The sequence below is a fragment of the Leptodactylus fuscus genome, chromosome 1 (assembly GCF_031893055.1).
Source record: "Leptodactylus fuscus isolate aLepFus1 chromosome 1, aLepFus1.hap2, whole genome shotgun sequence".
Classification (NCBI taxonomy): Eukaryota; Metazoa; Chordata; class Amphibia; order Anura; family Leptodactylidae; genus Leptodactylus; species Leptodactylus fuscus.
In genome coordinates this window covers 203,393,697-203,537,875 of record NC_134265.1, presented here as the reverse complement: position 1 = coordinate 203,537,875, position 144,179 = coordinate 203,393,697, and positions in this window count along the sequence as shown.

Genomic DNA, 144,179 nt, shown 5'->3' with positions numbered 1-144,179 from the left:
CTAATAGAATGCATTGGCCAATCAGCGCTGGCCAATGCATTCTATTAGCGTGAACTGAGTTTGCACAGGGGTTCTAGTGCACCCTCGGCTCTGCTACATCAGATTGCTACATCTGATGTAGCAGTGCCGAGTGTGCATCAGATGTGTAGTTGAGCAAAACTGACTCAGCACTGCTAAGTCTGCATTCGCATAGGAATGCATTGGCCAGCCTTCGGCCAATCAGCGCTGGCTCTGCCGGAGGAGGCGGAGTCTAAGGTCGGACCTGAATGGAGACTGGTGTGGAGCTATCTTAGACTCCGCCTCCTCCAGCAGAGCCAGCGCTGATTGGCCGAATTCCGTACTCTGGCCAATCAGCACTGGCTAATGCATTGTATTGGCTTGATGAAGCAGTGCTGAATGTGTGTGCTTAGCACACACATTCAGCTCTACTTCATCGGGCTAATAGAATGCATTGGCCAGCGCTGATTGGCCGAATTCCGTACTCTGGCCAATCAGCACTGGCTAATGCATTGTATTGGCTTGATGAAGCAGTGCTGAATGTGTGTGCTTAGCACACACATTCAGCTCTACTTCATCGGGCTAATAGAATGCATTGGCCAATCAGCGCTGGCCAATGCATTCTATTAGCGTGAACTGAGTTTGCACAGGGGTTCTAGTGCACCCTCGGCTCTGCTACATCAGATTGCTACATCTGATGTAGCAGTGCCGAGTGTGCATCAGATGTGTAGTTGAGCAAAACTGACTCAGCACTGCTAAGTCTGCATTCGCATAGGAATGCATTGGCCAGCCTTCGGCCAATCAGCGCTGGCTCTGCCGGAGGAGGCGGAGTCTAAGGTCGGACCTGAATGGAGACTGGTGTGGAGCTATCTTAGACTCCGCCTCCTCCAGCAGAGCCAGCGCTGATTGGTCGAGTTCCGTACTCTGGCCAATCAGCACTGGCCAATGCATTTCTATGGGGAAAAGTTAGCTTGCGAAAATCGCAAACTGACAGGGATTTCCATGAAATAAAGTGACTTTTATGCCCCCAGACATGCTTCCCCTGCTGTCCCAGTGTCATTCCAGGGTGTTGGTATCATTTCCTGGGGTGTCATAGTGGACTTGGTGACCCTCCAGACACGAATTTGGGTTTCCCCCTTAACGAGTTTATGTTCCCCATAGACTATAATGGGGTTCGAAACCCATTCGAACACTCGAACAGTGAGCGGCTGTTCGAATCGAATTTCGAACCTCGAACATTTTAGTGTTCGCTCATCTCTATTTATAACCCCAATATATTCTTTGAATTACCAGTCAGAAACTGGCACTATATGGCAGTAGCAAGAAATGAGGGTATTTATAACCCCAATATATTCTTTGAATTCCCAGTCAGACAATGGCACTGTATACCAGTAGTAAAAATTGTGGGTGCACGTAACCCCAATATATTCTTTGAATTACCAGTCAGAAACTGGCACTATATGGCAGTAGCAAGAAATGAGGGTATTTGTAACCCCAATATATTCTTTGAATTCCCAGTCAGAAACTGGCACTGTATACCAGTAGTAAAAATTGTGGGTGCACATAACCCCAATATATTCTTTGAATTCCCAGTCAGACAATGGCACTATATACCAGTAGCAAGAAATGAGGGTATTTATAACCCCAATATATTCTTTGAATTCCCAGTCAGACAATGGCACTGTATACCAGTAGTAAAAATTGTGGGTGCACGTAACCCCAATATATTCTTTGAATTCCCAGTCAGAAACTGGCACTATATGGCAGTAGCAAGAAATGAGGGTATTTATAACCCCAATATATTCTTTGAATTCCCAGTCAGACAATGGCACTGTATACCAGTAGTAAAAATTGTGGGTGCACGTAACCCCAATATATTCTTTGAATTACCAGTCAGAAACTGGCACTATATGGCAGTAGCAAGAAATGAGGGTATTTGTAACCCCAATATATTCTTTGAATTCCCAGTCAGAAACTGGCACTGTATACCAGAAGTAAAAATTGTGGGTGCACGTAACCCCAATATATTCTTTGAATTCCCAGTCAGACAATGGCACTATATACCAGTAGCAAGAAATGAGGGTATTTATAACCCCAATATATTCTTTGAATTCCCAGTCAGAAACTGGCACTATATGGCAGTAGCAAGAAATGAGGGTATTTATAACCCCAATATATTCTTTGAATTCCCAGTCAGACAATGGCACTGTATACCAGTAGTAAAAATTGTGGGTGCACGTAACCCCAATATATTCTTTGAATTACCAGTCAGAAACTGGCACTATATGGCAGTAGCAAGAAATGAGGGTATTTGTAACCCCAATATATTCTTTGAATTCCCAGTCAGAAACTGGCACTGTATACCAGTAGTAAAAATTGTGGGTGCACGTAACCCCAATATATTCTTTAAATTACCAGTCAGAAACTGGCACTATATGGCAGTAGCAAGAAATGAGGGTATTTGTAACCCCAATATATTCTTTGAATTCCCAGTCAGAAACTGGCACTGTATACCAGTAGTAAAAATTGTGGGTGCACGTAACCTCAATATATTCTTTGAATTCCCAGTCAGACAATGGCACTATATACCAGTAGCAAGAAATGAGGGTATTTATAACCCCAATATATTCTTTGAATTCCCAGTCAGAAACTGGCACTGTATACCAGTAGTAAAAATTGTGGGTGCACGTAACCCCAATATATTCTTTGAATTCCCAGTCAGACAATGGCACTATATGGCAGTAGCAAGAAATGAGGGTATTTGTAACCCCAATATATTCTTTGAATTCCCAGTCAGAAACTGGCACTGTATACCAGTAGTAAAAATTGTGGGTGCACGTAACCCCAATATATTCTTTGAATTCCCAGTCAGACAATGGCACTATATACCAGTAGCAAGAAATAAGGGTATTTATAACCCCAATATATTCTTTGAATTCCCAGTCAGAAACTGGCACTGTATACCAGTAGTAAAAATTGTGGGTGCACGTAACCCCAATATATTCTTTGAATTACCAGTCAGAAACTGGCACTATATGGCAGTAGCAAGAAATGAGGGTATTTGTAACCCCAATATATTCTTTGAATTCCCAGTCAGAAACTGGCACTGTATACCAGTAGTAAAAATTGTGGGTGCACGTAACCCCAATATATTCTTTGAATTACCAGTCAGAAACTGGCACTATATGGCAGTAGCAAGAAATGAGGGTATTTGTAACCCCAATATATTCTTTGAATTCCCAGTCAGAAACTGGCACTGTATACCAGTAGTAAAAATTGTGGGTGCACGTAACCCCAATATATTCTTTGAATTCCCAGTCAGACAATGGCACTATATACCAGTAGCAAGAAATGAGGGTATTTATAACCCCAATATATTCTTTGAATTCCCAGTCAGAAACTGGCACTGTAAACCAGTAGTAAAAATTGTGGGTGCACGTAACCCCAATATATTCTTTGAATTCCCAGTCAGACAATGGCACTATATACCAGTAGCAAGAAATGAGGGTATTTATAACCCCAATATATTCTTTGAATTCCCAGTCAGAAACTGGCACTGTATACCAGTAGTAAAAATTGTGGGTGCACGTAACCCCAATATATTCTTTGAATTACCAGTCAGAAACTGGCACTATATGGCAGTAGCAAGAAATGAGGGTATTTGTAACCCCAATATATTCTTTGAATTTCCAGTCAGAAACTGGCACTGTATACCAGTAGTAAAAATTGTGGGTGCACGTAACCCCAATATATTCTTTGAATTACCAGTCAGAAACTGGCACTATATGGCAGTAGCAAGAAATGAGGGTATTTGTAACCCCAATATATTCTTTGAATTCCCAGTCAGAAACTGGCACTGTATACCAGTAGTAAAAATTGTGGGTGCACGTAACCCCAATATATTCTTTGAATTCCCAGTCAGACAATGGCACTATATACCAGTAGCAAGAAATGAGGGTATTTATAACCCCAATATATTCTTTGAATTCCCAGTCAGAAACTGGCACTATATGGCAGTAGCAAGAAATGAGGGTATTTATAACCCCAATATATTCTTTGAATTCCCAGTCAGACAATGGCACTGTATACCAGTAGTAAAAATTGTGGGTGCACGTAACCCCAATATATTCTTTGAATTCCCAGTCAGACAATGGCACTATATACCAGTAGCAAGAAATGAGGGTATTTATAACCCCAATATATTCTTTGAATTCCCAGTCAGACAATGGCACTGTATACCAGTAGTAAAAATTGTGGGTGCACGTAACCCCAATATATTCTTTGAATTCCCAGTCAGAAACTGGCACTATATGGCAGTAGCAAGAAATGAGGGTATTTATAACCCCAATATATTCTTTGAATTCCCAGTCAGACAATGGCACTGTATACCAGTAGTAAAAATTGTGGGTGCACGTAACCCCAATATATTCTTTGAATTACCAGTCAGAAACTGGCACTATATGGCAGTAGCAAGAAATGAGGGTATTTGTAACCCCAATATATTCTTTGAATTCCCAGTCAGAAACTGGCACTGTATACCAGTAGTAAAAATTGTGGGTGCACGTAACCCCAATATATTCTTTGAATTACCAGTCAGAAACTGGCACTATATGGCAGTAGCAAGAAATGAGGGTATTTGTAACCCCAATATATTCTTTGAATTCCCAGTCAGAAACTGGCACTGTATACCAGTAGTAAAAATTGTGGGTGCACGTAACCCCAATATATTCTTTGAATTCCCAGTCAGACAATGGCACTATATACCAGTAGCAAGAAATGAGGGTATTTATAACCCCAATATATTCTTTGAATTCCCAGTCAGACAATGGCACTGTATACCAGTAGTAAAAATTGTGGGTGCACGTAACCCCAATATATTCTTTGAATTCCCAGTCAGAAACTGGCACTATATGGCAGTAGCAAGAAATGAGGGTATTTATAACCCCAATATATTCTTTGAATTCCCAGTCAGACAATGGCACTGTATACCAGTAGTAAAAATTGTGGGTGCACGTAACCCCAATATATTCTTTGAATTACCAGTCAGAAACTGGCACTATATGGCAGTAGCAAGAAATGAGGGTATTTGTAACCCCAATATATTCTTTGAATTCCCAGTCAGAAACTGGCACTGTATACCAGTAGTAAAAATTGTGGGTGCACGTAACCCCAATATATTCTTTGAATTACCAGTCAGAAACTGGCACTATATGGCAGTAGCAAGAAATGAGGGTATTTGTAACCCCAATATATTCTTTGAATTCCCAGTCAGAAACTGGCACTGTATACCAGTAGTAAAAATTGTGGGTGCACGTAACCCCAATATATTCTTTGAATTCCCAGTCAGACACTGGCACTATATGGCAGTAGCAAGAAATGAGGGTATTTGTATTCCCAATATATTCTTTGAATTCCCAGTCAGACAATGGCACTGTATACCAGTAGTAAAAATTGTGGGTGCACGTAACCCCAATATATTCTTTGAATTCCCAGTCAGACACTGGCACTATATGGCAGTAGCAAGAAATGAGGGTATTTGTATTCCCAATATATTCTTTGAATTCCCAGTCAGACAATGGCACTGTATACCAGTAGTAAAAATTGTGGGTGTATATAGCCCCAATTCTATTGCTAGGGGACTTGCAGGGTATTTCTGGGGTGAAGGTGGGGGGGCACACCGTTGGAACGGGTATCGGGGTATATATCGGGTATACGGGAATACACTGACAGTGTATTCCATTCAGGATCCTGGGAAAGCTGGGTTGCGGCGATTGAGCCCGTCAGTGCCACATTACACTGACAAGCTTCTCCCTGGAATTTAGCTCTTACAAGAGCTGTTGTGGTTGTCTTCTCCTTCCTATCCTAGCCTGTCCCTGCCTACCCAGAATCTAAGCCCTAGCTAGCTGGACGGAAACCTCCGTCCTCGGTGAATTGCAAGCTCAGAATGACGCGAACCTGGGCGGCGCTGTTCTTTTAAATTAGAGGTCACATGTTTTCGGCAGCCAATGGGTTTTGCCTACTTTTCTCAACGTCACCGGTGTCGTAGTTCCTGTCCCACCTACCCTGCGCTGTTATTGGAGCAAAAAAGGCGCCAGGGAAGGTGGGAGGGGAATCGAGTAATGGCGCACTTTACCACGCGGTGTTCGATTCGATTCGAACATGCCGAACAGCCTAATATCTGATCGAACATGAGTTCGATAGAACACTGTTCGCTCATCTCTACAAATTATACTTACCAAGTCCACGAGTGAGGGTCGGGCTGGATCCTCTGAGAAGTCTTCTCCTTGCAGCGTCCCCGCGGCATCTTCCGGCTCTGAATTCACTCTGCCAGGCATCGGGCCTGGGCGATGCCTGACAGAGTGAATTCAGAGCCGGAAGACGCCGTGGGGAAGCTGCACGGAGAAGATTTCTAAAGGTAGGAGAAGAACCAGCGTTGACTGTATAGCATTTGGCCAATCAATGCTGGTTCTGCATCGAACTTTTCCATTCGAATAGCGAGTGGTACTCGATCGAGTATGAGTATTTCGAATACCGTAGTATTCAATCGAGTACTACTCGCTCGATCGAGTACTACTCGCTCATCTCTAATCATGACATATCCAGTGTCAGAACATTGTATCTACAGTGTAGTAACAATATTCAGTGAAAGGGTACGCTTTGAAGTAGACTGCACTGATAGTTTACATTAGTCTTCAACCATCATACATGTGTGTAAACTAAATAAACAAACATTATCATGTAAAATAATGATCACTTAATTATAATTCTGTTTGATGAACCAGCCTACATGTACATCTATTTCCAATTTAATAGTTTTTTAGGCACCCACTAAAAGTAGAGCACTATACTATGTAGTATTCCCTAAATGAAGCACTTTGAAGAAAGTGTTTTCATGTGTGCTAATTTACTTTCAGGTATTTCATCATGTAAACAAAAGGAACACGGGTCAGAGAGTCACATAACTATTTCAATGCATTCCAGTAATTCAATGGAAAGCCAATATATTCAATGTCTGCAATATGTGAATGTCTGAGGCTTAGTTAGCTTTTAAAAATAATAGGCGAATACTAAGAGTACTTATTGCTTTCTTTATGTATGAAGATCAGCCTGAGTCGAGCAAGCACTTCTAGCACTTTCAGATGTTGAAGCTAGAAACTATTTTTCTCCTTGATGGTTATGTATCAAAATGAGCTGTTAAATAATGTGTGCCACCTGTTAGTGCCATCTGCTCCACTATGGTGAGTATTATTAATGGTGTAAGATATGGTAAAATGGAAGATGTCATTTTATATAGATCAGACAAGGAATGGATGCAAAAAGGAAAAATCATTCTTCAAATCAGGGCTCATGTGCATGGCTCTATATAATGTGCACCCATGCACTTCTGTATGCATATTCTGTGTAGAGTGACGTCTGTAACAACATTGACGAGGGCTGAAAACAGAGTGGAGTGCATCGGAGCCAAAGAGAGGTAAGTAACAGTGTTTTTATGTTTGTATACTCCCCTGGTTCTCCAATCATTATACTCTGCGGTCTGAAAAGTCCCCAGAGTATAATAATTGTTCATGGGTGGTCCACTATAGGGCAAAACACTGTGTGCAAGGGCCACTATGAGGCATAATACTGTATGTGCAGGGAGCACTATGGGGCATGATACTATATGTGCAGGGGACACTATGAGGCATAATACTGTGTGTGCAGGAGACACTATGGGGTATAATACTGTGTGTTCAGGGGCCACTATGGGGTATAATACTGTGGGCCGGAGCCACGGTGGGGCATTATACTGTTTTGAGGCCACTTTGTGAAATTATAGTGTGTGTGAATGGGATGTTATACTGTGTGGGGGCGAGGAAAGGAAGCACTATGCTGTTCCCTTCTGCAGCTTTTGTATAACTTTATTATACTTGCTGCATCTTGTATCACTGTTATTTACATGCAGTGAATATGTGGACAAACTACATTTCCCATGATTCAACTGTCTGCTTTCACAGTGTATTGAAGGATCCCAATTCTTTTTATATTAGTCTGTAAAAAAAACTATAGCGATTTAACAATACTTTGCAGTGCATTGTGTTAATGATCAGATCCCCTGCGGTTCAAGATGCTTCATACAGCTTGATATTTGGAAATATAAAAAAAGCTACATTAATACGGCAACTCCAACAAAAATATTATTTTAAAAAGTTTGGATTTTTTTTAAGGTGTTGAAAAATAACCAACACTATATGTAAATTTTGTATCGACCTGTAGAATATAGGTAATGTCATTTGGCTGCACAACAAACACTGTAAAAATAAAACCCATAAGAATGTGGTGCAAATGTAGATGTTCTCTAATTCCACCCCATTCTCAATTTTTTCCAGCTACCCAGTACATCATATGGGATATTAAATGGTACCATTACATCACTGTGAATGGAAAAATAAAAAATGTATTGCTTTGGGAAGGAGGGGAGTAAAAAACTAAAATAGCACCTACCTGCTACTTCTTGAAACACGGCTTCTGCGTTTTGGCCTAGGTTTTGTTAAATAATGGTACGGAGTAAATTGTTCTGTGTTGTTATTCATCTGAAGTTGTATTTACCTAATTATAAGCACTTATATAGACTAAATTATTTTACTCATGTCCTGATACGTAAACTCATAGAGTTCAAAGAGGGTGTACTTTTTTTTTCTCAATACTGTATTTATACATAATATTTACAGTGGCTTGCAAAAGTATTCATACCCCTTCAACTTTTTCACATTTTGCCACTTTACAACCACAAGCTTGTATGTTATTGACATTGTAAGTGATAGACAAACACAAAGTAGCAGATAATTGTGAAGTGAAAAGAAAATGATATATGGTTTTTACAATTGTAAAGAAATAAAAATCTGACATGTGAAGTGCAAACGTATTCAGCTCCCTGTACTCTGATATCCCTAAATAACATCCAATGCAATCAATTGCCTTCAGAAGTCAATTATTGAATGAATGAATGAATGAATTAATGAATGAATTAATTAATTAATTAATTGAGTCCAGCTGTATGTAATGTAGTCTCAGTATAAATGCACCTGCTCTGTGAAGGCCTCAGTGGTTTTCTAGAAAACACTAGTGAACAAACAGCATTATGAAGATCAAGGAACTCACCAGATAGTTCAGAGGTAAAGTTGTGTAGAAGTTTAAAGCAAGGAGCATTGTTCAATCCATCATGCAAAAATGGAAAAAGTAATTTACAACTGCAAACCTACCAAGACATGGAAGTCCACCTAAACTAACAGATCGAGCAAGGAGAGCACTGATCAGAGAAGCAGACAAGAGGCCCCTGGTCACTCTGGAGAAGCTGCAGAAATCCACAGCTCAGGTGGGAGAATCTGTCCACAGGACAACTATAAGTTGTGCATTCCACAAATCTGGCCTTTATAGAAGAGTGGAAAGAAGAAAACCGTTGTTGAAAGAAAGACATAGGAAGTGCACTTTGCCACAGGCCATATAGGGGACAGAGCAAACATGGAAGAAGGTGCTCTGGTCAGATGAGACCAAAGTTGAAATTTTTGGCCTAAATGCAAAGCGCTGTGTGTGGCGGAATAGTAACACTGCTCATCACCCTGAACACACCATCCCCACTGTGAAACATGGTGGTGGCAGCATCATGCTGGGGGATGTTTTTCTTCAGCAGGGACAGGGAAGCTGGTCAGAGTTGATGGGAGGATGGATGGAGCTAAATACAGGGCAATCCTGGAAGAAAACCTGTTGGAGGCTGCAACAGACTTGAGACTGGGAAGGAGATTCACCTTCCAGCAAGACAATGACTCTAAACATACAGCCAGAGCTACAGTGGAATGGTTTAGATCTAATAATATTCATGTGTTAGAACGGTCCAGTCACAGTCCAGAATTAAATCCCATTGAGCATGTGTGGCAACACATGAAAATTGCTGTTCACAGATGCTCTCCATCCAATTTGGCTGAGCTTGAGCTATTTTGCAAAGAAGAGTGGGCAAAATCTCAGTCTCTTAATGCGCAAAGCTGGTAAAAACATGCCTCAAAAGACTTGCAGCTGTAATTGCAGCGAAAGGTGGCTCTACAAAGCATTGCTATAGGGGACTGAATACTTTTGCACATCACACTTTTCAGATTTTTATCTGATTAAAATTATGAAAACCATGTATCATTTTTGTTCCACTTCACTATTAGAGATGAGCGAACACTAAAATGTTCGAGGTTCGAAATTCGATTCGAACAGCCGCTCACTGTTTGTTTGTTCGAACGGGTTTCGAACCCCATTATAGTCTATGGGGAACATATACTCGTTAAGGGGGAAACCCAAATCCGTATCTGGAGGGTCACCAAGTCCACTATGACACCCCAGGAAATGATACCAACACCCTGGAATGACTGGGACAGCAGGGGAAGCATGTCTGGGGGCATAAAAGTCACTTTATTTCATGGAAATCCCTGTGAGCTTGCGATTTTCGCAAGCTAACTTTTCCCCATAGGAATGCATTGGCCAGCGCTGATTGGCCAGAGTACAGAATTCAACCAATCAGCGCTGGCTCTGCCGGAGGAGGCGGAGTCTAAGATCTATCCACACCAGTCTCCATTCAGGTCCGACCTTAGACTCCGCCTCCTCCGGCAGAGCCAGCGCTGATTGGCCGAAGGCTGGCCAATGCATTCCTATGGGAATGCAGAGACTTAGCAGTGCTGAGCCAGTTCTGCTCAACTACACCCTGTGTCGGTCAGCCCATCTGATATAGCAGAGCCGAGTGTGCACACTCGGCTCTGCTACATCTGATGTAGCAGAGCCGAGTGTGCACACTCGGCTCTGAAACATCAGATGTAGCAGAGCTGAGTGTGCCGGTCAGCCCATCTGATATAGCAGAGCCGAGTGTGCACACTCAGCTCTGCTACATCTGATGTAACAGAGCCGAGTGTGCACACTCGGCTCTGCTATATCAGATGGGCTGACCGGCACACTCGGCTCTGCTACATCTGATGTGCCGGTCAGCCCATCTGATATAGCAGAGCCGAGTGTGTGATGTAGCAGAGCCGAGTGTGGATATAGGAATCCATAGGAATGCATTGGCCAGCGCTGATTGGCCAGAGTACGGAATTCGACCAATCAGCGCTGGCTCTGCTGGAGGAGGCGGAGTCTAAGATCGCTCCACACCAGTCTCCATTCAGGTCCGACCTTAGACTCCGCCTCCTCCGGCAGAGCCAGCGCTGATTGGCCGAAGGCTCTGATGTAGCAGAGCCGAGTGTGCATAAGGGTTCTAGTGCACCCTCGGCTCTGCTACATCTGATATCCGATCGAACATGTGTTCGATAGAACACTGTTCGCTCATCTCTATTCACTATTATTTGCTAGTTTGTGTTGGTCTGTCACTTAAAATCTCGATAAAATACATTCAAGTTTGTGGTTGTAAGGTGACAAAACGTGAAAAAATTCAGGGGGTATGAATACTCTTACAAGGCACTTTATATTAACAAGAAGCACAAGGTTGTCTTATAGCACTCATCAGCATTAAGATAATTAATAGAGATGAGCGAACACTAAAATGTTCGAGGTTCGAAATTCGATTCGAACAGCCGCTCACTGTTCGTGTGTTCGAACGGGTTTCAAACCCCATTATAGTCTATGGGGAACATATACTCGTTAAGGGGGAAACCCAAATCCGTGTCTGGAGGGTCACCAAGTCCACTATGACACCCCAGGAAATGATGCCAACACCTCTGGAATGACACTGGGACAGCAGGGGAAGCATGTCTGGGGGCATCTAACACACCAAAGACCCTCTATTACCCCAACATCACAGCCTAACAACTACACACTTTCCACATTCAAAAAACCTCTATCAAAGTGGGAAAATACCTGGAAACCTTCTTTACTCCCCAAATGGATGAACACAAACCCCAATTTAAGCTCAACAAACAGTAACAACCACCCCTTTAAATCACGTTCCCCATGACAACCACGGATGGAATAGACAATGGGAAATCCAAAAGCCCTCACCCTTAACTGTCATTTTGAGTGTGTGTGTGTGTGTGTGTGTGTGTGTGTGTTGTGGTAAGACCTTCCAAAATTCACTTTTCTAGCCCTTAACATGAGCCCTTCCAAACAAAGTTACAGGACCTTAAGCTGAGCTACCAGCAGAGATTGAGGCCCTTGGCATGAGTAGAGCCTTGCACCAGCAGTGTTTTTGGCACTTAGGGTGAGTTGAGCCTTGTACCAGCGTGTGTCCCTTAACATCAGGCGAGCCCTAAGTTCTGCACTTTGCACAAAAGTTCAACATTAACCTTAGTAGCCTTAGTAGGCCCGAGAACCAGGAACAGGTCTTGCAATGGCTGTCGGATAACGCTTAAAGCACATTGTCCACCAGCCAGTCAGCCTCTACCTCCTCTTACCCAACAGTCTTGTCCTCCTTCCACCCAAAATTCCCAATCTTCCCAGAACAATAACCCCAACTGTCCCTGCTCCCCAGAGCTGTTCTCCCTTCCTTTGACTGTACCTCAACCTGCCCCTCCATTTCACGATTCCACGGACCTAACAGACGAGTATCTGTGTCCAGATGCTCAAACACTAGAGTCTCCTCCATCTCCGGTCGATTTGGTGGCGGATGACCAGCAACCCACCCTCATCGACGACGATGAGATGCAGTTGCTGTCAGGGCAGCCAGTTGACATGCGCATTGTGCAGGAGGAGGAGGCGAGACAGGAGTTGGAAGAGGAGGTGGTGGATGACGAGGACACCGACCCCACCTGGACAAGGCGGATGTCAAGCTGGGAAAGTAGTGTGGATGTTGAGGCAGGTGCAGCACCAAAAAGGGTAGCTAGAGGCAGAGGTCAACAGCTTTGCCGAAGCTAGGCCAGACCCGGAATGTCCGAAGATGTTCCCTTTTGTACCCAGCCCAGAAAAACTCCCCCATCGAGGGCACGTTTCTCGAAGGTGTAGAGTTTTTTCAAGGAATGCGCCGAGGACAGATATAGTGTCGTCTACACAATTTGCCTCTCGAAATCGAGTAGGGGCCCTGAGAAGAGCAACCTGTCCACCACTTCAATGCACCGTCATTTGGAATCCAAGCACTGGAATCAGTGGCAGGCAGCAACGGCAGGACAAATGTCGCCCGCCGTTCATGCCACTGCCTCTGCTCACAGTGCTGGCGATGCACTCCAGAGGACGAGCCAGGACATCACTTCATTTGCCTCCGCCACTTTGTTGACTTCTCCTTCATCCTCTCTTGTTTCTGTCTTATCTCCTTCTCCTGCACCATCAAAGGCACCATCAGGCGCTTCTTTACAACAACCCACCATCTCTCAGACATTGGAGCGCCGGCAGAAATACACCGCTAACCACCCACCCACGCAAGCCTAGAACGCCAACATCGCTAAACTGCTGGCCCAGGAGATGTTGGCGTTCCGGCTTGTTGAAACTCCCGCCTTCCCGGACCTGATGGCAACTGTGGCACCTCACTATGCTGTCCCTAGCCGTCACAACTTCTCCCGGTGTGGCGTCCCCGCCTTGCACCAGCACGTGTCACTCAACATCAGTTGGGCCCTTAGTTCCGCGCTTTGCTGCAAGGTCCACTTGACCACCGACACTTGGACAAGCGCCTGTGGTCAGGGATGCTGCTTATCTTTAAGGACAGGCAGGGTGAATGTGGTGGAGTCTGGTCCCGGGGTGCAAACTGAGGTACCCTATCTCCTCTCCCAGGCCAAAATTCATGGCAGGAGTAGACTGAAACCCTACGACGCTGCAACCTCCACCCCAGCTACTAGCGGCAAATGCTAAAACACTGGTGTGGGGAGACGTCAGCAGGCAGTGCTGAGGCTCATCAGCTTGGGGGACAGACAGCACAGTGCCTCCGAGGTCAGGGTTGCCATCCTGGCTGAGATGGCATTTTTTTTTCCCTGCTACACCTGGGGCCTGGCATTTTTACGCCTGTGATAATGGCTGGAACCTGGTAGCGGCTCTGGAGCTTGCCAGCCTCCAACACGTTCCATGTTTGGCCCACGTCTAACCTAGTGGTGCAACGTTTTTTGAAATCATACCCAAATGTACCAAAGCTACTGTTGAAAATGCGGCGCTTGTGCGCCCACTTTTGCAAGTGTACAGGAGTCGCTGCTAGCCTAAAAACACTCTAGCAAGGCCTACATCTGTCCAAACACAGGCTGTTGTCCGTCATTCACACACGCTGAAACCCTACAATACCTCCTCAAAGTCAGCTCCCAAAGTTTCTGCACCATGAGTTTCCAGGGGTGGCAGAGTTATGGCTAGGGGAAGAGGCATGGATAGGGATGATGTCTAGGGGCAAAAGCAGTGTGGATGTGGAGGCAAGCTAAGCAGCAAAAACTGGGGGTACAAGCTAAGGCATGGACTGGGGTGATGTCTAGGGGCAAAAGCAGTGTGGATGTGGAGGCAAGCTAAGCAGCAAAAACTGGGGGTACAAGCTAAGGCATGGACTGGGGTGATGTCTAGGGGCAAAAGCAGTGTGGATGTGGAGGCAAGCTAAGCAGGGAAAAAGGTGGCTAGAGGCAAAGGGATGTCCAGAGGCAGAAGACAGCTGCATGACAGAAGCTAGACCTGAGCCAGCAAGGCCCAAGATGCCCTCTTTTCTAGCTTCCTTAGAAAAATTCCCCCATCAAGGCCACGTTCCTCGCTGGGGGAGATAATTTCTAAATGTATAGGTCGAGGACAAACTGAGTGTGGTTTACACACTTTGCAATGCGACTCCCCATCTCCCAGGCCTTTCATTCCAGGCTAAAGTACAGCACAACCCACCCACATGCCCAAGGCTTCAACGGCCTCATCTCAAAAATTCTGGCCCAGGAGATGTTGGGGTCCCGGCTTGTGGACACTCTGCCCTTTTTGGGCCTGCTGGCTACTGCGCCACCTCACTGTGGCGTCCACACCAGCACTTTTCCCCAAACATGAGGCGGTCCCTAAGTTCAGCGCTTTGCCCAAAAGTTCCACGTGACCAGCTATGAATGGACAAGTGCATGCGGACAGGGACGCTAACTTTTAATCTTGGCACAGTGGTTGAATGTACTTGAGGCATGGACCGGGTCGCAAAATGTGGTAGACTGACTTGTCTCCCCACACAACATTCCTGGGAGGAGGGCTGAAACACCACCCTCCTCCTCCACTGTTAGATTGACCCCAGCTACGAGCTGGAAACGCAGCAACACTGGTGTGGGGAGACGTCAGCAGGCCGGGCTGAAGCTCATCAGCTTGGGGGACGGACAGCACACTGCCTCTGAGGTCAGGGATGCCATCCTGGATGAGATGGCAATTTGTTTATCCCCGCTGCCCCTGGGGCCAGGCTTTTTTGTCTTGTTGGAGGGCTCTGGAGCTTGCCAGCCTCCAACACGTTCCATGCCTGGCCCACGTGTTCAATCTAGTGGTGCAACGATTTTTAAAAATATACCCCAAATTAGCAGAGATAAGGGTGAAAGTGGGGCACTTGGACACCCACTTTCCCAAGTCTACAGTACCTGGAGCTAGCCGCAATACACTCCAGCAAGGCCTACATCTGCCTGAAGCACCTACTGTTGTGCGAGGTCACCACACGCTCAAACCCTAGATACCGTATGTTGAGCAGGGTGTGTGAGCAGCAGAGACCTTTGATGGAGTACCAGCTACAAAACCCAAGGGTTCCTCAGAATCAGCTCCCTCACTTTCTGCACTATGAGTTTCCATGGGTGGCAGAGTTATGGCTAGAGGCACAGGCATGGATAGGGGTAATGTGTAGGGGCAAAAGCAGTGTGGATGTGGAGGCAATCTAAGCATAAAAAACTGGGGGTAAAAGCAGAGGCATGGACTGGGGTGATGTCTAGGGGCAAAAGCAGTGTGGATGTGGAGGCAAGCAAAGCAGGGAAAATGGTGGCTAGAGGCAAAGGGATGTCCATAGGCAGCAAGGGCAAAGTTGTAAAACTCTCCCCTGTTTCAAGAATTTTCCTGACTTGTCTCCCCACAAAACATTCCTGGGAGGAGGGCTGAAACACCACCCTCCTCCTCTTCCACTGTTAGATTGACCCCAGCTACGAGCTGGAAATGCTGCAACACTGGTGTGGGGAGACGTCAGCGGGCCGTGCTGAAGCTCATCAGCTTGGGGGCCAGACAACACACTGCCTACAAAGTGAGTCATGCCATCCTCGATGAGACGGCAATGTGGTTTTTGCCACTGCACCTGGGCCCAGGCATGTTGTCATGTGTGATAATGGCCGTAACCTGGGATCGGCTCTGTAGCTTGGCAGCCTGCAACATATTCCATGCCTGGGCCACGTTTTTAACTCATTGCTGCTAATCTTTTTAAAAAGGTACCCCAATGTTCCTGAGCTACTGATGAAAGTGTGGCGCTTGTGCGGATAGTTTTTAAAGTCTATAGTTGCCGCTGCTAGCCTCTATGCACTCTTACAACGCCTGTACCTGCTGGAACAACGGCTGTTGTGCGACGTCTCCACACTGCTGGCACTAAACATATCATGTGTTGAGCAGAGTGTGTGAGCAGCACAGACCTTTGATGTAGTTCCAACTCCAAAACCCTCGGGTTTGTCAAAGTCAACTCCCTCAGTTGCTCAACCATGAGTGGCCATGGGTGGCAGACTTATGTGAAATCCCATCCCATCCATTGCACTGGACACGAAACATTAGCATGCGCTCAGCACAACTCCGGATATGGCAGCTGCGTTAAGCAGGGTGCAGGGTACAACACAGACCAGGCCCAAGCACCAGGAACAGGTGTTAGAAATACTGCAGCATCCGCCATTTCCTTCCAATTTTGGGGTTTTGGACCCGCCACCGACTTGTCTGGACCTCAGTGGGGATCATGAGACACAGTTGCCATCAGGGCAAGCTGTGGTCATGTGCGGTTTGCAGTAAGGGGGCAGTGCGCAATTGGAAGAGGAGTTGGTGGATGACGAGGCCACCGACCCCACATGGACAGGGGTGATGTCTAGGGGCTAAAGCAGTGTAGATGCGGAGGGAAGCTAATTCAACAAAAAAACAGGGTAGAAGCAAAGGCATAAACTGGGGTGATGTTTAGGGGCTAAAGCAGTGTAGATGTGGAGGGAAGCTAATTCAACAAAAAAACAGGGTAGAAGCAAAGGCATAAACTGGGGTGATGTTTAGGGGCTAAAGCAGTGTAGATGTGGAGGGAAGCTAAGCAGCAAAAACAGTGGGTAGAAGCAAAGGCATGCAAAACTCTACCCTGTTGGAAGACTTATTCCTAGGTCTGGAACACGTTAATGCCCCCCCCTGGACAAATTACTGCCACTCAGGGGCCTAGTGTCACCAGGAGGGACAAGTATAGGCGCATGTTGTGGGAATACCTGGCCGACACCAGCTCTGTCCTCTCCAATCCCTCTGTGCTCTACTGCCTACACTTATTTTTTCATCTTTTTTTCTGCACTGCACATCTCTTGCCTACTTCCTTTGGGATCTTAGAAGTGGTGGTCCACTTCCAAAGGTGGTAATTTCAGGGCTGGAGTTGTCAATAGACAGTGTAACGGGAGTGGCTGAGGTATTGCTGTCTTAACCACTTTTTGGCACAAAATTAACTTCCAAAGCCAAGTATGGTGCAAGTATATGATGCAAGGACACCTACACACCTATCTCTGACACATTGGGGAGTTCACCCTCATGCGCCCTTTTGGCCTGCACCATCATGCGCCTCTTCCCAGCCACTCCACATCTCCCAAGCTTTTCATTGTAGGCAGAAGTACAACACAACCCACCCCCATGCCCAAGCCTTTAACAGCCTCATCGATAAACTGCTGGCCCTGGCGATGTTGGTGTTTGTTTATGCTTCTGGATACCCAGGCCTTCCGTCAGCAGATGGCAGCTGGGGCACCTCCCTATGCTGGGCCTAGCCGTTACTACTTCTCTTGGTGTGCTGATCCTGCCTTGCGCCTGCATGTGTCCCATAACATCAGTCGGGCCCAGAGCTCTGCGCTTTCCTGCAAGGTCCACTTGACCACCGACACATGGACAAGCGCCTGTGGTCAGGGATGCTGCAATGCTTATCTTTAATGACAGGCAGGGTGAATGTGGTGGAGTCTGGTCCCCGGGTGCAAACTGGGGTGGCCTATCTCCTCTCCCAGGCCAAAATTCATGGCAGGAGTAGACTGAAACCCTACGATGCTGCAACCTCCACCCCAGCTACTAGTGGCAAACACTGTAACACTTGCGTGGGGAGATGTCAGCAGGCCGTGCTGAAACTGATCAGCTTGGGGGACAGACAGCACAGTGCCTCCGAGGTCAGGGATGCCATCCTGGCTGAGATGGCATTTTTTTTTCCCTGCTACACCTGGGGCCTGGCATTTTTGTGATAATGGCTGGAACCTGGTAGCAGATCTGGAGCTTGCCAGACTCAAACACGGTCCACGTATGGCCCACGTTTTTCAACTTGTTGGTGCCATGTTTCTTTGAAACCTACACCATTGTGCCTGATATACAGGTCAAAGTGGGGTCATTTTCGTAAGTGAGAACTAGCCTCTGCTAGGCAGAAAACATTCAGAGCACACTCCTCTCATCTTCGCACCGTTGGCTGGCGGAGGAAGACGAGGGGGTTGGAGTGGCATCTGATGTCCCTGTCCCACACGAGGCTAGAGGGTGCACTTCAGTGCATCCCATTGCTTCACCACAAATGGTGTGAAGGGGAGTGGAAAATGGAGGAAATGGAGAGTGACCCTTACAGTTGGGGCCAGCAAAGGCATGCCAAGTAACACACTGGCACACATGGCTGACTTCATCTTGGGTTGCTTTTCAACACATATTTCACATCATGAAGAACAAATAATACTGGATTTTTACAAGCCTCGAACCCCGGTCTAGGTCTAATGTCTGTTCCTTTCTTATATTAGGGGAGAGGGAAAAAAAATTACTTCAGTGATACGTTTAGCGTACATAGACTGACTATTAATGTGTATCCCACTTAGTGTTGTTAGGGTTACACACCGTCACAACCTGGCTAAAGCTTCTATAGCTGTTAATAAAGTCAACATAACTTTACGGTATCCAAAAAGACAGCTGGTACCGACAGAGAGCAAGACAAATGTCAACCAAAGCTGTGAGCTCTGAACACCCACAGTGACTTTGGCATCATCATCATTATAAGGGAGCGGGTGGTAATAAATAACTTGGCAGTGCCTAAAACCCAAAAAGCTTATACAACTATATTTACATTAAGATACACAAATGACACTTTTTAGTAGCATGTCATGAGACAAGCTGATAAGATCTTCCTTTGTGCAGTACTATTTGAAAGTTAAACGCTGCCTTTATTTTAATTCTGGAGAAGGTGCAGACATTAGATTTAGAACATGTTGTCTTCATTGTCCAAATCCTCTATATAGGTAATGTGTTTTTCGGGCCGAGCTGTCTGGGAACGAGCTGGTGCAGCACTGACAACCTGGGTGAATATGGCAAGAGCCTGAGATGTAGGGTGAATGAATCCCCAAATTATTTGGGGAATTTCCACTCAGAAACTGGCACTATATACCAGTAGCAAAAATTGTGGGTGCACATAACCCCAATATATTCTTTGAATTCCCAGTCAGACAATGGCACTATATGGCAGTGGCAGGACTTGAAGGTATTTATAACCCCAATATATTCTTTGAATTCCCAGTGAGAAACTGGCACTATATGGCAGTGGCAGGACTTGAAGGTATTTATAACCCCAATATATTCTTTGAATTCCCAGTGAGAAACTGGCACTATATGGCAGTGGCAGGACTTGAAGGTATTTGTAACCCCAATATATTCTTTGCATTCCCAGTCAGACAATGGCACTATATGGCAGTGGCAGGACTTGAAGGTATTTGTAACCCCAATATATTCTTTGAATTCCCAGTCAGACAATGGCACTATATGGCAGTGGCAGGACTTGAAGGTATTTATAACCCCAATATATTCTTTGAATTCCCATTGAGAAACTGGCACTATATGGCAGTGGCAGGACTTGAAGGTATTTGTAACCCCAATATATTCTTTGCATTCCCAGTCAGACAATGGCACTATATGGCAGTGGCAGGACTTGAAGGTATTTGTAACCCCAATATATTCTTTGAATTCCCAGTCAGACAATGGCACTATATGGCAGTGGCAGGACTTGAAGGTATTTATAACCCCAATATATTCTTTGAATTCCCAGTCAGACAATGGCACTATATGGCAGTGGCAGGACTTGAAGGTATTTATAACCCCAATATATTCTTTGAATTCCCAGTCAGACAATGGCACTATATGGCAGTAGCAAAAATAGTGGGTGTATATAGCCCCAATTCTATTGCTAGGGGACTTGCAGGGTATTTCTGGGGTGAAGGTGGGGGGGCACACCGTTGGAACGGGGATTTGGGGTGTATATGTAGGGTATACGGGAATACACTGTCGGTGTATTCCATTCAGGATCCTGGGAAAGCTGGGTTGCGGCGATTGAGCCCATCAGTGCCACGTTACACTGACAAACTTCTCCCTGGAATTGAAGTTATATGTAACCCCAATATATTCTTTGAATTCCCAGTCAGACAATGGCACTATATGGCAGTAGGAAAAATAGTGGGTGTATATAGCCCCAATTCTATTGCTAGGGGACTTGCAGGGTATTTCTGGGGTGAAGGTGGGGGGGCACACCGTTGGAACGGGTATCGGGGGTATATATCGGGTATACGGGAATACACTGTCAGTGTATTCCATTCAGGATCCTGGGAAAGCTGGGTTGCGGCGATTGAGCCCGTCAGTGCCACGTTACACTGACAAGCTTCTCCCTGGAATTTAGCTCTTACAAGAGCTGTTGGTTCTCTTCTCCTTCCTATCCTAGCCTGTCCCTGCCTACCCAGAATCTAAGCCCTAGCTAAATGGACGGAAACCTCCATCCCCGGTGAATTGCAAGCTCAGAATGACGCGAACCTGGGCGGCGCTGTTCTTTTAAATTAGAGGTCACATGTTTTCGGCAGCCAATGGGTTTTTCCTACTTTTTTCAACGTCACCGGTGTCGTAGTTCCTGTCCCACCTACCCTGCGCTGTTATTGGAGCAAAAAAAGGCGCCAGGGAAGGTGGGAGGGGAATCGAGTAATGGCGCACTTTACCACGTGGTGTTCGATTCGATTCGAACATGCCGAACAGCCTAATATCCGATCGAACATGAGTTCGATAGAACACTGTTCGCTCATCTCTAATAATTAATAATACACACCTTAAGAAATATTGTCTGCTGATTATTCATTTTAATCTGTGTGGTTCTCATCTGGTTAATCTAATTTCTGAACCTACTAGAAGAGGTATTTCCTAATTCTATCTACAGGATATGTAAAGATAAGTGACTTAGCTACAGTAAGCTGGGGGAACTGAACCATGATAGCTCCTGCCTCTAGTTAGGAAGGATTTACACTTGGCTAGCATTAAACAGAAATTAATCTATGGAATGCTCTTTATATTTAATGAGAACACGCCTGTCCCACCCAGCAACACTGCCTTTGAAGCTTGTTATGTTGTTGGTCAAACAGAAATCCTCATTTGTGACGTTTTTCACCTATCTTTTGCACAGCATTAAGAAGGCAACAAAAAGTCTGCTTATTCTTATAGCACATCATCCAGCAATGACTAGCAAAAGGAACCTAGCACACTCAGAATCATAACATAAAGGGATTCAATCATTAAAATGCACTTTTTCCTCCCTAACACGTAGGAATACCCTTAAGAAAGTCTACTCTTCTCCTACCTTTAGATGTCTTCTGTGTGTCGCCGTTCAGTAGAAATCCTGGTTTTCTTCAGTATGCAAATGAGTTTTTTCAAAGCACTGGGGGCGGGCCCCAGCACTCAAACAGCACTGGCTGAGTCCCCAATGCTGTGAGAGAAATCTCCAGTGCCACCTCTATCTTCGTCTGGAACGGTCTTTCCTTGGGTCTTCTTCTGGTGCTGGCTTCAAACTTCTAGGCATGCGCAGTCGGTTCTGATGTTGGGCCTTAGGCAGAGCCAACTGTGCATGCCTGCGGCCATTTTCTTGTGGTTAGAGGCAGCACTGGAGATTTCTTTAGCAGCATTTTAATGATTGAATCCCTTTAAATTATAATGTAATGTGTTTATCAAAAGTTTAGGAAGGGAATGGGAATTTTTTATCATCTGCCTTTTTTTGCCCAAATTTTTGCAGGTGCACCTCTTTTTAGACTAGTTTTATTATGTTATCTATTTATGATGTAGGCACACATCCTTGTTAAATGTTATTAAATGAACACGTGTTAGTAAGTTTAGATGCAATACTAGGGGGCTGTGGCAAAAACACATTGGGGTTTTCCTGCAGCGCTTTTCATAGAAAGTCTGTATAGTCTTCTAATGTGGATTTACTGCTTCAATTATACCTATAGGGAAAGCGCTGGAATTTCTGTAGGTATAAATAACACGCTGCGGTTTCACAAAAATGCGATGGTTTTGGAAATCGCAGCATTTCCTCTGCAGATATTTTTCTGTAATGTGTGAATGGGTTTCCCATCCACTTTGCAGAAACTGTAAAACGCTGTGGTGTTTACACCATGTGGGTCCCTGACCTTATAAGCTATTTGCACTTTGACCCTTTTTTCTTCAAGAAGGCACAATTGCCCGTTTTTAATGTTGTCTGACCTGACAGCCGTTTTTACGCTGCCCACGTACTGGAGTACATTTGAGACTTTTTTTGCCCATTTAAAAAGGCAAAGTTATAAATACAGTGTGATAAAGATTTCTACTTCGACCATGTTCCCTTTTACTGACAAAAAATAAAGTGTCAAGGACAACACAAAATCTGCAAAAATGAAGCGTAGGGCACAAAAAGACCATAAAAAAGCGGAATTTACATACAAAGGGTGCAAACAGTTTAATACATGTGCTATAATAAGTGTAATGCACGGTGCTGTCACTTTAAGGGATTTTAATACCCTGAATAGCAGCCAGGCACCATTACTGCAACTCAGCTCCCAATGATTCAAATAAAAAATAGAAACCCCCCACACACACTGCGAAAACACTTTGGTTTGGCAGCTCTGGTAGGTATAATAGGGCCAGAAAGTACACAGAGGAAAAATCTGCGGACTTTCTGTGAAAAGCGCGCCAGAAAAAAATTAGATGTGTTTAGCTACAATACATGCTTGGCATTCTGAATTTTGGTTTCATTAGACAAGAGAAGTTTTTTCTCATTATCTGAGAGTAAATTAAATAATAATAATAATAGTAATTGTACTACCATACACAGGGCAGGGAACTGTCTGCTTCTAATTGCATACATTGTGCGGATATCAGCTGATCAGAGTCAGAACACCACCAATCTAAATACTGATGACGTAGCCTAAAGATAGACTATCAATATTTCATATACGCATATGTCCCTAATAATCCCTGTGAAACAAAGTGAGGGTGTGAAACCAATGTTGTGGTCTGGGGTACACACACATGGTAACCAGAGTATTATGTTATTGTAGGTTACATGTCATGCTTAGTTTCAGTAGTTTATACTGCTGATTTGTCTTAATGTAATGGCTTCTGTTAATCGGGTTCAGCATCATCGTCATATATATTTCAGGCCATAGGATAGGCCATATTCTACAGCCCAGCAATGTCAGGCTCCCTCCATCACTCCCTTAATGACTAGGCCGAACACTCAATGAAGCCGAGTCATTTAAGTGTGGCAGTTTACTGACTTTTCGCCCTGAGGTACCTGATGCAGTCTCTGTGTGTAAGACTCTGTCCTCATGTGGCTAAGATCTGGTAAGATGCTGTGCAAAGATTCACACTGTGGATCACAGCTAATCCTTGTGCCAAGAAAGAAATAGTGCATAGTGATGTCTAAGTTCCTGTGTGGTGTGGGATCCATATCTGGTATAGCTGCTGGTCACTGCCTATATGGGAGACTAAGGGCTAGTTCACACGGGCACAGAGATCCACATCATAATCCGTCCACTCATGATGGTGGTCTATGTAGATATGTAGATGGTGTTCTCTTTTCCGCTAGCGGCATGTTGCCACGCTAGCGGAAAAAATAAGCGAGCTGCCCTTTCTTCAGGCGGATTCAGCCGCAATGTCCACCTTACGGCAGCCCCCTCCGGACTAGGCCCATTTATTTGGGCTTAATGCAGATCGGAAAACCACGACAGGATGCCATGCACTGCGGCTGCCGCGACAGAATATGCACACGCGGATTTGCGTGTGAACTAACCCTTATGCCTCCTAATGTTGTTGCCCACTGGAATAGACAGTATATGGTTATCTGCAGTATCTTTACATTCCACAGTTGCATTATATTGCATTATATAGTGCAGAAATTGCTGGGTGATTAGATGGCACCAGTGTAGGCCACATAGGCTAGGTTCACCGGGTTCGCTGGGCTCTCCGTCATTCAGGCCCATCAGGGTACCCAAATGAACCCATATGCCAAAATTGTGGTTACCTGCAGATACCTGCAGACCCTATAGACTATAATGAGGTCCACTGGGGTTCTGTTGATTTTATACTGAAAAGTCTGGGTAGTTAAGAACTTCTTCCCTTTAGGAATGATGGAGGCACAGATTTTGCAATCTTCAATGCTGTAATAATTTATGTACCCTTCCGCAGATCTATGCCATAATGTTTGATATGACTTCTAGTATGCTGTGTTTTATGGTGTTCTAGATTAACTGCATGGATGTCCTCAACCAGCTGGAGATGGTGCTCATTAGACTGGGTTCACACGCAAATGGATACCGGTGCAGTGCACACTGAGTTTTCCAGCATCCAGTCGCAGCGTACCACTCCGGATTAGGCCCAAATGAATGGGCCTAGTCAGGTGGGAGTGTCGAGCTGTGGATTCCGCGGCTGAATTCGTGTCAAGAAAGGGCAGGTCGTTTCTTTTTTTTCCATGAGCGGGAACAAACTGCTCACGGAAAAAGGAACCCATTGAAGTCAACGTGAGGCGGTTTTTTGAGTCAGATTTTGACGCGGATTCCATGTCACAAACAGGACCAAAAAACCCTGTGTGAACCTGGCTTTAGACAGCAAATCTCCTGTGCTAATGGGTGGAATCATAGAAATCTCCATTCCTGATTGTTTAACCCCTTTAGATGCTAAAATAACAACCATGATATCTAGTTGGTTGACAGAGACAGAGGACTTAAAGGTATTTCTCATGAAGACAAACCATTTCCATGTGCCCTTACACTCTGTTCATATCTGCAATGTGATTTCCATTATAGATGGGAGCCTCGAAGCAGCGCTGGATGCTCAAAAGACCTCATAGACTTTGTAGCTTCCATAGGGATCCACCAATATTTTTTTCCTATTAGGTACATGTGACTGGAAGAAAACATAGCCTAATATTTTCTGAGCCAAGATTTATTTTGTAAATGCTGACAACAAAAAGCTAAAGTAGTTGAAAATAAAATTCCAAAATATCATTTTATGCATGTGTTTCACAGTAAAGAAAAGGCAAAAGTGGATGATTTCAGGGAATACTCAATTGCTGTGCTCCAGCCGGTTGTGTGAAAAAACATCACTTATTGTATTATCATAAATTCTTGTATAAAGTCTGTTTATGTTCTCCTTACATTGTATAACTCGTGTATTTGACCGTTGGGTGCATTTCTTTCACAAGCAAATTGAAGTGACCCAATGTGTTTCCGAATCTCCGTAGCCAAAGGCAGAGCTTAGAGGTGACCTTTAAGAAGTCAAGAGGTGAGCCTGTTTTTCTTTTTGGATTCACTTCAAAAGAAACCTGCATACTCACTACCATTCAGCAGGATGTGAAACACTGACAAGTCTGTTTCGCAAAACAATAGGGATCAGGCAAGGTGGCAAATTACCTTTAATGTGGTTCTATGAAAAAGAATGGCACAAAACAGCAAGACAATATATTTGGTGCATTCTTCACAAATGAGCTTTAAAGATAAATGAGTGTTAATTGTTTTATGCATCAACAATATTATATATCAGAAAATAAAGGTCATGGAAATACATTAGAGCGACGTTCAATAATAGTGGGAACATTGACCACACACCACATAGGATTTATACTTAAAAATTATTTTATGGTGGATTTCCCAACTCTATCAAGTATTTTCTTATTATTTAGAAAATTACTGAATTTATTATTTAATGTATTTCAGGTTAGGCGGAAATTAGACACAAAGCATTTAGTTGCACTTCTGTGGTGCTTTCTTTGGATTTTTTCACAACATGTTTTTTAGTTGATAGAAAATGTGGCCAAATACTTTAACGTTTACAGTGGAAAAATTACAAGTCTACAAACATGGGGGTGGGAGATTGATAAAACACCAAACTGGAGTAAAAAAAAAAAAAGTAATGAAAAAGTTTTGCATAAAGTTTTCGTTATACAATTGTACAACCTACACACAACAATGGTGAAATGTAGGCATGGCAATGGTAGAGCTAAGTGGGAGAGGACCAGGCACATGGACTGTTCGAGGATGTGCTAATTTTTTTACGCTTATTCACACAACAGTGATAGGAAACGGCTATAGAAAAATTTACATTTTTACATGCATTTTGCACATGTGAGGTGTATCATCAAAAATTTGGTTATATGAATAGCGTCACATACAGTGAAGTTAATACAGCCATGTCATGTCCATTAAAACAAACAAAAAAAAAAATAGCCAAGTAAATATCAGCCCTGTGAGAGACATTTTGTTACAGCTGGCACATTGACACATTGGGCTATTCACATGACCGATATTGTGATTGTTCTGATGACCGTGAAAATATAGGTCATGCTCAATCCTTGTCTGTTTTTTTCACAGATCCCTCCATACACTGTAATGTATGAGGGATACATGAAAACGGCTGTCTGTGTGTGTGAAAAAAAAACTGCACAAAAACATATGGCCAAATTACTGGCATGGATCCCATCACTGAGGTACAATTCCAGTAATATGGAGAGTGACCATTGTGGCCATTGAATAGGGAATGTCAAAGTAGGAGTGTTGAGTTGTTAGAGGAATGGACAGGAAAAATATAATTCCTGTTTTGTTTTGTTTTTTAATTATGGGCTTATTTTAGGTTAGCTTTACTTTTTTTCACAACCTGAACAACCTCTATGTAGCTAAGGCCACTTGTGGTAAAATTCAGCTAAAAACACCGATTTTGCATTTTGCCTAAGACTAAATTAGGAATGCAACATTTTTGCAGATAAAAATGTGTCACTTTGCTGGGACTGTAAAATGCTGTGGTTTTTTTCTGCAATGACCAAAAATGCTATATTTCTTAAAAAGCATAACCTCCCTCTAAATATTTACACAAATTTTACAAGTATTTTCAGGCTATGGCCTCACATGCGTTTTACAGTACCTGCAAAGTGAATGAGATTCTGGCTAATGCCATACACACATTGTATAAAAAAAAGCTGCAGAAAAGCTGCATGTTCAAAAATGCATGCAGAGCAGCATGTCAATTTTAGCTGTGGAAACGCAAGTATTTTCCCTGTATTTGTACATCACTGAGTCTGTGAAAGGATGGTTCCTCAGTGTGTGATGACAATTGTTAAAAGTGGAGGGGGAAGTGTGATGGTCTGGCTTTTTTTTGCTGGGTATATAACTTGCAGGGGGTGACTGGCACATTGGATAAAAGAGGCTAGCACAGCATTTTGATGCACCATGCAATAACCTCTCATGCACACCTTGTTGGTCAGAGGTTCATATTACAGTAAGACAATGATCCAAAATATACTACTAGGCTATGTCAGAACTAAGGCAGAACACAAGGAGAATTCGGCAGCACAGTCTTCAGACCTAGACCACCTTGACCTTGTTTGTGATAAACTGGACAGAAGGGTAAAAGCAAAGCAGCCTACATTTGTGGAAACTCCTATAAGGACCAAAAATGTTTACTATGTATGGATTGCATGTAAATACATCACCAACATTCAAGTTACCGAGTGTCTGAATTTTGCTTAATGACTTTCAATGATCGACATTTCCAAATGAGTCAAAGCTGGCAACTTCCCTTTGATTTAGCAATCTTCTGAGACATGGGTCAATTGCACCAAAAGATGAATCATGTAAGAACATTGCCTACAGTGAGCCAATGTTCACATTACTAATATGTGAAATACAGGTCAAGCAGTTTCCAGTACGTAGACAAGTGTTCTGTAGGAATGGACAATGACAACCAATGTGTCTGGTATGAATCACATAGTCCAGTATCAATTCATTCAGGAATAATCAAGTGTTCCAATACGCTCCACAGATCCTCAATAAGACAGGAAGCATTTCTTACAATACTACAAGGGCTCCTTAACACACTCTTATTCTTTTGTCAATAGAAAGTACATGGAAAAACACCAGCATTTTTGTGTGGAACGTGTATTTGTGAGGTATTTTGGTGAACTTTCAGAATTCTTATTTAAAAAATTTTTTCCAAAGGTTTTGCAAGTCCTATAGAATAGCCTGCCCAGTATATGGGTTATAAGTGCCAGTTCTAAAATAATCAACATATGTTTTATTTCGCATATAGTCCTTGTTGGTTCATTGTAGACGATGGATATTGATTGAGGTTGTCTGGAATCCAGTTGGAAATGGGAAGTGAAGCAATGGTTAAAACGTATTATTTAGTGTCCAGTGGAGTGGGGATCAGTAGGTTATACTGTGGATGTCCAATGGGAGAGAGAGCAGGGTACAAGGCAAAGCAAATATTTTAATCTAATGATTTCTCGGAGCATGTATATTGGCTCAGGTGCCATAGGAAAATGACATTGATATGCTATTTAGCCTTCTAGCTGCTTGGTAATATTGGCACCTAGACTACAGTAGAAAGTCATCTGCTCCGCATGCTACTTGTAACATGGGGTAGCTGTAGAGGGACTCACTTACCCAGATTGGCTTTGGGCCACTCCAGTGGGTGTTGTCAATGTGATACTCTGTTATTCAACAATGAATCCCTGTATCTGACCTTTTCTACAGAGAACCATCAGACCACTCCCTCTATGAACATAGGTGAAATGTGACCTCAGTGGATCAAGAGACCCCAGAGCACAGCGCCTAGAGATCAGGCAAATCTAGATATGGGCCAAGGTATGGGCAGGCAGAAAATATTCATTACAGTAATCTGACAGAGGTTAGGGCAGGCGACACACAGTCATCTAAGTAGAAGTCAGGGTATGTGGTACACAATCAGATGCAAGGAACAGATGCAAGGTCAGGTAATAGGAAACCACAGTCAAACACACACCATTGCAGCATGCTAGCTAGGAGGCTCTTTGTAAAGGTAGCAAGCATGACCAGGTGGCATAACATTACCCTAGAAGTGCTACAGCAGACAAGTAGTTAGGATACCTAACTATTATAGGGAGTCAGTTGCAATAATATGCTGAGCGTCGTCATACCCTTTACATAGTTGAGTAGAAGTACCATGTACTTGAAAAAAACATTTTTAGAAATATACAAACAAGAATAAAGTTCAATTGAGACCTGTCAGAGTCTCCAGGGCCTCCATCTCCAGGCTTGAATCGTCAACCCTATACGTCTGACTGACAGCCTCCTCCTATCTTACAACCATGACTCTGCTTGTTGAATTCCTACAGCTGGAGTCCTTGTAGACAGTGACATGTCCCATTTTACTTGAGCCTTTTTTGCTTACCTCTAAAATCTGCTTTTTCAAGGAAATGGTACATCTGCTGGACTATATAATCATGTGATGATGCTCAACATAAAGTCCCCTAAAATGCACTGTGACTGATTTGGTATTAAGTAGAGATGAGCAAGTACTGTTCGGATCAGCCGATCCGAACAGCATGCACGCATTGAAATGAATGGACGTAGCCGGCATGCGGGGGGTTAAGCCGCCGTCAAAGCGGAAGTACCAGGTGCTTCCATTCATTTCAATGCGTGTGTGCTGTTCAGATCGGCTGATCCGAACAGTACTCGCTCATCTCTAGTATTAAGTTTCCTAGTGTTATGGTGGTCCTCAAGTCAGACCAATAGGTATATTGGATGGATTCCAAATTACGTCACACTCCGGAGCGTCAGTGATGCAATGACACAGAAACAAGATGAATCTGAGCTAAAGCATAAGGTTTATTGAACAAATCATCTCTTCTTATACCCCAAGAAGTGGGCGTACATACCTGGTGTATTATAGAGTAATCATTAACTCGGTAGGCGTATATGGGTGTGTCATTGAGTAATCATTACCCGTTAGGATTCAGCAATTTCTATACATGAGTATTACAAGAATATCCCACCCCTAATCATGAATATTCTAACTGTTCTGACATCTGATGATGAGGTTCGCTCAGTGCGCATTACGTAGTGTATGTTTTAGTCACTTTACCGCGTGGCATAACAAAGTCTATTTTGACATGGGTTTTTCCATTAGTCTCATCTTAAACTATTTTAATAACCATCTTATCACTTTATTCCAGCCACTTTATTACTCTGTTTATTATGGGGTGCGGCATTATGTCTGCAAATATTCTGATTAATATGGAATATGGGTCAAGCTGACCTGAAAATGCATGTTACAAGCTTAAGTTATTGAAAGAATGTATACACATATAGGGAATATATATGAACGTATTGATTTCCCTATCACTAGTAATTCCCTTTAACCCCTTTCCAACATCCGTCGTAATAGTACAGTGGATGTCAGGTATTTATATATGGCCTAGGCTAGGCTTGTCTGCCATTCATTTGTAATGTAGCATTATAAAGCAGCCTGCCATACAAATGCAATGCAAAATAGACCCTAGTGGTCTAACAAATGCAATAAAAGACATTTTAAAAAGTTAAAAAAATATATAAAAATAATAAAAAATATTAAAAATTCAAATCATTCCCCTTTCCCTAGAAAGCATATTAAAGTACTTAAATACTGTAAAGCGCATACACATTAGGTACCTCTGTGCCAAAAATGCCCAGTTTACAAACCTATAAAAATATTTTTCCTGTACAGTGAACGCCGGAGAAAAATATCAAAAGTGGCAAACTGCTGTTTTTCTCCCTGTTTTTCCTCTGATAACAATTTTAATAAAAAGTGATTAAAGCAATAGACATATTCCCCAAAATGGTATAACTAAAAATTACACCTGACCCTGCAAAAAAAAAATACACATCCCCAGGTATGGGTGTCAGAATATGGCGACTTTAAGAAAACAAATGTTTTGCAGAGTTTTGGATTTTTAAGGGGTTAAAATGTGAATGAAACTATATACGGTAGATTTGGTATCCCCATATTCGATCCAAAACATAGCATACAGGTAACTTCATTTTGGCTGCAGAGTGAACGCAGTCTATAATAAAGTTGCTTCAATTTACTTTTTCTCCAATTCCCCCCAATTCTGAATTTTTTTACAGACTCCCATTATTTTGTACAAAATAATAAATGGTACCATTATGAAGAACAATTTGTCCTGCAAACATTAAGCTCTCATATGGCTTGGAGAATGGAAAAATAAAAAAAAAAATATGGGGTTTGGAATGCAGGGAGTCAAAAACAAAAAATGTCACCTGAAGGGAAGGGGTTACACAAACTCTTCATAAATCAGTACATGGAGAATAATACTATTTCTGGTTTTTACATGACTTGTATTCTACATTATTTAGCAGTTTTCCACTCTGAAGACTGCATCTGTAGTTTGCATTTCTCCCTAGGCTGGTGGGTAGACACTAGCTGCCATATACTGTACACAATGGGTTAGGTTTGATATGTGTACAAGGCATGGAAAATTTTAAATTTTTATTTATTTTCACAAATCAGAATTTTGCACAGAAATGTGCACCTTTTTGTTTGCTTTATCACCGCCCTCACTACTGGAACGTGGTATGGTGAGGGAAGTGGCATGAGCGGGGCCACCTGTCTCACCAGATTAATGATTATTTACTGTAATTGATCCCTGAAATCTACATTAGCTACAAGTTGGCATAGATTTGAGTGCAGTCAAACTACCCCATGGAGGGTGTACCTGGTGTACAGTGGGGCAAAAAAGTATTTAGTCAGTCACCAATAGTGCAAGTTCCACCACTTAAAAAGATGAGAGGCGTCTGTAATTTACATCATAGGTAGACCTCAACTATGAGAGACAAAATGAGAAAACAAATCCAGAAAATCACATTGTCTGATTTTGTAAGAATTTATTTGCAAATTATGGTGGAAAATAAGTATTTGGTCACCTACAAACAATCAAGATTTCTGGCTCTCACAGACCTGTAACTTCTTCTTTAAGAGTCTCCTCTTTCCTCCACTCATTACCTGTAGTAATGGCACCTGTTTAAACTTGTTATCAGTATAAAAAGACACCTGTGCACACCCTCAAACAGTCAGACTCCAAACTCCACTATGGTGAAGACCAAAGAGCTGTCAAAGGACACCAGAAACAAAATTGTAGCCCTGCACCAGGCTGAGAAGACTGAATCTGCAATAGGCAACCAGCTTGGATTGAAGAAATCAACTATGGGAGCAATAATTAGAAAATGGAAGACATATAAGACCACTGATAATCTCCTTCGATCTGGGGCTCCACGCAAAATCTCACCCCGTGGGGTCAAAATGATCACAAGAACGGTGAGCAAAAATCCCAGAACCACGCGGGGGGACCTAGTGAATGAACTGCAGAGAGCTGGGACCAATGTAACAAAGCCTACCATCAGTAAAACACTACACCGCCAGGGACTCAGATCCTGCAGTGCCAGACGTGTCCCACTGCTTAAGCCAGTACATGTCCGGGCCCGTCTGAAGTTTGCTAGAGAGCATTTGGATGATCCAGAAGAGTATTGGGAGAATGTCCTATGGTCTGATGAAACCAAACTGGAACTGTTTGGTAGAAACACAACTTTTCGTGTTTGGAGGAAAAAGAATACTGAGTTGCATCCATCAAACACCATACCTACTGTAAAGCATGGGGGTGGAAACATCATGCTTTGGGGCTGTTTCTCTGCAAAGGGGCCAGGGCGACTGATCCGGGTACATGAAAGAATGAATGGGGCCATGTATCGTGAGATTTTGAGTGCAAACCTCCTTCCATCAGCAAGGGCATTGAAGATGAAACGTGGCTGGGTCTTTCAACATGACAATGATCCAAAGCACACCGCCAGGGCAACGAAGGAGTGGCTTTGTAAGAAGCATTTCAAGGTCCTGGAGTGGCCTAGCCAGTCTCCAGATCTCAACCCTATAGAAAACCTTTGGAGGGAGTTGAAAGTCCGTGTTGCCAAGCGACAGCCCCAAAAAAACACTGCTCTAGAGGAGATCTGCATGGAGGAATGGGCCAACATACCAACAACAGTGTGTGCCAACCTTGTGAAGACTTACAGAAAACGTTTGACCTCTGTCATTGCCAACAAAGGATATATAACAAAGTATTGAGATGAAATTTTGTTACTGACCAAATACTTATTTTCCACCATAATTTGCAAATAAATTCTTACAAAATCAGATAATGTGATTTTCTGGATTTGTTTTCTTATTTTGTCTCTCATAGTTGAGGTCTACCTATGATGTAAATTACAGACGCCTCTCATCTTTTTAAGTGGTGGAACTTGCACTATTGGTGACTGACTAAATACTTTTTTGCCCCACTGTATGTACACTTCCTCATGAAGTGAGCTGCTGATACAGGGAATATGAAGAATGGAGTTGAAAACATAGAGGCGAATCTGCTCCATGACTATCATTCTCTTACTGAGAAAATACTCCAGGAACATGCAGAGCATATAGCCGTCTGGAGTCTGTTTGCCATGTGTGTGTGCTCTAACATAACAACTTCTCCCAACAATTCCTAAAATCTAGACCAGAATGACTTAGATGGCAAGCAATTTGTTGGAATGACCATCTGCATGAACCCATTGGAGGTAGGCTGGGGCTGAAAATAGTAGTACATAAATATGTCACAGTGGCTATGAACACAACCAATTCCTCCAGCTCTCTTCCTAGGTTGGTGGAGTGCTGAGGAAGCCTGCAGAATACCTGAGGGTGATGGTGTTTCTCTAATGATATGTACTAGTTGTGGTCAGCATTCCTGAGCCTGATGGGAGTTATGGAGCCCATGATGGTCATATAGGAATATGACTCCAGAGGCACAAGGCATTCCTACAACAGAGTAAGGGTGCATTCACACTACTGATACACTGCCTGATTCTGAACGTTAAAACACATTCAGAATCAGCACGTATAAAGCAGATCCCATTCATTTCAATGGGAGCCGGTATACGAGCGCTCCCGATAGAAATGAATGGGCTGCTTTTTTCACTAGGAGCGCTCCCATTGAAGTGAATGGGAAGTGCTCGCGTGTACGGCTAGCTCAGCTCATTCCGAGCCATAATTGCGAGCACTTCCCATTCACTTCAATAGAAGCGCTCATAGTGAAAAAAGCAGCCCATTCATTTCAATGGGGAGCACTCGTATGCCGGCTCCCATTGAAATGAATGGGATCTGCTTTATACGCCGCTGATTCTGAACGTGTTTTAACGTTCAGAATCAGGCAGCGTATCAGTAGTGTGAATGCACCCTTACTTGCAACTTTACTCGAGATAGAGCTTAGTAATATAGGATCCAAGTATGGAGGTACACTTCTTGCAATGTTTACCACTTTGGATCAATGCTGAGCTGTCATTTGGTGCACCAAGATCACAGTCTGCACTATACAGTACTTAATAAGCCTGACTTTACTTGTTTGTGAGTCACTCTCTTGCAAAAGTTTCAAAAAGTCGTCACCAGTACCCACTCTTCAGTATAGGTTAACAGGGTGCAGCCACTCCAGAGACATTGCATGAAGGTCCATATACACTTATCCTCAGAATCTAGGCTTGAACACTCTCCTCAGTCTCTTCAGCCAGAAACTGTGTTAAAGCTTCTTCTAAGGCCCTATGTTGTGAAAAATCTGCTTTTTTGGTGCAGATTTTGCAGCAGTTTTTTGAGCCAAACCAAGAAGAAACGGGAAATATATAGGAAGCTCTTTTATTTCTCCCTTCTGTCCAATCCTCTCCTGTCTTTGGCTCTAAAACCACAGCAAAATCTGTACCAAAATACGACTTTTCTCCAATGTGGAGCCTTAGCCTTAAAGAGGTTGTCCAGGCTTAAATTTTATTTTTTATTAGGCCAGGGGAGGTAAAAAAAAAACCAAAAAAAAAAAAAAAACCATACTCATCTCACCTGTCCCTGGTGCTCCAGTGTCCTCCCAGTGATCTGATGTTGCTGCTTGGTAAAGTTAATACACAACTAGACACATAATAACAGATACATATTTTATCGCACCTCGCCTTTTTATGATGTGACATGGGGAATTAATCCAGAGCCATTACCCAGACACATCTCTGTGGTGGGCCCAGTATGACTGTACACCTCCCTACCCAGCTTACCCAATCATCTATGCCATGATCATTAGAGAGGCTAGAGGTGACATTGTCTGACTCTCACAGCAGTGTGGTATTATCTGCATCAGGTCTAACTACCTTACCCCGAGGGATTTGAGATCCAATGATATCTGTCGGTCTCTTGGATCATAGCTAAATAATTAAGCCTCCTTTCCCAAGACTGATATGTGTATTTGAGGAATAATTTCCCCCTGCCCAGGTATGCTTCAAACTGGAATTATGTTCCTCTGCTTCAGGGTATCTATTCACCAAATGTTTCCTCCCCTCATCATGTCTAGAGGGTTCTTTGCCTCGCTCTCTAGATTATCCACACTGGCATCAACCTGGTATGTTGTCTTAAGAAAAGAGTTGGGTTCATAGGAGGACATGCTGTTGCATGTTACCCTTTTGTGTGCTATTTGTGTGTGATTTGGATATTCTGGTGTCTTGTGTCTTGTCTAGTGTAATAGGTGAGTTGAAAGAGAATGTGGAAACGAAGTCCTCCTTTGTATGATCACATGTGCATGGTTGGTAAGTAAGGTATACGGGTACCCCACAGAATGGCCATACAGCAAGTTGGATATATCTTTTGTTTGGATGCCCTGATCTCTGACATGTGCATATTAGCATTTGTTCATCAAGTTTTAGAGCACACTATACATGAGAAATACATGAGCTTTATTAATGGGTATACAGTAGGGTTGAGTGATCGGGATTGGAAAAGATTGGATTACGATCGGCGATCAAGTAAAATTGATGATCACGATCGGAATTCCAACCCGATCTTTTCCAGCGGGATCGAGGTCAGAGATTTTTTCAAGATCGACTCAACCCTCAAGTGACTTTTCCCATAGAGAAACATTAACTAGGGTTGAAGATCGGGATCGGAAAATATCGGATCCCGATCGATCGAGCAAATTTCACGATCGGGATTGGCTGGAAAATGATCAGAAATCGGATTTTGAAATCGATCCTGAAATCTCAAGATCGGCTCAACTCCAGTATACAGTCTAAGTATTTTATTAAATAGTTGTAGCAGACTTCCTATTGAGCAGTAAATACAGATGAGTAATATTGTTGTATTGCTGAAATCTGCCAACACATAACTTGTGGTGCTGTGGCATAAATACCGGCCCACACTCAAGTGTAGGAGAAAACATCCTTTTCAATGTTTTCTGCTCTACACAAAGATTTGCTCATATTCTATAGTGTTAAGAACAAAGACTTCTTGTGTGCGCGAGTGTCGCGGGATGTGGTGTCATTTCCAAACATCTAATGTCATCTCATTCTGAGTCACTCAGTATTCAATGGATATGAGTTTCCCGCAATGTTCAAATGAATTGATCTTTGAGTAAGAAATAGTCTTTTCACTAAAATTGACTTATATCACTATGTCTACGCATTGGCTAACAGTTTTTACAGTAACAAGTTAGTTTGTATAATTCATCTATTCATGTATTTTGGATATGTGGCAGCATTGTAAGCAGTGTCCAGCTATGTAACTCACACATCATTCACTGTATAAATTATCTTTATTTTACTTTTATTGTACTTTTATGACATTATTTTCTGCTTCACTTGTCCCTTCATTTTCTGGCTAAACCCTGTGAAACAAACAAAACCCGTTTTTTATCCATATTCCTAATCTGTAATGCATACATGATATTAAAATAATCTGACATTATCAGAAAGAAATTTATATGAAGGTACCTACCAGGGCCAACTTAAAGGGTGTGTGGCCTTTGCAACTACACAAAGCACATCTTTCTGCCCCTGTGAAAGATATGCCATGCTGCCATATTAGGATGACCACTGTAGGGCAGATTAACAGAAGCAGTGTCAGAGACTAATGGTAAAGCACCACAGTCCACACCCCTCTATCCCTATTCCTGCCGCTTTTCCATTATCGATCAGGTGAACCTCCCTAGTGAAGAGGGTGGCGAATTATCATCAAGATGGTGTTTTCCCCCATTTCACACAAATATGCCATGATTTGTACAGAAACACATTCTTTTTTATGCACTTCTAAGTAATATACAACAAAATTATTGTAAGTTTGCACCTCAGACCATGATGCCAAGTGTACATTCCTTAATACTTGGCATCATGGTCATATGAGCTGCAGAGGAGGAGGACTATGAGTTTGTAAATCTGCTCTGATATTTGAGTTAGCTTTGGGTCAAAGATGATTTATTAGGTGTCTGGCTTGAGCGTTTGAGTCTTTTGAGCCAATTTTTCCTGAACACAGTAATACCCCATATGTGGTTGTAATCTTCTGTATGGGTACATGGGGGGGGAGCTGTGAATGGAAAGAGCACTTTTTGGCTTTGAGAGGGAAGATTATGCTGGAATAGTTTTCGGGTGCCATGTCGTATTTGCAGAGGTCCTAAAATACCAGTACAATGAAAACCCCTAATAAGTGATACCTCTTTGGAAACTAGACCCCTTATAGAATTTATCAAGAGTTATGGTGAAAATTTTGACCTCACAGTTGTTACACAGATTTTATTATTATTGGGATGTAAAAAATGAAAAATTACTTTTTTTTCCAAAAGACCACCCATTTAGCCCCAAATTTTTCAGTTTTACAAAGGGTTACATGAGAAAACGCAATCCTAAAACTATAAAGTAGGCTATACTGGGTACAAAATAGTTGTATATCTGGGTATAAACTGCTGCTTGGGCACACAGCAGGTCTTATTAGAGAAGGAACACTGCACTTTTTAGCTTGCGGAGTACAGATTTAGAGGGATTTCTGTACACCATGTTGTTTTTGCCTTGTAGGTACCAGTAAATTGGAATTGCCCAAGAAGTGACCACATTTTGTATGGACAATTGAAAGATGTCTACAAACGTTACATGGCATCATAAAACAATAAAGCTGTGCTCCAAAAGCACATTACGCTGTTTCAAATCTGCACCCTGCTATTTTATGCCTACATGTATAACAATGTTGTACCCAGGATAACGTACTTAACAACGTCATTGGCACAGCTGGGCACAGAAGGGAAATAGCTCTATTTTGATTTTTGGACATCAAACTGCTCACTATACCCTTTGATTTTGAGGGGTGTATTTTCAAAAATATTGTCACTTTTGGAGGGTTTCTACCATACTGGTACTTTAGGGACTCTGTAAAAGAGACTTGACTACTAATTCAGCAAAATCTGCATTTAAAAAACCCATTGACCCTCCATCTTTTTGTTGCATGGCCATATGCACAAACATCAGTTTACACCCACATGTAAGAGATATCTGTGCTCAGGAGAAATTGCATAACAAATTGTGGGATGCATTTTCCTTTAATACCTTGATGTGTAAATTTTAGGACTAAATAAACATATTATTGAAAAAAAATTAAATGTCTAAATTTCACCTCTATATTATTTAAATTCTTGTGAAATCTTAAAGGGATACAAGAAAAAAAAAACAAATGCTGTATTGAATTATGTAAGGGGTGCAGTTTTGAAAATGGGGTAATTTATGGGTGGTTTTAATATATAGGCTTTTAACTGTGGTCCCTAACAAATGATTTTTGAAATTTTCTTGTAAGTTTGGAAAAGCACTGTTAAACTTCTAAAATAAATTCAATGATGATTAAAAGATGATGCCCATACATAGCAGAGATATGGTAGATAATATTTATTAATGTATTTGGGTGATGTAACTATCTGTCTGAAATGCTGAGCATTTCAGATTTTGAAAATTGCAAATTTTCTTATTTTCCTATTTTTTTTTAAAATAAATGCAAAAAATATTGACCAAAGTTAACGACTAGCATGAAGTACAATGTCTCATGAAAAAAATATTTCAAAATCACTTGAATAAGTTAAAGTGTGTTAAAGTTATTGCCACATAAAGTGACTCCTCAGTTTGGAAAAATGGGGCCATGTCCTTAAGAAATTTTTAGGCCGTGACCTCAAAAGCAATGTAATGCAAGCAACATAGTCTGTATTGCAATCTATAGAACACTAGCTGGTACCCGCGACTTCGTCTGCGGTGATTGTAGAAGTGGGTATATACAGGCGTGGGTAAGGTTTTCGTACTGTGTATAAGGTATGGAATATGAAATGTAACTTTGTATCTTGTTTTTGCTGTAATTCAGACAATACATGAGACTTTTGTGTTGAAGTTAATTTGTATTTGAGCCGCTATATATACGGTGTTGTGAGAAACTTTACATAGTGACTTTGGGACAGAAGTATTTGAAGTTCCCGCCGATGGCATTTTTTGATTTTCGTTTTTGACTCCCCTCCCTCTAAACCCCATAACTTTTTTATTTCTCCGCTCCCAGAGCCATATGAGGTCTTAATTTTTCCTGGGACAAATTTTTCTTCATGATGCCACCATTATTTATTCTATATGATGTACTGGGAAAAAATTCAGAATGGGGTGGATTTGAAGAAAAAATGCATTTCTGCGACTTTCTTACGGGCTTTGGTTTTACGGCGTTCACTGTGCAACCAAAATGACATGTCCCCTGTATTCTGTGTTTCCTTACGATTCTGGGGATACCAAATTTATATGGTTTTATTTACATTTTGACCCCTTAAAAAAAATCCAAAACTGTTTAAAAAATTTTTTTTAAAAAGTCGCCATATTCCGACAGCCGTAACTTTTTTATACGTCCATGTACGGGGATGTATAGGGCGTCTTTTTTTGCGTGACCGGGTGTACTTTGTAGTTCTACCATTTTCGGGAAATGTTATTGCTTTGATCACTTTTTATTCAAATTTATATCAGAATCAAAACAGTGAAAAAACAGCGGTTTGGTACTTTTGACCATTTTTCCCGCTACAGCGTTTACCGAACTACCTGCCATGAGTAAGAGGTAGTTCTACCTCGAAACGCGTCGGCGTTCCATACTTTTTAATCACTATGTGTGTATTTTCCTAACTTTTTCTTCACTTTGGAACTTTATTTTTTGACTTCTATCTGGAAATCTGTACTTTTTAAACTATGGATTAAAAGTTAAATTTTAAACATATCCGAAAAGGACTGCGGACCTACTTTCCTGTTTGCATCTTACTATTGAAGTCTTGCTTCGTGAGTCCAGAAGCTTCTAGGTCGTGCACCCTTGGGGATTATGGTGAATATATGGTGAGTTTCAGTGGTTACTTTTTTGCGTATATATTTTTCATGGGTGGGGGGTGTCGCGGATTGTCAGAGCGGTGGGGGTCGGCAAACATGGCTGCTCCGGAGCGTTAAAGAGAGCCTCCTGGAGTATCGTTAAGGTGAGGGTGAAAGTGGTAAAGTATATGTATATGAGATTGTGTGGGGTTAGGGGCGAGGCTGTAGAGGGCAATATGAATTTTGTGGCTTGCTATGGTCCAAAGTGTGTGAGATTGCAGAGATGGTGATGTGAGTTTGGGTTTTGTGGGGGTCCTGGCACAAACGTATGTGCGCTATTGTGACGAAAAGTAGCCTATTGTTTAATCGGGTGTATTAACTATGTTTGTGGAAAATTTCAGCCGAATCGGTCGAGCGTTTTTTCCGTGATTGAGGAACAAACATCCGAACATGCAAACATCCAAACACACAAACCCACAAACCCATAAACTCACAAACTTTCACATTTATAATATTAATAGGATGTATTCAACAGATTGAAGGTTCAAGCCCCCTAATAAAATAATTGAAAAAAAAGTTTTTAAAGATATAAAAAAATGTATAATTCTAATCACCTCCAGTTTCTTTAATTTGAAATAAAAAGAAAAAAAAAAAAAAAAAAGCATTAAAAAAATGATATATCCTCATATACGAAAATACCCGGTCTACAAACATATAAAAATGACCCTACATATAATATATAATTAAGGAGTGACTGGTAAGCTGCATCTATTACTTATCTCTGCTGTATACCTCCTCTGAATGTAGACGTCATCCTCACTTTACAATGAGCGCTTCCATACTGTAAAGTAGGGGTCAGTAGCTCTAACCATGGCATGTACCCACATGGCATGTATGTTATACACTCACCGGCCACTTTATTAGGTACACCATGCTAGTAACGGGTTGGACCCCCTTTTGCCTTCAGAACTGCCTCAATTCTTCGTGGCATAGATTCAACAAGGTGCTGGAAGCATTCCTCAGAGATTTTGGTCCATATTGACATGATGGCATCACACAGTTGCCGCAGATTTGTCGGCTGCACATCCATGATGTGAATCTCCCATTCCACCACATCCCAAAGATGCTCTATTGGATTGAGATCTGGTGACTGTGGAGGCCATTGGAGTACAGTGAACTCATTGTCATGTTCAAGAAACCAGTCTGAGATGATTCCAGCTTTATGACATGGCGCATTATCCTGCTGAAAGTAGCCATCAGATGTTGGGTACATTGTGGTCATAAAGGGATGGACATGGTCAGCAACAATACTCAGGTAGGCTTTGGCGTTGCAACGATGCTCAATTGGTACCAAGGGGCCCAAAGAGTGCCAAGAAAATATTCCCCACACCATGACACCACCACCACCAGCCTGAACCGTTGATACAAGGCAGGATGGATCCATGCTTTCATGTTGTTGACGCCAAATTCTGACCCTACCATCCGAATGTCGCAGCAGAAATCGAGACTCATCAGACCAGGCAACGTTTTTCCAATCTTCAATTGTCCAATTTCGATGAGCATGTGCAAATTGTAGCCTCAGTTTCCTGTTCTTAGCTGAAAGGAGTGGCACCCGGTGTGGTCTTCTGCTGCTGTAGCCCATCTGCCTCAAAGTTCGACGTACTGTGCATTCAGAGATGCTCTTCTGGCTACCTTGGTTGTAACGGGTGGCTATTTGAGTCACCGTTGCCTTTCTATCAGCTCGAACCAGTCTGGCCATTCTCCTCTGACCTCTGGCATCAACAACGCATTTCCGCCCACAGAACTGCCGCTCACTGGATGTTTTTTCTTTTTCGGACCATTCTCTGTAAACCCTAGAGATGGTTGTGCGTGAAAATCCCAGTAGATCAGCAGTTTCTGAAATACTCAGACCAGCCCTTCTGGCACCAACAACCATGCCATGTTCAAAGGCACTCAAATCGCCTTTCTTCCCCATACTGATGCTCGGTTTGAACTGCAGGAGATTGTCTTGACCATGTCTACATGCCTAAATGCACTGAGTTGCCGCCATGTGATTGGCTGATTAGAAATTAAGTGTTAACGAGCAGTTGGACAGGTGTACCTAATAAAGTGGCCGGTGAGTGTATTTGGAAAAGGATGCAGCATATTAATATGTATAGTATATGCACATGTATATGCGTATGTCTTAGAAGTATAAAAACAACTGTGCTGAACTTTTGTACATACATGAGACTGTAGATAATTTGGTAAATGTGTTCAAAAACACCATTCCTTGAAAAACATATGAAGCTGATTTTTGTCGAACTTTATGGTCTTCAAATACGGTTATTTTCATATTATATGAGCTAGTAAAAATTCACAGTCATTTTTAGATTTCATTGGTGAACTTCAAAGAAAGGGATGAAGGGAGTTTACATATAAATAATTATCTATCTGATGGCCAAGTTCACTATAACAACTCATTTGGCATAATATAACTATATATTAGAAGACTCAAAAATGAAGACAGCATTTGGTTTACTAATATTAATTTTAAACATTTTTGCCTAATTTAACCCCATAGGTACCACCAATGTTAGGTTGCATTCACACTACTGATACGCTGCCTGATTCTGAACGTTAAAACATGTTCAGAATCAGAGCATATAAAGCAGTTCCAATTCATTTCTATGGGAGCCGGCATACGAGCGCTCTCCATAGAAATGAATGGGCTGCTTTTTTCACTACAAGCGCTCCCATTGAAGTGAATGAGAAGTGCTCACGTGTACGGCTAGCTCTGCTCATTCCGAGCCGTACAGACGAGCACTTCCAATTCAGGCTACGGTCACATCTGTGCCGGAACCTCTGTTGGAGACATTGCCATAGTGTCCGCAGAAATTCGGCAGAGGAAATAGTCCTGCACAGAGGACTTTTTTTCTGCTGGTTTCAGTTTAAGGTTAATGGTTAATGGGGTTGCTGGGCTCCATGTGTAACTGCTGTTTTAGCAGTCTACCTCTTTATTGTTCTGGTCCTCTGACAGTCCCGTACAATGGAGAGACAGCACTAGTGCGAAAAACAACATACACATATTTGGTATCAACATAACTATAACATCTTGAACTATACATAGAATAGAAAAAGGAACATTAAACTTTACTTAAGTAAGTAAACTTGGCAGTATATTGTCTGGGGCCAGAATGGGGGGGGGGGGTAATATATTGTGCAGGGGCCAGTAAAGTAGGCAGTATACTGTTTGGATACCAGTAAAGGAGGCAATATACTGTATGGGGGACAATAAAGGTGGCAGTATACACTAAGGGTCAGAAAAGTGCATGTGGGGGCCAATAAAGGTGCAACATATCATGTGAGGTGTCAGTACAGGGGGCATTATGTGGTATAGCAGGTCAGTAAAGGTGGTATTATACTGTATAGGGAAGAGGGCACCAGTCAAAAGCTTGCTATGGGATCTGGTCTTGACTAGTTACACTCCTGAGGATCATCTAGGATATTAAAGAGAAATACTTATCAGTATTGATGTCATTATAGCACTTACAATAAGCTTCCTAGTTAGCTGACCCCTCCTCCCCACCCAGGACGGATGTCTGGGGACACCAACCATACTTTAGAAGTAAAATGAGTATTTCCATCTGTACTCATGGAGGCACTCATTGCTGTTACAGGTGCCTCGGGTAGTGGTGAGCTGGATTCAACTCATCTCTCTGTTCCTCACTTCCTCTCTGCTCTGGGTGCCAAGTACTGACATCACAGCAGGTCCTGGAGCAGAGTGGCAAGTGCTGAAAGCAGATCACCACTGGTTCCTTAAATATTTCTAGTTGTGGCAGCAATCTGGGTGTCATTAAGTTACATGTGGGATACTGTGGAGACCATTATATTACACATGGGGCACTGTGGTGCCCTTATATTGCATAAGAGGCACTGTGAGGACTATTACAGTCCTATGAAAAAGTTTGGGCACCCCTATTAATCTTAATCATTTTTAGTTCTAAATATTTTGGTGTTTGCAACAGTCATTTGGGGCTGTGTGGCCAATGCCAGCACCGGGAATCTTGTTAAAGTTGAGAGTCGCATGGATTCCACTCAGTATCAGCAGATTCTTGAGAATAATGTTCAAGAACCAGTGACGAAGTTGAAGTTACGCCGGGGATGGATATTTCAGCAAGACATTGATCCAAAACACCGCTCCAAATCGACTCAGGTATTCATGCAGAGGAACAATTACAATGTTCTGGAATGGCCATCCCAGTCCCCAGATCTGAATATCATTGAACATCTGTGGGATGATTTGAGAGCGGGCTGTCCATGCTCGGCGACCATCAAACTTAACTGAACTTGAATTGTTTTGTAAAGAGGAATGGTCCAAAATACCTTCATCCAGGATCCAGGAACTGATTAAAAGCTAAAGGAAGCGACTAGAGGCTGTTATGTTTGCAAAAGGAGGATCTACTAAATATTAATGTCACTTTTCTGTTGAGGTGCCCATACTTTTGCACCGGTCAAATTTTGGTTTAATGCATATTGCACATTTTCTGTTAGTACAATAAACCTCATTTCAATCCTGAAATATTACTGTGTCCATTAGTTATTAGATATATCAAACTGAAATGGCTGCTGCAAATACCAAAATATTTAGAACTAAAAATGATTAAGATTAATAGGGGTGCCCAAACTTTTCCATAGGACTGTATATTACATGTAGGGCACTGAAAGGGACATTCAACTGAGTGTGAGGGAAATTATGATACACCGACAAGGCTATTATACTATGTGTGGGGTCACTGAGGGGACCATTATGCTACATGTGGGGGCACTGAGGGGCAATTATATTACATGTAGAGGCCAGTACATAACTGCTGAGAGAGCCTCCAAACGAAACCTTATCTTAACATTTAAAAGTAATTGCCACTTTGGGGCCGCTCAGATTGGCACTTTTCCTCACTGGCGATATTTGTTTGAAAAGGTTCAGAAACATTTCTGGCAACATTTGCAGCCATGCCCCCTTCTACGAGATCACATAGATAGTAATAGAGAGTTGCCTGGGCCCATGAGTTTCTATATATTCCATTGGAATTATCAGTTATTTGAGATCAGGGTTCGGAGGCTTGTGATAGGACCCCCCACATTTTGTTCTCATTGAAGTCAATGGAAGATAAAAGCTGCACAAAAACACTAGAAATAAACAGGGCATACCACAATTTATGGTACACCTAGCTACTATACATTTACTACCAAGTAACATCTGGTCACTACAGTAAAGTACCATAGCAGCCAGATTGCTACAAAGCTGCAATGTTTGAATACAGTCTATTTACTTCCAGACAGTAAAAATACATTAATAGCATCATCCCTTTATACGAATCTCACCATATGTAAAAATGCCCTTTGTGCGGCGGGCTATGCCCTCTCTCTCTCTTTATTCTTCTCACATCAATAAAACCTCCTTTCTTACTAAAAGAATGCTGATCATTACATTTATACTTTGGAAATAGGATTTCCTAAGTTCACCACAAGGTAAAAAAACACCGGTCTCATAACTGTTGCTATGGTCATAATACAATACTTTATTGACTTACCAAAATGAAAGAGGTGCATGGAATTTACAAACCCAAGGAATGTTTTACTTCCATCTAATTATTCAAGTCAACCCTTGAGAAAAAACATATTCTGTGCATTTCCTCAACCGAGAGGGAGGGGGGCTCATCAAGACATAATCAGTCCTGACGGGTATCCTTTCAAGATTTATCCCAAAGTTGGAAATGGTTTTCAAAGAATTACAGATGAATTAGGAAAGCAGAATGAAAAAAACAACACAAATTTAGCCTAGGGGAAATCTGCTGCAGAACTGCCTGAAAATCCAGAGAAAGCTTAAAGAGTACAGAACTTAATGAGCCTCGATTATGATATTGATAGCTCATTTCTAAATCTAGGAAGAAGGAAATATGTTCTGAGAAGTCTGATCATTCCCAACCTCCCCAATCACATTACTCGGAAACAGATGTGCTTGGAACTGAACGTCGAAGAGTTAAAGTGGACAGTATAATGATTTTGCCATGTTGTGTTGTAAAGTTCCTGGGTAATAATGCACGCACAGGAAATTTGCTTTGAAGAACTGCGTGTGTGTCTTGTATGTACTGTAGCCTACTTTCACTCTATGTATAGCAGGTGTTCGTGGATGTCAGTAAACAACACGTCGCAACCAGGTTATTGACTCACAAGGTCACTTTTAGTTGTGATGGTTAAGATTTGACAATTATTTTCAGAATAAATTTGGAAATATAAACTAAAAACACATTGGTTATCTGTACTGGCGGTTACATAATGATCCCTATTAGTATCTTAATTCTGTACAAAAGAAGGATCATATTATAGGAGCTATCCAGTATATCATGGGTATAATATGTATTTGTGCTGTCAATCTTGTCACAACTCCACAACCCAGCCAGGATAAAGGCCAACCCAGACATGGACTACATAGTGAAAGAGTAACATTCCTCCTCCGCTGAAGCAGCATCTGAGCATAATTCTGGCTGCAAAGCAAGTTAGAGGAGAGGGGCCCCTGCACTAAGTGCGTGAGCACTCAGTAACATGCCCTTGCCTCGGTGTGTGCTGCCTTATTCAGCCATTCCAAGCAACTTGCTCCTCCCCTACATACCCATAGTGCAATTGGTTTCAGATAAAATTGCACTGGAAAATACTACATACAGTTTTGTTGTCATTTTTAGATAAATTTTGAAATTTAAAGATAAAAAGTTAATTGTGTTTCACCTCTAAAATTTGAAAACTTGACTAGGTGCAGTTTTTTCTGATGCAGTTTCCACTGAAACTAACCTATCTGTCCCACAATATACCTGGATGTAGTTATAACAGCACTCAGTTCTGGGGTCACAAATACCATCACTAATAACACACTATGTAACTGGATGTAGTTATAACAGCACTCAGTTCTGGGGTCACAGGTGATGTCACTAATAAGTAAATGACACACTAATTAATTGCAGGCAATTTCTTATTACTGAGAAGGCGACACACTATGTACCTGAGTGTAGTTATACCTGCACTCAGTTCTGGGGTCACATATACCATCACTAATAGGTAAGTGACACTCTGATTATATACTCGAGTATATGCCGAATTTTTCAGCCCAGTTTTGTGCTGAAAAAGCCCCGCTCAGCTTATACTCGAGTCAGCAAAAAAAAAAAAAAAAAAAAATTATTATTATTTTTTTTTTTTTTTTTTTTTGGAGGGGGGGGTCTATGACCAGCCACAATATCAATGTGTAAAATCTCCCATAAAATAATGCAAAAAAAAAAAAGAAGATTTAAAAAAAAATAAAAAAAAATAAAAAAGTTGTAAATCATCCCTTTCCCTGGAATACATACAAAAGTAGAAAATTACTGCGAAACACATACACATTAGGTATCCAAGTGCCCAGTCTACTGAATATAGGGTATCTGCAGTGCTCCTGTTCCGTCAGGAAGGGGTTAATAGGAGCAGTGCAGATACCCTATATTCAGCCAGACTGAATTCCAAGTGGGGGAAGAAAAAACAGTCCTCAAGCTCAGGGAAGGGGCAGACAGACAACCAAAACACTCCCTCCCCTTCCCCAGCACCCAGCAACTACTACACCCAAAAACTCCGACCATATTAATTTTTGAAATTCTCCAGTAGCTGCTGCATTTCCTTCCGCCCTCCCCTCGGCTTATACTCGAGTCAATAAGTTTTCCCAGTTTTTTTCTGGTAAAATTAGGGGCCTCTGCTTATATTCGGGTCGGCTTATACTCGAGTATATACGGTATATCACACTTAGTGCACATCAAAGCTACTATTTATTATTCATGAGATTTCCCCCATAGCTAGAATCGCCAGCCTGTTGCATGGAAGATTACTGCACAATGAGGTAGATAATGGGATACCGGAGTGTATTACAGATTAGAGGTTACAGAACTCCTACTCTAAGGACATACTTACTGACTTTCAACATACTCCACATTTTTACCATCTCAGCGAACAGAGTATATTTCTGTAGCACCTCTTGACACTGTACTTCAGTTACACAAATATGATAAGTGTTCCCAGTACACAGTAATAGAAATTCCTATTCACTTAAGCTCTTTACCAAGTTTTTGTTGCAAAAAAATAAAAAATAACATGAGATGGCTTACAAGGGACAAGGCATTCTTGTTGCAGAGGTTACTAATACTAGTGATTTTACTAAGAGGCACATTTCAGAAAAGGACAGATCATTTATCAGGAACGTATTCCTAGTGGCACATATAACCTGGTAAATGGATAACTTCTATATTAATAGGGCAAAAATATGTAATAAAAGACAAACATTTTATCGCCATGCATAAGTTAAAGTAATATTATAACAAATAATAAATTTTATTTATATAGCGCCAACATATTCCACAGCGCTGTACAGTTTGTAGGGTTCAAATACAGACAGAAAGATACATTACAAAGAAAGTCATTTCACACACTGGGACTGAGGGCCCTGCTTGCAAGAGCTTACAATATATAAGGTAGAAGGGGTGACACGAGGTAGCAGGGGCAGCATTGCTTATGCAGAGGTCAGACAATGTTGTAATAGAGGTTACTGTCATTATACAAACATAAAACTCTATGAGCTAGTCGTGTCCTTTAACATGAGAATGGAGCTTGGACATATAAAGTTAGCCTGAAATGGCATCATATCATGTGGGGAAATGTGGGAGCGGGGACAGAGGAGGGTTAAATTTTGGGGATTCTAATTATAGTATGGAAGAGTTTACATTAGAAATTGTGATAGGCTTGTCTGAAAAGATGCGTCTTTAGTTTGCATTTGAAACTGTAGAAATTGGGAGTTAATCCTATTGTCCGGGGTAGAGCATTCCAGAGAAGTGGTGCAACTCGGGAGAAGTCTTGTATACAAGCGTGGGAGGTTCTGATAATAGAGGATGTAAGTGTTAGGTCATTGAGTGAACGGAGAGTACGGGTTGGGCAGTAGACAGAGATGAGGGAGGAAATGTAGGGAGGTGCAGCATTATGGAGAGCCTTGTGGATGAGGGTGATAACTTTATATTTTATTCTATAATGAATAGGCATCCGATGTAGCGACTGGCACAGACCTGAGGTGTCGCTGTAGCATCTAGACCAGACCTGGGCAAAGCACGGCCCACGGGCCATATCCGGCCCTCTGACTGAGTCAGTCCGGCCGCATAGCTTGACTAAGGAGGTGCGTCTAGGGAGGCGTGTCTTAGTGCCAGAAGGACAGTGAAAGAAGATGGAGACATGTGGTGTCTGTCTTAAGGTACTGAGAGGGGAATGTGAGATGCAGGGTGGAGAATGTGTGTGTGTTTGTGTGTGTATGTGTGTGTGTCTGTGTGTGTGTGTTTGTCTCAGTAACCTAGGAGCAGAGATGGAAGGGGAATGTTATACTGGGGCAGAGGTGGCAGATGGAGGGGGGGACATGAAACTGGGGGCAGATGGAGGGGGGCACATGAAACTGGAGGAGAGATGGAGGGGGACATGAAATGGGGCAGATGAAGGGGGATATGAAACTGAGGGAGAAATGGAGGGGGGACATGAAACTGGGAGTAGATGAAGGGGGCACTTAAACTAGGGGGACATTAAACTGAGGACAACTCGAGGGGGCATTAAACTGTGGAGGTAGCTGGAGGGGGACCTGTTTGCCTCTAGTTGCCCCCAGTTTAATGTCACCTTACAGCTACCCCTACGGTTTAATGTCTGCTTCCAGCTGTCCAATTTTAATGTCCCCCTCTAGTTGCCCCCAGCTTCATGTTCCGCTCCAGCTGTCATTAATTTATTGCCCCCCTTCAACTACCCCCACTGTTTAATGTCCCCCTCCAGCTGCTCCAGTTTCATGTTTCCTCTAGTTTCCCCCAGTTTAATCTGGGGCACCAGGAGAGGGACTTAATACTGTGGGGCAGTTGGAAGGGAATATTATAATGTGGGGACATATAATGTACGGGTAACTGTAGGAGGATTATACTTTGGGGGGGCACATGGAAAGATGATTGGGAATGGGCGGGGTCAACGGAGAAGTAGGTGGGGCTAAATTTACTGCGGCCCGCTAGAATAGTTTCAATTTCTTATGGGGCCCCATGGGAAAATTAATTGCCCACCCCTGGTCTAGACTGATAGATGAGCCTGGCCGCTGCATTCAGAATAGATTGTAGAGGGGAGAGTTTAGTAAGGGGAAGGCCGATTAGTAAGGAGTTACAGTAGTCAAGGCGAGAATGAATCAGAGACAATAAGTGTCTTTAATGTATCTCTGGTAAGGAAAGGGCGTATTCTGGAGATGTTTTTGAGGTGGAGGTGACATGAGCATGCGAGTGATTCAATATCAGGGGTGAAGGAAAGGTCTGCATCAAACATGACCCCGAGGCAGCGGGCATGCTGACTAGGAGTTATAGTAAGGCCTGAGACTACAATGGATATATCAGGGACAGATCTATTAGATGGTGGAAACAGTAGTAGTTCAGTCTTAGAGAGAGATTTAGTTTCAGATAGAGCAAGGACATGATATTAGAGACAGCAGAAAGACAGTCACTGGTGTTCTGTATGAGTGCAGGGGTGATGTCACGGGAAGATGTGTATAATTGGGTGTCATCAGCATAAAGATGGTACCTGAAGCCAAATCTGGCGATGGTTTGTCCAATGGGGGCTGTGCAGAAAGAAAAGAGCAGGGGGCCTAGGCCCTGAGGAACCCCAACAGCAAGGGAAAGAGGGGAAGAAACAGAGCCTGCAAATGATACGCTGAAAGTGCGGTCTGAGAGATAAGAGGAGAACCAGGATAGTGCACTGTCCTTGATGCCGACTGAGTGGAGCATAGTGAGGGGGAGTTGATGGTCAACCGTGTCAAAAGCTGCAGAGAGGTCCAGAAGAATAAGAAGAGAGAAGTCACCATTGTATTTAGCCATTAGGAGATCATTGGACACTTTTGTGAGAGCCGTTTCAATAGAGTGCAGAGCGCGGAAACCAGATTGTAAGGGGTCAAGCAGAGAGTTAGCAGAGAGATAGCGGATTAACGTCAGGGACGTCACACTAATAGGCCCAAAGACTGCCAGGAGCCAGGAGAGATAAGTAAATGGAGCCCACTAACGGCTGGAGCAACTCCAGCTGGTAACGGCCTATATAAATAAAGAAACACAGCGGTAGCGGCTGTCGTCGGGCCCCCTAATGTCCTGGGCCATGTGACAGCTGCTACCACTGCTACCGCGGTAGTTACGCCGCTGGTAAAATCAATAGTATGTGGAGTCCATTTAATTCCTTTTTTTAACATTTGTACTACTCATGAATGCAATACACTGCAAGTAATCACATAGTCAGTCTGGAAAATATGGCTGACATATGGTGTGTATTTCACATATCAAACACAGTCATCAAAATCATTCTAAGGCTAAGCCCCCACGTAGCAACAAAAAAAACCTTTGGAAAAAAATACAGCGAAAATGCACCATTTTTTTGCATGGCATTTTTCTCAGCAAGTCCTTAGCATTTCAACATGTATAATTGACATGCTTTGATTTTTAAAAACTCATCTTTTCCACTACAGATAATTTTTCTGCAATGTGTGGGGATGGGATTAGCCAGAAAACTGTAGTTCGGGAAACCGCAGTATACAGTTCAGCTAGTAAAAATGAAAATGGTTTCAGGTGGATTCATTTTGAGCTCAGTGATTTAGATCTCTGTTGGTGCCATTTTCCACCAAATCCTGAAAACACCATAGACCCTATTCATACAACACAGACCTAATGTCCATGGAAAAAAAAAACCCAGCAGTATCAGTCTGTTGAAGCCTGCTGTGGCCTATATTCGTTGAACGGAGCCGCAGAAGCACGTTCGGTGCATGAGCAGCACATAGATGACATCCGTGTGATGCCTGTGCACCAACTGTGCGGTACCATCATGGCCAGCGGCCAGTACATGGTTGTGTGCAATTAGCCTAAGGATGCTGTCACAGTTACAGACAAGTGTGGACATAAAAGTAGAGAATCTATAGTAGGAAAGTGTTACTCTCCTGGTTTTGGCTTCAAAAACTGCAGCAATAGAGCCTGCAAGTGTGACAGATCCTCTGAATGCTATTGAGCAAGCATGTTAGCGGCCAGGGGTACAGTCCACATTTTACCACTAATTGCCAGGTTGCACCTGGACTTGCCACTTTAAGGCCGGGCCCCAAGTGGTGTAAATGTCGCAATTTGCCCGTGACAGAAAGGCTGCAGAAAAAAAACACAGCATTTTACAGTCACTGCAAGGTGGATGGGATTCTAGCGAATCCCATTCCCACACTGTGGTAAACTATGTGCAGCGGACACACTGAAATTTCCAAAACCATTGCAATTTTGGAAATTGTAGCATGTCAATTATACCTACAGCAGTTTCCCTTTAGGTATAATTGAAGCAGAAAGTGCACAGAAGAAACATCTACAAACTTTCTGTGAAAAATGCTGTGGGAAAAACCCACCATGCGTTGCCGCTGCAGTTTTTCCCGTAGCTTTTTTGCTGCGGTACATTACGTGGAGCCTTAGCCTAACAATGACAAGTACAAGTCAGTGCCGCACCTCCCATGAGGCGACCTGAAGCGACCTCTTCAGGCGGCGCTATGCCAGGGCCCTGGGAGGGCAGCATTTTTGCTTACCTAAACCAGTCTAGGACAAGCTGTCCTGGACTGGCTTAGCATCACCGTCACCGAGTGGTGGATTGGGGAGGCCCTGTGGACGCAGCGCTGCTCCAGCGGCCTCCCCTCATGCTCAGGCAGAGAGCAGTTCCTCTCCCTGCCTGCTCTCTGCCTGCTAACACCGCTCCGCCATGCCCCCTTTTCTCTGCCCTGCCACCTCCGCTCCGCCCCCTCCCCTGGGGGGGGGGGGGCGGCTTTCTGTCGTCCGCCTCGGGCGGCAAAAAAAGTAGGTTCACCCCTGGTACAAGTGCACCTCAGCAGTAAGAGGGAAATGATAAGTACAATGCCAGCTGACACTCATTATTAGCACCCTTGTAGATTGCAGTAGAACCTGAGCTCTGGACCCCAAAGGATCTGTCTACGCCAAATGAGGGGACCAGTACAATAAATGGCACTTGGCCCAGGAGCCTCAGGTTACACCCCTGAAAACAGACAGAAAGATCTCAATCTAGAGGAAATTGATCTTTGTACAGGTTGACTGCTCTGTTCAGATGTGTTTTGATGGCTGATACTGTCCACTTCTTAAATCGGGCAGATATTTTATCTCAATTTTTAATTGAGATTTCCTACACCTGGCATGTAGGCATGTTATACTAATAACCTGCTGCTGATGGATTTGTGGGAGCAGTAAGTTCACTGGATATAGAACACAGACTAGTAAGCTTAGCTAAATAGAAAATGTCTGGAGGGGCCAAGTAAATGTTATCAAGCCTCCATGTCTGTGTCTGAATGGAAGAGAGATAGAGTGTTATAGTTGAACAAGGATTATCAGGTAATAAATATTTAAACATCTCATTAATATTACATGTGGGCCTATGATATGGAATCCAGAGGAATTTATTTCCTGGCTGGTTTCTTGTAAAACAATCAAATGTTCTGTAAGCATCTTGGTGTTTTTCACTAGTGTATTAGGAAACCAAAAAATTCAGAAATACATCTGCTTTAACCACTTTCTAACCAAGGGTCATTGATGTCCATAGAATGGCACATACTAAACCTGTGGCCCTACGTTCCAGAAACAAAGCATTTTTGCTGCGGTGGAATTGTTGCGGTAAAAATTGTTGCGTCTTACAGTATCTGCAAAGGAGATGGGATTCTGGCTAATCCCTTTCACACATTGCAGGGGAAAAATCAATTTTCAAAAATGCTCACCTACGGAAACATTGCTATTTCCATATAGATATAAAAAAGGTAAGATAGTCCGCAGTGGAAAACTCTGTGGACTTTCTGTGAAAAACATACACAAAACATGATGCATTTCCACTACAGTCATTACACAGCATTCTTTTGCTGTGGCTCTCTACGTGTGGACTTACCCTAAAGGAGACTTTGTTCAGATCTTATTTTAACCGGTTAAGGACCAGGCCCAAAAGTATGTTAAAGACCAGGCCTCTTTTTTCAAAACTGACATGTGTCACTTTAAATGGCAATAACTTTGAGACGCTTTAACTTACACAAATGAATTTGAGATTGTTTTCTTGTAACACATTATACTTCATGTTAGTGGTAAACACTAATCAATATTTTTGCATTTATTTATAAAAAAACTAGGAAATTTGATGGAAATTTGAAAAAAATTGCAATTTTCAAAATGTGAAATTATCTGCTTTTCAGGCAGATAGTCATACCATCCAAATACATGAATAAATATTATCTCCCATATCTCTGCTTTATATTGGCATCATATTTTGATTGTCTTTTAATTTATTTTGGACGTCACAAGGCTTACAAGTGTAACAGCAATTTTCCAGATTTACAAGAAAATTCTCCAAACCAATTTTTTAGGGACCATTTCAGTTCTGAAAGTAATTATAAAGGCCTGTATAATAGAAACCCCCATAAATTACCCCATTTTCAAAACTGCACCCCTCAAATTATTCAAAACAGCATTTGGGATGTTTGTTAACCCTTTAAGCATTTCATAAGAATAAAAATAATATGGCAGTGAAATTTAGACATTTCATTTTTTTTCACTAATACATTCATTTAGACCCAAAATTAACACATTCACAAAGGGTTAAAGGAGAAAATGCATCTGACAGTTTATTGTGCAATTTCTCCCGTGCACAGAAATACCCCACATGTGGGTGTAAACTGATTTTTGGGCACACGGCAGTGCATGGAAGGGAAGGAGCGACACTGGGTGTTTGAACAGCAGATTTTGCTGGAATAATTTTCAGCGCCATGCCTTATTTGCAGAGACCCTAGAGTACCAAAACAATGGAAACCCCCCCAAAAGTGACCCCATTTTAGAATCCACACCCCTCACAGAATTCATCAAGGGGTATAGTCAGCATTTAGACCCTACAGTTGTTTCACAGATTTTACTAACATTGGGATGTGTAAATGAAAAATTACTAAAATGTCACTTTATCTCCAAAGTTTTCATTTTCACAAGGGGTTAAAGGAGTAAAAGCCCCCCACAGTTTGTTAAACAATTTCTCCTGAACACGGCAATACCCCATATGTGGCTATAATCTGCTGTATGGGAACATGGCGGGGCTCAGAATGGAAGGAGCGCTATTTTGCTTTTGGATGGCAGATTTTGCTGGAATTATTTTTAGGTGCCATGTCGCATTAGCAGAGCCCCTAGAGAACCAATACAGTGGAAACCCCCTAAAAGTGACCCCATTTGGGAAACTACACCCCCCACAGAACATATTAAAGGGTAGAGTGAGCATTTTGACCCTACAGCTGTTTCACAGATTTTATTAACATTGGGCCATGAAAATGAAAAATTACTTTTTTTCCAACAAACTGTCAATTTAGCCTCCTGAACACAGAAATGCCCCATATGTGGTCATAATCTGCTGTATGGGAACATGGCGGGGCTCAGAATGGAAAGAGGGCTATTTGGCTTTTGGAGGGCAGATTTTGATGGAATATTTTTCAGGTCCCATGTTGCATTTGCAGAGCCCCTAAAGTACCAATACAGTGGAAACCCCCTATAAGTGACCCTATTTTGGAAACTACACCCCTCATAGAATTTGTCTAGGGGTAGAGTGAGTATTTTGGCCTCACAGGTGTTTCACAGATTTTATTAACATTGGGACGTGAAAATGAAAAATTACTTTTTTTCCCAATAAATCGTCCATTTAGCGCCATAGTTTTAATTTTGCAAATAGTTTAAGAATTAAAAGCCCCCCACAGTTTGTTACACAATTTCTTCTGAACACGGCAATACCCCATATGTGGCCATAATCTGCTGTATGGGTACATGGTGGGGCTCAGAATGGAAAGAGCGCTATTTGGATTTTGGAGGGCAGATGTTGCTGGAATAGTTTTCAGGGGCCATGTCGCATTTGCAGAGCCCCTAAAGTATCAATACAATGGAAACCCCTCAAAAGTGACCCCATTTTAGAAACTACACCTGTCAAGGAATGTATCAAGAGGTATTATCATTTTGAGCCTAAAATGCTTCCCAAAAATTTAATGTACAAAATGAAAATTGAAATTTTTAAAAATATGCCATTTCGGTGCCCAATACGTTGCACCCACTTTGTGTTGTCAGAGACCTGCACTCCTAAAACTATTAAGGGGCCATCCCGGGGGTCAAAAAATTATATATGTGGGTGTAAACTGCTGCTTGGGCACACAGCAGGGCTCAGAAGGGAAGGACCACTGTGCGTTTTAGCTTTTGGGGTACAGATTTAGAGGGACTTTCTGGGTGCCATGTTGTTTTTGCAGAGCCCTGGAGGTGCCAGTAAACTGGAATTCACCAAGAAGTGACCCCATTTTGTAGGGGCAATTTTAGGGTCTCTGCAAATGTGACATGGTGTCCAAAAACGAAGAATCTAAATCTGCACTCCAAAAGCACATATTGCTCCTTCACATCTGCGCCCTGCTGGGTACCCAAATAGCAGTGTATGCCCACATGTATGACACTGGTGTACCCCGGATAACGGACTTAATACCAATATGTGGGTAGAATCGGCTGTTTGGGCACAGCCGGGGACAGAAGGGAAGGAGCGCTATTTTGGTTTTTGGAGCACAGTTTGGTTTTTGGACGTCATGCCACTTTTGCAAAGCCCCTGAATTGCCAATAAAGTGGAATCCGCAGACATGTCACCCTATTTTGGACACTACCCCACTGATGGGATTTATCAAGTGGTGTAGCGAGAATTTTTAACCCTTGAGTGTTGCATTTATTTAGTTTCCAGAAATGAAATCGCAACCGATAGAGAAGTTAAAAATGAAAATTTTACAGATTTGCCATTTCAGCGTGCAACATGTTGTGCCCGACTTATGTCAGCAGAGACACTCCAAAAACTGTTAAACGGGTATCCCAGGCACAACAGCTTTTAGAGCGTTCATCTCTGATACAAGGTGGACACAACATATTACGCACTGAAAGGACGTATTCCTGGAAAAATGGTCATTTTCACCTCTCACAATCCACTACAGTTATAGTTATATATATAAAGTTATAGCAACACTTGGGGGTTAAAAATGCTGTCTGTACCCCTGGATAAATCCTTCAGGGGTGTAGTTTCCAAAATAAGGTAATTTATCAGGGGATTCCAAATTACTGGCGTTTCAGCTCTACAAAAGTGTCATGGCATCCAAAAACCAAACCGTCTGTGCTCCAAAAACCAAATGACCCTTCTTCCCTTCTGTGTCCGGCTGTGCCCTAGTATCAGTTTATACCCACATATGACATTATGTCCGTTATCCGGGGGTACACCAGTGTCATACATGTGTCATACATGTGTCATAAACTGCAGTTTGGACGTACAGCAGGGTGCAGAAGGGAAGGAGCGCTATGCGGCTTTTGGAGTACAGATTCAGATGTTTGGTATCTGGACGCCATGTCATGTTTGTAGAGCCTGTAAGGTACCAGAAAAGTGGATTCCATGGGGTACCAGGAGTGACCCCATTTTGAAAACTGCACCCCTCAAAGAATTTATCAGGGGGTGTAGTGAGTATTAGTATCCCGGACGTGACTGCACAGCGGATGGCGAAGAGGGAATATATAAGCTCTGCGGAGGACATTGCAAACACCAAATTCCCTACTATGTCCCAGTAGCTCCTATGATTGGGGGAGTCACTCTGGGGGTCACTCTGGGGGTCACTTCTGGTGTCTGTTCCCTCATAAGCTGTAAATCTGGGGTGTCCCCTGATATTCGCTTGCACAGCTTATATATTCCCTTCCTGACGCCGCCAGTTGTATTCTAATAATTTGGCGATTTTTGAGGGTTTTTGTCTTCACATTGTGAGATGCTATATTTTCTTTATTTTTCTGGTGACGCGGCCATATAAGGGCTTATTCTTTGCGGGATGAGATGCATTTCGTAATGACACCATTTTTGGGTGTCTACATCTTTATGAATACATTTTATTAACCCTTTTTTGCTGGATTTAAAAAAAAAAAAGTCAATCCTGGCATTGAGTTTTACTTTTTTAATTTTGCGCCATGCAGCGTACAGTATAAGTAACATGTTCCCTTTATTCTGCGGGTCGGTACGGTTACGGCGATACCTCATTTATATTATTTTTTTATGTGTTACTAGTTCTGCAGAGGAAAAACACATTTGGGGACATAAATCAATGTTTTTTGCATCGCATCTTCTAAGAGGCGTAACATTTTTATTTTTCGGTTGACAGTGTTGGTTGAGGGCTTATTTTTTGCGGGACAACCTGTGCTTTTTATTGGTACTGTTGTCGGATGCATATGACTTTTTGATCACTTTTTATAGCATATTTTGTATGGTGAGATGGCGAAAAATCATTACTTCCGGCGAGTTTTTTCCGTTTTTTTTTCCCGACGTTCACCGTGTACATTAAATATTATTTCAGTTTTATTGTACAGGTTGTTACGGACGCGGCGATACCAAATATGCATTGCTTTTTTTTAATTTTTAGTGCTTTTTTTATATAATTCATTTTGTATAGAAAAAAGGGATTTTTGGACTTTAGAACTTTATTACTTTTTTCATACTTTTTTTTTTTTTTTACACTTTTTTTTTTACTTTTTCATGTGTCCCTTTAGGACACTTGAATCAGTTGATGCTTTGATGAAAGCATCAGCTGATTCAGCACAGTAGCAGACAGGACACGAGCAGGACATGAGCCTGCTCGTGTCCTGTAAGCTGCAGAGGAAGTGAGACACATCGCTCACTTCCTCCACCGCCTGGCAGGATCACCAGGTATGTGGGGCTCCGGTAGTCTGGGGTCACTGGCCAGACCCCAGACTACCTTCTACTGACATCGGCACCCCCCGATCTCGCCGCGGGGGGTGCCGATCACTTTCAAATATCGGCGGATCCCTTTCGATCGCGCCGTGATGTTTGACGGCGCGATCGAAAGGGTTAACACGTCCAGTCGGACTCAGTTCCGACTGGACGTTATGGAGGAAGGGGTTAGGTGTTAGTAACACCTAACCCCTGTCCCCCCCGCACCCCTCCCCCCGCCAGAAAGGTACCTAAAGGCCGGACGTATTTCGGCAATAGTCCGGTCTTTAGGTACCAGCACATGAGGCCGTAAATTTACGTACGGCGGTCCTCATGTGGTTAACCCAAATGTCTCCTGTTCCTTTCTTCAAGTGAGGACTACACACAATAATAAATTATATATTTGTTTTTCATATATATTTGTTTTGTGTGTGTATGTATACATATACAGTATATATATATATATATATATATATATATATATATATAGTGGGGGAGGTAGGCTCAGCGGTAGCAGCAGCGGACCCAGACAGTCAGAGACAGACACCAAAATCAGTTTGAACAGGGTTTTAGCCCTGTGCGTTTATTTTGCACAAAGGTTTAAAGGTGTTGGCAAACAAAATAAACAGGCCTTTACTTCAGGCAAAAACAAACACAAATACCTGCCCGGCTAGGCGACTAACTACACAGAAGCAATCTGTCTATACGTGTGGCTTGCTTCAACCACACGGACAAAACAAAGCAACAAAAAATACAAGCTGTGGAGCACCCACTGGTCTCACCAGTTTTCAGTTAGGATGGACAGGACCTGGCTCCACCACTCTCCCCCAGGACAGAAGTTTTGAGAGGCTTTATAGGCCTGTGATTAGGCCTAACTGTTCCCACCTGAGCACGCAAGCTCCTTCCTGCAGTAGGATGAGAAGAGGTTAATACTGACAGATGCCTTGCTACAGCTATAGGAAACCCTCACTCACCAGACATATGAGAGGACTCTGGGGGAGATATAGCGTCCTTCCAGGACTTTTCCTGTCACTTTCTTACAATATATATATATATATATATATATATATATAGTGAGAAGGTAACAGGCAAAGTGCTTGACTACAGGTATATCAGCCCCAGGTTTCTGACGTATGTGTGATCCAGGGCGGATCTGGAGTAGGCTTCAGCCCAGGTGTAGATCTTTGGCTCATTACTGGGCCAGGAAAGGCTGCAGCTATTGCATTCCAGTGCAGTTCCATGAGGTGAAAGGAGGTGTGTGGTTCTGTCCCGTAACCCTGAGTCCAGTGAGACTATATTGCTCCTGTTTTATGCATGTGGCTGGAAGTAAGCCACATGTATAGTTAGATTATCCATTCTGTTTAGATAGTGGCTCAGACGAGCAGGTATTTATTTTTGCCGAAGTTTAAACTGTATTTGGTTTTATTGTTCCGGCATCTCAGCAGTTAGCTGGGATGGCATATAATGAGCGTGTTGTTGTCGTTGATGCGTTGATGATCCCCCTCAGCTGCGCTTAAGGAGAACTCTGTTTACTTCTGGCTACCTTCATAGTTGTCGTTGTTTGCGACAAATTAGATTTTCTTTTTCGAGGCATGTTTAAGGCCATAGTGTAAACATCAAATGTCAATTATATCTATGGAAACAATGGTATTTTCCCTATAGGTATAATAGAGACAGAAAGTCTGTGGAATAAAGCTATGTCTATTCTGCAGTGTTTTTTAGCTGTATCTTGCTATGTGGGGCCTTAGCCTAAGGAGTTTTTTTTCTCCTGATGGGGCTTTATTCTTTGCTGTAGATAATTGCCCCTTACTCCCAACCAGCTGTGCCCCCCATCGCTTGAGTGACATTTTCCACCTTGTCGCCCTTGGTCTGCAGTTATGGTCGGATATGTAGAGAAGAGAAGCAGGAGAAAACACAACCCTAAAGCCATTTCAGCTCATTTACATATGCTTTATTAAAATAAGGCCTCCTTATTATTATGACTGTAATTTCGATCTTCAACTGCTGATCAATGGATGGACAAATGTCAGACACACAACATTTTTTGCAGCCATGTGTCTGTCCTGTACACAAGGACCGCAAATTATGAAGCATGTCTTATCCTTGCCTGCAATTTGCAGCACATACAAGTGTAGGGATCATACAAGTCCTTTTTGCAGATCCATGCTTGTGGATGACATGCGGCCATGTTTTTTGAGGATTGTGGATCAGTGTTTGCAGACAGTATAAACCACTAAGGCAGGAAGCCTAAGACATACCCGTTCTATGATAAAACTTGTTCATTCCATGTGGAGCCAGAATCTCATTCAGGGTAAGTTCACACGGATACTTTTGGTCAGGATTTTGAGGCCGTATCCTCCTCAAAATCCTGATCAAAAAGAGGGCTCCCACTGAAATCAATGGGAGCCGCTCAGGAAAAAAAAAGCGAGATGCTCATTCTTCAGGCTGACTCGCCTCGCAATTCGGCCTGAAGACACTCCCTCCTCCAGACTAGGCCCATTCATTGGGCCTAATCCGGAGCGGAGTACGCGTCTGGATGCCGATGCAGTGCACCGGCTTTCAGTCGCGGCTCCCCAGTTTTTGGACCAAACCGGAGACGGCCTCCTCCTCAAGTTCCGGTCCAAAAATCTTTATGAATTTTCCCTTACTTTGCTGGTTCTGTAAAACGAAGCGTTTTTCTCTTCTGTGTTTCCGCAACGTGGGGCCTTAGCTTTAGTTTGTTGCAAATGTGTCTGATCAGCCAGACTAGTATTAGCAATATAAATTCTTGGTGTATGAACATATTAACCTGCAGTATTATAACGCTGTTTACTACTGGCCATGCAAAGGCTGGAAGAAATTCAAATGAGTTGAACAGAAGTCTCTATTTCTGCAGTGTGATATGTCTATAACTCACACCCTGATTTCCTTAACAAGATTAAGAAGCAGGCAAGGTGTTGGAGAAGGGGACTTAATTTGTGCCAGAAGCCCGTTCTGAACTCCCTGAGCAGCCATATGTTTCCCATTAGCAGGTGATTGTATTTGGACTATCAGGTCAGCAACAGCAGCCAGAGAAATAAATAACTTGTATACATTAGACAGAAATAGGGGGACAGGAGAGAAACACATTTATTCAAGAGAGATTCCACTGTGCCAAACAGAACAGCGTCCTGGAGTCCTGAATAGTAGAAATGCCAGTCATGTCAGAAATGTCAGTCTGTGTATAAAAGAAACAGAGAGTGCCAAAGCTATTTTATACCATACTATATCATATTATATCATGTATAAATACATAGTAAATATAGATAGTCCTTCATATGCCAACCATAAATGCATGAGATATAACATTGTCTGGAGACACTTAATAAAGTTCATATTCATATTACAATCATGGTTGGTTTTAAAATGAGAACAAGACTTAAAGGGGTACTCCCACGTCGCATACTCGCCTGTCTTCGCTGCTGGAAAATCTTCTTTCTTCCTGCTTTGTTGCGTGATTGGTGGGCGGGGTTACATATGCAAAGCCAGCGGCTTTCTATGCCGCTGGCTCTGCGTGCGCGCTCCCAATGCAGCATTGTGAAGACCAGTCAGTTCCCCAGCCTTCACAATGCCAATACAGACCTGGCATCCGCTGTAATAGAAAGGCGGATGCCGGGGAGGGTTAGACGCCGGCACATCACTACGCTCCTGCCCTGCATGAAGCCAGCAGCGGCAGGAGCGATGCTGCTATTCCGCTCCTCCGCCCCCCCCCCCCCCTTCCCCCGGAATAGCAGCATCACTCCTGCCGCTGCTGGCTTATCTTATCTTATCTTATCTTATCTTATGGTAGAATTGGAAGGGACCTCAAGGGCCATCGGCTCCAACCCCCTGCGAGTGCAGGTCTTCCTAAATCATCCCAGCTATATGTTTATCCAGATTCCGCTTGAAGATTTCCATTGATGGAGCGCCCACCACTTCCCGTGGCAGCCTATTCCACTCTCTCACTACCCTCACTGTCAGAAAGTTTTTCCTAATGTCTAATCTGTATCTCTTTCCCTTTAGTTTCATCCCATTGCTTCTTGTACTTCCTTGTGCTAATGAGAATAGGGTAGATCCCTCTGCACTGTGACTTCCTTTCAGATATTTGTAGACTGCTATTAAATCTCCCCTCAGCCTTCTCTTCTGCAAACTAAACAATCCCAGTTCTTTTAGCCGCTCCTCATAGGACATGGTTTGCAGACCTTCCACCATTTTGGTTGCTCTTCTCTGGACTTGCTCCAATATATCGATGTCTTTCTTGAATTGAGGCGCCCAGAACTGTACACAGTATTCCAGGTGTGGTCTGACCAGGGAAGAGTACAGCGGAATAATGACCTCTCTTGATCTAGATTCAATGCTTGTCTTAATACATCCCAGAATTTTATTAGCCTTTTTTGCAGCAGCACCGCACTGTTGGCTCATGTTGAATTTGTGATCTACTATTATGCCCAAGTCCTTTTCCCCTATGCTATCACTTAGTTCTATTCCTCCCATACTATATATGTTTTTTACATTTCTGTTACCCAGATGTAGAACTTTGCATTTGTCCCTGTTAAATACCATTTTGTTCGCCTCAGCCCATTGTTCCAGTGTGTCTAAGTCCTTTTGAATACACTCTCTCTCCTCTCTAGTGTTGGCTATTCCTCCTATCTTCGTATCATCTGCAAATTTTATGAGTTCCCCAATAATTCCATCGTCCAGATCATTTATAAAGATATTAAAAAGTACTGGGCCCAGAACAGAGCCCTGCGGCACCCCGCTTTTGACTTTCTTCCAGTTCGATGTGTAGCCATTTAGTATTACTCATTGTGCCCGATCATTAAGCCAGTTGTGAATCCACCTAACTGATTTTTTGTCAAAGCCATACTTAATCATTTTTTCAATAAGAAGGTTATGTGATACTTTATCAAATGCCTTACTGAAGTCAAGATATATTATGTCCACGGCGTTCCCTTGGTCCAACCATTCAGTGATTTTGTTGTAGAAGGAAATCAGGTTAGTCTGACAAGATTTATTGGTCATAAAGCCGTGCTGGCTCTGGTTAATTAATGCCTTCCCATCCAGGTACCGAAGTAAATGTTCCTTGACAATTTGCTCAAAGATTTTTCCTGCTATCGAGGTCAGACTTACCGGCCTGTAATTTCCTGGATCGTCCCTTTTCCCCTTTTTGTAGATGGGGACAACATTTGCCCTTTTCCAATCTAAAGGGACCACTCCTGTTTCCCATGACTTACCGAAGATTATAGCAAGGGGTTCTGTTATTTCCTCTGCTATCTCTTTCAGGACTCTAGCTTCATGCAGGGCAGGAGTGTAGCGATGTGTCGGCGTCTAACCCTCCCCGGAATACGCCTTTCTATTACAGTGGATGCCGGGTCTGTATTGGTGGCCCCTTCCCCCCAATGTAAAGTACCCCCCGGGGCTAGTCCCCACCGACCCCATACCTGTACAGTTGTAGGCCGGCTCCTGCGCGGCGATATCGCAGGAGCCGACCTGTTCCGGTGACACCCGGGAGCCTACTGAAGGCTCTCAGGCCTGTCACGGCTATATTACTATTGCGGCTGGGTCTATGACATTTGTATTGACATCTATGGGAGCTGCAATCAAATGACTGCAGGTTCAAGCCCCCTAGGGGGGGGGAGGACTAATAAAATAAAGAGACACAGGCTCGCTCCCGTGCACTTAGCCCCTCAGCCCTCCCCCCTCACAGCAGGCAGCTACATCACTGGACTTTTGAGCAGATAAGTCAAGGGATGTTTAAACAATAATTGAATAAAGTAATATAGTGGACAAACAAAGCAGTTTTGCTGAATCAGTGTATTTAGAAAAAGTCTTACATCCACATTAACAAGCAGTATAGATAGGATCCTTGTGATGGGACAACCCCTTTAACTCTATATCTACCCCTTTAACTCTATATCTGCATCGCAACTGCAGTCCATTGAAAAGATATAAAAAAAAAAAACACATACTGTATACTGTGTAAGTAACATGATATTTGGCTGACAAAAGCATCCCCAATCCACAAGACTCCTGGGACCCCAAGATCATCAATACATGGGTGTCTTGCAACTTTAACTGAAACATTGTATAAGCAATGCTACCACTGATGCCGTCCCTGCTACCTATTGTATCACCCCTGCTATCTCGTAGATTGTAAGATCTTGTTATCAGGGCCCTCAGTCCCATTGTGTGAAGTGACTATTTCTTTGTAATATATCTTTTTTCTCTGTACTAGAACCCTACAAATTGTACAGTGCTACAGAATGTGTTGGTGCTATATAAATAAAATATATTATTATTATTATTATTATTATTATTATTATTATTATATTATTATTATTATTATTATTATTATTAATAGTGCAGTAGTTGTACAAGGGCTTTGGTACTCCAATGATTTCTATGGAGCCACTAATCTGCCAGAAAAAGACATATGTCCATCAAGAGATGGGAAAAGATAGAAGTATTTCTCCCAGAAAATTATTGCAATTACATATCTTTCGTTATACACATGTTTATTTCCTTTGTATTTCAGCAACTTATTTCAGCAAATTATTTTTTTTAAAAAAGGCAAATTAGACATAATTTCACACAAAACTCCAAAAATGTGCTGGATAGAATTGTTGGCACCTTTTCAAAATTGTGGGTAAATATTTTGGTTTAAGCATGTGATGCCCGTTCAAACTCATCTATGGCAAGTAACAGGTGTGGGCAATATATAAATAACAACTGAAACCAGATGAAAAGGTACGGAGAACAGAAAGAGGAGAAAATAACTGTCTAAGGACTTGAGAGCCAAAATTGTACAAAAATGTCAACAATCTCAAGGTTACAAGTCCATCTCCAGACATCTTGATTTCCCTTTGTCCACAGTGCACAACATAATCAAGAAGTTTACAACCCATGGTACTCTAGCTAATCTCCCTGGACGTGGATGGAAGAGAAACATTGATGAGAGGTTGGAACGTCTAATAGGCTGGATGATGGATAAGCAGCCCCAATCAAGTTCCAAAGAAATTGGCCAGTAACGAGTCCGGATCTAAAACCTATTGAACAACTGTGAAGAGATCATAAAATTGCTGTTGGGAAAAGACACTTGTCAAATATGAGAGACCTGGAGCAGTTTGCAAAAGAAGAGCCGTCCAAAACTCCAGTTGAAAGGTGTAAGAAGCTTGTTGATGGTTATAGGAAGTGATTGATTTCAGTTATTTTTTACAAACGGTGTGCCACCAAATGTTGAGTTGAGGGCGTCAGTGATTTTTTCCATCCCATTTTTTTGTGTTGTTCTAAAGCACACCAAGGAAATAAACATGTGTATAACAAAAGATGTGTAATTTTCTGGGAGAAAATTTCAGGGGTGCCATCACTTACGGCCATAATTGTATGCCTAGTAATTTATAGAACAAAATGGCACCTCTTCACATGCTGTGCACTGTGATGTTGTTATAAGTATGTTCTATATGTTCTGTTCTGCTTACTTATGTTGCTTTGTCTGCCTAGCAAAAGTGAGGTAGTAAGGGAGGAGGAGCTGAGCTTAGGGGGAGGAGTTGTTAGACAGGGAGCCATGATGGAAGCATGGAATAAAGTGTTCTGATCTATAACAATAATTATCTCATGGTGGACTTATTCCGAAAGACCTGAATCCTCACTACAACACTACATGCACTGCCATAAATGCAGCAGAGATGAAAATATGTATTTTCTCTTCCATTTTGTCTAAATCATGTAATATAAAAAAAAATAAAATCTTCCTAAGGCTAAGGCCCCACATAGCAAGCCGAAGCCAAAAATGCTTTTTTTCACAGAAAGCCAAAAAGTGTTCTTCACAGAAAGTCTGCAGAGTTTTCCTCTGAAGACTTTCTGCTCCTATTATACCTATATAGAAAACTCCAGCATTATATTTGGGTAGTATGACTATCTATATGAAGGGCATTTAAAGGGATTCTACCATTAAAGGGGTATTCCTACGTCGCATACTCACCACTCTTCGCAGTAAATTCTTCTGTCTTCCGGCTTTGTTGTGTCATTGGTGGGCGGGGTTACATATGCAAAGCCAACGGCGAGAAGTCGTCGCTTCTATGCCTCTGGCCCTGCGTGTGCACTGCCGATGCACTAGGCATTGGACGTACAGCCTTCACAATGCAATACAGACCCGGCATCCGCTGTAATAGAGAGGCGGATGCCGGGGAGTGTAGACGCTGGCACAGGTGAAGCCAGCAGCAGCAGGAGCGATGCTGCTATTCCGCTCCTCCGCCCCTCCGCCCCCCCCTCCCCTCCGGAATATCAGCATCACTCCTGCCACTGCTGGCTTCACCTGTGCCGGCGTCTACACTCCCCGGAATTCGCCTCTCTATTACAGCGGATGCCGGGTCTGTATTGGTGGCCCCTTCCCTCCCCCCCAAAGTGTAAACTACCCCCCTCCAGGCTCGCTCCCGTGCACTTAGCCCCTCCTCCCTCCCCCCTCAGAGCAGCAGATACATCACTTGACTTATGACCAGATAAGTCAAAGGATGTGTAAAAAAAAAATGAATAAAGTAAGATAGTGGACAAACAAAGCAGTTTTGCTGAAGCAGTGTATTTAGGAAAAGTCTTACATTCACATTAACAAGCCGTATAGATAGTGCTGTCTCCATTTTCTTTAGGAAAGGCCTCTTCACCATCTTCTTCCGGCCCAGGTGGTCAAACTTCTAGGCCTCTGCGCATGCCCGCGGCCACAAGATAAATGGCCGCTTACACAGGCTGCTCCACTACAGCAGCTCCCCCTTAGTGTGAAGGAGAAGAGGTAGAGAGGGCATGGTGCAGCTATGTAAAGTGTATATAGATAGAGAGTGCCAGTAAGTTTGTTTAAGACCCTGCACCATCAATTGTGAATGTACTTTAGAGTTGGGGTTAGTTTCCCTAACCATTATACAAGATTCGTCTAGAGCAACTCAGAAAAAAATTCTATGTCTGAAAAATAAGACCTACCCCGAAAATAAGCCGTAGCCTCCCTGATGATAACATACCTTCCAACTTTTGAAGAACCGTAAGAGGGACAAAACGTACGCGCGCCGCAGCAAATTTAGCCCCGCCCACTTTTGTGTTGACTCCGCCCATTCTCATTAATTTTTCATGTGCCCGCACACAGTATAATCCTCCTACAGTCACCCGTACATTATATGTCCCCCCTCTATCTCTCCCCCAGTTTCATATACACCCTTCATCTGCCCCCAGTTTCATGTCCCCCCTCCATCTCTGCCCCCAGTTTCATGTCCCCTCCATCTCTGCCCCCAGTTTCATGTCCCCTCCATCTCTGCCCCCAGTTTCATGTCCCTCCATCTCTGTCCCCAGATTCATGTCCCCCATCTCTGCCCCCAGATTCATGTTCCCCATCTCTGCCCCCAGTTTCATGTCCCTCCATCTCTGTCCCCAGATTCATGTCCCCCATCTCTGCCCCTAGATTCATGTCCCCCATCTCTGCCCACAGATTCATGTCCCCCCTCCATCTCTGCCCCCAGATTCATGTCCCTCCTTCTCTGCTCACAGATTCATGTCCTCTCCATCTCTGCCCCCAGATTCATGTCCTCTCCATCTCTGCCCCCAGATTCATGTCCCCTCCATCTCTGCCCACAGATTCATGTCCCCCCATCTCTGCCCCCAGATTCATGTCCCCCATTTCTGCCCACAGATTCATGTCCCCCCTCCATCTCTGCCCCCAGATTCATGTCCCTCCATCTCTACCCCCAGATTCATGTCCTCTCCATCTCTGCCCCCAGATTCATGTCCCCTCCATCTCTGCCCTCAGATTTATGTCTCCACATCTCTGCCCCCAGTGTAATGCCATCCTCTCCTTCATCTGCCCCCAGTTTCACATTCCACCTCAGTGTACACATTACACGGTTGGGAGGTATGTGATAGTGCAGGAATAAGACCTAGTAGACAAGATGTACATAGAACAGCATGGCTTTTTTTTAACTTGTTGTAGATCAGAAGGAAAACAGCATCCATTCCCTGGAGGTAGGTTTCTTATGGCACTTCCACTGAAGACTGGAGCTGAGCTCATTGATGGTAGTCCCTTTAAAAGCATGTGTCTCCCTGCCCGGAGCAGTCTTCCATTTTAAATATTGTTATGCTATCTTTGAAAGTCCACAACTTTCTATAAGTTCCCAACGCTGGTTATAGAAACTCAAGGTTGCACTGTCTGTCCTGAGGCTATACACAGGGTTAAAGATTCTCATAGAGCACTCATCATCCCATCACAATCTGGTACACACTCTCTTGGTCACAAGGTGAGCAGAGATCATGCCCATCTCTGGAGAGCTGAATGGCAGCACTGTTCTCGCTACAGTTTTGGCTTAGTCTCTCAGACTCTCCTCACATACTCTTCTTCTTTCTCACTCACTTCGAAGAATACTCACTGTCTCCTCCTTTTCCTAGAATTACCCTTCTGGGTCATACTATTACTCAGCACCCATTCTGTAGTGGTTTAGCCATGTAAATACATAGTTATGGCATGTTTCTCATGGGCACTGACGAAATATAAACCTTCTGTAGTGCTCTCGGTGGGAAACTTCACATACATTATTTCATAGATGGGTTAGATCTAAAGAAGCTGGTGTCTTCATAAATGGGCCCCATTATACCTTATATGCCAATTTACTGTACAGTACTAGCCAAACAAGTTTAATGTAGAAGGCAATTTTTTTTAACTCTGCACCACTTTGACACTTTCTCAAAAAGGGGCCACATCGAGGGCAAATGTATCATTATTTATAACAGAAATCTGGCATTAATGCATAAATGATACAGAAAACGTATGCCAGAACCTCATCATATATGTGGCACAAACTCTACCAGCTCAGAGGCTATGAAGACATCAGTAACATTAACAGTAACATCTACAGGTCAACCCATAGAGGAGAATTGTAAAAATTGTCGCAAACTCACTCCAGTCTGTGGGTGGCGTAAAAAAACGTGAAGACATATTTCAGGACAGATGTGTCAGGCTTATTGATGTATCTAATTTTGTACATGATAAATTTGGCAGAAATTGAAGAAACCCAGTCTCCAGCAAAATTGACTGAAATTCCTCTAATGATAAATTTAACCCATAATGTTTTGTTTCTTAAAATATCAGGATTATGCAGCCATTCAGACATGTATTTGCGACAAAGGCACACAAGCCTTATTCAGTTTATTAATATTTGCAGCATTATTATGAAATCTGCTAATAGATCAATGAAATAATAGTTGTAGAATAGACAGCTACACACATCTAGAAGTAGAAACACATCCTGAACACATGAATAAGCACATTTTATTTTCATATTCTACTGGAGGTTTCTGGAGGACTACATTTACCCTGTAAATTGATCCCAAGTAGAGATGAGCGAATAGCACTCTCCCATAGGAATGAATGGACGCAGCTTGCACACAGCCGGGCCCGGCGTCCTGCCGCTTAACCCCCTGCGCGGGCCACTGCCATTCATTCCTATGGGAGCGTGCTATTCGAAACTACCGTTTTGAATAGTACTCGCTCATCTCTAATCCTAAGCAGTTAAAGGGAAAAGGAAATCCTCCTAAAACTAGAATATTCTATTTTTGTATGAAAAGTAACTAAAAGAGAAATCTTATTCCCTGTCAAGTGCTCAATTCTTCCTCTAAACAGCAGTTCACTCTGAGCGGCAGAGTCAAGCTATAAACAACTGGTGCCCATGGGGCATTAGTCAATATCTAATCGACTCAGTGCTGCAAGTCAGGCAATAAAGGTGTATGCTAATACCATCTCCAAGACAGAAGTTGTCAGACAAAACCAATTTGTTTTTAAGAACAGGTGAGTAGGACAGCAGGCAAACTGGTGAGAGGAGATTGGAAAACCACCTTAAGGCCAGGGCCCCATGTGGCGTGGGAAAAATCAGCGGTATTTACAGTCAGGGCAAAGTTACTAGTGAATCCCATGCAAACTGCGGTTTCCAAAACAACTGATGCCTCCCACAGGCAGATGTCAAGATTCTTGGTTGTTAAGGGACAAGCATGCTCCAGTGCACCATTTTTCCAGCCTATGCCCGGCTGCTAAAGGCTTTATAATGAATTTCCCTATACCTTCCTGTGCCTGAGCAATAATGTAATTTAGGTACTCTACCAGTTAGGGCTCATTTGGAGACATGTAATGTATAGAGATGAGCGAACAGTAAAATATTCGATATTCGTTATTAGTTTCGAATAGCTGCTCAATATTCGACTATTCAAACGAATATCAAACCCCATATTGTCTATGGGGAAAAATGCTTCGTTTCAGGGGAACCCACAATTCGACTCAGGAGGGTCACCAGGTCCACTATGACACCTCAGCAAATGATGCCAACACCTCTGGAATGCAACTGGGACAGCAAGGGAAGCAACAGAAACCCAAATTTGATGCTAAAGAAACATTAACAAGCACCCCTTTAAATCACATTGCCCATGACAACCACAGATGGAATAGGCAATGGGAAATCCAACAGTACCGACCCGTAACTGTCATTGTGGATGTGTGATGTGGCCCATAAGCTGAACTACCAGCAGAGATTGAGGGCCTTTAGGTGACTTCAACCTCTTACCAGCAGAGTTTTAGGCCCTTTAACTTAGTTCAGCCTCTTACCAGCAGAGTTTTTTGCCCTTTGGGTGAGTTGAGCCTTGCACCAGCGGAGTGTTAGCCCCTTTAAAATTGTTAGCCCCTAAAACAGTGGTTCCAGAACCATCACTCTCATTGTGTGGGATTGATGCAGTGGATTGGACTTAGGACCCAGACATTGACGTTGATTGTGATTGTGAAATTGATAACATTTTGGCATCAAGTCCTGGGGTTAACTTTTATTTAGGGGACTGCAGAGGTGGAGAATTGGCTGCAACCTCTACTACCGGTAATGGTCCTTTAATATCAGACTCTACATTACCTCTACAGGGTTCTGATCAGGTGTTAATAGTCCAAACAACATGCTCCAGTACTTCACATGCAGATCAGAAACCACTTTCCATTCCGACACCAGATTTAACCAAGCTTCATCATCATCATCCTGCTGAGATGGAGCTATTAAAGGAAACCTTGCCTTCCAAGGCATGTTCAGGAGCTGTGACTGAGCAAAATCTAAACACAGAGTCCTTTGGAACTGAACAAAATTCACCAGGTGTTTTTGGCCCTTAGAGTGAGTTGAGCCTTGCACCAGCACGTGTCCCATAACATCAGGAGGGCCCTAAGTTCTGCGCTAAGTTGCATAAAGTTCCACTTGACCACTGATGCGTGGACAAGTGCATGCGGCCAGGGACGCTACATCTCAATCATGGCACACTGGCTGAATGTAGTTGAAGCTGGGACCAGGTCACAATTTGTGGCAATCTTCCTTGTCTCCGCGCCCAATATTCCTGGCCAGAGTGCTGAAACACCATCCTCCTCCTCTTACTCCTCCGCTGTTAAATCGACCCAAGCTACGAGCCAGAAACACTGCAACACGGGGTGGGAAGACGTCAGCAGGCCGTGCTGAAGCTCATCAGCTTGGGGGACAGACAGCACACTGCCTCCGAGGTGAGGGATACCATCCTGGATCATATGGCAATGTGTTTTTCCCTGCTGCACCTGGGGCCAGGCATTTTTGTCGTGTGTGATAATGGACCAAACCTGGTAGCGGCTCTTGACAGTCCATGCCTGTCCCACGTTTTCAACTTATTGGTGCAACGGTTTTTAAAGACATACTCCAATTTACACGAGCTACTGGTTAAAGTGCAGCGCTTTTGCACACACTTTGGCAAGTCTACAGTAGCTGCTGCTAGCCTCAATATACTCAAGCAACGCCTACATCTGCCTGAACCACCGGCTGTTGTGCAAGCTCACCACATGCTGAAACCCTACATACCATATGTTGAGCAGGGTGTGTGAGCAGCAGAGACCTTTGATGGAGTTCCATCTCCAAAACCCAAGGGTTCATCAACATTAGCATGCGCTCATCGCAATTCCTAATATGACAGCTGCGTTAGGCAGGGTGCAGGGTACAACACAGACCAGGCCCGAGCACCAGGAACAGGTGTTACAATGGCTAGCGGATAATGCTTCCAGCTGCTTTTCCACCAGCCAGTCAGCCACTACCTGCAGTCATGTTCATACCCAAGAGTCTGCCCCTCCTTACTCCCAAAATGCCCAATCTTCCCAACAGAGTCATCCCACCCTTGCCCCCTCCCAGGATCTCTTTTTGGGTCCTTTTATTGTCTCTCCCTCTGTTGAACCAATTCCCAAATCGCAGGAGCTTTGTGTGTCCTGATGCCCAAATACTGGAGCATCCGCCATTTCCAACCAATTTTGTAGTTGTGGACCCGCAACCGGCATTTCTGGGCCTCAGTGATGATGACGAGACACAGTTGCCATCAGGGCAAGCTGTGGTTATGTGCGGTTTGCAGTAAGGGGAGAGTGAGCAATTGGAAGAGGAGTTGGTGGACGACGAGGCCACCGACCTGACATGGACAGGGGTGATGTCTAGCGAGGAAAGCAGTGTAGATGTGGAGGCAAGCTAAGCAGGAAAAAAGGTGGCTAGAGGCAGAAGCATGGACAGGGGTGATGTCTAGGGGCGAAAGCAGTGTAGATGTGGAGGCAAGCTACGCAGGAAAAAAAGGTGGCTACAGGCAGAGGCATGGACAGGGGTGATGTCTAGGGGGGAAAGCAGTGTAGATGTGGATGCAAGCACAATAGCAAAAAAGGTGGCTAGAGGCAGAGGCATGTCCAGAGGCAGCAAGGCCAAAGATTTTCCGTGTACTAGCCACTCGCGCAAAACTTGCCCATGTTGGCAGACTTATGCGAGATCTCTCAGTATCTTTGAGGAGTCCACCAAGAGGGTCAGCTGTAATGACGCACTCGTGAGTGTAACAGTCCCGCTCCTGTGTGTGATGCAAGAATCCCTCCTTGCCTTCAGGGAGTTGGGCATAGAAGCAGAACCACCCCAGCAGGATAGTCAGTGCACACTCCTGTCCGCTTCACAGCATATATTGATGGAGGAAGAGGAGGATGACGATGTAGCAGATGATCTCATTGTCACACAGGAGGCTAGCGGCACCCCATGGCCAAACTACCACCACTGAGGGGCCTAGTGTCACCAGGAGGGACAAGTATAGGCGAATGTTGCGGGAGGACCTGGCCAACCCCAGCCCTGTCCTCTCCGATCCCTCTGAGCCCTACACTTATTGGGTCTCCAAGTTGGATTTGTGGCTGGAACTTGCGCTGTACGCCTTGGAGGTCCTTTCCTGCCCTGACACCAGCGTGCTATCGGAAAGTGTCTTCAGCGCAGCTGGTGGCATCATCATGGATAAGCACAGCCGGCTGTCAGCTGACAGTGCTGACCGGATGACTTTCATCAAAATGAACAGCTAATGGATAGACCCATCCTTTACATGTCAGTTACATGACAAATTTAGTGCGGTTTGCACACTTTGCAAGTCTAAACTGAGTAGGGGCTCTGAAAAGAGCAACATTGCAACCTCTTGCATGTGCCTTTCATTTGGAAGGCAAGCCCTGAGCTCAGTGGGAGAGAGCAAATGCAGGACAATCATCGCCCGGCGTTGCCAACACTGCCTCTTCCACTGTTTACAGTGCTGGTGCTGCAGTCCAGACCACCAGCCTGGACACCTACACATCTGTCGCTGACACTTTGGGGAGTTCACCCGCATCTGCCCTTTTTGCCTGCACCATCATGCGCCTCTTCCCAGCCACTCCCCATCTCCCAGGCGTTTCATTGCAGACAGAAGTATAGCGCAAGCCACCCACATGCCCAAGCCTTCAACAGCCTCTTTTAAAAACTGCTGGCCCTGGAGATGTTGGCGTTTATGCTTCTGGATACCCAGGCCTTCCATCACCAGATGGCAGCTGTGGCACCTCGCTATGCTGGGCCTAGCCATTACTACTTCTCTTGGTGTGCTGTCCCTGCCTTGCCACTGATGCATCGACAAGCGCCTGCGGTCAGGGATGCTGCTTCTCTTTAATGACAGTCCGGCTGAATGTAGTGGAGTCTGGGCCCGGGGTGCAAACTGGGGTGGCCTATCTCCTCTCCTAGCCCAAAATTCATGGCAGGGGTTCTCTGAAAGCCTACTCCTGCGCTGCAACCTCGACCTCAGCTACGAGCTGGAAACGCTATAACACTGGCGTGGGGAGATGTCAGCAAGCCGTGCTGAAGCTCATCAGCTTGGAGGACAGACAGCACACTGCCTCTGAAGTGAGGGATGCCATCCAGGATGATATGGCAATATGGTTTTCCCTGCTGCACTTGGGCCCAGGCATGTTTGCGTATGTGATAATGGCCGGAACCTGGTAGCAGATCTGGAGCTTGCCAGACTCAAACACAGTCTACACGTGGCCCACGTTTTCAACTTGTTGGTGCAAAGGTTCTTTGAAACCTACACTATTGTGCCTGATATGCTGGTCAAAGTGCGGCCATTTTCGTAAGTGAAAAGTAGCCTCTGCTAGGCTGAAAACATTCAGAGCACATTCCTGTCATCTTTGCACCATTGGCTGGCGGAGGAAGACGAGGGGGATGAAGTGGCATTTCATGTCACTGTCCCACATGAGACTTGAGGGTGAAGTTCAGTGCATCCCATTGCTCCAGCACGGATGGTGTGAAGGGGAGTGTAAAATGGAGGAAATGGAGACTGACCCTAACAGTTGGGGGCAGCGAAGTCATGCCAAGTAACACACTGGCACACATGGCTGACTTCATGTTGGGTTGCTTTTCAAGAGACAAAGGCATAGTTCACATCATGGAGAGAAAATAATATTGGATTGAACAAAAAATTGGATTGAGCTTATATAGCGTTACTGAATTGCTGTGTCTCCCACTTAGCATTGGGGGGTACAGCATTAAAAACAGGTTTGACCATACATGACCTGAATGAACGGCTGTCTCCCACTTAGCTTTGGGGGGCACAGCATTAAAAACAGGTTTGACCATACATGGACTGAATGAACGGCTGTCTCCCACTTAGCTTTGGGGGTACAGCATTAAAAACAAGTTTGACCATACATGGCCTGACTGAATGGCTGTGTCTCCCACTTAGCTTTGGGGGGTACAGCATGTGGAAAGCTGGATGTTGTGTATATAGACTGACAGAATTGCTGTGTATACCACATAGCTTTTGGGGGTACAGCATTAAAAACAGGTTTGACCATACATGGCCTGAATGAACGACTGTCTCACACTTAACTTTGGGGGGTACAGCATGTGGAAAGCTGGATGTTGCGTATATAGACTGACTGAATTGCTGTGTATACCACTTAGCTTTGGGGGGTACAGCATTAAAAACAGGTTTGACCATACATGGCCTGAATGAACGGCTGTCTCCCACTTAGCTTTGGGGGGCACAGCATTAAAAACAGGTTTGACCATACATGGCCTGAATGAATGGCTGTCTCCCACTTAGCTTTGGGGGGTACAGCATTAAAAACAGGTTTTACCATACATGGCCTGACTGAACGGCTGTGTCTCCCAATTAGCATTGGGGGGGGTACAGTGGAGGAAAGCTGGATGTTGCGTATATGGACTGAATGAATTGCTGTGTATACCACATAGCTTTGGGGGTACAGCATTAAAAACAGGTTTGACCATACATGGCCTGACTGAACGGCTGTGTCTCCCAAGTAGGTTTTGGGGGTACACACCAGGGATATCTGGATTGAGCGTACATAGCTGGACCTAATTGCTCTGTATCCCTGTTAGGTGTTTGGGGTGAGGCCTCCTGCAAAGCTGGGTTGAGCGTATAGAACTGGACTGAATTGCTCTGTATCCCTGTTAGATGTTTGGGGGGACACCGCCTGCAAAGCTGGGTTGAGCGTATAGAACTGGACTGAATTGCTCTGTATCCCTGTTAGGTGTTTGGGGGGGACACCGCCTGCAAAGCTGGGTTGAGAGTATAGAACTGCACTGAATTGCTGTGTATCCCTGTTAGGTGTTTGGGGGGACACCGCCTGCAAAGCTGGGTTGAGGGTATAGAACTGGACTGAATTGCTCTGTATCCCTGTTAGGTGTTTGGGGGGACACCACCTGCAAAGCTGGGTTGAGAGTATAGAACTGGACTGAATTGCTCTGTATCCCTGTTAGGTGTTTGGGGGGACACCGCCTGCAAAGCTGGGTTGAGAGTATAGAACTGCACTGAATTGCTCTGTATCCCTGTTAGGTGTTTGGGGGGACACCACCTGCAAAGCTGGGTTGAGGGTATAGAACTGGACTGAATTGCTCTGTATTCCTGTTTTGGGGGGACACCCCATGGAAAGCTCGACTCCTCTCCCTTCAGTATAGCTCTGACTGGCCGTACTAAATTTTACCCCACCAAAACAAGCAGCTTCCGCGTATCCCACATAACAATAGTAAATAACAACACAGACATCGATTATGGATTAAATAGTGGAGGTCGGCCACAGCTTTATTAAATGGAAATTGCACATATGAGCAGAACCTTGATAACCCCGATGACATATATGACGCGTCACCAGTATGCCCAGACACCGCTACCGGTGTGCATGTCGGAGATGTTTTAACGGGTGACGCGTCTACCTTCTCCTGATGACTGAGGCTAGAGGGGACAAGGTCCTGCCAATATGCCAGCTGTGACACCTATAAAAACCAAAAGAAAATTAATAACACAATAAATAGAAAACAAAAAACCCAGAAAGAACTACCAAAAACCAAAAACACAAACAGAGGGAGTGGGTGGGAGGGACGCTCTAATCCGCGTTGACGCCAGCGGGGATCCAAAAGGGAAGTCCCCGCCCCGCGTCAAGGTATCAATAGATGGGGGGGGGACTCCACCCCCTTACCCATCAGCCCGCGGTAAGGGAAGGAGGAGGGGCAAAGCAGCAAGCACGCCCAGTCAGCAGCTGGGCGACTTATACAGCCGCCCGGCATACAGAAAAGAGCTGTTGTTTTTCTTCAGTTTTTCCCTGCCTACTAGAAGCTAATCCTCTATAGCCCTCAGCAGCACATCTGTCCCTACGTCTACAAGCCGTAAAATGACACAAAGATGGCGCTGGCTATTCTTATAAATGGCAGGCAGCCAATGGGTTTTTTCAATTTTTTTCAATACGTCTGTTGTCGTAGTTCCTGTCCCACTTCCCCTGCACAGTTATTGGTGCAAAAAATGCGCCAGGGAAGGTGGGGGGGATACGAATTTTTACTGCGTATGCCGCGTGGTATTCGATTGGAAACGAATACCTCGAACGGCCTGATACTCAATCGAATACCTATTCGATCAAAGTGTTCGCTCATTTCTAGTAATGTATATATAATATACTACAGTCCATATTATGTCCACAATCAAAACCTGACGATGGGTCTACAGAAATGGAACAAACTTGCAGCACCACAGATCCCAGTGACACTGTTAGTTCAGGTTATTTGACTCATAGTCAGGACAGGATTTGCAGACATAACATGGACCCTGAAATACAGCCATATTATGACTATTAGACGTTCTTATTATCCTTATCAGTCTTCCTTGGCATTTGACCTGGCTTGCCCTCTGACCTCATTTACCTCTCTTCTGCCCATCCAAACCTTCTGCCTTACCGCCTCCAGCCGTGATCTCAGCCTGTCTACAGTTGCAGATTTACTCTGCTTGCCCTGACCTTTGCCCATCTATCCTCTCTGCCTACTTTCTTGATACCATCTGTGTCATCTGTTCATCCAGATGTCAGAGAAAGATTACTCTGGGGGTCGCAAACTCTGGATTCCCTGTTTGATACCTCTCAATGCAGCGGGTGGAAGTACCAGGGTGAAGAACTTCCAGTAACTCTTATAGTTCTTACTTTAAATAGAATCAGTACTATTTATATATATATATAAATATATCAGTACTGTATATATATATACAGTATATATATATATAAATATATATATATATATATATGTATATATATATATATATATATATATATATATATATATATATATACAGACATTGATACATTTCCCAATCAACATTTTGCACATGCACTACTAACATTAGACATGATATACATTAGATGTATCATGCTGCTTACATAGCTAGGAATATGTATGTCTTCCATGTTAGAAGAACAGAAAATGCATTGCTTATTTTATTTAGTTTAGTTTATTCTCTAATGATTACCATACTTGATGCATTTATACAAGTCTGCATACACTCACCGGCCACTTTATTAGGTACACCATGCTAGTAACGGGTTGGACCCCCTTTTGCCTTCAGAACTGCCTTAATTCTTCGTGGCATAGATTCAACAAGGTGCTGGAAGCATTCCTCAGAGATTTTGGTCCATATTGACATGATGGCATCACACAGTTGCCGCAGATTTGTCGGCTGCACATCCATGATGCGAATCTCCCGTTCCACCACATCCCAAAGATGCTCTATTGGATTGAGATCTGGTGACTGTGGAGGCCATTGGAGTACAGTGAACTCATTGTCATGTTCAAGAAACCAGTCTGAGATGATTCCAGCTTTATGACATGACGCATTATCCTGCTGAAAGTAGCCATCAGATGTTGGGTACATTGTGGTCATAAAGGGATGGACATGGTTCAGCAACAATACTAAGGTAGGCTATGGCGTTGTAACGATGCTCAATTGGTACCAAGGGGCCCAAAGAGTGCCAAGAAAATATTCCCCACACCATGACACCACCACCACCAGCCTGAACCGTTGATACAAGGCAGGATGGATCCATGCTTTCATGTTGTTGACGCCAAATTCTGACCCTACCATCCGAATGTCGCAGCAGAAATGGAGACTCATCAGACCAGGCAACGTTTTTCCAATCTTCAATTGTCCAATTTCGATGAGCTTGTGCAAATTGTAGCCTCAGTTTCCTGTTCTTAGCTGAAAGGATGGCACCCAGTGTGGTCTTCTGCTGCTGTAGCCCATCTGCCTCAAAGTTCGATGTACTGTGCGTTCAGAGATGCTCTTCTGGCTACCTTGGTTGTAATGGGTGGCTATTTGAGTCACTGTTGCCTTTCTATCAGCTCGAACCAGTCTGGCCATTCTCCTCTGACCTCTGGCATCAACAACGCATTTCCGCCCACAGAACTGCCGCTCACTGGATGTTTTTTCTTTTTCGGACCATTCTCTGTAAACCCTAGAGATGGTTGTGCGTGAAAATCCCAGTAGATCAGCAGTTTCTGAAATACTCAGACCAGCCCTTCTGGCACCAACAACCATGCCACGCTCAAAGGCACTCAAATCACCTTTCTTCCCCATACTGATGCTCGGTTTGAACTGCAGGAGATTGTCTTGACCATGTCTACATGCCTAAATGCACTGAGTTGCTGCCATGTGATTGGCTGATTAGAAATTAAGTGTTAACGAGCAGTTGGACAGGTGTATCTAATAAAGTGGCCGGTGAGTGTATAAAAGCTTGTATCATGTCAACAAGGTGCTGCTCCAATGATTCCAGCACGGTTGGAAATTTTCTCTAGTCTCCACCATTCCCAAGCAACATGCGCAGGTAGTTTTGATGTGCGATGTGCTATTTAAGCTCTGTAATGTCAGAAGGGCAGTGTTAGGCAGGGGGTGTGATTCAGAGATCCAAGTGGAGCAGCCAGTGTATGCACTCTACCTGACACTGCCCTCCTGACAGTAGAGAGCATAAATAACATATCAGACACCAAAACTAACTGCAATGATTGCTTGAGAATGGTGGTGCTAGAGAAAAAAAAAACTGTTCCATAATCAGAGGAAAGGACAGCTATTAAATGACATAAAGAGCTGGACTTGTTGGAGGTGGTGAAAGGTCCTATTTGAATAATAATAATAATATAGTACTAGCAGGAGGACCTGGATTCACACGGGTATATTTAATTTTCTGTTTGTGTAGTGGCCCCATAAGAATTGTCCAGTTTTGCATCTGTGTATTTTTTATTTTGTTTGTGTGTGTGTCCATAAGCATCATGTGATCATGTGTATCTCATTTTGGATAGCAGTGAAAAACCTGCGATCGGTTGTTATGGATACCTGGAGTAAAGCTGTGTGAATGTGACTGTGTAACAGTGTCATCCACAGTGTCCTGCCCCTTTAAAGCTGACATACAGCAAGAAAAGAAAAATGGCTGGGTTGCTATGGAAACCTGGAGTAAATCTCTAATGTGTTGTACTCTGTGCTGAGGCACGTATCTAATCCTCCAGCATGTGGTACTCTGTACAAAGACATGCATCTAATCCTCCCCCGTGTGGTATTGTGAGCAGTGGTGCGTATCTAATCCTCCGGCGTGTGGTATTGTGTGGAGAGGCACATATCTAATTTTCCGGCATGTGGTACTGTGTGCTGAGGCGCATATCTAATCCTCCGGCATGTGCTACTGTCTGCAGATTCACGTATCTAATCCTCCGGCATGTGGAACTGTGTGCAGATGTGCATATCTAATCCTTCGGTGTGTGGTACTGTGTGCGCGTATCTAATCATTCGGCATGTGGTACTGTGTGCTGAGGTGCGTATCTAATCCTCCCCCATGTGGTATTGTGCGCAGACGCATGTATCTAATCCTCTGGCGTGTGGCATTATGTACAGTGGTCCTGATCTAATCCTTCGGCGTGTGGTATTGTGTGAAGATGCGCATATCTAATCCTCCGGTGTGGGATACTGTGTGCAGATGCATGTATCTAATCCTCCAGCATGTGTTACTGTGTGCAGTGCTGTGTATCTAAGGCATTGACGTGTGGTATTGTGTGAAGACGCACGTATCTAATCCTCTGGCGTGGGATACTGTGTGCAGTGCTGTGTATCTAATCCTCCGGCATGTGCTACTGTCTGTAGATGCATGTATCTAATTCTCCGGCATGTGGAACTGTATTCAGACGCACATATCTAATCCTTCAGCGTGTGGAACTGTGTGCGCGTATCTGATCATCTGGAGTGTGGCACTGTGTGCAGAGGTGCATATCTAATCCTCCCCCGTGAGGTATTGTGCGCAGACGCGTGTATCTAATCCTCCAGCATGTGGCATTGCGTGCAGTGGTGTGGATCTAATCCTTCGGCATGTGGTATTTTGTGAAGACGCGCATATGTAATCCTCCGGTGTGGGATACTATGTACAGATGTGCGTATCTAATCCTTCGGCGTGTGGTATTGTGTGAAGACGAGCGTATCTAATGCTCTGGCGTGGGATACTGTGTGCAGATGCACATATCTAATCCTCCAGCATGTGGTATTGTGTGCAGTGGCACATATCTAATCCTCTGGCATGTGGTACTGTTTTCAGACATGCGTATCTAATCCTCCGGCGTGTGGTACAGTGTGCAGACATGCGTATCTAATCCTCTGGAGTGTGGTACTGTGTGCAGATGAGTGTGTCTAATTCTCCGGTGTGTGGTAGTGTGCAGATACGCATATCTAATTCTCCAGTGTGTAGAACTGTGTGCAGACGCGCGTATCTAATCCTTCAGCATGTGGAACTTTGTGCAGGCACACGTATGTAATCCTCCGGCATGTGGTACTGTGTGAAGACGCTGGTATCTAATCCTCTGGCTTGTGGTACTGTGTGCTGAGGTGCATATCTAATCCTCTGGTGTGTGGTACTGTGTGCAGACATACATATCTAATCCTCCAGTGTGGTATTGTGTGCAGACATGTGTATCTAATCCTCTGGCGTGTGGTATTGTGTGCAGAGGCACATATCTAAACCTCCAGTGTGTGGTACTGTGCGCACATGCGTGTATCTACACGTATGTATCTAATCCTCTATCATGTGGAACTGTGTGCAGGTGTGCATATCTAATCCTTCGGCGTTTGGAACTGTGTGCAGACGCACATATTTGATCCTCTGGTGTGTGGAACTGTGTGCAGACGCGCGTATCTAATCCTCTGGATTGTGATACTGTATACTGACCTGTGTATCTAATCCTCTGATGCGTGTATCTCAGTTTGTTTATCCGTGTTGAATTGTGCATGTGGCATGACCATGTTTATGGCAGTTGGAATATGAGTGAATGTTTTGGGAATGCTGTATCTCAGCAACGGTACGTCCAAGTGAGTTGGGGCCTCATCTTAAACCTTTCTGGACACCTGAATTATCTGTGTGCCAAATTTGGTGAAGATCGGTTGAGTCGTTTGGTCACGCATAAAGAACAGACAGATAGAGACAGAAATTCATTTTTATAATATAGAGAGATAATATACATATATGTGTGTGTGTGTGTGTGTGTGTGTGTGTGTGTGTGTGTGTGTGTGTGTGTGTAACTATTGCCAGAATACAATTAAATGAATATTTCAGAGTTTTTTTTTAAAAAGAGAATTGTTGCAGCAATACTAATATAGGTCATTGAAATGTTGGGCGCACAATAAGCAATTATGGGATTATTCCGGGGATTTCTTTAAAGATTCATTTCATAAATTATTCTTTTCGACATCACAAACATTGGTTTGAATTTCCAGCAAAAATAGACAGTAATCACAGCAGTGAGGCTTTATTCTACACAGATCTATGACATGCAGATAATTCCAAGCAAAGTACAATTATCATGAGCTAATGCTTTCAGTTTGGGTTTAATTACATGGATTTAGGTTGGTGATGCAATTATTTATGACAGCCCTTCAGACAGAATCAATGGCTTATTTATTGTAGTCGCTTGATTGAATGTTAGAAATACAAGAATATATCTCTTAATTGGGTACTCGTAGGCTTGTCCCTTAAAATATTTCCATGCCAAATGAACATAATTACTTCGACTTTTAGAGAGGTCTAGAAATATACAACAGTAAAATACTATCAATTAACGTAATAGTACTTTCATAAATCCATAAATAATAAAGAGGGGTTTACTGCTGGATTCAGTACAGAATTGAAGTTACTCTAACTTTAGAAATCAGTCTAAAATCTGCCAACAATCGGTAACTGATCGATGAAGTAAAAGTTATTGGTACATTTTTCTGTCCAAACATTCACTGTAAAGTATAGTTTGCACATATCCATATACATAAAAGGTGGAAGGATTATGCTTAGGCCCATAAGTATAATCTACTGTTTGTAGGAACACTTATACCCATCATTGGTCTATGTGAAAGGCCCCTTGATAAGTGTCATAAAGTTGAATTAACAATTGATCATCCTTGCACAACTTGCACTGGGTCATGTACAAGGTGCTTCACCCATTAGAAATATTTTATACCACTTGGCACCATTAATATACATATGAACAGAACTATTATAAATGTGTGGAGGATATGTGCCACTCATATTATAACCCAAGATTTTGAGCACTGAATCAACCCCCTAATAATCACATTAAAATTACACAAACTCTCCTGAAAATGTCACTTATTCTATTGCAGATTTTGAATTTCCGGCTCCAGTAAATATTGCTGTCCCCTTTAGCAATGTAATGAAGTTTAGCCTTAAACTAGTGTAAGCCGATGGCTGGTCAGGTAATGGAGATGACACCGCAATGAGATGAGATGGTGAGATGAGACTGCAAAATAACGCGGCGTTTACGATCCACGCTCCCATTGAAATCAAAATCTCACACGCCGTATATGTGCCAGGTCAAGCGGCACGTTACTCTGTGTGAATGGGCCCTAAGGCCACACATTACAGAAACGCAGTGTCTTTCCTGTTGCACAAACACAGCAGAAAAAATGCTCTGTTATACAGTTTACCTGCGAAAACGCTTTGCATTTTCCACATAGATCTAATAAGGGAAGAAAAAAACGCAGAGAAAAACGCAGCAAAAAGACAATGAAAAACAATATAGATAAAAAGCACTTTTTTTTCTGCAGTGTTTTTGTAGCTGTGTTCCGCAACATGGGGCCCTAGGCTAAAGAACACATTAATCCTGGCCAACTCTCCAGCTCCAAAAAAATGTACCCAAAATACACAAAACAGATCTCAGAAACCAAAATTGTTCAACATACCAAAGAATAAAGACCAAAACGTTAATTACTATAAAAATATATTTATTGAATATCCAAATATATAAAAAGCACAAAACATGGGGAGACCAGACAGAGGAAGGTTTGCTAAAAAAGTAGCAAGCAAATACCACCACCCTCTCAACTATAGGTGAACAGAAAATCCCATATTGAGACCCACATATTGAAGCGGCCATCTCCTTATGAAGCCAGGTGTGTTTTTCATTCTTTCCTTTCTCAATCATGGTGTACAGAGGTCCCTCTGTAGAGTCCATTCATTTTTTACATCATGTCTGTGGGTATGTACTTATTATTAGTATGATTATTGATTTCTTTTTTACTTTATTTATGTATTTTGGTTATATTTATTTATACATTACTTAGTACTTCCCATATATCATTGTGGATCTCATTAGAGGATTTTCTGTTCACCCATAGTTGAGAGGGTGGTGGTATTTGCTTGTTACTTTGTAGAGAACCTTCCTCTGTCTGGTCTCCCCATGTTTTATGCCTTTTATATAATTGGATATTCGATAAATATATTTTTATATTTTTATAGTAATTATCGTTTTGGTCTCTATTCTTTGGTATGTTCAACTCTCCATCTCCGTTTGTTGAAATGAAGACCTAAATTTCCAAGGAACCTCCAACACGCTTCACTGTTACCTGTTGACTCATCAGTTCTGTTCTTTTGGTGAACAAACTGCCTCATCTTACAGTCAAATATTTCAAATATTGACTCATCCGTCCAGAGCGCCACCGCATTTTTATTAAGTTCTTATGCTTTTGTGCATAGTTGAGTTGCTTGTTTCCACATGGAAGGTAAAGCTTTTGGCCACAATTCTTCCCTGAAGACCTGTGTCCCACTGGTTTATACCAGGGAATTCCTTACCACCTAGTGATGATGCTAAGCTGTGAGGAACGCCCCTCCTGACAGTACTCGTCCATAGCCCTATACTATCAGAGAGGGCATTCCTTACCGCCGAGCGATGACGCTAAGCTGTGAGGAATGCACCCCCCTGACTGTACTCCTCCATAGTACTGGGGGGTGTTCTTCACAGCTTAGCGTCATCTCTGGGCAGTAGTGACTGCTTCCTCTGACATTACAGAGCTATGGACGAGTATTGTTGGGGAACGCAGCCCAGCTAGACTGTCAGGAATGCCCTTCTGACAGTGGGCTGAGATCAATGCCGTTATAATGGCATGGATATCACCAGCCAGGGGGCACATAACGGGAAAACCAAACTGAATTCAGCGCACTGTCAGCTTTCTAGCAGTATATAAAGCTGCATGTACCCGAGGACATGAAAGGTCCTCTTTAAGCTACTCGATACTTGCCCATTTGTTCATGCGTATACAAGTTTTCAAATGATTATCAATACAACTAAAGGGGTTTCCTGAAAACAGTGCTCCACATATGAGATGTATGAAATTTTACCTAGTATTCCCTCCAAATTCACTGTAGTCTGGAACATCTCAGGTTAAAGATAATTTATGGCTGACGAGAGCAACTACCATTGCTTCTTATCAGCTTTACCTCTGTTAGTTATGTTACTTTTCCAAAAATCCTTTAAAGTTAATGTTATCTTCAAAGGCTTTGATAAACATGATTTATAAGGATAGCTCCAATTCACTATTGCTTTTAAGTAGGGTTGAGCGATCGCGATCTTTTTAGGTGGGATCGAGATCGGTGATTATTTCCCACAATGCTTTGCTACTGGCCAAGCATTGTGGGAAAAGCTAATGTTAGCCTTCACACTGAGTATACGCTCCGCTCATTCTGAACGTAATCTCATTCAGAATGAGTGGCGTTAAAACACATCCCATTGATTTCTATGGGTGCCGGCATACGTGCGCTCCCCATTGAAATCAATGGGAGGCTTTTTAACCTATTGCTTTCCATGTGATACGCTTGGAAAGCAATAGGTTATAAAGCCTCCCATTGGGTATACTCAGTGTGAAGGCTCCGCTGCGGTTCCATAGGAATGAATGGAAGCAGCCGGCACCCCGCCTTAACCTCCTGCATCCATTCATTCTAATGGGAAACATCTCTAGTAGCTACTTACCTGCAGAGATGGCTGGTCCAGCGTTAGGGCGTCAGGACGTCATGTCTCCCCGCCCTGTACCCGCCCACACTCTCCTAAGCAACAAGACCCACCTTCTTCCTAGGTCTTTAACACTAACCTGGGAGGCGGGGGCAGAGAGGCGAAGAAGAACGAGAACACTGGGCTCCGGACCAGACATCTCTTCAGGTAAGTGGTCACCAGGGGGGACTAAGTAGCCAGAGGATTAAAAAAAAAATCCTCTGGCTGCTTAGTGATTTAAAAAAAATCACTACACAGCGTGGATTCTAACAATTAATGTGTTCAATTGTTATATTCCATGCTGTATAGTGAATAGGATCGTTTTTAAAATCCGATCTCCTATTAGTAAAAAAATCCCTTTGACTTGCCTTGGGATCGGAATTGGGATTGAGATCGGGTTCGAATGAAAAAAATCAATCCTATAAAGTCAAGATCGGCTCAACCCTACTTTTAAGACCTGGAACTGTATAAATTAAGCTATCAGTGCAAAGATCTGTTCCCAATCCAACCAAAAAGTTAATATTTACAATGTAACATGATGGCAATTATGTCACAAGTTGCAAATATTCTTTATATGCTTTTCTTGAAAGACACTCTAAAAACCTACAGATAGGAAATTTAGATGGTGAGGCCTACTAGGAATAGTGAGTGATGACTGGCTTACATAAAGTGCTGCACAATATGTTGGCACAGTATAATCAAGAGAAATAAATTGCTGCTAGTGTATATTCTATGATCTCATAATTATATGATATAAGCTAAATAATGTTCAAACAAGTCCTATACTTGACCTGACCAGTGGAACAAATTTGTACTAAAGTGTATAAAAAATAAATATTGCCAGGGTTTGTCCTTTTATCTCCTTTCTGACATCTGCCATATCCATGTGACAGATGTCAGGACTTTCCTGGCTGCTGAAATACTATAACTTCAGTGAAGGAAACCTGAGGGTGGGACAAAAACCTTTGGGGGCAACTGGAGAGGGACAATATATACTGTGGGGGCAACTGAAGTGGAATAAGAAATGGTGGGGGCAACTTGAGAAGGACAATGTAACATAATGGTTTAGGGGTGTGATAATGACCGAGGGGCCACGGGGGGGGGGGGGGAGTTAATGTTTGAGGGGCCATTTGGGTGGGGAACAGGTTCATGTCTGAGGAGCCACATGGGTGTACTGGTTAATGTCTGAAGAGCCCTGTGGGAGGGTGGGTTAGTGTGTGAAGGGCCATTATATTGTATAGGACCACTGCAGGGGCATTTGACTGTGTGATAGGCTGCTGGGGTGCATTATATTGTATATGGTCACTAAGGCGTTGTACAATGTGGGAGCCACTGAGGAGGTATTTTAATTTGGGTAGGTCAAGTATGTGAAGTGGTGGTGATGGGAGGGCCCACTTAACCTTTGCACTGGGCCTACCATGTTGACTACACAAAATTTAGAACATAAGAAAGTTGGGAAAACTGACTTTTTTGTCATCCCACTAAGAAAGAGTTAATACAGTTTGGTAAATAAGCTAAATATTCTCAAAAATGGTGCAATAGAAAGTTGCAACTTATTGCACAAAACACAACAAAAAATAAAAAGCAGACATATTACTGATTATTCACCTTGCCTTCCAAAAAAAGTTTAATAAAAATCAATAAAAACATAGTATAAATTCCCCAAAACAGTATAAATAAAAACTACAACTCCCCCCCAAAAAAAAAACAAAAAAACAACTTAGTAGAAGTTGTACATTATATATATATGTATCATATGGAATATTAAATGAATATTTAATACTGACCCACACAATATTTTCTGACCCCAACAGAAAAATTAAACAATTATGGTTTCTGTAAAAAGAAAAAAAGGCATAATCAGGAAGGAATTGATGGAAATATAATGGCAATTTCATACAACTGGTCACCAATAGGCTATAGACAAGTCATTTTCATTCTCTTTGCAATAAAACAAGTGGCTTTGCTTACTTGAAAGGGGAGTTGGTCACCTGGAAACTCAATACCACATAATGCTGAGCACCTTCAGAAAATCCAATAGATTTGCCATTTCTATGGATAAGCCATTTTTAGAAATATGCAAATGATAATCATGAACAGTGGGGGCCTGCCAGAGCTTTTGTAATTTTATCTTGAATTCAGAGGTCTTGAAGTATCATGCCCCATTTGCATATACAGTATATCTAATGGTGCTCAGCATAAAATCACCCAGTTATCAGGGGGACCAGAAAAGTGTGGACTTGAATGAGTGGCACTCCATTTACTTCTGTAGGGCTGCGGGCAATGCTGGAGATTACAATCCCAGCAGCCTCATAAAAATGAATGGAGTGTCATCTAATGCAAGTACACTGATGTTCCATTCACAAGGAGGCTTTAGAGGGGCATTTGGTCTAACTACTCCTGATCACTGGAGGAACCGGCCATCAGGCCCACAGCCCCCTGTATGGTATGGAGTCTCTAGAGTAAATATTAGAAAGTAGCAGGATCTTGCTGATAGCAGAGAGCAGTAGAACTAGCTATTTAAATCCTATAGAGTGCTGAGAGATAGGTTTCAGGGATCTTAACACCTTCACCAAAGCCAGATGAACTTGCGCTGAATTTGGGGTCCAAGTTATCAGTACAGAAACTGTACAAGAAATTTATGCTCCACAGTCAGAAATCAAACTGATCTTACAAGGAAATTGAACTTACAAGGCAGATCAGAACCAGGAGAGTATAATGAGAATCAAGGGAGAATAAATTAGGAGAGTGAATGTCCAGGTCAATGTCAGTTCAGGATGAAACATCCAAGCCAAAATTAGGAAACAAATGGTTTTCCAGTATCTAACCAAGGGTCAGTTCCTAGAGGACACATCACAGCCAAAGTAAGTAGACATGCAGTTTTGCGGTATCAATCCAAGAGTCAGTTTCTAGAGGTCACTTCAGAGCCAGAATCAGTAGACAAGCAGTTTTCAGGTATCAGCCAAAGGTCAGTTTCTAGAGCTCAGTGTAAAGTTGTGTCGCACAAAGAATTAGGTATGAAAGCCAGGAAAGGAACAACCAATTGCAGGCACCTGGCTGAGGAGGAAGACAACTTAAATATGTCTCCTCAGCTGCAAATTGGATAAGCCCAGAGAACTCTGACACTGCAGAAGCTTCTCAGGTCGGCATGGTAACCTTATAGTAATAGTAGCTGAAATAAAATACCTAACATCCCCTGTGCTATCGGAAGGAGGGGTGTCTATAACAGCACAAACCTTGTAACCCAAACATCTGCAATTGATTAAACAGCTTCAGCATGGTATCTTATCACAGAAGACAAAAAACTAAGGAAAATCATTACATTGGAGCTCTTTTACCCTATTACAGTCAATGGAGGCTATTCAGTGGCAATAATATCCTGTGACAGCTGCACACAGTTGTCTTCTAAAACTGAACAGATATAGTAGTGCATATGCGAACATAGCCTAGCACTCAGCATATTTGCAGTATTTTGTGGAACCCACTTTTTGAGTACAATTATAAATAGCTGTGTTGGCATATACTCGCCAAACATATACCAGATCACTCTTTATGCATATGTTAATTAATAGACTGTGTCTACATATACACCAAATGTACATGTCTACGTGAAATTATTCCTTACACTGATACATTTTACCAATTGTCTTCATTGATTGTATACAGCCAAATCCATGTATCTATCACAGTTTTCTGTGCGGCATCTGGATGCTGCAGTTTAATTCATCCTCATCTCTGGTCATTTAAGTTTCATCGGATCCATTTCTGGTCATTTAAGTTCAATGAGATTGGATGAGAACATCGATAAAGAGCTATTTTAAGGTCATTCCACATACTCTCACATTGGGCCTGAGTTCTAAGTATGCTATTTCAGGGCATTATTTTGTTGTTTTAAGACACTTTCATGTGGCTTTTGCTGGATGTTTGGCATGATAATGCTGCTGGAATAGAAATACTCTCCCATGTCTATTACAAATTGGAACAGATCTTTACCCACATATATATTTATTGCTCCATTACCTAAGCCCTCTCTTTCAGTAGTCAGTAAAGTCTCTTATAGCATCATGCTTCTGACACTATGTGGGAAAATTACTAACCTATTTTTGCAAGATCTCAGATGTAGATGTGTTGCAAATTGTGGCACAAGTCGCAGACATTTGCGCAAAACATTGGTTATTTTCAGTAGTTTTGCTCTTCTCGTCACTTTTTAGCAGAAATGGGCATGACCTCTGGAAGACCCACCGATTTACCAAAATATTCCTCCACTTTCTCTTAGGGTCTCTTATATCAGTGTTGAAATACCCAAGACAGGATCTAGTCTAAACCTTTTCAACCATGGATTTTTTCATGTTTGGGGGGTTTTGTATAAGTAGTAGTTTTTTGGGATGATTTTTTACTTTGTTACTTCTGAGCTATGTAAATCAATCATCTGTCATATAATGTTGATTTCCACAGTCATATTTGAGGACACTAAAAGGGCAAGGATTACATTTATATTTTAGAAAGTGTAGAAATTTTAATTTTGGAGCATATCCACTAATTTTGTTTTGTCTTTCACTTCTCACAATATAGAAGGAGATGAATCAAGACTGCCATATTGTACACCGGTGCTGATGAACCCTGCATGGAGGAGACTGCACCTTATGATAAATTAGACCCTCGAGGCATCCTTGAGGCTAGGTACAAATCTACACCAACCTCTTCCTCTCATTACTTTTGCTATTATTTACAGCACTTTTGTGCCATAAATGATGATGAAGGTGACGAGATGATGGCCCATATGGGCCTCACCCACTCTCAAAAAAGTGATGCAGTTGGTAAAAAAAAAAAAGGTCACTTGTGACTATTTTAGGCCAGGAAAGTGGCTTAGGATGAATTCCTACTAAAGTCTTATTTTTGTGAACATGACCATGCATAATATACAGTATTAACATTTTTTATGTAGATTGTGAGCCCCACATGGAGCTCACAATGTATATTTTTCCCTATCATTATATCTTTTTTGGAATATGGGATGGAAATCCATGCAAACACAGGGAGAACATACAAACTCCTTGAAGATGGTTTTTTGCCCTTGGTGGGATTTGAACACCAGGACCCCAGCGCTGCAAGGCCACCGTGTGACCCCATGCCTGTAGTAACAAACTATAGTAAGTGAAGACGTATTTATCTCATGGTACTATTACACTTTCTACCAAGTGATTCCTGAGTGAATACAAATAGATTAAGGAAAGTGTACAATGCTATAAAACTTTTTGGATTTTTTTCCAAGGTGCCTAAATATCACAATGTTGTCAAAAGGCTCATCCCATTGTGTAACTAACATAAATGATCTATCATGAGTGTTACTTTAATGCCAATCCATTGTTACTTGAATTCTGGAGATTTCAACACGCCCCAAAAACTGTACAATGCAGCTACTTCTGCCAGCTGGACTCCAGCAATGGGACACAAGCCAAGCAAGTCACCTTCCATCTAAACATGTGTCTCCTCTGTACCACATAGAAGAAATCCTAATGAAGACCACTCTCTGTTCCTGTAATTCACCCAGCACTCCCCATAATTCCACCTCTCAGCCCTACACAACAAATCTCCTTTATATTGTAACTTGGCTTCATCTACACATGGCTCATACATCAATCCCTTGAAAATGATGTATCTTTTTTTTATAGGTTCAGTATTTAACATGCTAAACATTAATCTAATATTGCACAGAATAACGTACCATAACAAACGTTGAAATACCTCTGTTATTTATTACTAAGAATCTTTAACGCTTCATTTATAGAGGATCCCAGAGCTCATAGCTTTGCTTTGCATTAAACTTCCAGTGCGAGGGATAGGATGAATAGTTAAACACAAGCAGAAACCGTAAAGTTGCAATATTAGGAAAAAATGTTTCTTTTACAGATAGATTTTTGGCATTAAATGAATAGTTAAGCGCATTGTTTTATGTTGCCTGTTCTTGCTTTCGAAGGCACCGGGATTCAATTATTCCCTCATTTGAACATTGATGCTTTCTTTATGGTGTCGATAGAAGTGTTCTCGTTCTTACATCTCGGAAATTAATTTCAAAACCCCTTATGACCGTAAGACATTTCGAGACACCCCATCTGCCAGACTCCTGGAGAGAATGGTTAGCGTTGGGAGGAGGAGTGGGGATGGCCGCTTTGTTGGTAACATTTGTTCACCAGGACAAGCAGGTTTTCGAATGTCCCCATGTGATCTCAGTCAAGTGTCCTCTTTACATTCCATCCTATTGGCTGGCATGCCCTTTTAATTCTTACATTTTATGGCTTTGTAATAACCATTTATAGTTTCTTTATGCTTTTGACAAATTTCCTTGTGTTCTACATCTTGGAAATTAAATTCCTACTTGTTTTAGTTGTAAAGACACGAAAGAAATCCATGTGTGTAAACCAACAAACTAGGAGCCAATGTTCATTACATTTCGGAAATAAAGATTGGTTTTAGCTGCCTCTTGCATATTAAATTGTAGAGTCTTCATAACATTATATTTTATGTTTCCATTCTTATATGTGAATACCAAAGAAAATTATCTTTCCCTATAACTTTTGGAAATCTGGAAAAATAATAAAATATAAGTAAATTTAATGCAGCTTGGTTTGGTACAGGCAAAAAAGATTATCTGACTGTTTTGGTAAAGGCGGCCTATAATGCATAGCAGAGAAGTCTAAAAGTCAATGTAGTTATTAAAATACATTCATGATCCTGAACAATAGGGGCAGATAAAATATACATTTTATAATTTCATGAACAATAGCCTACTGTGGATTCGTATGTCCCACCATATTAGATCCTACACAATTCAATCACTAGTGAGCATGTCTTCTATGAACGAAATCACAAATGTTTTCCATCATCAGTTTTGCACATTAACCTTGTCTTATGCTATAACAGAAGATAAGACTACATATACTCCTGGGAATGATTCAAAATACTAGCATGTTATTGCAGAAAAGAGGACAAGTTATATATGTAATATAGCTGTCAGCTGACAACTGTATCCCTGACATAAATAAAAGATGTTACATAGCTGCTAAGGTCACAATACACACATTACATACATATTAGTAAAAAGTCAGCTGAACCTGCCAATTGTCAAGGGACTGACAGACTAATGTGGTCCGTACAACAGATCATTTGCATTAGAGATGATCTTTTTTTATTTTGGTGACCTTATTTAGGGAAAAAAATTGAAACAGGGAAAAAATGTTTACTCTGTATTTTCAGGCCAGTCATTTCTAAATGTAACACATGTATGGCATCCATAGTTGCATTTCTCATTTAGTGTCATTGTGTACATGCGTTTTTTTCTACTGTTTTTCAAATCCTATATAGAGGTATAGGGAAAAATGTCAGGAAAAGGCAATAAACAGAGCATGCTGTGTTCTAAACCCCTTCCCAACATTTGATAAACATATACTCTACTTCATCATGTCATGCTGGGTGTATAGAGCAGACTAAGGAGCTAGGCCCCCACCATACATGCCCAGTGCCAATTCAATTGTATTAGGGTAAATTAACATGGCAGAAAATAAAGAGAAATTTCTCTTTTGATTTTCTGCCACCATTTTCTGGCCACGGGGCATTGGCATTCCAAATGAGGCTTTCCGCAGCTGACTAGGCCCAGATGAATGAACAAAATCAGCAAGGAGTCTCTACCCACAGATGATTCAGCCACGGAATCAGCAGATTTTTTTAAGTGTCCAGAATTTGGATGGAATCTGCAAATATAGACACGCTGCTCTGTAAACCCTCTAATAGGTCATTAATAAACATAATGAAAAGGAGAGGACCCAATACTGACCCACTTCTGACTGTGACCCAGTCTGATTGGTTCCCTTAACAGCACCCTTTGTTTCCTGTCACTGAGCCAGTTATAAACCCAAATGCCTGTTTTCCCCCATTTCCAATATACTCGTTTTGTATACCAATCTTTTATGTGGAATTAAAAGAAGAAGCTCATCCCAAAATACATCAAAATAAATATATTTTATTCAATACAAAAAAGTACATATACTTAAAAACATGTACTGTATCCTCTCTTCACTTACCTCATCACTTAGTTCATGACTAGTCATCTTTAATTTTTTTGTATTGAATAAAATTAATGGATTTTGATATATTTTGTAATGAACACCTTTTTTATTGGGATTATATAATGTTGGATACATCACTAAGTATGGAAGTCTGATTACATATTGAGTCGATATATATTTCTTTGATATTCACCATTTACTGACAATATTTGGCTTTTCTTTTGTAGGTATCATCAACCTTTTATGTGGTACAGTATCAAAAGTCTTTGAAAAGTCCAAATACACCATGTCCACCACCAATGTCCACTCTAGAAGCTGATCAGATTAGTCTGACAGCACCGATTTCTGATAAACCCATGATTGGCTTTTACAAGGTTATTGAGATACTCTAGATTAACATCGCTTAAGAAAACCTTCAAATATTTTACCCACCACTGAGGTTAGACTTACCGTTCCATAGTTTTCGGGATCACTTTTGACTCCTTTTTGTATATTGCCAAAATATTTGCTATGTGTCAGTCTTGTGAGCCTGAAATATTAGATACAGTGTTCTGTATTAACGTCTTCAGTTCCTATAGAACCCAGTGTGAATACCATCACCCAGTGAATTGTCAATTTTAGAGTTCTTAAGATAGATTCCTCTGCACTTTTTTCTGGGTTAATCAGGTGAATTTTTTAAAAGCATTATTTTTACGACACAAATCATTTAATAATTAACATTTTTTTAACTCTTTCTGGGAGAGAATGGCAAAAAAGCAATTTTTCTATTGATTTTTGCACCATTAATCTAGTACTGTTCATTCTATAGTAAAAATAACATTCTTAATTTATATGTATATGTTTTTAATGTCTTTCTACTTTGACAATAAAAAACACTTTTTTTTATTTTAAGAAAAGCTTTAGTTTTGGAGTTGCTATATTCTGAAAGCCATAACTATTTTGTATATTTGTAATGACTTTTTTTTGAGGAATAATGTATATTTTCATTGGTATAATTTTAGGAAAACTTGAGTAAATACAAAAAAGCAGTTTTTAAATGATAATTTCATTTGCAAAGAATAAAATGCTATCCAAACCAACCTGGCTCTAGTGTGAATAAATATTGATCCTCTACACCATGAATTAACTGTGATTAACTACATTTTTTGAGAAGCTGAATCCTGATACTGCCAGACCCATAGAATTAAAAAATCCCTTCAATAGAACCTGTCTGACAACATGAAGTAGGCTAAAAGATCTCAAAAAGCAGTAGATAATGCCCTGATCTGAAGAAATTCAAGAACAGATGAGAAACAAAGTGTTAGGGAACCCTGGAACGGGGACACAAGAGACAGTGAGCCCTAGGCTTATGCCCCCCACTCTCCCTTCCTATTGCCAGGCCCTATCCTACGTAATAGGCAGCAACCACGAAGACGTTCCCTCCCTGAGTATGTGACACACAAAACGCAGACAAGACGAACAACAACAATGGGAAGTCAACTTAGCCAAGGGTCAGTAACAGTCGGGCAATACAGTACCAAATCGGAGTCCAAAAAGAGAAGTCAGTGAGGAAAGCCAAAGGTCAAGTATAATAGAGTAATCAAAAACAGCGACAGTAAGAGCAGGTATGCGCACGGCAATAGCAAGCGCTGGTGTGAATAGGAACCAAGGTTAAATAGGGAGGAAGAACCCACCCATGGAGTTGACAGGAAGGCCGGCCGTCAATCACAGGGCAAGGCCAAATTAACCTCTAGAGGATCAGAGCAAACTGAAGGTGAAGGAGATGGGTGTGGTGGAAAATCAATTACCAAGGTGAAAGAATAGGGCAGTGTTCAGACAGAGCAAGGAGAACCAAACGGAAAAAATCACAACCGAACACATCTCCTGCGCCGCAGCATGCGGCCGGATGTTACACAAAGTTATTGATATCTATCAGGCTGGAGAAGATTGAAAAGCATACCAAAATTATTCAGAGAGCGTATCAACAACTCGTCCAGGAGATCGCAAAAGAGCCCAGAACAATATCTAAAGCATTGCAGGCCTCACTTACCTAAGTTAAGGCCAGTGTTAAGGCCATAATTCAACAATAAGAAAGAGAGAGACTGAGCAAAAATAGTATCCATGGGAGAGTTCCAAACAAAAACCACTGCTGACCAAAAAGAACACAAAGGCCCATTTCAGATGTGCTAAGAAAAAAAACATGTTGCTAATCCCCAAGACTTTTGGGGAAATATTCTGTGGACTGAGGAGATAAAAGTGGGACATTTAGAAGGTGTTCATCCCATTACATCTGGTGTAAAACTAACATAGGATTTCCGAAAAAGAACATCACCCTGGTGGTAGTGTGATGCTTGTTTAGGACATGATAGAGAAGAGATGTTGGACAGGCATGATTTTAGGATGTCTGGAAGGTCCTGGGCATGTATCATGTAGATTTCTATCAGTGTGGTAGCACAGTGTCTTTTGAAAATATTTAGAGATTACTGATAGCTGTGATTTAATGATAATAATTCATTAGATCATTGATACTAAATTTCTGTATAAACATGGACATGCAGAGAAAATTGCATTTCTGAATGCTCTTGAGTCCTCCCGTGATATCATTACTGATGTCAAGGCAGTGATTTCTGCATTCTTGTAAACTACAATTTACATCAGTATGGCACAAAAGGGGTTAAAAATCGTCTTTATCTTTATGGATGAATTAGGATGACTCTTCCTTATCGCACTTGTTTCTAAAACTTCTAGCACCAATTATAGAAAGGCAGCTACTACTGTACACCAAACAACTTAAGTGGGTTGCCTGGTTGACCAATGAAACAACTTCCACACGTCCATGTGTTCTATTCTAAACATAAACCCAATAAATCCAGCATATCTTGCCCAGGCAAGAATTATTCAATAGACATGACACAATGATGTCACCTTTTAGGAGATAATTTTCAGACTGAGAATTCCTCTAACTTCAAGTGTTATCCAGATATTTGAATCCCAAATGTATAAATCCATGGAAACAATTAAAGGTCAATAGCTTTCCTGAATTCGTTCAAGTGCCCCAAAGGATATTAAAAAACTTTTCAAGATCTTCTAATTGACTTTGGCACAAAAATTACCCTACAGTTTTAGCTCCATTTACCATGAGGAGCTAAAAGAATGCATTTTATTTAAGTTTTTACTCCACCATGAGTCATCATGGAAGGATTACATTTTCTTGGAGTTTTCCTTGACGTTTTCACCGTGGCCATCATTGACTGTTGTAATATGATGTCACAATACAGCAAGTTATCACTTTTATGCTCTGTGTTCATCGGTGTTCTTAAAGACCCCAGCCTGAGAAGATGAAACAAAGGAGAGGTTGAGGGAGCGGAGAAAGAAGCAATCTCCTAGGGGTGGGCCATAGTGGAGACTGAGAAAAGTTTTTGGTAAAACTGGTGGAATTGCGTATAAATAGTTAGGATTAGAGGTCATAATGCTGGTCAGAATAAAGACATTAGAGGACAATGTAGTAACCCTGGGGATCCGTTATTAAGCTTGTGATCTGTAGGGGAACAGATGCTCTTGTAAAGACCGCTACTCTGCTACATTTAGCTTGATTAGGGGCATGTCCTGCAAAACTATAGTAGAAGTGGAAGTATTTAGGGAGTGAAGTGGGGGTGAAGTGAGATTTTTGGATACATAAGATATCAAGTTTCAATTTTTCAATCTCTGCACATTATGTGAGGCAATCTTACACATCGGGAAAGTGTTAGTATATAGAGATGAGCGAACAGTGTTCTATCGAACTCATGTTCGATCGGATATTAGGCTGTTCGGCATGTTCGAATCGAATCGAACACCGCGTGGTAAAGTGCGCCATTACTCGATTCCCCTCCCACCTTCCCTGGCGCCTTTTTTGCTCCAATAACAGCGCAGGGTAGGTGGGACAGGAACTACGACACCGGTGACGTTGAGAAAAGTAGGCAAAACCCATTGGCTGCCGAAAACATGTGACCTCTAATTTAAAAGAACAGCGCCGCCCAGGTTCGCGTCATTCTGAGCTTTCAATTCACCGAGGACGGAGGTTTCCGTCCAGCTAGCTAGGGCTTAGATTCTGGGTATGCAGGGACAGGCTAGGATAGGAAGGAGAAGACAACCACAACAGCTCTTGTAAGAGCTAAATTCCAGGGAGAAGCTTGTCAGTGTAACGTGGCACTGACGGGCTCAATCGCCGCAACCCAGCTTTCCCAGGATCCTGAATGGAATACACTGTCAGTGTATTCCCGTATACCCGATATATACCCCCGATACCCGTTCCAACGGTGTGCCCCCCCCACCTTCACCCCAGAAATACCCTGCAAGTCCCCTAGCAATAGAATTGGGGCTATATACACCCACTATTTTTGCTACTGCCATATAGTGCCATTGTCTCACTGGGAATTCAAAGAATATATTGGGGTTACATATAACTTCAATTCCAGGGAGAAGCTTGTCAGTGTAACGTGGCACTGAAGGGCTCAATCGCCGCAACTCAGCTTTCCCAGGATCCTGAATGGAACACACTGACAGTGTATTCCCGTATACCCCATATATACACCCCAAATCACCGTTCCAACGGTGTGCCCCCCCACCTTCACCTCAGAAATACCCTGCAAGTCCCCTAGCAATAGAATTGGGGCTATATACACCCACAATTTTTGCTACTGGTATATAGTGCCATTGTCTGACTGGGAATTCAAAGAATATATTGGGGTTACGTGCACCCACAATTTTTACTACTGGTATACAGTGCCAGTTTCTGACTGGGAATTCAAAGAATATATTGGGGTTACAAATACCCTCATTTCTTGCTACTGCCATATAGTGCCAGTTTCTGACTGGGAATTCAAAGAATATATTGGGGTTACGTGCACCCACAATTTTTACTACTGGTATACAGTGCCAGTTTCTGACTGGGAATTCAAAGAATATATTGGGGTTACAAATACCCTCATTTCTTGCTACTGCCATATAGTGCCAGTTTCTGACTGGTAATTCAAAGAATATATTGGGGTTACGTGCACCCACAATTTTTACTACTGGTATACAGTGCCATTGTCTGACTGGGAATTCAAAGAATATATTGGGGTTATAAATACCCTCATTTCTTGCTACTGCCATATAGTGCCAGTTTCTGACTGGGAATTCAAAGAATATATTGGGGTTACGTGCACCCACAATTTTTACTACTGGTATACAGTGCCATTGTCTGACTGGGAATTCAAAGAATATATTGGGGTTACAAATACCCTCATTTCTTGCTACTGCCATATAGTGCCAGTTTCTGACTGGTAATTCAAAGAATATATTGGGGTTACGTGCACTCACAATTTTTACTACTGGTATACAGTGCCAGTTTCTGACTGGGAATTCAAAGAATATATTGGGGTTACAAATACCCTCATTTCTTGCTACTGCCATATAGTGCCAGTTTCTGACTGGTAATTCAAAGAATATATTGGGGTTACGTGCACCCACAATTTTTACTACTGGTATACAGTGCCATTGTCTGACTGGGAATTCAAAGAATATATTGGGGTTATAAATACCCTCATTTCTTGCTACTGGTATATAGTGCCATTGTCTGACTGGGAATTCAAAGAATATATTGGGGTTACGTGCACCCACAATTTTTACTACTGGTATACAGTGCCATTGTCTGACTGGGAATTCAAAGAATATATTGGGGTTACGTGCACCCACAATTTTTACTACTGGTATACAGTGCCAGTTTCTGACTGGGAATTCAAAGAATATATTGGGGTTACAAATACCCTCATTTCTTGCTACTGCCATATAGTGCCAGTTTCTGACTGGTAATTCAAAGAATATATTGGGGTTACGTGCACCCACAATTTTTACTACTGGTATACAGTGCCATTGTCTGACTGGGAATTCAAAGAATATATTGGGGTTACGTGCACCCACAATTTTTACTACTGGTATATAGTGCCATTGTCTGACTGGGAATTCAAAGAATATATTGGGGTTACGTGCACCCACAATTTTTACTACTGGTATACAGTGCCAGTTTCTGACTGGGAATTCAAAGAATATATTGGGGTTACAAATACCCTCATTTCTTGCTACTGCCATATAGTGCCAGTTTCTGACTGGTAATTCAAAGAATATATTGGGGTTACGTGCACCCACAATTTTTACTACTGGTATACAGTGCCATTGTCTGACTGGGAATTCAAAGAATATATTGGGGTTATAAATACCCTCATTTCTTGCTACTGCCATATAGTGCCAGTTTCTGACTGGTAATTCAAAGAATATATTGGGGTTACGTGCACCCACAATTTTTACTACTGGTATACAGTGCCATTGTCTGACTGGGAATTCAAAGAATATATTGGGGTTATAAATACCCTCATTTCTTGCTACTGGTATATAGTGCCATTGTCTGACTGGGAATTCAAAGAATATATTGGGGTTACGTGCACCCACAATTTTTACTACTGGTATACAGTGCCATTGTCTGACTGGGAATTCAAAGAATATATTGGGGTTACGTGCACCCACAATTTTTACTACTGGTATACAGTGCCATTGTCTGACTGGGAATTCAAAGAATATATTGGGGTTATAAATACCCTCATTTCTTGCTACTGCCATATAGTGCCAGTTTCTGACTGGTAATTCAAAGAATATATTGGGGTTACGTGCACCCACAATTTTTACTACTGGTATACAGTGCCATTGTCTGACTGGGAATTCAAAGAATATATTGGGGTTATAAATACCCTCATTTCTTGCTACTGGTATATAGTGCCATTGTCTGACTGGGAATTCAAAGAATATATTGGGGTTACGTGCACCCACAACTTTTACTACTGGTATACAGTGCCATTGTCTGACTGGGAATTCAAAGAATATATTGGGGTTACGTGCACCCACAATTTTTACTACTGGTATATAGTGCCATTGTCTGACTGGGAATTCAAAGAATATATTGGGGTTACGTGCACCCACAATTTTTACTACTGGTATACAATGCCAGTTTCTGACTGGGAATTCAAAGAATATATTGGGGTTACAAATACCCTCATTTCTTGCTACTGCCATATAGTGCCAGTTTCTGACTGGTAATTCAAAGAATATATTGGGGTTACGTGCACCCACGATTTTTACTACTGGTATACAGTGCCATTGTCTGACTGGGAATTCAAAGAATATATTGGGGTTATAAATACCCTCATTTCTTGCTACTGCCATATAGTGCCAGTTTCTGACTGGTAATTCAAAGAATATATTGGGGTTACGTGCACCCACAATTTTTACTACTGGTATACAGTGCCATTGTCTGACTGGGAATTCAAAGAATATATTGGGGTTATAAATACCCTCATTTCTTGCTACTGCCATATAGTGCCAGTTTCTGACTGGGAATTCAAAGAATATATTGGGGTTACGTGCACCCACAATTTTTACTACTGGTATACAGTGCCATTGTCTGACTGGGAATTCAAAGAATATATTGGGGTTACAAATACCCTCATTTCTTGCTACTGCCATATAGTGCCAGTTTCTGACTGGTAATTCAAAGAATATATTGGGGTTACGTGCACCCACAATTTTTACTACTGGTATACAGTGCCATTGTCTGACTGGGAATTCAAAGAATATATTGGGGTTATAAATACCCTCATTTCTTGCTACTGCCATATAGTGCCAGTTTCTGACTGGGAATTCAAAGAATATATTGGGGTTACGTGCACCCACAATTTTTACTACTGGTATACAGTGCCATTGTCTGACTGGGAATTCAAAGAATATATTGGGGTTATAAATACCCTCATTTCTTGCTACTGGTATATAGTGCCATTGTCTGACTGGGAATTCAAAGAATATATTGGGGTTACGTGCACCCACAATTTTTACTACTGGTATACAGTGCCATTGTCTGACTGGGAATTCAAAGAATATATTGGGGTTACGTGCACCCACAATTTTTACTACTGGTATATAGTGCCATTGTCTGACTGGGAATTCAAAGAATATATTGGGGTTACGTGCACCCACAATTTTTACTACTGGTATACAGTGCCAGTTTCTGACTGGGAATTCAAAGAATATATTGGGGTTACGTGCACCCACAATTTTTACTACTGGTATACAGTGCCATTGTCTGACTGGGAATTCAAAGAATGTATTGGGGTTACGTGCACCCACAATTTTTACTACTGGTATATAGTGCCATTGTCTGACTGGGAATTCAAAGAATATATTGGGGTTACGTGCACCCACAATTTTTACTACTGGTATATAGTGCCATTGTCTGACTGGGAATTCAAAGAATATATTGGGGTTACGTGCACCCACAATTTTTGCTACTGGTATATAGTGCCAATTTCTAACTGGGAATTCAAAATGCGCAAGGCTCCCGGAAAGGGACGTGGACGAGGCCGTGGGCGAGGTCGGGGGAATGGTTCTGGGGAGCAAGGTAGCAGTGAAGCCACAGGGCGTCCCGTGCCTACTCCTGTGGGGCAGCAAGCATTGCGCCACTCCACAGTGCCAGGGTTGCTTGCCACATTAACTAAACTGCAGGGTACAAACCTTAGTAGGCCCGAGAACCAGGAACAGGTCTTGCAATGGCTGTCAGAGAACGCTTACAGCACATTGTCCAGCATCCAGTCAGACTCTGCCTCCTCTCCTCCTATTACCCAACAGTCTTGTCCTCCTTCCTCCCAAAATTCCCAAGCTTCACAGAACAATAACCCCAACTGTCCCTGCTCCCCAGAGCTGTTCTCCGCTCCTTTCATTGTCCCTCAACCTGCCTCTCCACGTCACGATTCCACGAACCTAACAGAGGAGCATCTGTGTCCAGATGCTCAAACACTAGAGTCTCCTCCATCTCCGTTCGATTTGGTGGTGGATGACCAGCAACCCACCCTCATCGACGATGATGTGACGCAGTTGCCGTCAGGGCATCCAGTTGACCGGCGCATTGTGCGGGAGGAGGAGATGAGACAGGAGTTGGAAGAGGAAGTGGTGGATGATGAGGACACTGACCCGACCTGGACAGGGGGGATGTCAAGCGGGGAAAGTAGTGTGGATGTTGAGGCAAGTGCAGCACCAAAAAGGGTAGCTAGAGGCAGAGGCAGAGGTCAGCAGCTTAGGCGAAGCCAGGCCACACCCGGAATCTCCCAAGATGTTCCAGTTCGTACCCAGCCCCGAAAAACTCCCACCTCGAGGGCACGTTTCTCGAAGGTGTGGAGTTTTTTCAAGGAATGCGCCGAGGACAGATATAGTGTTGTCTGCACAATTTGCCTCTCGAAATTGATTAGGGGCTCTGAGAAGAGCAACCTGTCCACCACTTCAATGCGCCGTCATTTGGAATCCAAGCACTGGAATCAGTGGCAGGCAGCAACGGCAGGACAAAGGCCGCCTGCCGTTCACGCCACTGCCACTGCCTCTGCCACTGCCACTGCTGACTGTGCTGGCGATGCACTCCAGAGGACGAGCCAGGACACCACTTCATCTGCCTCCGCCACTTTGTTGACTTCTCCCTCATCCTCCCCTGTTCCTGTCTTATCTCCTTCTCCTGCACCATCAAAGGCACCATCAGGCGCTTCTTTACAACAACCCACCATCTCTCAGACATTGGAGCGGCGGCAGAAATACACTGCTAACCACCCACACGCGCAAGCCTTGAACGCCAACATCGCTAAACTGCTGGCCCAGGAGATGTTGGCGTTCCGGCTTGTTGAAACTCCCGCCTTCCTGGACCTGATGGCAACTGCGGCACCTCGCTATGCCGTCCCTAGCCGTCACTACTTCTCCCGGTGTGCCGTCCCCGCCTTGCACCAGCACGTGTCACTCAACATCAGGCGGGCCCTTAGTTCCGCGCTTTGCACAAAGGTCCACTTGACCACCGACGCGTGGAGAAGTGCATGCGGACAGGGACGCTACATTTCACTGACGGCACACTGGGTGAATGTAGTTGAGGCTGGGACTGCTTCCCAAACTGGCCCGGTGTACCTCGTCTCCCCGCCTAACATTCCTGGCAGGGACACGAGAAGAACACCCCCCTCCTCCTCCTCCTCTACCGCCTCCTCCTCCGCCACCGCCTCCTCCTCCGCCACCGCCTCCTCCTCCGCTGTTAGATTGACCCCAGCTACGAGTTGGAAACGTTGCAGCACTGGCGTTGGTAGACGTCAGCAGGCTGTGCTGAAGCTGATCAGCTTGGGGGACAGACAGCACACTGCCTCCGAGGTGAGGGATGCCCTCCTCGATGAGACGGCAATATGGTTTGAGCCGCTGCACCTGGGCCCAGGCATGGTCGTTTGTGATAACGGCCGGAACCTGGTAGCAGCTCTGGAGCTTGCCGGACTCCAACATGCTCCATGCCTGGCCCACGTCTTCAACCTAGTGGTGCAACGTTTCCTAAAGAGCTACCCCAATGTTCCAGAGCTACTGGTGAAAGTGCGGCGCATGTGCGCCCACTTTCGCAAGTCGACAGTAGCCGCTGCTAGCTTAAAATCTCTCCAGCAACGCCTGCATGTGCCACAACACCGGCTTTTGTGCGACGTCCCCACACGCTGGAACTCAACGTTTCAGATGTTGAATAGAGTGGTTGAGCAGCAGAGACCTTTGATGGAATACCAGCTACAAAACCCTAGGGTGCCACAAAGTCAGCTGCCTCAGTTTCTCATCCATGAGTGGCCATGGATGAGAGACCTTTGTGACATCCTACGGGTGTTTGAGGAGTCCACAAGGAGGGTGAGCTCTGAGGATGCGATGGTGAGCCTTACAATCCCGCTCTTGTGTGTTCTGAGAGAATCCCTGATTGACATCAGGGATAACTCAGATCACACAGAGGAGTTAGGGATAGCATCCGATCCGTCACAGCTGGAGAGTAGGTCCACACATCTGTCCGCTTCACTGCATTTAATGGAGGAGGAGGAGGAGGAGGAGGAGGAGGAAGAAGAGTTGTCCGATGATGTGATGGTGATACAGGAGGCTTCCGGGCAACTTCGAATCGTCCCATTGTTGCAGCGCGGATGGGTAGACATGGAGGATGAGGAGGAAATGGAGATTGAACTTTCCGGTGGGGCCAGAGGAGTCATGCCAACTAACACTGTGGCAGACATGGCTGAGTTCATGTTGGGGTGCTTTACAACCGACAAGTGTATTGTCAAAATCATGGAGGACAACCAGTACTGGATCTTTGCTATCCTTGACCCCCGGTATAAAAACAACATCTCGTCTTTTATTCCGGTAGAGGGGAGGGCCAATCGCATCAATGCTTGCCACAGGCAATTGGTGCAGAATATGATGGAGATGTTTCCAGCATGTGACGTTGGCGGCAGGGAGGGCAGTTCCTCCAGTAGGCAACCAAGTTCTCACCGGTCCACACAAACGAGGGGCACACTGTCTAAGGTCTGGGACACCTTGATGGCACCCCCTCGCCAAAGTGCCGCCACGGAGGGTCCTAGTGTCACCAGGCGTGAGAAGTATAGGCGCATGTTGCGGGAATACCTTTCCGACCACAGCCCTGTCCTCTCCGACCCCTCTGCGCCCTACACGTATTGGGTGTCGAAGTTGGACCTGTGGCTTGAACTTGCCCTATATGCCTTGGAGGTGCTGTCCTGTCCTGCCGCCAGCGTCCTATCTGAGAGGGTGTTCAGTGCAGCCGGTGGCATCATCACTGACAAGCGCACCCGTCTGTCAGCTGAGAGTGCCGACCGGCTCACTTTGATAAAAATGAACCACCACTGGATAGAGCCTTCATTTTTGGGCCCACCTGTGTAAAGCACCCCAACATGAAACTACATGTCTGTACTCAACCTCTCCAATTCCTCCGCATCCTCATACTCATCCACCATAAGCGTTGCACAATTCTGCTAATACTAGGCTCCCTCCACCCTGATTTCCCCCAACTCTGCTGGTTAGAGGCTCCCTCCACCCTGATTTCCACCAACTCTGCTGGTTAGAGGCTCCCTCCACCCTGCTTTCCCACAACTCTGCTGGTTAGAGGCTCCCTCCACCCTGCTTTCCCACAACTCTGCTGGTTAGAGGCTCCCTCCATCCTGCTTTCCCACAACTCTGCTGGTTAGAGGCTCCCTCCACCATGAATTGGTCCAAACTGGGGTTTTTAGAGGCTCCCTCCACCATGAATTTGCCCAAACTGGCCTGTTTAGAGGCTCCCTCCACCATGAATTGGTCCAAACTGGGGTTTTTAGAGGCTCTCTCCACCATGAATTGGTCCAAACTGGGCTGTTTAGAGGCTCCCTCCACCATGAATTGGTCCAAACTGGGGTTTTTAGAGGCTCTCTCCACCATGAATTGGTCCAAACTGGGCTGTTTAGAGGCTCCCTCCACCATGAATTGGTCCAAACTGGGGTTTTTAGAGGCTCCCTCCACCATGAATTGGTCCAAACTGGGCTGGTTAGAGGCTCCCTCCACCATGAATTTGCCCAAACTGGCCTGTTTAGAGGCTCCCTCCACCATGAATTTGCCCAAACTGGCCTGTTTAGAGGCTCCCTCCACCATGAATTGGTCCAAACTGGGGTTTTTAGAGGCTCTCTCCACCATGAATTGGTCCAAACTGGGCTGTTTAGAGGCTCCCTCCACCATGAATTGGTCCAAACTGGGGGTTTTTAGAGGCTCCCTCCACCATGAATTGGTCCAAACTGGGGGTTTTTAGAGGCTCCCTCCACCACGAATTTGCCCAAACTGGGCTGTTTAGAGGCTCCCTCCACCATGAATTGGTCCAAACTGGGGTTTTTAGAGGCTCCCTCCACCATGAATTGGTCCAAACTGGGGTTTTTAGAGGCTCCCTCCACCATGAATTGGTCCAAACTGGGGTTTTTAGAGGCTCCCTCCACCATGAATTTGCCCAAACTGAGCTGTTTAGAGGCTCCCTCCACCATGAATTGGTCCAAACTGGGGTTTTTAGAGGCTCCCTCCACCATGAATTGGTCCAAACTGGGGGTTTTTAGAGGCTCCCTCCACCATGAATTTGCCCAAACTGGGCTGTTTAGAGGCTCCCTCCACCATGAATTGGTCCAAACTGGGGTTTTTAGAGGCTCCCTCCACCATGAATTGGTCCAAACTGGGCTGGTTAGAGGCTCCCTCCACCATGAATTTGCCCAAACTGGCCTGTTTAGAGGCTCCCTCCACCATGAATTTGCCCAAACTGGCCTTAGAGGCTCCCTCCACCATGAATTGGTCCAAACTGGGGTTTTTAGAGGCTCTCTCCACCATGAATTGGTCCAAACTGGGCTGTTTAGAGGCTCCCTCCATCATGAATTGGTCCAAACTGGGGTTTTTAGAGGCTCCCTCCACCATGAATTGGTCCAAACTGGGGTTTTTAGAGGCTCCCTCCACCATGAATTGGTCCAAACTGGGGTTTTTAGAGGCTCCCTCCACCATGAATTTGCCCAAACTGGGCTGTTTAGAGGCTCCCTCCACCATGAATTTGCCCAAACTGGGCTGTTTAGAGGCTCCCTCCACCATGAATTGGTCCAAACTGGGGTTTTTAGAGGCTCCCTCCACCATGAATTGGTCCAAACTGGGGTTTTTAGAGGCTCCCTCCACCATGAATTTGCCCAAACTGGGCTGTTTAGAGGCTCCCTCCACCATGAATTTGCCCAAACTGGGCTGTTTAGAGGCTCCCTCCACCATGAATTGGTCCAAACTGGGGTTTTTAGAGGCTCCCTCCACCATGAATTGATCCAAACTGGGGGTTTTTAGAGGCTCCCTCCACCATGAATTTGCCCAAACTGGGCTGTTTAGAGGCTCCCTCCACCATGAATTGGTCCAAACTGGGGTTTTTAGAGGCTCCCTCCACCATGAATTGGTCCAAACTGGGGGTTTTTAGAGGCTCCCTCCACCATGAATTTGCCCAAACTGGGCTGTTTAGAGGCTCCCTCCACCATGAATTGGTCCAAACTGGGGTTTTTAGAGGCTCCCTCCACCATGAATTGGTCCAAACTGGGGGTTTTTAGAGGCTCCCTCCACCATGAATTTGCCCAAACTGGGCTGTTTAGAGGCTCCCTCCACCATGAATTGGTCCAAACTGGGGTTTTTAGAGGCTCCCTCCACCATGAATTGGTCCAAACTGGGGTTTTTAGAGGCTCCCTCCACCATGAATTGGTCCAAACTGGGGTTTTTAGAGGCTCCCTCCACCATGAATTGGTCCAAACTGGGCTGTTTAGAGGCTCCCTCCACCATGAATTGGTCCAAACTGGGGTTTTTAGAGGCTCTCTCCACCATGAATTGGTCCAAACTGGGCTGTTTAGAGGCTCCCTCCACCATGAATTGGTCCAAACTGGGTTTTTTAGAGGCTCCCTCCACCATGAATTGGTCCAAACTGGGGGTTTTAGAGGCTCCCTCCAACATGAATTGGTCCAAACTGGGGTTTTTAGAGGCTCCCTCCACCATGAATTTGCCCAAACTCTGCTGGTTTGAGGCTCAATCCACCCTGATTTTCAAAACAAATGTTGGTGCCAACCTCAACTTACTACAAGGGCCAAATTCACTGCTGGTGACAAGCTCTCCTCACTGCAAGTGCCAAATACACATGTTTCAAGGTGTTTTCCTACTGTCAGAGAGGTGGTATTGAGTGTGTAAAGTGTGTAGTTGTTAGGCTGTGATGTTGGGGTAATAGAGGGTCTTTGGTGTGTTAGATGCCCCCAGACATGCTTCCCCTGCTGTCCCAGTGTCATTCCAGAGGTGTTGGCATCATTTCCTGGGTTGTCTTAGTGGACTTGGTGACCCTCCAGACACGGATTTGGGTTTCCCCCTTAACGAGTATCTGTTCCCCATAGACTATAATGGGGTTCGAAACCTGTTCGAACACACGAACATTGAGCGGCTGTTCGAATTGAATTTCGAACCTCGAACATTTTAGTGTTCGCTCATCTCTATTAGTATATGCTAATTATAATATAACATAAAACAACTGCACGGGGTTAACTAATATAAAGTGGAATAGAGAGGATCTCAAAGTATTCCCAGACAGGATCAGAGGAGGGTAGCTCTGTAAGGATAAAAAATACATTAACATAGAGTAACAGTAATAATAAACCTAGAATCAGAGTTAGCACACCATGGTTAAATGGTGTGCCACAGGCCGTGTAGAACATGGGGATCGCCGTCACTGCTGACTCCTGACAGACAGCAGGAGAAATCAGTAGTTGTAAGAAGCTAAGACAAAAAGAGAATAGGTAAACCCAGGGGCCATCCTGGGAAATGTTATAAGAAGCTATAACAAAAACAACACCTAAAAGTAAAACAGTAACTTCCTAGCAGGTAAGCTAGAGCTGGTAGGGAATCAACATACAAGAAAACTCATTATCAAAAAGGCTGAGGCCTAGACCGTGAGGGAGTAAGTAAAGTAAATGGTAACACTCAGAGTAGGAAGATTGCTAAAAGTTTCATTTTTTGCATCCAGGAGCAAGTGTGCCTTTGAGGTAGAAGGTCAGAAGGATCCAGATCTTCCATAAGTAGTACCTCTTGACAGAGCACTTGGACACCTTCTGGCAGGGAGCGTATGAGGCAGTCTTTATGGTTGAGAGTACAGGTCAGATGGAAGGGGAAGCTTCAATGGTAGCGGACCTTGGCTTTTTGAAGTATCAGGGTCACTGCTGTGTAGCACCCTACATCTGTCCAGGGTAGCTCGAGCCAGGTCAGTGAAGAGTTGAACCTATGAGGGCATTTCTGATTGAGGTTCATATTCCAGGCAGTTGAGAGAAGTTGGTCATGAAACTCAGGTTAGTGGAGCTTAAGGATAATATCCCTTGGTACGGTTGGATTTTTAAGGTGCCCCAGAGCTCATTGAATGCGGTCCATACATAGGAGAGCAGGGTTAACTTGTGTGAGCAATGTGGTAAACAAAGCCATAATACTTTCATGTAGTGTGGGAACTGACACGAATATTAGCCCTCCTAGACCTGTTTTCTAGGTCCTAAAGTTTTAAGTCTATTGCCTCATGCTTTTACGTGGCAAGGAAGTTTTTGTCCTCCTCCAATGCATCAGCAACTTCATCCATTCTGGTCTCCACTTTGGACACTCTGGAGTCCAAATTTAGAATATGTTTAGTGAATTCAGTTACAGCTTTAGAAAGTTCAGTGGGAAGTGATTCTGGGTTTTAGTGAAGGGGGCGGAACTTCAAAGTCTGTGGTTTCAGGGGCTGCTGCAGGGTCATGATTGGAGGTCACAAGTGAAGTAGTGCTGCCATGCAGAGAGCCTCCAAACAGTTGTCCAAACTGCCATTTTTGGTGGAGTTACAGATTTTCCCCTGACAGATAATGAAGAAGTAAGGAAAAGAAGAAGTTGAATTTCAATGGCTGATTCTTTCCTTCTATGGGTAAATAATCCATCACTTACTTGCCTTTTTCTATTCAGAACATTTGGCCTTATGCACACAACAGTGACAATTTTGACAGATCTAAATGACAAACAGCCATTTTTAACAGCTGTTGTTTCGAATCCAGTCCATTCTGTTGTTTGTTATTGATGGCCGAGTGAATTTCATTGGTCTTTATTTTTTAACCTAATCCCCTGTTCCATTTTTAACAGACGTAAAATGTATATAAAACCCTGTTACATCAGTTAAAAAACAGATCCATTGGTTTCTATTGGGTCTCTGTGTCAATGAAAATGGACAAACATTGTTTCTGACAGCCATTCAAAAACTGGACATGTGAACAGATGTGTTGAAATCAATGTGTTCTCAAAATGGCCATGTGACAGCCATTGCATTTCTCACTGTTGTATGAATAAGCCTTAAGGCTACATACAGTCGACTAATGGTGAAAATGTGCAGTGAAAAACATCCATTTTTCACAGTCATGTTGCACTTGATGAGCGCCCGTTTTCATAGATCCCACATATACTTGAGTATATGGAGGGACAAAATAGGTCATGACCTATATTTTCAAGGTTCATTACAACAGGCATACAAAATATTGGTCATTTGACTAACCCCCATTCACAGTCATTGAATTTCATACCGTTGTGTTATGCGTGTTAAAAAAACATCCCTTACGCAGACGATATTTACTGTCCTGTGAATATAGAGAAAGGCCGGGGCCTCATGTTGCATAAACACCACGGTTTGGCTGCGCCGGAAACGTTACGGCAAAAACTGCGGCATTTTACAGTCACTCCACATGTTGCAGAAAAATACACATAGAGGAAATGCTGCGATTTCCAAAACCATCACGGTTTTGGAAATCGCAGCATGTCAATTATACCTAGGCAAATGCTGATGTTTTCTCTATAGGTGTAATGGAAGCAGAAAGTCTGTAGAGGAAAACGCTGCAGACTTTCTATGAAAAGCACTGCAGGAAAAACCTGCTTCATGGAGCCTTAACCTCAGTCTAGAATTAGAAAATTAGATTTTGAACCACTCCGGCAACAGGAATTGAAGTGAGAGATGACAATCTTCTTCAAGTGCTGCGGAATATTAAATAAAATAAAAAATACAATTCATAATATAAACGATACAAATGTTATGTGCGTCTGCTTGGGACCAAACAGTGTGGTTTTTAAGGGGCTTAAGTTTGCAAAATTCAAAAGTGGCATTCAGAAAAGTAAAAGTAATAGGACCATAACCTTTGGCGGTCACCTGTGTAAAAATCTGTCATAGAAACAATCACTGGTTTCTTTCTGATAGGCCATTCATCAACCATCTGGAGCTAGGTGACATTTTTCTCCCCTGAGCCTATACGGTTTGCAGATCGTAGATTTCTCACATATTCTGTATTTTCAGACCAGGAAATCTTTCACGTTGAATCACCATCTGAATTTAATAAGCAAATTAGAGAATGAATGAGTTGCTAGCCAATTTAGGAATCACTTGTAGGTTATGGGGAAATAACAGAAAGCTGAGTGTAAAATATAGAGGACAATTTAGGACAAGTCAGTAATGAATGGATAGCGGTATATTCAGGCTCATTGAGCTATATACTAATGCAAAGTACAGGCAGGCAACATTGTGAGAATGTAGGATCTAATAGGGTTTTAATCTCAACATGCTTTTAATAATCTTCAGCACTGCACTGTACATTGTGTTGGAGCTGGAGTTCAATCTATTGGACTGAGAAGCATTGGTTTCGTCTTCCATTTGCCACTGTCTAACTGTCATTGATTTCTCCCTATGAAATGATGAAAAGAAATTGTAAGTAACACGCAAGGGTGGTGGCAAGATGAAGTAACCAATGCATCTCATAATTATATTGAACTCCTACTTACCATAGCCATCATAATCTACAGTGCTGCACCACAGAGTAATGAAATCATGTTCCGAGACAGTAAAGGTAGGTGTTGAAATTTCAAAGATCACTACAGGTATGTCATCCTGCAACATTACAACCAATGTAAGTGAATGGGGTCAAACTGCAAACCTAGATGTTGACATAACTACAGCAGTCGCAAAAAAAACCCCATCAATGCTAGATTTTTTTTGTTACTGAGATTCATGGTCGTAGCAATCTTGGGGCCACAATGTGACACCTACCAGGGACAGAAATAGACTTGACAGGCTGATCAAAAGAGCCAGCTCTGTCCTGGGGAGCCCCCTGGATTTTGTACAGGTGGTTGGTGACAGAAGGATACTGTCTGTGGGGACCTCCATGCGGGAGAACAAATCCCACCCTATGTATGGGACCTTGACGGCACTTGGCAGCACTGTAAGTGACCGTCTGCTTCACCCCAAGTGTGAGAAGGAGCGCTATCAGAAGTCCTTCCTTCCAACCACGATCAGGCTACAGCGCCGCACCTCCCATGAGGCGACATGAAGCGACCGCTTCAGGCGGCGCTATGCCAGGGCCCCAGGGAGGGCGGCATTTTTGCTTACCTAAGCCAGTCCAGGACAAGCTGTCCTGGACTGGCTTAGCACCGAGCGGTGGATTGGGGAGGCCGCTGGAACAGCACTGCTCCAGCGGCCTCCCCTCATGCTCAGGCAGAGAGCAGGTCCTCTCCCTGCCTGCTCTCTGCCTGCGAACGCCGCTAAGCCATGCCCTCTTCGCTCCGCCACGCCCCCTCCTCTCCTCCCCCTCCTGGGGTGGCGAAAAAGGAAGGTTCACCCCTGTCAGGCTACATAATCTACATCAGACCAAGCGAAGATCACTCTGCACAGAAAACTAAATGATTCTGAAGTCTTCCTTCTTTCTTTTCTTCCTTAGCTGCTATGGACTCCTAGTATATCTTTTCTTCTCAACATATATATGTCTACTTCCATAATATATTACTGTTTATTATCCTGTATCTGTATTACTATGCTGCTGTAACATACTGAAATTTCCCCACTGTGGGACTATTAAAGGATTATCTTATTTACTTACATTAGTTGCAATATTGCAAGGTGCGAGGGACAGAATCTGTATAAGACAGACATTGGTTCATTCCGCCATCTTGCTCTGTATCCCCCATGTTTAAAGGCGCTTTTTCAGCAAAATCATGCTGATAGAGCCCCACATATGCGTGAATAGCCTTTAAAAAGGCTATTCAGGCACCATAAATGTTATATTAAACTCCCCCCCCCCCCCCCGTTTTAAAATAATACCCTAAAAAAGAATGTGATCTACTTACGCATCGTGCACGCTGGGCGGGCATTCAGGGTGTGTCTTCTTCTTCATCCACGCCTCCTCTTCCTCCGATGTCCTCGTGTGCCGTCTTCCTCCGGCGCTCGCAAACTGACATTGATAAAAAAAAAAGGCCTGGGCGCATGCGCAGTAGCCGTAGTAGAAGCTGCATGCTACTGCGCATGCGCCCAGGCCATTTTTTTATATCAGTGTCAGGTCGCGAGTGCCAGAGGAAGATGGGACACGAGGACATCGGAGGAAGAGGAGGCGTGGATGAAGAAGAAGACACACCCTGAATGCCCGCCCATCGTGCACGATGCGTAAGTAGATCACATTCTTTTTTAGGGTATTATTTTAAAACAGGGGGGGTAGTTTAATATAACTTTTACGGTGCCTGAATAGCCTTTTTAAAGGTTATTCATGCATATGTGGGGCTCTATCAGCATGATTTTGCTGACAGAGCCCCTTTAACCTTTGCATAAACTTTCTTGGCATGTGGAAATAGGATTTTTTTGAGAATGTTAATGAGTGCAGTTTCTCATCAGAATATCTTGAGAAACCTTGAAGTCCTTGGGAGTGTTTCTACCCCCCCCCCCCCTTTCCATTTCTGTGAGGACATGGAAAATGTTTGTTGTTGTACCGTGTTAGCCAGTGGGTTGGAAATATAAAAAACACGAAAACTTGGTGATCTTCAGTAGTTGATACCTTTTTAATGGCTAACTCATAATGATGACAAATGGCTAACGTTTCGAAGCGCAAAAGGCTCCTTTGTCAAAGCAAATTTAAAAACATTTTTGAAGGATGCATATATATATATATATATATATATATATATATATACAGAGCAGGCACAAAGGGTGTTAGATTTCAGGGGTAGGGGGGGGTTGGTTGTTAGTAGTTGGTGAGACAATGTAAGCACTTGGTGGAGACATTTGGTAGAGACAATGTGGTAATTGGTAGAGACAATGTAAACACTTACAGGTCCTTATCAGTTCACAAGTTACTGTAAAAAGACATGAACCCCTGTGATATGAGGACATGGTGATAAGAACTAGGCCTCATTAAAATTGTTGTGTGGAGCATTCTCTGAGACTACTGGCTATAATGAGTAGAATGATTTAATGTTGTCAGGTGCTCAAGATGGCGGTCATGGGCATTCATATGTTAACTCCTGTATGCATGTGCCAGTCATATGTGAACGCCCATTTTATTCTCTGACCAATTATAATGCATAATCTTATGTGATGTATTCTGTGATGCCTAACCTGGCATAAAGCCATTATTTTCTTTTATAATCCTATGCTTGCTAGCAAATAAACTGAGATCCATTTTGGAAACAGAACCGTGTGTCTGTGTGCATCTCCCGAGCTCGATATTTTACCAGACCTACTTTTAATTTGGCACCTCACAGCATATCTGGAGAATAGTTGGGGTATACCCCCATCACAGGGTGACATAGGGATCATTTTGCATGCAAACACTCTCGCAGCCAAAATCACTTTGTACCTTCCACCTAAGGCTAAGTTTACATCTGCATTCAGATTTCTGTTCGAACCGAAACCTAATCCTCTTAAAAAAAGACTATAATAGGGTCTGCCTGGTTTCCACTTGGTTTCAAGCAGAAAAGGGAATGGAATCCCTGAACGGACTTAAAGCACTGGTGTAAACCCAGCCTAATACACTGCAATACAGAATTGTTGTTGAACTAGCAATCGAGCCCTTGGCTGGTCAATAAAAAAAAAAAAAAACAAGCAACTATAATATTCTACATAATTTGCATTGCCATATTTATAACAACCCATACTATAAAACTAAAACACCATTTAATCTGCACAGTAAACACTGTCAACAAAAGTTTGCAGAATTTATAGTATTGGTCAACAATTTATTTGCACGCTAAAAAAGTACCAATATAAACTACAGCTCAACCCACAAAAATCACTCTCAGAATGTAATAACACAAAAGAATGAACTATTTAAAGAGGACCTTTCATGTCCTCGGTCACATGCAGTATTATACACTCACCGGCCACTTTATTAGGTACACCTGTCCAACTGCTCGTTAACACTTAATTTCTAATCAGCCAATCACATGGCGGCAACTCAGTGCATTTAGGCATGTAGACATGGTCAAGACAATCTCCTGCAGTTCAAACCGAGCATCAGTATGAGGAAGAAAGGTGATTTGAGTGCCTTTGAACGTGGCATGGTTGTTGGTGCCAGAAGGGCTGGTCTGAGTATTTCAGAAACTGCTGATCTACTGGGATTTTCACGCACAACCATCTCTAGGGTTTACAGAGAATGGTCCGAAAAAGAAAAAACATCCAGTGAGCGGCAGTTCTGTGGGCGGAAATGCGTTGTTGATGCCAGAGGTCAGAGGAGAATGGCCAGACTGGTTCGAGCTGATAGAAAGGCAACAGTGACTCAAATAGCCACCCGTTACAACCAAGGTAGTCAGAAGAGCATCTCTGAACGCACAGTATGTCGAACTTTGAGGCAGATGGGCTACAGCAGCAGAAGACCACACCGGGTGCCACTCCTTTCAGCTAAGAACAGGAAACTGAGGCTACAATTTGCACAAGCTCATCGAAATTGGACAATTGAAGATTGGAAAAACGTTGCCTGGTCTGATGAGTCTCGATTTCTGCTGCGACATTCGGATGGTAGGGTCAGAATTTGGCGTCAACAACATGAAAGCATGGATCCATCCTGCCTTGTATCAACGGTTCAGGCTGGTGGTGGTGGTGTCATGGTGTGGGGAATATTTTCTTGGCACTCTTTGGGCCCCTTGGTACCAATTGAGCATCGTTGCAACGCTAAAGCCTACCTGAGTATTGTTGCTGACCATGTCCATCCCTTTATGACCACAATGTACCCAACATCTGATGGCTACTTTCAGCAGGATAATGCGCCATGTCATAAAGCTGGAATCATCTCAGACTGGTTTCTTGAACATGACAATGAGTTCACTGTACTCCAATGGCCTCCACAGTCACCAGATCTCAATCCAATAGAGCATCTTTGGGATGTGGTGGAACGGGAGATTCGCATCATGGATGTGCAGCCGACAAATCTGCAGCAACTGTGTGATGCCATCATGTCAATATGGACCAAAATCTCTGAGGAATGCTTCCAGCACCTTGTTGAATCTATTCCACGAAGAATTGAGGCAGTTCTGAAGGCAAAAGGGGGTCCAACCCGTTACTAGCATGGTGTACCTAATAAAGTGGCCGGTGAGTGTATATTGCTAGAAAGCCGACAGTGCACTGAAACGGCTTTCCCGTTATGTGCCCTGGGTGAAGAGCTATCGGTGTAATGAATGCAGCGCTATACTGTGAGAGGGCATTCCTTACTGCCCAGCGATGACGCTGATCAGTGAGAAACGCCCACCCCCTTACAGTACATACAGTACTGTGAGGTGGGACAGTCCTCACAGACTGTCAGAAACGCCCTTCTGACAATGAAGAGCTACGGTAATGGCACCGATAGCTCTTCACCCAGGGCACATAACGGGAAAGCCGATTAATTCAGTGCATGTGCCCCAGGACGTGAAAGGTCCTCTTTAAAGGGGCTCTATCAGCAAAATTAAAAAGCCTTTAAAAAGGCTATTCAGGCACCGCAAATGTTATTTTAAATCTCTAAACCTATTTTAAAATAAAACCATAAAAACATATAACTATATGTATACATATATATGTAAATTATACTTATTGTGCACGCTGTGCGGTGATGCATGGTCCGACGTCATCTTCTGGCACGCCTTCCTCTTCTTTCTTCTTCTTTCGGTGACGCCCTCCAGTTCTGGCTCCTCCACGCCTTCATCTTCTTTTCTTCTGGAATGAAGAGGTTCGTGAGAGGTTCTATGGATTACTTAGAATTACAACAAAAATGGCGCCATCGCGTGCACAGTAGTGTTCTGGAGGGAGCATTACTGCGCACGTGCGGGATTTGAACACAACCCGCCTGAAGAACAGAAGATCAAGGCGGGGAAGAGCCAGGACAGGAGGACGTCGCAGGAAGGCGTGACAGCAAGATGACGTCCACCAGTGCACGAACCGCCCAGCGTGCATGGGTAAGTATCATTTGAATAATCATTTTTAGGTATTATTTTAACACGGAGGGGGTTTAAAATAACATTACCGGTGCCTGAATAGCCTTTTTAAAGGCTATTCAGGCATATGTGGGGCTAATACAGCATAATTTTGCTGATAGAGCCCCTTTAAGGTTTAGGCCCCACGTAGCAAAATACAGCAAAAAAAAAAAAAAAAAACACTTTTTGTCCTTATTACACCAATGCATAAAAAAAAAACATAATTTCTGTATGTATAATGGACATGCTGTGATTCTGCAGAATGCTGGCTTTGCTTCTTTTACACTGCTGACTTTTTTGCAATGTGTGGATGGGATTAGCTAGAATCCCATGCACTTCGCAGGTACTGTAAACCGCTGCATTTTTCGCAAAGCAGCCTTAGTGTTAAACTGTGCAAAAATAGTGAAAAATAACATAATCTAAATAAATTTTGTATTGTCATACTCTTTGAATTAAGGTAAACCGGACACAGAGTCGGACATGCAGTACTCTGTGTCCAGTTTTAAAAAAAACGGTTTCACCACTGAGAGTATAAAACGCTCACCGGCGCTCACGGCCGAACTCGGCATGACAGGTTTCCGTCTTCTGTATGCAGAAAACAGAAATCTGAGAACAGACCGCCGACGCTGGTGTGAACCCAGCGTAACATCTAATTTAAGATGGAGTAAATGGCAAAAGTGTACTCACTTGAATGAAGATCTTCTGCACAGCAGACACGACCAAGCAGCAGTACCATATCCACCAGAGTCTTCATATCTTAGTGAGAGGTCATAACATTATATGAAAGAAAAACACCTATGGCGTACCCTGATATAGTTTGAAGGGAATCATAAAATTGTAAAATATAGATTTAATATCATGTTTCATTTACTTTCACTGATAATATGGCCATTCCATGGGCACATAATCTGCATTTAACACATTAGCATTTTGCAAACGTGGCCATACATGTCGCAGTTCACCTCACTAACTTCACAGTTTGTGTCACGCTGGGTTCACACCAACGCTATTATTACTTTCAGGGATTCCGGTCCCCTCTCCGCATGAAAAATGTGGAGCGAACAGCGTTGCAAGCACTGCTTATTAGAGATGAGCGAGTAGTGTATGATCGAGTAGGTGTTCGATCGAATACTACGGTATTCGAAATACTCGTACTCGATCGAACACTGCTAGCAGTTCGAAGTTTAAGGTTCGATGCAGAACCAGCGTTGATTGGCAGAATGCTATACATTGCCAATCAACGCTGGTTCTTCTCTTACCTTTAGAAGTCTTCTCTGTGCAGCGTCCCCGCGGCGTCTTCCGGCTGGAATTCACTCTGCCTAGGCATCCAGCCTAGGCAGAGCCGACTGCGCATGCGCGGGCATGCCCTCGCATGCGCAGTCGGCTCTGCTCAGGCGTCGGGCCAGGCAGAGCCGACCGCGCATGCGCAGTCGGCTCTGCCTAGGCCCCGATGCCTAGGCAGAGTAAATTCCAGCCAGAAGACGCCGCGGGGGCGCTGTGCCGGGAGAAGACTACACGGAGGATCCAGCCCGACCATCACTCGTGGACTTGGTAAGTATAATTTTATTGAATTTTGCGTACCCCTGAAACGAGCATTTCCCCCCATAGATTATAATGGGGTTCGAAATCCGTTCGAACAGTCGAACAGTGTGCGGCTGTTCGAATCGGATTTCGAACCCCGGACATTTTAGTGTTCGCTCATCTCTAGCGCTTATCTGTCTGCACACAGAAACCACACGGACCTCATTATAGTCTATGGGGTCCACAGGTTTCCTAAGGTAACCACTTTTTTATGTAGATTAGTTTTCCATTCGGAGGTCCTGTGAACCTAGCCTTTATTAGTTTCTTGTGTTTCTATGTTTGTTAATCATTTGCTATGTATTGTCCTCCACATTATGTTTAGACAAACTGTCCACAATAAGAATGGCAACGAATGCCAGTATGAGCATATCCTGTCTGATGCCTCCCTCCTCACTGCACATGGCTGGAACTATGTCAGCCCAATATGTGAAATTGGATGTTTACTGAGACGAACCTGCTAGAATGGATTGTAATACAGAGCATGAGAAGTAAATAGAACTGTATATATGTGTAATACAGATGCATTCTATAAGTTTTAAGCCCAGTTCAGATGTAGGAAAATGAAGAGGAATTCAAAAGAATGGGCCTAATCTGCAGGGAGTCTCAACCTGTGTGGCGAGATTGAGCAGGAGGCTTATTTCTTGCAAACATTCTGCTTCCCAACAACATACTGTCCCATAGCAATTACAGTATATATGTTTCTACATGTGTCAAATATACTATCTCTTACTGGTTTGTCACTATGCAACCTACATAAGATCATGTATTTTAGTTTATTAACTTAGGCTGATTGATGCAGGTACGTTGTTCTGTGCTGCCATCTTGTGGTAAGGAAAGAATAAGTCCAAGATTATGAGAGAGCTTTGAACTAGATTTCTTTGTACACAAAGTAATGAAGCGAATACAAAACCCTTTCCCAGTTTCCAGATCTAAGCAGATGGCAAACTATATGGGGATGATAACATAACATACAGTTGAATTTAAAGTGTTCCCATCCTGGCTAAACCTGGCCGAGACAAGAAAACAGGGCTTGCTTTGCCATCCACCAGGTCAGGAGTTATAAAAAAAAAAACACAGCACAGCAGTTCTACATTGTTCTATATAGACACAGCAGTTCTACATTGTTCTATATAGACACGGCAGTTCTACATTGTTCTATATAGGCACAGCAGTTCTACATTGTTTCTGTAAGGCCCCGTATTTTGGTCCTGTTTTTTACAGAATAGGACCAAAATGCGCCTGTCACGACTGTCGCAGCTTCTGACAGTCGCGGCTTCCCGCTCCAGAGTAGGCCCAAATGAATGGGCCTAGTCCATAGGATGCTATCGCGAGGCATCCACCTGAAGAAAGGGCATCTCGCTTCTTTTTTCCACTAGCGGGAACAAACCACTAGCGGAAAAAAGAACCTTAGTGGTCTGCATAGACCTCTATTGTGAGTATGTCCTGTGTACCTGTGTTTTCTTTCTTTAGTTTCACTTTCCTGGAGATTCTTCTGCTCCTTCTCTTGTGTGCAGGACGGCAGGAGCTCGGCAGCGGTCCATTTTCTGTATAGGGATAAGCCCCACCTCCTGGGCTCTCCTCAGCCCTCTCATTGGTGGGCAGAGGACAACCAGAGAAAGGGGGGGGGGGGGAGAAAGCGTCCTGAGAGCGCTGAGTGGAGCCAGACCTGCAGCTCCTGCATCAGCTCCTGTGTATCAGCCCTTGCTGCAGCTTCGGACATATACTTTCCCTATATTAATAGGGAAAGTATTCCACCAACAGGGGGCCCCTGAAAGTGCTGGGGCCCTGGGCAATAGCCAAGTTTGCCCCCCTAACACCGGCCCTGCTTACCTCTCCCAGACCACCGATCATTATACTCGGGGGTCCGAAAAGACTGGGCCCTGTGGCAGCTGCTACCACAGTAGTTACGCCACTGACAGTGTAAAATTTATTAATGTGTATGGGTATATATTTACGGTACTGCTGGGGCCTGATCAGCTTCTAAGCAAGCACCGTCTCCTCCATTGTATATGTAGAGTGGATGTTGGGAACAGATAGGTCCTAAAATTTGAACCCAGCCTTGTGCATGCTGCATGACACTGTTGGCTTGGTATTTGATGATGTCTGCCGTGCTATCAAGAGCATTTTCTATGTATAGAAACAAGTATATATGAGGCAAAGAAATATATATATTGAGATCCATTATTACTTAATTGAATAGAAATAACAAAAATTACCTATTTTTCACAGACAGAGAAAAATATCTGGAGCAGCATGCAATAAGAGGCAAGAAGCAAAAATTGCTGCTCTTACTAAACAGCTGCATGTTGAAATTTTTTCCCTAGAATGTGAACACTATTCTGAGCAGTTAAAATGTCAGCATTTATGGCACTGTTGATTCTAGTAAAAGTGCTTCTCCAAGTAGCTTTGCACCAGCTGACTTTTCTAGTAACTGTCATCTTTACCAATTCCTGAAGAAGTTCAAAAGATGTACTTGTGCATCTCAATAAATTAGAATATCATCAAAAAGTTATTTTTTTAGTAATTCAATTGAAAAAGTGAACCCCATATATTATATTGAATCGTTACAAACAGAGAGAACTTCTCCAAGTGTTTCTTTCTGTTAATGTTGATGATTATGGCTTATAGCCAAGGAAAACCAAAAGTCATTATCTCAGAAAATTAGACTATTATATAAGACCAACTGTAAAAAAATCATTTAACACCGAAACGTTGGCCAAATGAAAAGCCTGCCCAGTAAATGCCCTCAATACTTGGTCGGGGCTCCTTTTGCATGAATGACGGCATCACTGCAGCAATGTGACATGAGGGATCAGCCTGTGGCACTGCAGAGGTGTTATGGAAGCCCAGGTTGTATGATAGCAGCCTTCAGCTCGTCTCCATTGTTGGGTCTGGTGTCTCTCATCTTCCTCTTGACAATATCCCATAGATTCATTATGGGGTTAAGGACAGGTGAATTTGCTGGCCAGTCAAGCACAGTGATACTATGGTTATTAAACCAGGTCTTGGTACTTTTGGCAGTGTGGACAGGTGCCAAGTCCTGTTGGAAAATGAAAATTCCATCTCCAGAAAAGCTTGTCGGCAGAGGGAAGCATGAAGTGCTCTAGAATATCCTGGCGCTTACTTTGGTCTTGATAAAACACAGTGGACCTACACCAGCAGATGACATGGCTCCCCAAACCATCACTCAGTGCCGCACCTCCCATGAGGCGACCTGAAGCGAGCGCTTCAGGCTGCACTATGTCAGAACCCCAGGGAGGGTGGCATTTTTGATTACCTAAGCCAGTCCAGGACATGACCACTTCTTCCAGCTTTGACTTGACTCTGTAAAGTTTGAAACACAGATATCTTTGACTCCTCACTGCTCCACACATCCAACCCATATATCACAGCAGCCCCTGCAGCCTATATTATGCCCCACAGTGGCACAATAGACTGTGGGGCATAATAGAGGTTGCATGGGGGCCACTGTGGTTCATAATAGAGGTTACAGGGGCCACAGTGGACCCTTCAAGCTCTATTATGCCCCACAGTTGCACACCCATGAACTATTATTATACTCAGGGGTCTTTTCAGACCTCCGAGTATAATAATCGGAGCCCCAGGGGAGGTGAGGGAACATAATAAACACTGTTACTCACCTCGCCGGGATCCGATTTTACTCCTAGCAGGCTTTGGGCCTATATGGTAATGTGTCAGACATCACGTGGTCTGGGATATTACCATATAGGCCCAAAGCCTGTGCTAGCAGTAACAGGTTATTACTACTACCACAGACTTCGGGCCTATATAGTACTGCTAGAACAGGCTTTGGGCCTATATGGTAATATCCCAGACCACGTGATGTCTGACACATTACCATATAGCCCCGAATCCTGCTAGGAGTAACACCGGATCCCGGAGAGGTGAGTAACACTGTTTATTATGTTCTCTCACCTCCCCTGGGGCCCCGATTATTATACTCGGGGGTCTGAAAAGACCCCTGAGTATAATATTAGCGGCAGTGGGATCACAGCCTGGCCCGGGCCTATTCACTACCGCCCACCGCGGCCTAAAGTACAAGGGGAAGCGGGGGCGGCAGTGAGCAGGTCCGGGTTGGTAAATAGGCCGCTGCCTGCTGGTAGATACTCTAGCAGGCAGCGGCCTATTATAAAACAAAAAAAAGTTATTATACTTACCGTCCGACCGCGCGCTGCTTCTCCCGCTGCTGCCACATCCTCTTCTCTCAGACGTCTGTGTATCAACGTAGGCGGCGTGATGACGCCGCCTACGCTGATAAGTAGATGGCTGAACAAGCGCAAGGAGAGCGGTAGCTCTCCTTGCGCTGGTTCTTAGGATTAGGGGAGGCACCCTAAGCGCCTCCCCTAATCCTCCTCTGACATGGGCAGGGGCCCGATTGAAATTTCAGGGGCCCGATCAGGCCCCTAACCACCCGATCCACCCCATTGATGATCGGGCCCCTGCCTATGCTAAAATGATTAGCTGTATAGTCGGGGCCCGGGGGCCCACCGGGGGATCCCCCGGTGCTCCGGCGGGCCAGTCCGACCCTGCAGACATTTACCATTGTCCAGGTCGCAGCACCAAAAAAAAGTTGCACCAAAAACTTACACATCCCATACACAAAATCATGAATAAAGTTTACATTTTACCCAATCCCTGTCCTGTCTATACCTGAGCTTTCTACAGTAAAATATGCCTCTAGATATATCCGTTACACGCTAAAATAATAGTAATAACGATTATCACTAGAGATGAACATATAGATTGATAAAATTTCTATAGGGGATAGAAAATAATATTTTTTATGTAAAATCCTATTTAATTTCCATGCACAAAATGGGTTGGCGCATTTCTGCGATTTTAGTGTTTCTTTAACACCCACTCCTGTAAATATATTCATCTGTGGTATATATGAACTCCTCACATATTGCAGTTTTTTGGAAAGTACATTTTGTTTGCAGAAAGGGATTGCTTGAGCCGCACTTTAGTGGCAAATTTGAATTTTTGCAAAGTTACATGAAGATGGTTGTATATATGAATTATTAAATTGTGTTTTTATATACGGTATGCTGTGCAGTCTCAACAAAGTTAGATTTTGGTGTCACAGTTTGGTAGGTGCAGTATAGATTTTTAACATATTAGTGAATAACAGCAAAATCCTGCTTGTCTTCTATATCAGTGTTTTTGGGAGTCCGAGCTCTTGTTGTAGTTGATGTTTGCGGTACATATAGTATATATACACATTGTACACACCATAAGCTATTATTTTAAATGTTTTTTTGTATATGAATGCGAGATTGAACATAAGTTTTAGGTGCAAATATGTGTTTTAGTGCATTTTTTCAAAAAATTATTTGTGTTTGTCACAAAATTGCATGAAGGTGGATATGGCTATTGATAACCCATTGAGACATATCTAATCTTCAGGTAGTTTACTTTCAAAAAAATATATATGGTTTAGGGGTTCACTTGCTTCTCACAGTGTGTAATCCCTACATTTTATAGGATGATACTTTTTTAACATTGCATGCTTCAAAGTAGATTTTTGTTCCTTCCAGTTCTGGTGATTATCTGAAGACATGTGCATGCCGGTGTAGGCCTTAGTGATATGTTGAACTCTTGTTTTTAGGAGGTTTGGTGCATATAATTTATTGTTTCCAAGAAAAAGGTAAGTCCAGCATCAAACAGGTGATGATGAATAAAAATTAACTTTTATTTGAATTCCATATAAAATGAGTATGCATTTACAAGGGAATAGCAATGTAGCATGGCTACACGTTTCGGAGCTGCATGTCTGCTCCTTCTTCAAAAAGATGCCTTGAAGAAGGAGCAGACATGCAGCTCCGAAACGCGTAGCCATGCTACATTGCTATTCCCTTGTAAATGCATACTCATTTTATATGGAATTCAAATAAAAGTTAATTTTTATTCATCATCACCTGTTTGATGCTCGACTTACCTTTTTCTTGGAAACAACATATTCACTACTGATTGGAGTCCGTCAGTGTCTCGTGCATCGCAGTTGGATGAAATTGGATTGAGGGTGAACTGGATATCTCTTTTTTGTTATATATTGCATATAATTTATTGTTTGGTTTCCACTTTTACCAACTATATACAATTATTTGCATTTTTTTAAATAAAACATTCACTTTAAATCAAAATTGCATGAAGGTGCCTGTTCAAATACAATACCAAGTGGCATTCTGACAATGCTGCAGGTGTCTACTTTAAGAAAATATATAAGTATTTGGGGTTTGGATTATTTTTTAATGTTGTAATGATTTGTCCATCGCAAAACTTTGAAAAAAGTTCTGGCTACCGGAGATGCAAAATTTCCAGAGACCCTTGGTAGTGAAAGGGTTAAGAACAAAGCATGTGTGATGATTTGACTTTTTATATGTAAAGTTTGCAATAAAGAAGAAGTTTTTTATTACAACTTCGGCCCTGCTGGACATTTCTTTAATTCATGGATTCATCGTTCTTTGCTCCAGACCGTGGGAGTTTACTCCGGGCAAGGCACATCCATTAATATATGACAAGAAGTGGAGTTGTGAACTTACGTCTGCAAATGGGCTGAGTATATTTTTCCTTATTCCCTTTTCCTGTTTATATAAGAACAAGTTGAACTAGAAATTCATAGTAGTAGAACTGAGATGGAGTTAGAAGCTCAGAATGAAGCCAGTTTGGATTTTAACCCAATACTATTGCAAGATCAGGTCTTTGGTTGGATATGAACAAAAGGCTGAGGGATTTCCTTGTATTGCACAGTCCACTGCAAGTGATTTTGGATATCTTAAGGATGCAAGTAAAATAAGTTTTGATTAAATTACTATTGTGAACTTCCCAACAAGGAAGTAAGAGAAAGGCAATGCTCATGTATTCAGACAGCAAAGATGCAGTGTATTGCTTTTGCTGCAAAATCTTCCCTCCTAGATTAGTTGTAGCTGCCATGTATTCTGCTGGAAGAATTCTACTCATGAAAAGCCGAGTACTGAGAGAACATTCCAGAAATGGAAAGATCTTGAGACAAGAGTGAGGATGAAGCTAAAAACTGAAGACCAAAACAAAGAAGTTATTGAAGCTGAAACTCAGCACTAGCAGAATGTATTAAAAAGATTGTTTGTGCTTGTTAGAACATTGGCTATGCAAAAACTAGCTTTCCATGTGGTATCCAACAAATTATTTGAAAAAAACAATGGAAATTTCCTGAAGTTTGTGGAGGCATTAAGTGAGTTTGTAGAGGTTATGAAAAAACATGTTGAATGAAATGTTCCAATTCCCAGCACAAGTGAGGCAGACGATATTAGCACAACTGCATTTGGCAACATACTACTCTGTTATCTTAGACTGCACTCCTGACACTAGCCATAGAGCGCAGATGACTTTAAAGGTGCACTTTGTTAGATGATACTACTGTCATGGCCATCAAAGAGTTTCATTGATCTGGAGAACACAACTGGTGCTGTAATGATAAATGTGCTTCTTCAACATCTTGAGAAATCTTGGGAATTGACTTGAAAAATATGCGAAGCCAAGAATATGACAATGGCTCTAATATGAAAGGTTAAATCAGTGTTGTCCAGTCTTGTATTCTGGACCTAAAGCCTTGTGTTTTTTCAGTACCCTGTAGCTCTCATTCTTTAAATCTCACATGTTGCATCTACCTGTATAGAAGTTGTAAAATTCTTCAAAACCATTCAGTCTTTATGCTTTTTTTCTGCATCCATCCAATGTTGGAACCTCTTAAAGCAAAATCACAAAAGTATTTAACACTAAAGTCACTGAGCACTACATGCTGGGAAAGCGAATAGATGCCATGACAGAAGGCCATTCGAAACCAAATAACAAATATAGATGATGGAGGATTCTACATTGACCAGAACTGCTCATTTAAAGACTATTACAGAAGCTATTGATTTATAAAAATGTAATATAGTTTAAAGTTTTGTGATTTTGACATTTTATATCAGATAACTCTTAGGGGAAGTTCACACAGTGTAAAGTGGTGCGCAATCTGGCACGTATACGCGTGTCAGAAGTTTGCGCGCTCAATAAAGATCCCATTGATTTCAATGGCAGTTACGATCGTATACTGCGTGTAATTTTGCATCCGTAATTTTGCGGCCACAAAATTACGGGCGCAAAATAATGCGCGTTATACGATCGTAATCCCATTGAAATCAATGGGATCTTTTTTGAGTGCGCAAACTTCTGACACGCGTATACGTGCCAGATTGTGCGCCACTTTACTCTGTGTGAATTCCCCCTTACAAGAAACAGACTCCAAGGCATCAAAACTGAAATTTTTTGGGCCATAAAACAATTGGAGAAAACAAAATTGCACCTCCAAAATTACCATTCAGATGTAGAGTTTGAAAATATTTAGAACGTTGCAAAAAAATTGGCAGAAGAACTAAATATTGATGGAGATGTTCCAGCTGGGAAGAAAGCGACAGAGAAGAAGATTTCTTGATTATGAAGAAAAGGATGAACAGATCACTGATCCAAAAGTGAAAACAAGTCAGAGGAAGAACGCTTTTCTCAGGTTCGGGAGCACTGTCTTTGGAGTACTGTAAAAATACCCCAAATAAAAGATTAGTGGAAGAAATTCACTGCAATCGTGAAAAGCTAAAACCAATGTTCATCCCTGACAATCAACGTTACATTGATGCAGCAGACTTTAGTCATGAGCTAAAGTCAGTCTCTAGGTACATTCCCAGTAAAACTATAATGACCAGCATGTTTCCCAATATCTGCCATGTCCTTTGTGTACTTCTAACATTTCCCGTAACTGATGCTAGTGGTGAGTGCAGCTTTTTCAAGTTAAAACTTAGTAAAACATATCTGTGGTCCACAATGACACAGGAATGACTTGTTGGCCTTTCTACAATAGCAATTGAGCATGAACTTGCCCACGAGTTGGATCTGGATAACGCAATAAATAAAGTTGTATCTCAGAGCAACTTTAAGTTTCAAGCTATATTTTCAGCACGTTAAGAAGTAATCATGTTTATACCATTCCTGTTGAGGGAGAATAACAGTGGAAGTGTTCCTCGTAAGTCCATTTATGTAAGAATGGTGTTCTCTTCTTTGTACTTACTTTCTGTAATTCACAAAAGTGTGTACTTTTTTAATGAATCAAGCTCCACTCAAAGTGCCGTGAAATTGGAGACATTTTGCCCCTGATGATATTTCCAGCCATGTCGATATTGCCGTATCTGTTTTTTTCCAATGTCACCAGTGTGCCTACAGCACTGCCTTTCCAACGTAGTTGGCTGAGCATGGATGTCAGTAGATAACCCACCCACAGTGTGGAACAATTAATGAATTTCCCATTCCATGCTGGCTGCTGCCAACCTCTGGTCTCAGCATTCATGTGCCATTTTTCCACAAGAGCACCCAAGGATGGGCTCATAATACTTTTAATTATTGTCTGTTGCTGTCATCCACCACAGGATGAGAGCAATAGATATTAAAGACTGCTGCACATGGATCACTTTCTGTCCATTAACTCCCATGTAAAAAACAATACATAAGTTTTCTTTAATAGAAAAAAAATGTATGCATGAAAAGACTTTTTCTTCCACTACAAAAGTAGGTAAACATGACTGAAGAAAGCATTGTCATGTTTTTTACATTATAGCTAATGGGAACAGAGGCAGATGGAGGGGGCTGTGTATCATTCTGCTAACGTTATGTTAGATGAGAACAATGGAGGGTAATAACGGTTGTGTGAACATACCCTTATTGGGCTATAAAAGGTCACCTAAGCTTACAGTCCCTGACAAAAGTTCTGTCGCTTATCCATGTTGTGGAATCAAAAGCTTATAAACTGACTTTAAATTCATCCATTGGTTTTAGAAATGACTCATATGAAAGCTGAAACCCTCCCAAATTTTATTTTGTTAAGAAAATTAATTGGCTTCACCGCTGAAATATTGATCATGTAATGAACACAGAAAGGTCAGGTTTTGGCAAGACAAAAGTTTTGTCGCCCACATAAAGTAATGTGAAAATCAAACCAATAATTCAGTGCAAATACAAAGATATGTTTCATAACATTGGTGAATGAAGTAGTGGTGCTATTAGAGCCATGTTTAATATTTTGTGTGACTTCCATGAACTTGAAGGACTGCATCCATGCGTTTCGACAATGATTCATACAATTTATTGATGAAGTCATCAGTAATACCAAAGAATGCAGTCTTACATGCCTCCCAGATATCTGCCAAGCTTCCTCTTTCATCCTACCCCAAACATGCTCAATGATGTTCATGTCCGGTGACTGGGCTGGCCAGTCCTGAAGCACCTTCATCTTCTTTGCCTTGAGGAACTTTAATGTAGAGATGGATGTATGAGATGGAGTACCATCCTGTGGCAAAATTTGACCTCTTTTATGATTGGGAATGTAAGAGGAAGCTAATACTTATTGATATTTTAGGCTATTGATATTGCCTTCCACCTTGCAAATGTTTTGCACACCCCCATACTGAATGTAACCCCAGACCATGATCTTACACCCAGAAAACAGTTAAGTTTGGTGGTGGAATCTTGGATCCATACGGGCTCCAGAAGGTCTCCTGCAGTATTTGCGATGGCTGTGGTGTAATTCAACTGAAGATTCATCTGAGAAATCCACCTTCTGCCACTTTTCCATTGTCCATCCGTTTTGCAGTCTGTGGGCCTTTAATTGCCTTTTGTTTAGTGATGGTTTCTGGGCACTGATTCGACCATGGAGGCCATTTCGAGACAGAATCCTACAAACAGCTCTAGTTGACACAGGGACTTGAGGTGACCAGGCCTGTTGGAGCTCTGCTGCAGTGGAAGAGGGGCTGGTTTTGATTTTCTAACCAACAAATGTTCCTCCTGAGCCATTGTCTTGCGGGGTCTACCGGACCTGGGCTTGTCAAAAACATCTCCAGTCTGTTCAAATCTTTTCTTTAATTCTTTGTACTTGACGCTGAGACACATTAAAGGTGCAGCCACCTCTGCAGTGGATCTGGTCTTCAGCCTCTTGATAATCAAGGCTTTGGTCGCAGGGTTGATTTTTGACATGTTGTCAGAGGTGAAGCTGCAGCTCAAGTGAAGGTCTGGGGTGCTGGAGTTCTTCTTATACACAACCACTAATTAACCGATAAATTAGTGAGCACCGGCGAGGCTGTACACTAGGATTGGGGGCATCACATGACAAGGCGACAAAACTTTTGTCTTGCCAAAATCTGACCTTTCTGTGTTCATTAAATGATCAATATTTCGCCAGTGAAGCCAATTTATTTTCTTAATAAAAAACACATTTGGGAGGGTTTCAGCTTTCATGTGAGTCATTTCTTAAACCAATTGGATCTATGAAAAAAAGATAGCATATGTACATAGCACAGTTTTTCTCTTATGGACCCGCACTCTATGAAAGAAAATGAATGGATACATTGAAATTCAATAGGATGGGGTGCTGTCCATGGTGAACACAGCCAGCAGACATCAGTGGATCATTGAAATGAGAATACTGCAGAAACACAGTCAGGTTTACCATTTGGTAAAACGCAATTTCATCTCAGATTTGCTGTAGAAGTGAATGTGAAGGATGCCATTTGGTCAATACAAGCCTACACCTCAGCTTAAAAACCATGTCATAATCTGTAGCCTTCATCTTGAGGCATTTTATTTTACTTCCTTGAAGTCAAAACAATTTTATGGTTCGTTCAAAAAGATATTTTGGGGTATTACTGTCTAATGAAGAACACCTAATTTTAACAAGAAGCCAACCTGTCAATTACCAAATAAAGTATGCTTGGCTTCCATTACTATGGAACACCACATTTGGCCATATATTTTGATACAGATGCCACTTTAGGTGAAACCATGTAAAACCCAGCCTGGCTGGGTCCACAAATCTTTCGGCTGTGGGTTGTGAGAGGATCATAGCATATGCATTAAATGGCAGTATGTAAAGGTGGTTATCGTCATAAGACATCTTAAATTTTTAATTTCCAACTCCCAGACATTAGATGTAAACCTAATGATGAAGACTAGTTGCGCAGTGTGATCCTGACACAAGTGCATTTCCTAAATGAAGGCAATACAAATCCGGCATCTCTGTGAACTAATGTGTGTACAGCTTCACTGTTTGAGCAATATAACTAAAATATAGCTTTTATTCCATATTCATTAAAACAAAAATAAACATAGACCAACGAAAAAAGTGTAAGAGTCCTAATATCTGTGTGGGGTGGGGCTTATATTATTGGTAGATAGAAAGACAGTATTGTCAGATCCTACAGTCCCATTCCCTACTACAGACACTAAATGTAATTAGTGAGTGAAATATCTCAATTGATATTACAGATGGATATAGGCATTAAAAAACACATGGGGAAGTCCTTTTTGTAAATATTTTGAAAAAGGGTAACCAATATTATATAATGGTCCCTAATATATGCACTCTCGTTTTGATGCAACAGAAAGAGTGACAAAAGGAGAACTCCAGTGTAACCTAACTATCCACCACTATATGATATATAATGCACAACGCAACATATAGCTCATTGGATGCTGCATAAAAAGTCGTATCCCCCACTGATAACAGTCATAGGGGGTAATCTAGTTTGATCAACGTATCAGCGTATAAGTAAGATCCATTGAAACAATATAAGTCTTAGATGGAAGGTGCATATGGCACATAGCCCATAGAGATTTTATAAGAATCGCATCATCTGAACGCTGTTCAATGAGACCACTTGTTCCCATAAATATATGTAGTGTTGGTGGTGAATATATCCATCAATATGGACAGTCCCCCAAAATACAAGGGATGGGACTGTAGGATTTGACAATACGGTGTTTCTATCTACCAATAATACACCCCCACCCCGCACAGATATTAGGACTCTTACACTTTTTTCTTTTGTCTATCTTTATTTTTGTTTTAATGAATATCGAATAAAAGCTATATTTTAGTTATATTGCTCAAACAGTGATTCCTGAGTAGTTAGCAATCACCCGTCTGTGATTTACTGTGTACAGCTTCAGCTTCAATATGCTTGTGCCAGGAGTATAATTTTTGGTATTGGGTTGTTTTATGAGACAACGCTGGGGCAGATAGGAAAACTTTAGTCATTGGGCAGACAGGATTGCTTACGGCATATTTGGGACACTAAATCACTAGTATATACCGTAAGTACATATTGGTGGTTTAGTTTCCCAAATACTCCTGACATATTCCCTTTAACAATCTGAGTTGAAATCATTTACACTGTTGGGAAAGAGATTGAATGCGTCTTATTTATGGTTAAAAATTGTACGAAATGAAATAAAAATTCCACCTATTGTGGGTGAGTGGAAAGTTTCCACCATGTAGGTTCCATCAAACGCAAACCATGTCACCAAATGATTTGTTTTCTTATCTGTTACAAATAAGTATTTGGGAAAAATGAAGTGATTCACTGCAGCCTTTGTCTTGTAGAACTCTTATTTGCAGTAACTGTACATATGAAAGGGATCATTATTCTTCATTTACTTCTGGCACAGAAAGAGATTACCTTAGAAAGAACATTACCTATTGAGATCACTTTCAGCCATGGCTCAACATCTCTGTATTTCATTTCCGAATCTCACTGGCTCCTAGGCAATTTAAGGTCTCCAGCTCCCTCCGTCAGTGACAGATTCATTTAGAGACGTCAAAATCTAAATCCATTTGTGACAGGGTAATAAGTCTTGGATTGGAGAGCTGTAAATGAATGCATGATCTGGCTATAACTTCAACGCTTTCTCCATACTTTTTTATTTCCCATCTGAAAATAATTTATATTCATTCATTTTCAACTATCCTAAAATACCCAATAACAATATGAGAAACACTGTGCACTGCTTAACATAAACGTAACAATATGCCATTCGTACCCCAACTAATATAGATGAGTTGTAATTGGGTTCTAAAATTGCATTCATGTGCCTGCGTTCAACAAGTTCCAGAATAAGAGTCATAAAAATATTACTTCAGTATGGAAAATGTGTTAAGTTAAGACTGGCACATAAGATATGGCTGACTACAGACTCAGGCAGAGGAGACAGATTTAGGCCCCGTTCCCACGGAGTAACGCGCCGCTCATTTAGACACGTAAACACGTGTCAGAGTGAGGCGCTTCAAAACAGATCCCATTGACTTCAATGGGTGCCGGCTTACGTGCGCTACACATTGAAATCAATGGGAGGCTTTATAACCTATTGATTTCAATGTGTAGCGTGTGTAAGACCGGCACCCATTGAAGTCAATGAGATGTGTTTTGAACTCCGTGGGAACGAGGCCTTAGGGTGATATGTAGGATCTTTCTTTTGTGGCATGGTGCAGAAGATTGCAGTGAGAATAATGAAGGCTTATTATACTGCATGTATTGAAATGCACCAGCTAGATGAGAATAGCCTCAGTACTCAGTCAGCAAGCAACACTGCTTCGGAGGCATGATCGCATTATTTGTACTATAATAAAGACCACTATATTGAGAACTGCTGTCTTAGTGGACATTTACTCATTGTTTACTGAGTGTGACTGGATTCCCTGGCTAAACTTCAATCACATGAGCAACATCAGCAAGTCCCCACAAATGAAAACTGCATACTGCTGCAGCCAGTTGTGTCCTTTATGACAAGGTGACTTGTATTCTGAAGGTGATAACTTCTTAAATTTTACATCAATTGTAGGAGGATTGGCTCAGTGGTAGCAGCAGTGGACCCAGACAGTCAGAGACAGACACAAAAGTTCAAGTTCAAACAGGTTTTACCCTGTATATTTATTTTACAAAAACAGCAATAACAGTTTGCTAAAACAATAACAGAAATCCTGCTCGTCTGAGATACTAACTACATAGAGAATACCCTAACTGTACAGGTGGCTCGCTTCAGCCACACGGTCAATATACAGGGCAAACCAGTGACAGTTCACACTGAAGTCTCACCAATCTTCACCATGTTGGGACAGAACCCGACTCCTCCTCTCTCCCCAGGAAATACCCAGGACTGAGGACTTTGCAGCCTTTTATAGGCTTTTAATGAGGCCAAGCTCCAATCTGTGCTTGAAGGTCCCAACCTAGTAGAATAAGAAGAGGTTAGATACTAACAGAAAAAAAACACTTCTCACAGCTGAGGTTCTGTTACAGTTACCTGTATTGTAACCTCACTTACCAAACATAAGTGAGGAATCTGGACGAGACATAGAGATCTTCCAGAACCTTACCTGTCACCTTCTCACACAGTGTATTCATATGAGGAGTTGATTTTTATGAGACAAATTGTATTTATTTAACAGGATCATTTTAGGTAGGTAGTGAAAAATTTTATTATTTTTTGGGGGGAGTAGGGAGAATGGAAAACAAAACAGTAATTTTGATTCCTCTTACATCCCTTATACCACCCTGTGGGCTGATAGGACAGATGTAAGTTTTAATGATAGCAAACCTATAAAATATGCCCCTAAGAGCCATTACATTGTGGTTTTTCCTATGCTACTGGTGGTAGGACAAGTGGATCTACAGACTGTCTTAGGATGCGTTGTTGTTACCTTTTACCAGTTTTCAGCATTCTCTGCTTTCTGTTGCATATTTATTCTTTTGCGTGTTGCCTGACTGTCTGGTAGTTTTCAGGATTGTGCTGGTTCCATTCGTGGAGCATGCTCCATTGAGTTTGTGGGTGCTATCTTTGTTTTGGGCAAATGTGTAGATCTTTTTGTTAATTCTGTTTCCTCCTCCTGGGTGTCTCTTTATAGTCCTACCACCCATTGGCCTTCATAGAACCTTCATTAAGTCCCTTCTTCCCCATTTGGGAAGTGCTGGTAGTTGTACTGTGTTGCGGTACAGCATTACAGCAGTGTTATACTGTTCTTCCAGCACCACAGCTCCATCTAGTGGTTTTACTACCCTACACTAGTCCTATTAATATTATAAATGTGAAAGTTTGTGAGTTTGTGGGTTTGTGTGTTTGGATGTTTGCATGTTCGGATGTTTGTTCCTCGATCACGGAAAAAACGCTCCACCGATTTGGCTGAAATTTTCCACAAACATAGTTAATACACCCGATTAAACAATAGGCTACTTTTCGTCACAATAGCGCACATACGTTTGTGCCAGGACCCCCACAAAACCCAAACTCACACCACCATCTCTGCAATCTCACACACTTTGGACCATAGCAAGCCACAAAATTCATATTGCCCTCTACAGCCTTGCCCCTAACCCCATACAATCACATATACATATACTTTACCACTTTGCCCCTCACCTTAACGATACTCCAGGAGGCTCTCTTTAACGCACCGGAGCAGCCATGTTTGCCGACCCCCACCGCTCTGACAATCCGCGACACCGCCCACCCATGTCAATACCCCTAGGCGGTCTAATAAATGCAAAAAAAAAGTTTAAAAAAAAGTAAAAAAAATATAAAAACAAATAAAAAGGATTAAAAATTAAAATCACCCCCCTTTCCCTAGAACACATATAAAAGTAGTTAAAAACTGTGAAACATATACATGTTAGGTATTCCCACGTCCAAAATCGCCCGCTCTACAAAGCTATACAAATATTTTTCCTGTTCGGTAAACGCCGTAGCGGGAAAAATGGTCAAAAGTGCCAAACCGCCATTTTTTCACTGTTTTGATTCTGATAAAAATTTGAATAAAAAGTGATCAAAGCAATAACATTTCCCGAAAACGGTACACCTACAAAGTACACCCGGTCCCACAAAAAAACACGCCCTATACATCCCCGTACACGCACGTATAAAAAAGTTACGGCTGTCGGAATATGGCGACTTTTCAAAAAATAATTTTTTAACACAGTTTTGGATTTTTTTTAAGGGATCAAAATGTAAATAAAACCATATAAATTTGGTATCTCCGGCATCATAACGAAACACAGAATACAGGGGACAGGTCATTTTGGTTGCACAGTGAACGCCGTAAAACCAAAGCCCGTAAGAAAGTTGCAGAAATGCATTTTTTCTTCTAATCCACCCCATTCTGAATTTTTTCCCTGCTTCCCAGTACATTATACAGAATAATTAATGGTGGCATCATGAAAAAAAATTTGTCCCGCAAAAATTAAGACCTCATATGGCTCTGGGAGCGGAGAAATAGAAAAGTTATGGGGTTTAGAAGGAGGGGAGTCAAAAACGAAAATCAAAAAATGCCATCGGCGGGAAAGGGTTAACTTCAAATACTTCTGTCCCAAAGACACTATGTAAAGTTTCTCACAACACCGTATATATAGCAGCTCAAATACAAATTAACTTCAACACAAAAGTCTCACGTATTCTCTGAATTACAGCAAAAACAAAATACAAACTTACATTTCATATCCCATACCTTATACACAGTACGAAAACCTTACCCGCGCCTGTATATACCCACTTCTACAATCACCGCAGACGAAGTCGCGGGTACCAGCTAGTAGTAAATAAAGTCCATAGGTTTTTTACGCTCTTGTACTCTTGTAAACTACTTTGTGTTTCTTTCTTTTTCAGATGTCTTATTCAGATTCCGGTCCTAGAAAAGGCTCTACTAAGACACGTAAACTAGCCTGCAGGGTTGTAAGATTCCTCTACCAGATGGCTATGAAAATCTTTACTGTCATAGTTGTGTTCCTCAACATCCCTCGATTATTTCTTCAAGAGACATGGTGAGTTGGGTAAGAAGTTTATTCACTCTGCTCTCAGTGTGATGAGAGAAGAGGTCAGATCATCTATTCAACAAAAGACAAGAAGTTCTGGCCATACTAGTATCTCCTCTGTAGCCAGCTACATCACAGTTAGCAATCTCCAGGTCATTGTTGAGGCTAATTCCTCCTCATCGAAAGAAGATGAATACTGCAGACTGAAAATGCTTAAGCTCTTTTGGGCAATCTGGTCAGAAGACCAGGAACCCAACTATAGGGATACTTTAGACTCCACCACTCAGTGGCTCAGAGCTTTCAAAGTGGATGTCTCCCTCTTAACTATGATGTCCTTGGCAAACAAGGTACGGGATAAGGCTCCCATCATGAATAGATGGTTAAGACAGATGTTCCCTCTTAAACAAGACCATGACCTGAAATAGCAGAGCCCCCCCACACACACACACACACACCAGGGGTGAGCCATGGCTTTCTACCGCCTGAAGCAGACTTCAGAAAGCCACCCTCTCCCGGAGGAGGGGGCGTGGCCGAGCGGATGGGGCGTGGCCGAGCGGAGGGGGCGGGGCCGAGTAGAGCGAGCGTCTTTGGTAGGCAGAGAACAGGCACGGAGAGGACCTGCTCTCTGCCTGAGTGTGAGGGGCGGCCGCTTGAGCAGCGCTGCTTTAGCGGCCTCCCCAATCCACTGCTCAGTGACGGTGACCCTAAGCCAGTCCAGGACAGCTTGTCCTGGACTGGCTTAGGTCAGCAAAAATGCCGCTCTCCCCGTGGCCCTGGCATAGCGCTGCCTGAAGCGGTCGCTTCAGGTCGCCTCATGGGAGGTGCGGCGCTGCCCAACACACACACACACACACACAGTGGATGTGGCTATAGCCAAGATGTCTAAGAGAACCATTTTGACATCTGAGGACAGCTCCATTCTCAAGGAACCAATGGATAGATAAGCCGATGTACATTAAGGAAGTTACCAGGCTGCTGCTGCCCAGGTGAAGATTGTCCTTGTACAATATGATACCACCAATGCTTTATGCAAGTGTTGCATAACATTTCAGAATATTCAAGAGGATATTGACTCAGGTCATTCTAGTTGAGATTCTGACATTCTTCAAACATGTCAGTCTAGTGATGGAAGTTCTCTCTAACTTTTCTGTGTCTCAGTTCCGGTTGGCAGCCATAAGTATGGTCCTTTCAACTGCTGGCAGAAGAGCTACTTGGATTAAGCCTTGGCAAACTGATGTCACTTTAAAGCACAGTCTGTGTAATTGTGAATTTAAGCCAGTAAGTATACTTAAATAGCGACACTCGAAGTAAAGGTTGCTTTGCTGCTCCAGTAGGGTCCCAACCATAGTATATGGCAATGAAGAATTGAAGCACACCTTTGTGTGAAAATTGTAGTGTAATACTGATCATTTACAGAGTGATAGTAAACATGTTCAGCAATGCCTTCATCAGACTCTAGGACAATGAGAAAAAATATGTACAACAGACTGTTACAGACAAGAGGTTACTCAATAGTAGTTCATGCTTTTTTCAAGAAATCCACTTTATGTGAAAAGTCTCCTCGGATAACATGCAAATGCAAAAATACCAGGAGAGATGGCTTGTTAGAAATGAGCGAACAGTGAAATGTTCGAAGTTCGATTCGAGTAGCCGCTCAATACTCAACTGTTCGATCGAACATCGAACCCCTTTATAGTCTATGGTGGGCACGAAAATGATGGGTCTATCCAGTGGCTGCTCATTTTGATGAAAGTCAGCCGGTCAGCACTCTCAGCTGACAGCCGGCTGCACTGAAAACACTTTCAGATAGCTCGCTGGTGGCAGGACAGGACAGCACCTCCAAGGCGTATAGGGCAAGTTCAAGCCACAGGTCCAACTTCGACACCCAATACGTGTAGGGTGCAGAGGGATCGGAGAGGACAGGGCTGTGGTCGGAAAGGTATTCCTGCAACATGTGCCTATACTTTTCCCGCCTGGTGACACTAGACCCCTCAGTGGTGGGAGTTTGGCGAGGGGGTGCCATTAACGTGTCCCAGAGCTTAGACGGTGTACCCCTTGTGGGTGTGGACCGGACAGCACTTGTTCGCTTCATGGAGGAACTGTCCTCTCTGCCACCAACGACACTTGATGGAAACATCTCCATCATGTTCTGCACCAATTGCTTGTGGCAGTCATTAATGCAATTGGCCCTCCCCTCTACCAGAATAAAAGACGAGATGTTATTTTTATACCGGGGGTCAAGGATTGCAAATATCCAGTATTGGTTGCTCTCCATTATTTTGACTACACCCTTGTCACTTGAAAAGCACCCCAACATGAAGTCAGCCATGTGTGCCAGAGTGTTACTTGGCATGACTTCGCTGCCTCACTGTAATGGTTACTCTCCATTTCCTCCTCCTCCCTTTCGCCCCATCCGCGCTGCAAGAATGGGACGCATTGAACTTCCTCGGTAGCTTCCTGTGTCACAATCATATAATCTGCCACGTCTTCATCTTCCTCCTCCTCCTCCTCTGTCATTAAGCGCTGTGAAGCGGACAGATGTGTGGACCTACTCTCCTGCTGTGATGGTTCTGCTGCTATCTCTGACTCCTCAGTGTGATCTGCGTTATCCCTGATGGCAATGAGGGATTCTCGCATCACACACAAGAGCGGGCTTGTTACGCTCACTAGTGCGTCGTCACAGCTGACCCTCTTGGTGGACTCCTCAACCACCTGTAGGATATCACATAGGTCTCCCATCCATGGCCACTCATGGTTGAGAAACTGAGGGAGCTTACTTTGTGGCACCCTAGGGTTTTGGAGATGGTACTCCATCAAAGGTCTCTACTGCTCAACCACTCTGCTCAACATATGATATGTTGAGTTCCAGCGTGTGGGAACGTCGCACAACAGCCGGTGTTCGGGCAGATGTAGGCATAGCTGGAGTTTTTTGAGGCTAGCAACGGCTACTGTAGACTTGCGAAAGTGGGCGCACAAGCGCAGCACTTTCACCAGTAGCTCGTGCACATTTGGGTATATCTTTAAAAAGTGTTGCACCACTAGGTTAAAGAAGTGGGCCAGGCATGGAACATGTTGGAGGCTGGCAAGCTCCAGAGCTGCTACCAGGTTCCTGCCATTACCAGACACGACCATGCCTGGGCCCAAGTGCAGAGGCTCAAACCATATTGCTGTCTCATCGAGGAGGGCATCCCTTACCTCGGAGGCAGTGTGCTGTCTGTCCCCCAAGCTGATGAGCTTCAGCACGGCCTGCTGACGTCTACCCACGCCAGTGCTGCAACTTTTCCAGCTCGTAGCTGGAGTCAATTTAACAGCGGCGGAGGAGGAGCAGGGTGTTGTTTCAGAGCCCCTGCCAGGAATGATAGGAGGGGAGACAAGGTACACTGGCCCAGTTTGTGACCCAGTCCCAGCCTCAACTACATTCACCCAGTATGCCATCAGTGAAATGTAGCGTCCCTGTCCGCATGCACTTGTCCACGCGTCGGTGGTCAAGTGGACCTTTGTGCAAAGCACGGAACTTAGGGCCCGCCTGATGTTGAGTGACACATGCTGATGCAAGGCAGGACCAGCACTCCGGAAGAAGTAGTGACGGCTAGGGACGACGTAGCGAGGTGCTACCATCAGGTACCAGAAGACCGAAGTTTCTACAAGTCGGAACGCCAACATCTCCTGGGCCAGGAGTTTGGAGATGTGAGCGTTCAAGGCTTGCACATGTGGGTGGTTAGTGCTGTATTTTTGCCTGCGCTGAAATGAGATGAGAGATGGTGGGTTGCTTGGAGGAGGCGCATTATGGTGCAGGAGAAGGAGCTGAGACAGGAACAGGGGAGGATGCGGGAGAAGTCCCCAAAGTGGCAGAGCCAGATGTTGCGGTGTCCTGGCTGGTGCTCTGGACTGCATCGCCAGCACTGGCAACAGTAGGAGAGGCAGTGGAGGCAACGCTGGACGACCATTGTCCTGTGTTTGCTCTCTCCCACTGAGCCCAGTGTTTGGATTCCAAGGAAGTGGTCAAAACGTTGCTCTTTTCAGAGCCCCTACTCAGTTTCGAGTGGCAAATTCTGCAAACTGCACTATATTTGTATTCCTTGAAAAATCTCCACACCATCGAGGAACGTGCCTTCGTTAGAGGAGTTTTTCTGGGCTGGCTATGTTAGGGAACATCTTGGGCCATTCTGGGTGTGGCCTGACTTCGGCGAAGCAGCTGACCTCTGCCTCTGGACATGCCTCTGCCTCTAGCTACCCTCTTTGGTGTTGCACCTCCCTCAACATCGAAACTGCTTTCCCCGCTTGACATCCCCCCTGTCCAGGTTGGGTCAGTGTCCTCATCGTCTACCACCTCCTCTGCCAATTCCTCTATCGCTTCCTCCTCCTGCACACCGCACATGGCAACAGGCTGCCCTGATGGCAACTGTGTCTCGTCATTGTCACTGAGGGTGGGTTGCTGGTCAACCACCACAAAATCAACAGGAGATGGAGGAGACTCCAGTGCTTGCACATCAGGACACAGAAAGTTGTCTGGTAGCTCTGTGGAATTGGGAAATGGAGGGACAGGGAGAGGGACAGTTAAAGGACCAGAGAACAGCTCCTGGGAGGTGGGAAAGTTGGGATTACTCTGCTGGGAAGATTGGGCATTTTGGGAGGAAGGCTGAACGGAATGTTGTGTAGGAGGAGGAGTTGAGGTAGAGGCTGACTGGCTGGTGGATAATGTGGTGGAAGCATTATCCACCAGCTATTGTAACACATGTTCCTGGTGCTCGGGCCTACTTAGGTTTGTGCCTGCACCCTACTTAATGTGGCCAGCAAGCTGGGGACTGTGGAGAAGCGCAATGCTTGCTGCCCCTGAGGAGTAGGCATGAGATACGCTGTGGCTTCACCGCGACCTTGCTCCCCAGCAGCATTCCCACGCCCCCGGCCTTGCCCACAGCCTCATCCACGTCCCTTACCGGTAGCCTTGCGCATTTTTAGATGGTTTTGATGGTTTGGTGGGTACACACGTGACAACCTGGATGAAGCGTTTATAGCCTGATAATTAGAATGTATATCAAACTGATTTTTGGGGGTACACACCGTGACAACCTAGATGAAGCCTATATAGCCTGAGAATTAGAATGAATATCCCACTGCTTTTTGGGGTGTACACACTGTGACAACCTGGATGAAGCATATATAGCCTGATAATTAGAATGTATATCCCACTGCTTTTGGGGGTACACACCGTGACAACCTAGATGAAGCCTATATAGCCTGAGAATTAGAATGAATATCCCACTGCTTTTTGGGGTGTACACACTGTGACAACCTGGATGAAGCATATATAGTGTATATGGGCTGAGAATTTCAGTTTATACCCCTTAGTTTCAGGTCGGGGGGGAACACTGTTGAACCCTGGATTAAGCGTATATAGGGTATATGAACATACAATTTCAGTGTATCCCACTTAGCTTAATCACCACCGCGGAAAGCTGGGTTGGGCAGATACAGCTTAATTACTGGCTTAATTGCTGTGAATCTCACTTTAACGTTTGTGGGTAGACACTGTGCCAAGCTTGTTTGAGCTTCTCCCTTTAGTGTAGCTCTTAAAAGAGTTGTTGTGGTTCTTCTTCTTTGCTATTCCTGCCTAGCAGAATATAAAACCTATCTAGTCCTCAGCAGATGTCTCTCTCTAAGTGCAAGCACAGAATGAATCAGAGCTGATGCCGCCTGTTCTTTTGAATCAGAGGTCACATGTCCTTGGGAGCCAATGGCTTTTTCCTAGTTTTTTCAATGCCTCCGTTGTCATAGTTCCTGTCCCACCTCCCCTGCGCTGTTATTGGTGCAGAAAAAGTGCCAGGAAAGGTGGGAGGGGAATCGAACTTTAAGTGCATTTCCAAGGCAGTGCTCATATGGAATCGAACATTGCGAACAGCGTGATGTCCGATCGAACATGTACTCGCTCATCTCTAGTGCTTGTAAGTGGTGTCCACCCCTTCTGGGTCCAGTATATTTTGTAATTGCAGTGTTCCCCGCTGTTGGTTGTTTTGCACTGCGTACCTAGACTGTGCAGGGCATCATGAAATCTGAAGATTACCAAAGAATTTTTGATCTCAATTTAGAACCCAGTGTCAGAAATCTGTGTTTGTGCCCTAG